This window comes from Pseudomyrmex gracilis, unplaced genomic scaffold, assembly GCF_002006095.1.
Source record: "Pseudomyrmex gracilis isolate BER0280 unplaced genomic scaffold, ASM200609v1 scaffold_95, whole genome shotgun sequence".
Classification (NCBI taxonomy): domain Eukaryota; kingdom Metazoa; phylum Arthropoda; class Insecta; order Hymenoptera; family Formicidae; genus Pseudomyrmex; species Pseudomyrmex gracilis.
The window spans coordinates 19,219-149,179 of NW_018020679.1; the positions used below are offsets into that span (position 1 = coordinate 19,219).

The 129,961-nt window shown below is 42.7% G+C and overlaps 8 protein-coding genes and 3 non-coding genes across 24 annotated transcripts; 8 read left to right on the plus strand and 3 right to left on the minus strand.

Moving 5' to 3' along the window:
• Positions 1-11,630: 11,630 nt before the first annotated feature.
• On the minus strand, positions 11,631-12,683 carry LOC109855679. Its single transcript, XM_020430161.1, has 2 exons — positions 12,309-12,683; positions 11,631-12,014 (listed from the first exon to the last, which is right to left on the minus strand). The coding sequence occupies exons 1-2, from the start codon at positions 12,374-12,376 to the stop codon at positions 11,774-11,776; spliced, it is 309 nt and encodes a 102-aa protein (XP_020285750.1). The 5' UTR covers positions 12,377-12,683; the 3' UTR covers positions 11,631-11,773.
• Positions 12,684-13,568: 885 nt separating this feature from the next.
• LOC109855675 (protein furry) lies at positions 13,569-45,981 on the minus strand. Of its 7 annotated transcripts, none has more exons than XM_020430148.1 (49): positions 45,488-45,981; positions 43,483-45,147; positions 43,024-43,102; positions 42,918-42,962; positions 42,322-42,498; positions 42,062-42,246; positions 41,789-41,988; positions 41,482-41,691; positions 41,204-41,411; positions 40,974-41,111; positions 40,655-40,889; positions 40,154-40,557; positions 39,501-40,076; positions 39,278-39,413; positions 39,025-39,195; positions 38,755-38,944; positions 38,467-38,643; positions 37,448-37,594; positions 36,837-37,007; positions 36,609-36,758; positions 36,354-36,523; positions 35,985-36,256; positions 35,660-35,814; positions 35,297-35,460; positions 30,696-30,905; positions 25,960-26,096; positions 22,879-22,983; positions 22,658-22,792; positions 22,294-22,562; positions 22,048-22,174; positions 21,714-21,904; positions 20,994-21,622; positions 20,728-20,896; positions 20,345-20,654; positions 19,963-20,266; positions 19,354-19,868; positions 18,956-19,264; positions 18,683-18,851; positions 18,032-18,204; positions 17,856-17,930; positions 17,001-17,174; positions 16,782-16,919; positions 16,485-16,666; positions 16,223-16,415; positions 15,836-16,093; positions 15,256-15,757; positions 14,060-15,174; positions 13,830-13,946; positions 13,569-13,754 (listed from the first exon to the last, which is right to left on the minus strand). In XM_020430148.1, exons 3-47 carry the CDS (start codon positions 43,064-43,066, stop codon positions 15,011-15,013), a joined length of 9,762 nt encoding a protein of 3,253 aa, XP_020285737.1. In that variant the 5' UTR covers positions 43,067-43,102; positions 43,483-45,147; positions 45,488-45,981; the 3' UTR covers positions 13,569-13,754; positions 13,830-13,946; positions 14,060-15,010. The 7 variants fall into 7 exon arrangements, with proteins under 7 accessions (XP_020285737.1, XP_020285736.1, XP_020285735.1 ...); XM_020430147.1 differs by having other exon boundaries at positions 45,416-45,981; XM_020430146.1 differs by having other exon boundaries at positions 43,483-45,217; positions 45,416-45,981.
• Trnaa-agc lies at positions 25,119-25,191 on the plus strand. The gene has a single exon. It is a non-coding gene; the product is annotated as a tRNA-Ala (tRNA).
• On the plus strand, positions 25,279-25,351 carry Trnaa-agc. The gene has a single exon. It is a non-coding gene; the product is annotated as a tRNA-Ala (tRNA).
• Positions 25,432-25,504, plus strand: Trnaa-agc. The gene has a single exon. It is a non-coding gene; the product is annotated as a tRNA-Ala (tRNA).
• Positions 31,867-35,261, plus strand: LOC109855676 (FMRFamide receptor-like). Of its 7 annotated transcripts, none has more exons than XM_020430154.1 (5): positions 31,873-31,960; positions 32,211-32,518; positions 32,708-34,633; positions 34,718-34,916; positions 35,031-35,261. In XM_020430154.1, exons 3-5 carry the CDS (start codon positions 33,743-33,745, stop codon positions 35,153-35,155), a joined length of 1,215 nt encoding a protein of 404 aa, XP_020285743.1. In that variant the 5' UTR covers positions 31,873-31,960; positions 32,211-32,518; positions 32,708-33,742; the 3' UTR covers positions 35,156-35,261. The 7 variants fall into 7 exon arrangements, with proteins under 7 accessions (XP_020285748.1, XP_020285743.1, XP_020285747.1 ...); XM_020430158.1 differs by having other exon boundaries at positions 31,878-32,518; positions 32,708-32,857; positions 33,822-34,633; XM_020430153.1 differs by having other exon boundaries at positions 31,878-32,128.
• A 935-nt stretch (positions 45,982-46,916) lies between the features above and the next one.
• LOC109855659 (ADP,ATP carrier protein 2) lies at positions 46,917-49,809 on the plus strand. Its single transcript, XM_020430120.1, has 4 exons — positions 46,917-47,211; positions 48,424-48,685; positions 49,017-49,251; positions 49,337-49,809. The coding sequence occupies exons 1-4, from the start codon at positions 47,049-47,051 to the stop codon at positions 49,577-49,579; spliced, it is 903 nt and encodes a 300-aa protein (XP_020285709.1). The 5' UTR covers positions 46,917-47,048; the 3' UTR covers positions 49,580-49,809.
• Positions 49,810-50,655: 846 nt separating this feature from the next.
• LOC109855660 (vesicle transport protein GOT1B) lies at positions 50,656-52,005 on the minus strand. Its single transcript, XM_020430121.1, has 4 exons — positions 51,640-52,005; positions 51,409-51,500; positions 51,172-51,350; positions 50,656-51,081 (listed from the first exon to the last, which is right to left on the minus strand). The coding sequence occupies exons 1-4, from the start codon at positions 51,662-51,664 to the stop codon at positions 50,955-50,957; spliced, it is 423 nt and encodes a 140-aa protein (XP_020285710.1). The 5' UTR covers positions 51,665-52,005; the 3' UTR covers positions 50,656-50,954.
• A 174-nt stretch (positions 52,006-52,179) lies between these two features.
• LOC109855661 (DNA repair protein RAD50) lies at positions 52,180-58,534 on the plus strand. The gene is made up of 18 exons (XM_020430122.1): positions 52,180-52,403; positions 52,617-52,862; positions 53,195-53,338; positions 53,425-53,866; positions 53,974-54,128; positions 54,202-54,400; positions 54,497-54,720; positions 54,802-55,167; positions 55,236-55,356; positions 55,442-55,823; positions 55,953-56,158; positions 56,262-56,599; positions 56,695-57,114; positions 57,199-57,324; positions 57,444-57,719; positions 57,787-57,920; positions 58,006-58,137; positions 58,213-58,534. Exons 2-18 carry the CDS (start codon positions 52,629-52,631, stop codon positions 58,430-58,432), a joined length of 4,119 nt encoding a protein of 1,372 aa, XP_020285711.1. The 5' UTR covers positions 52,180-52,403; positions 52,617-52,628; the 3' UTR covers positions 58,433-58,534.
• Positions 58,535-87,596: 29,062 nt separating this feature from the next.
• Positions 87,597-102,939, plus strand: LOC109855663 (paired mesoderm homeobox protein 2A). Its single transcript, XM_020430129.1, has 5 exons — positions 87,597-87,605; positions 87,917-88,172; positions 92,251-92,456; positions 96,417-96,859; positions 100,253-102,939. The coding sequence occupies exons 1-5, from the start codon at positions 87,597-87,599 to the stop codon at positions 100,755-100,757; spliced, it is 1,419 nt and encodes a 472-aa protein (XP_020285718.1). The 3' UTR covers positions 100,758-102,939.
• An 18,582-nt stretch (positions 102,940-121,521) lies between these two features.
• Positions 121,522-129,255, plus strand: LOC109855670 (microsomal triglyceride transfer protein large subunit). Of its 2 annotated transcripts, XM_020430138.1 has the most exons (6): positions 121,522-121,931; positions 123,433-123,587; positions 124,294-124,317; positions 124,916-125,109; positions 126,414-127,067; positions 127,383-129,255. In XM_020430138.1, exons 2-6 carry the CDS (start codon positions 123,506-123,508, stop codon positions 129,108-129,110), a joined length of 2,682 nt encoding a protein of 893 aa, XP_020285727.1. In that variant the 5' UTR covers positions 121,522-121,931; positions 123,433-123,505; the 3' UTR covers positions 129,111-129,255. The 2 variants fall into 2 exon arrangements, with proteins under 2 accessions (XP_020285727.1, XP_020285728.1); XM_020430139.1 differs by lacking the exon at positions 124,294-124,317 and having other exon boundaries at positions 121,523-121,931.
• The last annotated feature ends 706 nt before the right edge of the window (positions 129,256-129,961 follow it).

A 129,961-nucleotide genomic window follows, 5' to 3' on the forward strand; every position in this document is an offset into this window, starting at 1 on the left:
GCCGCCGCCGCCACCGCGGCGCTCTCCTTCGTCGTCTTCGTCGTCTTCGTCGTCTTCAGCTGCACGCGCATCAGAAGCGTGCCCGCCCGGTTCCCTCCGCGCGTGTAGTGGTCCCTCCCGTTCGTGTGTTCGGCAATGTGCGACACGCGTGACGAGCGCGTACGGCCCGCGGGAGGGTCGAATGAAAGACCGCGTAGGAGCCGCACACACAGCCGAGAGATCTCCCGGTGGCTCGCGCAGGGTGGTTGCTCGCATTTAACCACCCTCGAATCTTTTCCTCGACAAGTTGCCCCGTGATCATAATGCCGGCAATTCAAAGCCATCCAACAATGGGAAATAATTGAATATATAACCTTATGATAATTTTTTTTTCTTGACAATAATCGCCAAACGCGACACGCGCGGCTTTTGCTAAATTACGCAATTATTATTTTGTCTACGATAAATATTTTACGCGATATTTTCTTCGAGCTCCAAGTGTTATTTGATTTTTTTTTATTTTTTTTTCAATTGCCCACGGCACGATTCTCGTCACACAATTATGAGTGCCGATTCTTTGCGCGTATGTTCGTTTTATTATTAGCTGCATTATGTGTGTGACGTCAAATTTTTCGTAACGCAACATTTCTCTCTCTCTCTCTCTCTCTCTCTCTCTCTCTCTCTCTCTCTGCGGTTTTGCAAAACCAAAAAAAGAAACGAATCCTCGAAACGAAAACACGTTGAATTCTTCTTCTTCAACGAAGCGATTGGGACGGAACCCGGTGCCGCTCGTCAATCTATCTCTCGACTGTTATTTAAACGGAGAACGACGGCGAACAGATATGATAACGGCGCCATTTCGTCGGCGGCCACAGGGTAGGAGCAGGTTGGTGCGCTGGGTGGTTCTTCTGGCGCGACGCCAGGCGTCCGCCGAATTTAGCATCGCGGCGCTGACTAACTTGCGTGGCATTCATTCAATCGTCGAACCAAAAAGCCCCGCTCTGCCGCTCACAGTCTCTCTTTGCGCCGCGGTCTAAGAAGATTAGAAAAAAAAAAGAGAGGAAGAAAAGCGAAAAAAAAAAAGGACAGACTGGTATCAAACCCCCGAATTTTTCCGAGACTCAATCCAAACTAAATAAACTCGAGTCTTGAACAAGTAAAACGAAGGAATTACCGCGACGTGACTTGAACACGCGAGGCAAGTTTCCGAGAGCAAACGCGAATATTGTTTCTCCGTCATTTTAACGTTGAAATCTTTCGGTTTTTGTTACAAAGGGATTTAGGGAAGGAGTTTCTCTGTCGCAAATTTCGAGCCAATTTACTACGAGGCCCGAAGCGCAAGTCGCAGTTAACGATTTTAATTCTCTTTGTGCGTCATATATAAACAGCAAAACTTGTAAGATCCAACTGTCATAAAATCTCGCGATTTTTTACGCGAATTCGTGATTCACACAGTCGACTATTCGCCTCCTCCCCCCCGTCCGTTCCGTATATATTCCGTGCGTCATTTTCGCGCTACGGAAAAAAAATGCTCGAGATTCCTCGAGATGGAAGACAAAAAAAAAAAAAAAAAAAAAAAGAGGACGATGAAACGCGCTTTCTGCACACGCGTGCGTCAGAACGAATCGATCTCGCGCGAGAAAAGGCGCACGTTGCACGAAAATCTCCGCGGAACAGGTGTCCCGCCGGCGATATCGTAAATCGTCGACGGGAGTATCGTCGTCGAACGGCCAAAAATAAAGTCACGAGCTCTCGAGCGTGAGAAAGAGAGAGAGAGAGAGAGAGAGAAAGAGCACTGACGCAACTCGCGAACCCGACAACAGATTGCCATCGCGCAACCCGAATCGCCCATCAACGTAATTCGGGGAGGACCGGATAGAGCGATCGCGTCGTGGCTTCCTACGCTTTATCCGTCGGCGCATTCTACAGGTGCCCAAAGGTGCCCCCGCGGTTTGTTCGTCGTTCGTCGAGTCGCGTATTTTCGGCGCTTCTTGGAGCGTCTCCAGCTGCGGGGGAGAAGATGAAACGCGCAACGCGCCGTCAACGGAGACGAGAAGATTCATCTTTGATGGATAAATCGCGCGACCACACCGCGCGCATTTTCCTCACGAAATAAAGAGCGGGGAAGCACACGCGATAAACGAAGGAACAAAGAAATAAGATTTGCGTTATTGCGCGAAAATAAGAAAAGTATCGTAGAGCGAGAAGATTGTTTGAAGTTGGATACTACATGGACAAGTAGACAAACTTTTTTTCTCTTCGGTGCGTGATGATGTTGCACTATCGATAAAAATAGACGGCAATAAATTAATTTTAAGACAGCGATTTACACGTGCAGGAGTTTGTACCGGAGTGAAGTAAATTTGTACACAACGGAGAGGTCCTCTGCTTTGGGGTAATTTCTCGTCCGAAACAAAAAAAAANNGANAANCACNNGGGNGTTTTTTTTTTTTTTTTTTTTTTTTTTTTTTTGGCCAAAGCGACCTGAGACATCGGGTCATTAAGAGTGATTCAACGAGGGCGGCGGGATCGTTTAGGGGCGAAAAAGCGTGACTGTATCGCGTGTCGTTCCCGTAAACCATCCTATGGGGATCTTCCTATACAAATCTTCTCGTGCTCGTGCGCGTGCTTCCCTTTTCTTCTCGAGTCAGATCCGCGGTGGCAAGTATCTACTTGGCGGAAAAAAGGGAAAAGCACGCGATCGCTATTTAAAAGATTGCTCGTAGGTGGGTGGCTTTTTAGCGTTCGGGATATACACGAGGAGGCAGGGAGGCAAAGAGAGAGAGAGAGAGAGAGAAGACTTCGACTTCGCCTCCGTCGGTCTCGGCATGGGGTTGCCGTGCTATTTTCAGGCTCTGGTGGCTCGATGCAGCTGTCGTGTTCCTCGGGTAAACCACCTCTCTTCTATTCCACGGCCATCCGCGAGGCGCGACAAGGTAAGTCGAGAAGATCGGAATTCAAAATCTCACGCGCGACGGCGCGTTTTCTTTCCTCGAAAGACAAATTTTTCCTCTTTCGAGGTCGAAAGAGTGTTTCGTCAATCGTCAAAATGTCAGATAACGTGTGCGGTTTGTTAATTGAAAATCGTGCGGTTTATTAATTAGAAAAAAAAAACAGCAACAATTTGTTCGGCAACATTTCTATTTTAAACTAACACGCGTTCGCACCACGTGATCGTCTTTCAAAAAATTCCGCGTTCGATTGTCGCGAACGTCGCGAAATAAATAATCCCTTCGAGAATCTTCTTCAAGAACGATCGAACAGTCCAGAAACCTCTGTAATCTTCGATTACAGAGAAAGCTGCGAAGGAAGAAAGTTGACGGATTCCGAGAACACGGCGGCGGAGAAGACGCGCTTCCGCGAACGGCGACCGGGAAAGCGGGAAATAAAAGTTTCGTGTGTTCCGCGCGCCCACTGGAGCGTGAGGGATGAAGACGAAGCCGAAGATAAGCCGCGCGAAGAAGTTTGGCCCGGTGCCAGACGGCGGATTTTCAGCCGTCTACGTGTACGTCTTCCAACTTTCCCGTCTGAGCTTTCCTTCGGCTCCCCTGTACGTCCTCTAGGATTTCTAGGGTGCAATGACACTGCGCGCAGCGCGCTTAATGACTATTCTCTATTCATGGTCCGTGAATCATTATGCAGGAATACGCCTCGCGCGCGTCTCGATTGCTCCGCATTGTTGCTGATTTTAGGCAGACGAGAAGACTATAAAAAGAACGAAAAACGGATAAGAAGCGTATTAGAAGCAGATAGATAGATAGAATATGAATATACATAATTGTAAAAAATTCCAACTTCGTCATATGCGTAACAAATATTTTTGTAAAAAAACTACAAATATATTTTGACAATTGACAATTTGAACACCTGTCATTTTTCTCAAGAGCGCCAACCACATGACTCTAAAATAATGTTAAATAAAAAATTAATTCTACCATAGCGTCAAGTAGAAAGTAATAGACAAAAATGTTGTAACACAATTAGAAAAAATTAACAAATGCCAGTCATCGAAGGAGTTTCGCTCTGTTTAGATAAAGAAACGAGTTGACATATTTTTATTTCGAATCGAGCAAGAGAGAAAATTGACAAAACAAATCTGAGAGCGCCGGTGACATAAAACGCCGACCGGAACGACTCTTAATTTAGTTCTGGGTGCAAGAGGTTAACACTGGGTGGAGACATACGTGGAAGCGCCTCCTTCTTGGGGGAGAACACCGTAAGAATACGTTGGCTCGTGTTTGGAGGGATGTCCTCGGGGATAAAGGGAGACAGTTCCTTCCGGAGACGGCGATCAGCCGCCCGTGCCTCCCGTCTCCCTCGATCGTGTTGCTATTCTTACATCGCCATTCGAATTCAAGTTACTCGCCTCGGTGTTGCTGAAAAGCTGGACGGTCATTCGATATTGTTCCGATCAAAATTGTCCAGCGGACACGTGAGTGTGCGCAGCTGTGTAATTTTTTTTTTTTAATTACGTCGATAAGTATAATTAATTCTTATAGGCGTCTTGTTTCTCTCTCTTGTAGATTTATTTCATGGAAGACGAAATGTCTTCCATGCGGCCGATAGAGCACCCTCTTTCTTTTTCTCTCTCTCTTGTCCATATCTATTTATCTACCGATCTCTAGCCCTTTCTGCTGGCTGTACGTTCGCAGACGCGCTCCTGTCAGCCAGTGTAGAGTTTCGTCGTGAAATTCGTAAATGAGCCCCCGTGACTCGCGCTTTTGAATGGAAGCCGACGGTTTTTTTTTTTTTTTTTTTTTTTGTTACGAAAGCTGCCACAGGATGCGGGTGCGTGCAACGGAGAAGGGGTGGCGACTCTCATTTTCGTTCTTTTTGGCGCTTTTTTTCTGACTCCCCCCTCCCCTCCGTCTCTTCTTTCTCTGTCTCGCGATGATCGGGGAGAAGGGGCGGCTTAGAGAGAAATACCGCCAGCTGATTGCCACCGTCGCGTCTTTTTGAAAAGAGGACCTCTCCGCAAAATGCGAGCACACGTGCTCGTGTGCGTGGAGCCGTCCCTTCTCGAGATTTTGCATGCCTGCTTGCCACCTGCAAAGACGTCTCTCTCTCTTTTTCTCTCTCTTTCTCCCGTCTCATATTCCGGAGTTTGAGTCTGACCCGGTCTCGCAATTAATATACCGAGTACTTCACATCCTCCCTTGTCCCGGGATCGTGTCTGTGGAGATCAATACGAAACGGGAAATGTACAGAAATAACGTTGAGAAATAAAAAAAACCACTCGGAACATTTCTTGCGAAACAGATCGCGTTTCTGAAATCCGTCATTTTGACGAGTCTGGTTGTTTAAATAAATCTGAACCACACACACACACACACACACACACACGAGCAAGCTCGACGTTCGATTTCGAGAAAGAGATTTTTATGCGTTTTATATCCGGACGTAAAAGAAAAAAAAATCATCAGCAATCCACACGCGCAACAGAAATAACTTGGTGACTACGGAGATAATTACTCATCCGGGATGTCGAGTGTGTTGATAATGACTTCCGTTCTTTGCTTGAAATATCGGAAGCGCCGTCGTGAAAATTTTCACGAAGGCGATACAAAAAAAAAAAAAAAAAAAACATGATAAAGAACAATCGCCAAAGCAAAAATTCTGTGAATCATTAATTTTTCTTCGCGCGTACAAGTTGCGAATACGCGCGGAGAAATTACACGTGGAAAAATTCTCTTTTCAACTTTATTTCTGCGCAATCGCGTGCTAACGTCTTTATTCCCTTTCTTTCGTCGCTGTTGCCCGGGTGCTCTTTATGGAGCGAGGTGGCAGGAAAAGGAAGTGAACTAGACGGTGAACGACTAGTCAAGGTCGCGTGATCTTGAAAGATAAACCGATGACCCGAGAAAGTTGCGCGCAAATCGACGACAAGCGTTTACCAATGCAAGTTTATGTTAAACAAAATAAAAATAAAAAAGTATATATATATATATATCAGATATAAACTGAACAATATATACAACGTTCGTTTATCCTGTCGTCGTTCGTACACGATACAAAGCTCGTGCAGAATACTTGAAGACTTAAAAATAACGAAGCAAGAGTTACGTTTCTGTTGCACGAACGTTTAAAACGGCTCCTAAAAAAAAAACAAAAAAACACCTTTATCGAACGAAGCGCGTCGAATAATCAAATTTATTCTCTCTCCCTCTCTCGTGGATCAATTCAATCTCTCTTCATCTCGGAAGTATATCTCCGTCATTTATCGCGGCGAAGGAAAAACATTTTCATCAATCTCCCCGCGATCTTTATCGGTATACATGTGTCGACGGGTGATGATGATGATCTTCATCGCTCCCGGCGGAAATGCCATTGTCTACCCTGTCACGGACGTTCGCCGCTGGAAAAACGGCACGAAGGGTGGCCGCTTTAAAGGGTCGGGGAGAGGGTCGCAGATACACAACCGAGTCACAGCGGTGGCAATGGGCACGCGACCGACACGCGCCCACCTTCCTCCGTCGTCTCATCTCCCGACGGCGGTCTCGAGTTCCCTTTTCCACTACCTTCCCTTTTAACACGCGCGCGCGTCTACAAGACGCGCAACGTGCGGCCCAACGCGCGCGATCATCTCCGGGGGGGAGGGTTCGAACCGTCCGTAGGGGGGATCCCGACACATCGGTAACACTGTGTAACGTAACCGGAGCAACTTTTTTTTTATTACATCTTTTTTATAAAATCTGAAACACACAAATTCGCTATTTTCCAGTAAAAGCTAATAAATGTTTCCGGTGACCGGAAATTTATCAAAGAAATAATTATTAAACGTGTACATTAATTACAAAAAAATTCTCCATGTTACAAATATTTTTAAAAATACATTTTTAAAAGTATTAGATTCCAACTTTATACATGTGTACTTTGTTTTAACTATTTCTTTATAACAAAATGTTCCCCCGGTGATGCTCGTCCGGTCATTGAGACATTCATTTGTTGCGATTGCAAGAACTTAATAAACTGCTTGAGTTGCGTTTACTAATTTACGTATATTTTTTAACACTATTATATAATAAAAAATCTAGATTACCTTCATACAGTTCGATTATTAATCTCCTTAGAAGCCGCTCTTCGGTACGTGCGTCACAATGTCTTATGTTAGGTATAGCAAAGTATAATATTAGATACCGTTAGAGAGGCGCATCTCTCTTTCGATGATATTTCGCCGCTATCAACAGGAATATTGCGATGTGTGTGCGCATCGGATGCGTTCGCGCGCGCGCGCGCGCGTGTTTGTGTGCGTTCCCATTCAGAAACTCTTCTTTCTAGTGGCCCATTGAAGAATCCGGCCAGTCGGTGCATCCGTTAAGCCATGTTATCTTAACACTTTGAGGCCCAGAAACACATCGGATTAATGCCTCACCACCTGCAACGTACACACAGCTCTCTCTCCGAGACGAAACAAGTCATCTGTTTCCGAGCGAAAATTTATACGAATTAAAAAATTCTACAAAATTCCTCAAGCCAAACTTCTTCAAAAATTTGTTGCAATTAATTCGAAGATAAATTAGAACAAAAATAAACAAATTAAACATCAGGTTCGACGAAGTTAAACGAATAATTGAACAAAAGAGAAACGTTCGGCTACATTTTCAGTTTTCTTCGGTCGATTTAACACCATATAACAAGAAATATAAATAAAAAATAACAAAGTTTTATATTAACAAATTGTCTTTTAACGTGAATTCAGGAGATTTGCTTCGAGATTTGCTGATGGAAACTTAGCTTCGCGTGATAACGAAAATCAGTTATAGTGAAGTCGGTAAAAGAATGATTAAGGTCGATGAGAAGACACACGAGAGTGCGATCTGTCGTAACGAGGAAAATCGGACATCTCTAAGTTTAGCTCGTATTTGCATGCGGATCAGGGACGAGTCGCCCGGGCGCCATAGAGATCGAAAGATTTTGAAATGAAAATTTTGAAAGAAAAGAATAAGTTGACGTTGGCGCGAATTCTCGTTGTGCAAATAAACCTTCTCGTTGGTGAAATAAAAATATGCGTTTCGAGATTGCGCTAAGTACCGTCGTGAATTACAATGTTTTCGATCTGACGTTAATCGGGCGCTTGGCAAGCGCCTTCTGTAAGAAGTTGCACAAGGACATGCCTTTACTACGATCCACAAATACTAATTTCGTAATCACCAACGCCCCACCAACTTTTATCTCTCGTCCATTAACGACGGGCACGAGCGGGAAGCGCGTGTTCTGTTTAAAGTTTATCCTTTCGTGACGAGAGTTTCTAAGTTTCTCCGGACGCATTTCGCTCGAACAATTGTCTCGTCAAATCAGATTCTGCCCAGAATATCGAACGATCAAGCGAGATCGTTATCAGAACAATCTGCTGCAGAAACATGCTGATTACATAGAAAAAAAAAGAGATAAAAAAAAGTTAACGAAGTAATTCAATTGATTGAAAATAAAATATACTCTCGAGAGCTCTTCTCCAAGTGAAAAATCTTCACTTGTAGAAATCATTTAACAGAAAAATTGCTACCTTTTATGCCGCGTGTCGAAGAGAGCAAAAATAACCACCCTCTCTCCTCGCCCTCCCTCCGCGTCCTAACGTCATAATTAAAGACAGGTGTGCGACGAGGGAGCCCTTAATAGAAGCGGCAAATGGAGCGAATGCGCGCGACGACACTCGTAGGACGTTATTAAAAATCTGATTAACAGAGAGACATGCCAGCCAGACTGGCACTTCGAGTTCCCGAATCGAAAATGTCGCAACTTTACACGGCTGCAACAAGTTTAGAGGCGAATTTTGGCCAATTACCAGCGATAAAACGATAACCACAACCACGACAGATAGATCGCGCGTCTTGGCATGGCACGTGCTTATGTATCCGCGCCTCGATTTAACTATCGCGCCGTTTATATTACACACGTCCGTGTCTACCTGTCGGGTAAACGAGCGAGAAACCGAATGGATACGGCTGACCGATGCCAACGGATCAAAAAATAGATCGCAACCTGTTCGAAATAACACCGAAGTGACACTTTATGACGCGCGAACGCGATTCGAACAAACATTATTATGGAATTATTGCAGATTTGTGAATCATCAATAAAAAAAAAACTGTTCATTTGAATGCGACGCCGCAATTTATTGTCAATATTAAAATTAATATAATCGTGTCACTTTTTAGTTCCATTTTCTAGTAAACTTAAGAAACGTAATTAATCAAAATAGTTACTAGTATTTAATTAATTATTAAATATATTCATTTTTTTGTTTTTTCTATTTTTAATATTTTCAATTAAAGAAATTTAAATTACTTTAACATTTTTCAACTATCAATCTCTCTTTCTCTCTCTCTCTCTCTCTCTCTCTGTCTCTCTTAATTCGCGCAGGTCAAGCGGAGATCACTTCGCGACCGCGAAGGTGTCTAAGCCCGAAAGAAGGAAGGAAATCTAATTATAGAAGTCGTTGTGTGCCGCGTGCTCCCGGCGGAGAGACGACGATGGAGGGTGTGAGTGCGGGTGCACGAATAAGAATCGGTTGTGCATTGGGCGGCCATAAAATGCAGCCTGCATCCGCTCGACGCAGATGTACCGCGGAACGGGGTTCGGTTCTCCTACGGGGAGAGTCCGCAAAGGATCTCTCCTCTCCGTTTCTCCGGGGGGGTTACGCGGCCTACCCCGAAATACACGCGGGACAATGAACTAGGAAGATCCGCGAGACGCGATTAATCGCGAATCGCGCGCGGCTCGTGTCCTTGAACCCTCTCCGGTTATTACCCCCCCGATGTACGTGTGTGTGCGGCGCTTCAGGAAAGGTTGAAGCTAGATTATTTTTAATTTGTTTATTTTATTGTAGTTTTTTGATGTTTGAGATAAGATTCCCCAATGACACCGAATTGATTTCACATTTGCGAGTACTCATTTCTCTCTCACGAAAACTGGAACACCGGAAAAACGATTAAAAAGCGTATTATCTCACGAGCGATGGCAATCGGTACACTTTAGTTGATTTCTTTTTTTCATCGAACATTAAAGCAACACGCGCTATCTTGTCGCACGCCGCACGTTTTCGTTCATTACGTCGCTCATTCATCCAGGGAGCCATGTGGCTCATTGCTAACCCGTACGGCACTTCCTGTCTTGTACCGCGATAAAAAAAAAAAAAAAAAAGGGACTCTGACACAAGTTGTACCGCGCGGATTCTTGACGCCGAATTCGGGCAGAGCATCAGCAGAGTGTCGCAAAATTGCGAAAAAAAAAAAAAACAATCGGAATTCGGACGGAGCATGTCTGAACGTAAAACCGGACATGTGTAAAAAAACGAAAAAAAACGTAATGCGAACGTAAACTAAAGATATCTTCTGTCTTGAAGATTTTCTCGTGGCTTCTTTTCGCAACGCGAATGAATGTGTTTCCCTTTGATTCCGCTAACGTAAGCTCTTGCCGATTGTTTTCTGGAGCAAAGACCGACGTCGACGAGTTCCAGCTGCTAGATCTCGCGCGTGATCAACCTCATGCCCGGCAAGCTGCGATTATTATTGTTTCCCTTTTTTTCCACTTTCTCTCTCTCTCTCTCTCTCTCTCTTGTTTTCTCCTGCTTTCTCTCTCTTTTTCTCGAAGTAGCCGAGTGCATGCCCGTGACGTGGCCATGTAAGGGCTAGGCGGGGGTGCCGGAGACGCTAATTTTAGATCGACTCCCGTGCTTCCAGGAGTCGGCTCGGCGCGAATCGGCAGCTGGTGAATTCGACGAGCTGCCTCGCCGCCGCCGCCGCCGCCGCCTCGCGCGCACGTGAGTCCGGTACAATTGGTGTCGCGCAAAACACTCTCTCACCGGTCATCCCTTTTCTCGTTTCCTCTCGTCTCGAAGGAGACCGAATATGTCGCTCCGTGTATAGTCCAGCTGTATCCCACGACTCTTCCCCATCTCCGAAATATGAGCCACAGATCGATCGATATCGATATCGACTACTGAGTTTCTCAGGTTTTCGGAGATAAGTGACCGGACATGCACGACTGGCCGGATATATTTTATCAAAGAAATCTATAACAAAGCATTTGAGTATAAAGTTAAAAAATCAACAATTAAAAATACATTGAGAATTGTTTAATGTTTACACATCTAATAATTATTTCTCTAATAAATGTAAATAATTACAAATACACGTGTGTGCGGTAGTTTCCTGATATACTTTTGTAATCTCTCTACACTCTTGCGAGTTAATTAAGAAATGTGTCGCCCGCGGAATAGAACCCGATGTCACGGAGAAGAACCGGAAACGGTGCGGAGACTTTGAGAGAAGCGTCAGAAAGAGGACCGCGGATAAAAACACATCCGACTCATCCTTTCGCTTCCGACGTGGAAAGGGGAAACGGACGCGCGCGCGCGTGCGAGAGAGCGTTTCTTTGAATGTGCGGCAAAGGCTGTGCCAAAGATCTCGTGGCAGCTGAGGATCGATCATGAATCAGGATAAACATAATTAGGTCTAATTGAATGTAACTAAAAGAAATCCATAAATTTTTTTATAGATAAAATTATTAATTTTTTTTTTTCAATTGGACATCAAAAAAGGAAGGACCTTGTATTTAGTACAATTTTACAAATTAGTATTCTTATATTGTAATTGATAATAAATAATATGACATTTTTAAAGGTTTTTTTTATGATCAGCATGATGTAATGTTCGTTGCGTAAAAAAAAAAAGTTCACGTGATTCACGATCAACGCCCCGGTGCAGCGGATGTTTAAAGCCGTTGAAGAAAGCGAGGTGGTGGTTCCTGTCGTAGCTTTCCCCTCGTCCCACCGCGCGCTTCTCGCGGTCTTTCTTCACCCGGTCAGCGCGCAACCACATAGGAAGCACATTTCGGCGGATGTGATGTTTAGGACAGAATCACCCCATGCGACTGACAAAAAGCTCAGCGCCGTATAAATAGGCGGTGGTGGTTGTTGCCATATCGCGGTTAGCCGGTCGTAAACCGATATCACGCTTTGACCCACATAACTTGAATTGATTGTTTGTGAACCAACGACGGGTCGACCGACTTTTTTTGTCGGTAAAATGTGTCTCCTGAAAAGAACAAAGTTATATAATATGTCACAGTTTGTATAATATAGTTATTTGATTTTTTCTACAATATTGTTATCAGAGAGATCGCATTGACTCATTAAATCTAAAACTGTCACATGTTTTAATATTTTATATCTTTGACATAAACGTCCGACCAGTGGCGTTTCTTCAGTTATCAGGACGTTTATCTTGCACTTCTGTTGTTTTTTTTTTTTTTTTTTTTTTACTGAAACTATTCAAAACTGTTTTCAAACTCTGAGGAAGAGTTAAATTAAGATTGTTTAAGACTTTTACATGTTTCGATTTTGATAAGTCCGACACGTGGGACTGTCGTTTCTCTTTTCGGGCTCCTGCTGAGGCATCGTGAGACCTCCCGGCGTCGCGCTCGACCCGCATGTGTACGAGCGAGGGCCCTTTCTGCTTTTCGGATTGTTTCAAGCGGTCTTATTATTCAATGCTGAGAATGAGTAGGAAAAAAGTCATCAGATCCGCGGACCAACGCACGGTTCACACCTCCTCGGTGTCCTCCGCGGGAATTGTAAATAGATATCTTTTTTACGTTCGACAACATGACTCCGGTGTCCTCCGCGGGAGAGTCCGGGCGACACACCACCGGGCATCTTTTCGTTTTTTTTTTTTTCATTGTTCGCTTTTGAAAATATTAAAATAACAAAAGTATATCGTATGCACAACGTTCGGTGGTTAAGTGCAAAGGTCGGTTAAATGCGCGATCGGGAATAGCGATGCGGTGTTGCTTGGTGCATATATTCTCTTGAAGAGGGAGAGGTATATCACCTGCTCCTATTGTTTAACGCGCGGAATGAGCCGGCGTCCGGTGCGCCTGGACCAGATTGCCGGCCGGCGCGTGCCCGATTCGCGGAAATCCGACACTTACTTTTACGACATTTAGCAGCGGTGTGTGTGTGTGTGTGCGGGCACTTGAAAATCTTTCTCTAGAAAAGCTGCACTCGTCTCATGTTGCAGGCACGTGAAATCAGTTTCTTTTCTTTTTTTTTCTTTTTTTACGCGGAGAATTTTAACTCTAGAAAGAAAAAGTGAGTTAAAACACAAATAATTTGACAAATATATAAAATGTAAAGACCGTGCAAAATACTTGAATATCGCAACAAATTTAATTTTTTTAAATGTTATTGAATAAGTACGTAAAGAAATATCCTCATTAAAATGTGAACGTTTTGAACAGCATAATCTTCATGTCGAAAACGTCGTAGAGCCATTTCGGTCTGAAGATCATGTCCAACCCGTGGACGAACTGATGTCCTTCGAAGACGTACGAGACCTGTTGAAGTTTACGAAAGCGTGTCTAATTTAACGCCGCAGCTTATCCTACACAAGCGCGGAAAATCCGAGAAATTTTCACACATCTCGGAGATACGCATTTTCTTCATCTTTAAATATTTCTATTACATTACACGTTCGAGCTGTGTAATAAAGCATGTGTTAAAGCGATTCCTGATATTATCCAGATACGCTTGTTCCCGTCGACGCGAACGAGCGAGGGGAGAGAGCTGAAAATATACATAACAAACTAACGTCGACTGGAAAGCGCGGCGGCTGCACGCGACTCGCCGCGATATAGAAGAACACGCTGACGGTCACATATGGCTCGGGATACGCAAGCGTCGGCACGCTCCAGACAACCTGATACAAGTAAAATTCGACGGTCCCTTCTCGATTTAGGCTAACGAATTGTACATGGAACATCCATTTCTTCAGGGCCTGCCCGAGAAAAAGATCGATAGTAACATTCGTTACGCGTCTTTCACGCGACGGTCGATTTTTCAAAGTTGTTACCGGTAATTGGTTCCATCTGTACATCTCCTTTTCCACACATCGTAGACCGTTTCGCGCGCTCATGTTGCCGCACGTGGGCCATTTTATTCCAAGATGGCTGAGTGAAACGTGGTGATCCTAAAGTAAACGAGTTCACGCGCTGAGTAATCAATGCGTGAAAAAATTATATCGTGTTTCAATGATAATAAAAAAATTTACACAGTTTTTTTTTGCACAAAAGGTTAACGAACCATGACGGTGGCGATTCTTATCGCGGCGTCGATCGCGGAATCCACAAATCGTTTCGCAAAATGCGTCACGTCCTGGCAATAAGCGAGGTACTGACGATCCTCCGCAGGCCACGAATTGTACATCGACCGTCTCCTCCGCGCAATCATCTCGGACAAATTATTTTTATTGGAAAACAACTCGCACAGAAAATATCACGCGTGTTCGAGATTTTTCGATTATTTATTCTGTCGAATTTACAGTCGATAAGTTACGTTCGTCGCATTAAAAAACAGAACATAGAGAGTCGTCAACATACACGTTATATATTAAATATCATAGATATATATATATTCGTTATATATATTCGCCTAGCTAAATAACAAGCTGTCTCATATACGTGTTTACTTTGCCAGATCGAGAATCATTGCATATTCCGCGTGCCGAACTCTCTTCATTTCTGGATATTTTCCTTCTATTTATATATTCGGAATTTCATGGAATATAAAAATATCCGGAAATAAAGCGAGATGCGCAAACTATTTAGCGACTCTTGATCCTGATAAAGTGAAAACACATATGAAATAGCGCCTTGTACACCGCGCCAAAAGGAATCGTCAACTTGCGAAAACAGGCTACCATTACATTCCTGCGATTTTTTTTTTTTTTTTTTTTTTTTTTGTATAGGACAGAGATTTTTTTCCTCACCGTGGGAACGAGATCTTTGTCTCATATAAAAATCACTCGAAATCACTTCTGTAAGAAAAAAACGCAGCTATGTAACATCAGCAGTTTGTGAATTAGTTTGGCGCAGAGCACTAGAAAAATGTACATATATAATTTATCTATTATCGTATACAAGATACCTACACATACACAATGTAAACAATCATATATGTGAACTACTGTGGAATTAAATTATACCGATACATGTACGCCGACTTACGTTAAATACTAAGTCGTTAAAGCTTATTTTAACAGTCATTTTTGGAGTGATTAGAGTGGTCATGCTGATTGCGCGCTGCTTTGGTAGACGCTTCCAGTCCCGTTACGGCCGCCAATACCTCGAACAAGCTTTCCATCAGTCTGCCAAATATTTCTGACATCTCCTCATCTTTCCTTGTCACCACGAATATATCTAAAACATGATGATAATAGCGCATATAAAAAGATGCGTGTAAAACTGTAAATTATTTAACGCGATTGTGGAAAAACTCACCCGATCTGTCCTGACCTATGTACTTGCAATACATATTAACAGCAGTAGTTACATCATCGTCGTCGTGAAAAGGATCTCCGGGCCATTGCGCCCTGTGCAATCTTACGGCTTCGAGTGCCGGACACCATCGAGCGTTTCTCAATAGTTCGGCAACTCGGGCGACTTCCTCCCCAGCTCCGATACCCGGTAGAGGACTAGGACTTGGTGTCGGAGTGGGTGTTCCACGTTCGCTCTCGGTGCTCTCCTCGAGAGCTCTGCTTAAAGCTATTTTCATATTGGCAATCTCGACGGATAGATCTTGCAAGGGAATTTGTACGTTTCTAGCGGCGTTCATTAGCGCTCCTAGCATTTTGTTCGATGCCTCGATCAGCAACAAAAGCTGAAAGTGGAGCTTGTAGAGCGCTCGGCCCAGGTCTAACAGCATCTCCTCGACGCCCGCTTCCGTGGTATGACTGCCGCCTAACGCTTGAAGTTTGGCGGTTGCTTTAGCTGCCTCTAAACACTGAAAAAAAATCAAATATTGCGATAATTTGTTTTAAAACGTTTTTATTACGAAATACACGTGGTTGACAAAACTCACTTCTGTGGCGTGGTCCTTCCTGTCCAAAAATGTTTCGAGATGTTCCTGCACTTCCAGCATTCCAAAACGCAACGTTTCGTTCAATCGTTGATTCGCGAATATAGCCACTGAGAACCACACCAGAGGCGGCTCGGCTTTCGTACTGAGCAGCTCGGCGTGACTAGATAAGTGGCAACCCAGATGGGCCGATGCCGGGCTGCCGTTGCAGAGCAAAGCGCTCGACTCGCGTGTAAGACCGACCGACTTACTGCTCACATCCTGACGAAACGGAATGTTTTCATGTTTTCGCATAAATTTGTTGAAATTATTACGTAATTTACAAATATTTTTCGTAAACTATAAAGTTTGAACAACGATTGATGAGCAAGTTTTCTTCAGAATACCTACTCTTAAAATTTTGCTCAGCAACTGGAAGAAGCTCAAAGTGTTGTACGGAGCTTGAGTGATAAGACTTTGAATTTGCTGTCTCCAGATTTCCTCGGCATCGTCCCGTACAACCTGTCGGAAAGGCATCAAAGCGGACAGATTGGGCGACGCGTTGCAGGGCGTCACATCACCGAGATCTCCCGCGCTCGAGCCGCTGTAATTGAAGAATTCAAGTAAATCGATTAATATGCGCGCTTTCAAAAGCTTTCACACAGAAACTTACGATGTGTCAGACCTTGTGGATGAGTCGTGGCGCGTTCGACTGGGTATCAACGAAAGGGAGGACGGCGGGAACATTCCTGGAATACTGTTCGCTTCCTGGCTCGTTCCGGATCCTCCCGGCACTTCGTCCAACGGTGATTCCGATCCGGCCTCGTCGTCTGATGACTCTTCCGCGACACCACGCTGTGCAGATAAAATTCGACAATTAAAAACGACTAAGAAAAGAAATCAAAATCTAAAGAAATAACATAAAATATAATAAAGAGAAAAAAATCTAATAGAAACTAATTTCGCGTACCCGCGTTGTATGTTTGCTGGACGATGGTGTCTTTTCGCTCAAACTTTCCTCGAAATGACGTAGACTTGGTTCTCGTTCTTCTCCCTCGCTAAGAGGACGACGTCGAACTCCCCAATTGAAGTTATCGGTACTCTCACCCTGTGAGATGATAATCAACAAAGTCGACGTTAAAATTATTCTTTATAAAAAAAAATTACAATTAAAGCAACAAGATCTTGCCTCAACACTTTCGCTTTCATATTCAAGGAAGTCGAAGTCCTTGAAGACGCCAAACTGTTCATCGTCTCGTCTAGATCCTCCGCTCAGATCGTTGTTCGCGCCAGAAACCTCTTCCATGGAGGAAGTCATGGACGATTGTCTTTCCATCAAGTCCGAACTTTGACTGAATATCACCTGTGAACGAATTATATTATTATCAACAAAAAGCGTATAAAAAAAAACATCAAAAACAGTCGACTGACAGTTCGACAATAGCTCAATTCTGACGAACTACGTGAATTTACTTTGATCAGCAATTGTGCGTATATTCGTGTCGTACACAATGACGATACAACTGCACAGTACAAGAGTGCTTTCACAACTATCTGCGCTTTCAGATTCTAAGCAACAATATCTTGATTCAGCAAGTCTTCGAGAAGAAAAAATCGCAGATGCGACAATTAATATATACAGCAATCTGTATGCGTTACATACATCTCGAGTTTACAGACGCAAGAGAAGAAATATATTCCTGCAACGGTGTGCGAGTGAAAAACATTTTTAATGAAGCTAACTGAACTGAAGCGTGACGCTAGTACGATTTACACAGCTGTAAAATTAACGAGTACAAAATAATACTCGTACTATCGTGAGATACATTGTGCATTGATTGTTGCATTTAGAAGTAACCTTTTTTTACCTTGCTATACAATGTCATTGAACTAATGTGCTCATCCTAAAAAGGGGTACATAATGAGAGTAAGTTGCGTTTTTGTTTTTTGTTTTTGATAATTCGCGCAAAAACCGTAGAAGATAGAAAAGAAGATGCTACTCGAATTTTACTAGATTGAAAGTGCATCGCGAATAAAAACGTACCGATGGGCTCTTTGGCAATCCAACTCTCTGACCGCACGTCGTTAAGAGATTCACCAGGCATTCTCTGACACGACCCTGTATTCAAGAAATTAATTTAATTTAATTTCGCAATCAGTGATTACATAGACACTATAAAGAACAATCTTATTATTCGAATCGCTAGCTAAACTACGTACTTGTGACATCCAAGGTTTCTTCCATCCCGCGATGGCACTATTATCAGCCGGAGACAAAGATAACGAGCAATGCGGAGAACCGATTGATTTTTCCTCGGTACCCTGGCGTATTAACCAGCGTCGACCAATCACTGGCGTTTGAGACAAGTCGAATGTGAAGTCCATTGTCCTTCCTACATACGTAAAACAAACATTCAGTCGAAACATTGCGAGAAAGAGCCACGCTTTAAAAATAAGCGCCTATATTTCTTTTTGAAAATAAAAAAAGTGAGATTGTTTATTAGCATTTTTTTGAAAACTTTAGCTTCACCAAAGAAACTCTTACGTATCTTGAAAATTCCAGATATTGCTCGTAAATGTTTAAGAAGCACAAGTAGCAGCTACGTATGTAATTAAACATAATGTAATTTGTGATTATTGAGAAAAATGGTTTTATTCTACGAAGAGCGCGATGTTACAATCTATTGCTATTGTTGTTCTTGTCGCAACCTACGGATATTACGTAACAAATCATCCGTGTGCCGTGTATGCATGCCGCGTTGCAAAAAGAGAGAAAACAAAATCTATATAACACACTTAAGAAAAATTAATAGATTAACAAAATATTAAACCTATCAATTGTTAATTAGTATACGAAAGTGTTGACTTTACCCGGTAATTCCTTCTTGGTGAATATCTCTGTGTCGGTGAAGCTAGGATGCGGCGACGACAGTGAAGAATCCCAAGACGAACCGTGCATCGACGTCGGCGGTGCTACGAGCGTCGACGATCTCGTCACGACAAGCTTCAAGATCTTGAGCGCTTCTTTCCACTGAGCGCCCTAAAGCAGATAATTGATTTGCTCATTAGATAGAGTTATACACTCGAATACATGATATAAATTTCACAATCAATATATTGAGAGATTAAGATATGCAGATTTACCTCAACGTATTTGGATATTACTCTTAGGAGCTCGGTATTGATCGGCTGCGCGGCTGCGGACGCCAGATCCACATAGTGCAGCATGCAGTGTATAATACTGAGTACAGGCAACGCCACGCTGCTCGGACCCTTTTCGAGAAACTCCACGAGAAATGCGAGCATGTCAAAGCTGAGATGAGCGTACGAATCGTACAGATATTTCACCACACATTTGGTCCATTGGAAGCTTTCCTTGCTGAAAGTACGGCGGCTGTATAAAGTCATGACTGTGCCAAGATTTTCCAATTTCTTTCCTTTTTCTGCACTCACCTGTATGAAAAAAAAAAAATTAGCGCGTGTAACAAATATAATAATAATATGAATGGGTTTTTGTAGTAAATAAATGAAACGAATCTCACTTGCGCAATGTTTTCGGCGCTTCTGATGCAAAGTTCGTTTGCGTCTTCGTAGTTCAGCAACATGTAAGGTAGCAACGACACAACGTTCATCGGGAACGCGAGGCTTTGCGTGGGATCTACCACCGGTAGATCGAGCAGAGGTGTAAATTGAGAAAGCAACGTAACAACCGGCTCGTATGTGTTCGGACTGGTGCATCCTTTCAACAATAGCGCGTGTACACCAGGAAACGAGGTCCATCGTAACTGCTGTTGCAATTTCTCGACTTTGTCCCGAGCGTCCGGTCGATCGAGCGGTAATCTGTGCAGCACGCGACTGAGAAGTCGCAGCGCCAACAGAAATTCGTGTTCGTAATCCGATTCGAGCAGAGACACCGACAACCAGAACAACTGCGCCAGTATCGTCATTTTATCATCCTGTGTCGCGGAATCACCCAACAATTTCAAAGACTGCGCCGATCTCGATCTAGAGAGATTCGAATTAGGGTACTTGTTGCCGCCAACTCTGTTCTCCAATTCTGCAACAATAAAGTTTTCGAAGAATTCGTGAGTTATATGACTATAAGATGTAATTTATGTGATTTATGCAACGAGAAGCATTATCATAATGACCTTTTATCTCGTTAACAGCAGTATTTCCACCACTGGATCTCTTCATACAATAGCTGACCGAGTAACTTGTGCTTCTAGTGTGCCCGCCTTGATTCAAGTGAGATACCACGTGAGGTCCAGTCGGATAACCATTCCCACCTCCTGGACTCCGTTTTCCTCCGATTACATGACCCGACACGGGATCCTTGTTGTTTAAATTGGGCGTGGATTTGAAGATTTCTTTCATGAAATCGAGCGGTCTAAAGTCTGACTCGAGCGAATCGACAGCCGCCTCCAGTGTCAGCAACAATTCCGTTACATATCCCTGTAGAAATATAAAACAAAATAATTTAACATTCTGATTATCGCAAATTTCAAGCTATAGCCAAACGTCTAATCGTACCTGCATGTCTTCGCCCTGCTCGGCCACAGTTTCCACCAGTCTGGATAAAATATCAGATAACATCCTGGACGTTATCGGAACACGCAATGCCCGAAAAACTTGCAGGGATCTTCCGGCGTAGTGTCTGGACGAACAGGAAAGACCCAACTGCAACGCGGTTTGTGCCCATCTCTGACTGACTAACGCGTGAGGCAACGAGTCTCTGAAGACACGTAACACATGCCGCAACAATACCGTGAGTTGTTCGGCGCTACGGACCCACCACACCTTGGCAGTCATGTCCTCATAATTCCACAGCGGTTGATTTGTCCTATTACGAAAATCAATATTGAATTAGGAGAGTCTTATTTGTCTCTGTGTGAGTAGGTAATTAATATACAAACCTAGACGCGAGGAAATTAATTAAGGACTTAATAACATCTTGTATCGGCATGTTGGGACCCGGCTGAGGACCGGTCCAATTATGCGCGTCTTCCGGCGTTACAATGACAGGCGGCACCGCGTTTGTTGCCGTTCCGTTCGAAGTCGGCCAACTGTTGCACACAGTCGAGTCTGTTTGGAAATTACATAGATTTGTTGTAGTTTTCATTTAAGTGCACAACTGTAGAATATTTTGTAAACTACTTTAATTAAATTGAAGATACTGTACCGTACGTATGAGAGTTTCCACAATCGTCTGTTGTCGAGTAATTTACGTGATTCATTGAGACCGGCGGAGTTGACGTCGAATTCAGCAAGGTCGCGTGAGTCGGCGTAACATCCGCGGCCGAAGACGGTAACGGCGGCGGAGGGGGTGGTGGTGGAGGTGGCGGAGGTGCGGGTGGACACGTTGAAGAATCAGGAGGCATCGGCGGCGGAGGCGGTGGCGGTGGTGGAGGTGGCGGTGGTGGTGGCGACGAAGGCGGCGGTGACGAAGACGACGGCGGCGGAGTTGTGGGCGGCGGAGCCGAGGGAGGACCGTATAGGTAACTGTCGAATTCCGGATCCACCTCGGTAAAGTTGTGCTCCAGCACCGGCAAAGCTGGCGTAGACAGTCCCAATCCAAGTTGCTCCGTCTTCGAAGCGAGGAGCACGCGCGCCACACCGAGATGATCGCGGTGATCGCCTAGCACAACCAGCAGATTCAGCAGAAGACAACGACAGTGATCGCGCACCAGCGGTCTCGAATGATCCAGACCGAGGAAAACTATGTGCAGCATCAAAGGAACGTGTATGGCCCAATCGAGTTGGATGCCGTCAACGACAACGTCAGTGAGCAGCATTACGGCTATGTTGCACCTATTAACAATAATGGATTATAAATTACATTAATATGCGTTGAAGAAATTAAATATCTTATCAAGTGAAGGAGAGAGAGTTGCACAATCACCTGTGAAATCCACTTATCGGTTGAGAACTATCGGGCAAGTATTCGGTCAAAGGTGCAAAGTAGCCTCCGTATTCCGGCATCGGCAAAGGATGCGGTTGCGGAATATCGAACTTCTCATCGACGCACGGCATTTTCCCGTTCACTCCAGGAGGCACGTTACGAGCGACGTAGCACGACTCGTCAGTAGTTAACTTAAAGTAATTTAAAAGATCTCTTCATCTTTCGTAAGACAGATTAAATTCGTAATAACGCAATTTCTCGGGTTCGCGATAATTTCGTTCAGTTTTCATCATTAAAAATAAAAAACAAGTTTTAATTGAGTTATAAAACGTACTTCGGCTTCCGTAGTCGGAGTTGACAGATCATCCGGAAGTACTGGCGGACCGCTCGCAGTCCTCGTTTTTTCTGCTCTTGGCGTTTGAAACCCCGCGAGTGCTCGCAGTGCGGTGTCGGATTTCGAACTGTATGACATAAAGGTGTTTTTACAACATTACATAATATCTTAATGTTTCTTTTCAGAAGATTTGTATATGTAGAAGCTAAAAGTCACACGAGAAATTCGACTGTTAAAAATGCTAACCCAGTTTTGACGGGATCTTCTCCGGAGTGTCTTTTCGTATGAATGGTACCCTTCTCGACGCCAAGATCTCGGGGCGGATTAGCGGGATCGGCAGCGGGCGCGTCGCTGTGCGACGAGGCTTTCCTCATGCTCGTAAGCCGATAAAAGGGCGGCGTTTCCGTTCGTTCAATTAAACAATTCAAAGTCTCGACCGTTTCCAGTTCCGTCATCATTTCGTCGACGAGGCGATCCGGACGGGCCCGCGCCAGATACAGCACCACGCGTTTTGCCTAAACAGAGAGAATTCAATTCCATCCAAATCTAGATATCCGACTTTGTTTCTCTTTCTCATAACAATCGTGAGTTTATGCGGAGTTTCACTTACGTATGGTAATAATTCTTGAGGTGCCATACCAGAGACAATAATCAAATAGCGAATGATGACTTTGAGATTGTTTGGCCAACATCCGCACAAGGTCGCCCAAAGCTCCTCCGTCTCTTTGGGATGCTCGTCTGAGAACTGCGAAATATTTAAATCAAACGCTTATGTAAGGATTTTAATGAAATACCGGTGTTGCTTTGTTTGAACGAGAAATTATCGAGCACCTTAGCCGTGATGTAGAAGAGATTGTTCAGCACCATCTCCGTCGCTTCTGCGCTGCCCCAACCTTCTCTTCGCGTCCCTCCACGTGTCACGTCGCTCGTATAATACTGCGAAAAGAAGTCAAATTATTTCGAGAAAACATCGCGGATTTGTTGTATGTGCGCAATTCTTGGGAAAGATTGTTTCAGCATTAATTGCAAAAACTTTCATTTGTCGAGCGTGTCCCGTAGCAGTAAACAACATTTCATTACTACACTTACGTTTTCTTGATACGATTTCTCCCTCTTTTTTTTCTTTTTTTATTTATATTACGATTTTTCTCTGAAACAGGTACGAAAGAGAGAAAATACTCAAAAATATCAAAAAGCTTTTTTAAAATTAAAGTTTGAAAATTAACTGAATGAAATAAAAACAAGAATGTTTTCAACAAGCTCTGCCGAGCTTATAAAGCTCTGGCTGGTTACGCAGAGAGCTTTATTCGAAAATTTCAATTTGTGAAATTTAAATGGTTTACGATTTTTACGTCCGTTCATTACACGCGAAACAAATGCTGCCCGTGATAATAACAAGAATGATACGTGGAGAAAGTAATAATAATATTAGTGGAGAAATAAAAAAACAAAAAAAAAAAGAAGCAAAGTGGATATTGAAAATCGATTGCGCCATCATCTACTACACAAGCTAAAACAAACGCACTACTGCTATTCTGAACTGCAATCCTCTTTCGATTGAGGCGATCAGGATTATTACCATCGCCGATAATTGTTCGATGGAAGACAAATGCGCGTTACACCCGTTGGTTTCAGATTACACGAGTAGATCGTAAATCTCATTCACACACACATACACATGCGCGCACACAATTGTAAAGCTTTTCTTTAAAATTTATATTTATGTAATATTTAATCAATCTCCGTATCAAGTTTTAAATGTGATTTTTTTCGCAATATCAAGACACGACGAAAAAATCATCGCGATTGTGGATAATCGAGTGATAAGCAAACAACAGAAAAAAAAAAAGAGACATCTTTTTAGAGACGACGGATATCGATCGCACGCCGAGCGAACGTTCTGCCATTTAAACATTATTTTGAAAGCCACATCTCGATGATTAATGAAATCACCGAGAGATGATCATTGATAGGTGAACATCGTGCCAGGGATCGCAAGAAATAGCCATCAATCTTTCTATTCATATCGCAGCATGTTGTAATATTATTTTCATTAAAAAAAAAAAAAAAGATAAAAAATGTACGCGCGCAGAATTTTTGGCGCGAAATTTTTTGTAAACTTTGCGCGCTCTGTCGAAAATTGCATTTCCGACACAATTTTACTTTTTTTTCGCGTATTAACTTTTGTAGTTTTTTATTTTGTTCAATATTACCGTTTTTTTTTTTTACGTCGGTTTTACCGTTATATTTTTAGTAGAAATTTTATCGCACGTGCATTGGTGCAGCTGAGCCTTCCAGGATTTTTTGTCGGTTGCTTGCGCTTTGGTGTTAAACGTTCCCGGCAATCGCGTATTTGTTATTCGCAATATCGTTCATAAGTTTGCGCGCAGCTCTCTCTCTCTATTGCGTTTACCCGCAGAGGTATGCGTTTCCATTTCTCCCCAAATAATCGAGAACAAAGAGATTCCAGCGCGATTCCAAATCTGGAAAATCAAATTGTCATGAACATCCACACCGCGTGCTTGAACACATTCGCTGAAATCAACTCTCGTTTCTGAAACAATCAACTCACTTTATCTGAGCAAAATACAAAAAAACAAAAAAAAATAAAAATAAAAAAAAAACAATAAAAAATCCCGAATAACAGCTCAAGATAAAATGTACGATCAATAAACGTGATTTTCCAATCTCTGCATATGCAAAAAAATGCAACGAGATGAGAAAACCAGAGAATTTTCTTTGACGATATTTAAAGCTTCTACTCGGAAATAGACACTGACGTAGAGTTTCTTTACTTCGCAAATATCATGTGCTAGAATAAATTTTAGGATCTTTCAAGATTATATATATATATATATATTCTCTCTAAAAGTAGATCAATCATAAGACTCAATATAATTATATAGTACGGAAAGGAAGCTCTCTCTCTTCCACACACACATACACACACATGGGTTTGCGTTGTAAACCAACGTGAGAGAACATATCAAGGCGTTTTGAAATTCTCGAAATTTCCTGAAGTAGATTACCAGTATGAATTCTCACAATGATTATTAAAGTCAGAAGTAACAGGGGGCGTAGCTCAGATGGTAGAGCGCTCGCTTAGCATGCGAGAGGTACCGGGATCGATACCCGGCGCCTCCAAATTTTCTCTTTTGCACTTTCTTCTCTTTTGCAAAAGTGGATCAGAATCGTGATTCAAGTAGACTTCTCGAACGATCCAGATTACGAGGGGACGTAGCTCAGATGGTAGAGCGCTCGCTTAGCATGCGAGAGGTACCGGGATCGATACCCGGCGTCTCCAAAATCTCTTTTTTGATCCTTTCACTGAAAGTAGATCACTTGCGCGATTCATATTGATCTTGCGGTGGAACTGTATCAACGGGGGGCGTAGCTCAGATGGTAGAGCGCTCGCTTAGCATGCGAGAGGTACCGGGATCGATACCCGGCGCCTCCAATTTATTTTTCGTTTTGTTTTTCATTTTTTTTTTTTCTAACCGAGTTGTTTGCAATGTTGAAAATGCATCGAGAAAAAAATATTCAAGATACAGCGAGCGTTTAACTTGCAAAAGTGTTAAAAGCAATCTCCATAACGTGTACATTGATTTTTTTTTCTAAGCAACCTTCATTCAGAACCTTGAAAAAAGCTTTTATAATATTATTAATTTTAAAAACCACATTGCGCGCGAGAAATATCACGAGAAAAGTTTAATTTATAGACACTGCAAATGCGCCACAAAGTTACCTATTGTCAAAAATTTCAACAAACAAAAGGTAACAAATACTAATTACATCCTGACAACAAACATTATGATGAAAATCGTCAGAAACGCTTGAGATCTCGGAGCAAAATATAATTTACTGCAGCACTCTGCTAGAGCTAATTATCAGCTAATTATGAGCTTCAATAACCTGATAATAACTCAGTGGATTAGATGGTGGCGGTACATTGGGATCGACAAGTTCCATGTTATGCAACCAGGGTAGCAAATACTGCAACAGTAACTGTCGAACTTCCCTTCGAGCTGTTTGAAATCGGTGTGTAATTTCTGAAAAGAAAAAAAATACAAACTTATTAGTTCCAAATTTATCAGTTGCATCAGATAAAAATTGTCACGGTGATGATTTAAACGTTAATAACTGCACGTTAATAACTGCAATGCGTTCCACATGGTTTATTATCAACACAATTCTCGCTCGCGCGCGCGATATCAAATATTATTCAACACCAAATATTATTCGATATCAAATATTAATTTGCTACCGAACTTGCTGGAACTTTCATAAAACGAACTATGTAATGTAATATAATTATAATAATGAAACGCGCTGTGTGTTGCGTGTTGTTTAACATATATCTCACCATTAGTTATTAAATAAAACAGAAATGTTCGTTAATTACAAACTTTCGTATAAATTGATGTAGAATATATCTAGAATATATTATATATATAGAAATATTATATTGTAAAATATATTTAAAATATACTATATATAGAGATCGTATTAGAATTAGATTTGAAGTTATATCGCTTGTGATAACTGAGTGACACACATATTGTCGACACACGCTCTAATAACGACGATTAATTTATTGATTCATTAATTGGTTTCGCAGCACGTTAACAATTCCCTTTTAACAGCTTTTGAAATAATACACGCGTGTGTTCTATTAAGATTTAATTATTTTCACAAATATAATTTTGCGGTCGTGTGTGTGCGATGATAACGATATTATCTGTAAAATATACTCCGCAAATTGCAAAGAGAATTGGTTACAAAATTGGTTACAAAAGACAAAATCATCGACTTTAGAGAACAACCCAAAAGATGTTAAAAACAAGAATATATATGTATACACGTATATCCGGTCCAAGCTCTCGCGTAGAGTTTAATGAGACCAGATAAAATTACACGCATGTCGATACATTTAATAATTGAAAATCCTTGCAAATCTGCACGTATATTTTTTTAAAAGCGAAAAAGGATTAATAAAGGCGGAAAAATAGAATGAAATGTACATTTTACTTATGCAAATAAATTATTCGAGATACAAATTCTCTTTATATGAATTTCACATTACGAAGTTAATGAATAAAAATAACTGTTTTAAAAGTTATTCTTTTCACCTTTTTTTGGGCGTATTTTCCTCTCTTCTTATAAATTAATAACTTAATGAACATTTATATTTTACGGCCATTTTTTTCGCGTTACTTGTGTTTGTCTCTCTCTCTCTTTCTCTCTCTGAGTATCTCATTATCTCCACTAAATCTTCTTAGCAACGCTTGATATTTTTGTCTTATTAAACTCAGTCAGCTCGCTGACTCAAGATTCCTTAAATAGAATATTTTAACACGCGTAACACAATCCAGTACTCGTGCATTAGAGTTTTGTTTTGTTTTGTTTTGTTTTGTTTTGTTTTGTTTTGTTTTTTTTTTTTTTTTAATCTTGCTTTAACCCGAAAATATTAATTACAGCGGTACCAGCTCAACAAACAAATTTAATATAAATGGAATTTTTATTCGTTCTCTCTCTCTCTCTCTCTTTCCTTCTCTCACAAGCTGGAGTTTCGGGATAACTCCGATATTTGCGCCGCATAGGTCAGAGATAATAGAAGAAATAAAGGTAATAAACGCGCGAACACTTTGTGCCTTTACGTTGTATCCAGTAATGAACGATAATTTTATCTTTTGATTGTCGATATTAACGAAACCGTCATCAGTTCAATCGATTCGTCGAGCTTGCGATAAGTAACGCAGCCATTTATTATGTTTCTATTAAGTAGGTATAGAATTTTATTTGTCTCCAACATGTCGCAAATGATACTTGATAAATTAAGTTTTGTCGATAAATGCGATGCGTATGTTGAAGTTACCTTGTGTATTTTTTATTAATTCACATATGCCGCACAGATCGAGCGCACTTTCAATATTATTTCCTTTGGGATATCAAAATGTAACATGTCATTCGAGACACAACAGGATATTGAAACGGCACATTTGATATTTTCCTCTATCTTTGTAAATAACGTTCTTTTCTTCTATATCATTTTACAGTTCATAATGTCCACGTGTTTTTATTATTCATGTAACTGCCGTGTAATTATCTGCAGTTATTCAGACAACTCGCTTTATCGTCGCATCGCGACCTCGCGTAATCGGAGTTCAAATGTGGAAAATACAAATCCCATCAAAGAAACAATCGTAAAATGTATTTTACGCGACGGGAATTTTTGATAAAATTGCTGACGTAAATTTTAATTTTAGTTTTTTATTCCGTTCTCCATATTTGAGATCACAATACACAATAATTTCAAAAATAATTTTTTGTGAGGTTTTCTTTTGTAGAAACGACAACGCGCGCGAATGTCGGTCGATCAAAATGACTCGTGTAAAAACTCTCTTATATATTGCACCTAATAGCACCCTATTGGAGAGATATATTCATTAAGATATTTCTTGCAATCTGATAAATCCGCCGCTTGAATTCAATCGATGCGTTCAAATTTGTATTCTTGCCGCCGGGAGATAAGCTCATGATTTATACATGCTTTCTCCTCTAATATTGAACGATTTAAAATCAGTTTTTTAAACGATCATTATTTTAAGGAGAAACAGATAAGAGACTTGAGAAAAAAAAATTTAATTTTACATGTTGCCTAAAGTAAACGCGAAAATGTGAATTAAATCGGTCTTCGATCGTTACCGTATTACATTTTGCGCGTGAAATTAATGTTCTCAATTAACTTCATCAAAAGTATAATTAGCAATAATGTACGCACAGCGTACATTTTACTTCCTTTTATGCGTCGAGTGACTCGGACTTTTATTTATTTTTTTTTTTTATCTCTCATTTCTTCACATGCTGTACCGAACGCAATATCACAGTCAGAATTGATAAAACTGCAGTTTCATGTTACACCGTTCTCGCAAGCAAACTCGTTCGTTATTTCAAGCGCGTTAAATCAAAAGGATTTAACCAGTTACGGAAACGTGCGAGACAGTAATTCACGCAATAGAGTTAGTTATTTTACGTCAATCATCATCGCACTCAAACTTCCATCTCTCTCTATCTCTCTCTCTGTCTCTCTAACTCTTTTTATAAAACCTTTACTCCGTAACGTTGTCCACATCGCCGACACTGTGTCAGAGAATGCGTCATGAAATTAAAACAGACGACAGCAATTCTGCAAACGCGTTTTATGCAAACTTGGAAATGTCATTGCTAATTTCCAAGCTCATTAAGAGAAGCGGTAGTAGTTAAACGGTTTAATTCGCAAAGAGATTGGTCACGGTCAAAGCTCTTATACGAGTTTACAAATTTTAAGAAGCATTTTCCGCGAACTTCACCGCAACAACATGTTTTTCTTTGTTTTAAATAACTATTTTAAGTAAAACGTCCCAACGACATTATAAACAAACATTTATTAAAGAAAACAATTGTTAGATATGTAAATAATAAGTAACAAGTCTCAGAATTTTATAAATACTTTGTGGTAATTATTTCTCCGATAGGTCCGGCCAAGTGGCACTTGGTCCGGTCATTGAAATCTTTAGGTTTGTTTTATTTCCCTGCACCAATTCACGGTCCATTTTTTTTTTTTTTTTTTTTTTTATTCATATTAAAAGAAAAACTATAAACTCTGAACTAGTGCCAACTAGTTCAGGGAAATAAAACAAACCTTTTATCTTGGAAAAATAAGAAAACTTCTTAAAATACTCTTTTTTGTTTTCCTCGCCTGTAAATATTTTGACAAGAATCTATTTCTGGTTGTAGTGTTAAAACGCAAATCTGTCGATACCTCAATATTATTATTACACAGTATTGGAAACAACAACACGCCTCCCGGATAATACCTAATCGATGAGAACCAGTCGTGTGATAATTGTTGTGTGCGTTTATCATGTCTTGAATTACATTTGTGCACCGGACTATTCACGCATATATCTGAAGTGCGATTCTGTCTCAAGATCGTATTAAACATGTGTGTGTGTTTCGCAACACGCGAATAGCATATTCGACCATAAACGTGATTCCGCATAATCGCCAGTATCTTTGACTATTTCGTTGTGCGCGCGATTTATATGCAACAACAAAGGGTAACCGAGTGTCTTTGTGTCTCGGTTCCCTTTAATACGTGCAGTTGAACTTTGGACTGAGAAACAATTAATTGGTAAACCAAAAAGTTCGTAATTGGGGCTTTATCGTGGTCGTGCCAATTTACACATAGAGAATATGTATTGAATGCGATGATACTGAAGTTTCGGAACTCTAATGTAACGGTGATAAACATCATGATGTAACATATGATGATGGGGTCCCCATTAATTACAATTCATATTAAATATATTCAATAAATGATCGCAAAAAAATCTTCAGTTATTTAATTTTGTGTAAATTTTTTAAACACATTCCGTTCAAAACATGCACTTAAAAAATTCACAATATCTCTTACTTCTTCAATTACTCAAAAAAAAAAAAAAAAACAGTTTTCAATGCGATCTAATTTTAGTTCTCCCTCAAATTTTCTCTCTTGCAAAATGACTTCTCGACAAAATACACACATTGACGATAGTTTGGAATATAACGTAAAGCTTTCAGAGGATCGAGATTGAAAGGATCAATAAACAAAGTGGAGATCCACTTACCGCTAAACATCGGCATCGTAAGTTCCGGATGTAGTTGAGCCAGTTGACGTGAGAGGTACATTTGACTGCGGCAATAAGTCGTTGACAAAAGCACGTCCAGTGTGCCACCTCTAATTGTGCCGCCGGAGGAAATCTCACCTGCGGGATTACTCTGTTGACCCGGGCCGGAAGTCACGGTGGCTGTGGAACTTGCGAGGGGATCATTGTGCGCTGCAACAGAATGAAGTTTCAAATTGTTGAATCAACAAGAAAGTTCAACAGATTGGCTCATTGGCCGAGTTGTGTGGCTTCAGGAAAAGATTTCCATTTCAAAATTTCCACAATTTTCCGTAGAATTTTCTTTTCACGGAATTCTACTTTCATAATAATTATCATAATCAAACGTCAAAGACGAGATATGTTTTTGTGAGATTCAATGTTTTTATCAAGAATCAACTACAGATTTCTTGTGGAATCTCCACAATGGATACACAGCTTACAAGAAAAGTTTTATGAACTTTGTGAAAATTACGAATTTTCATTAAAAGATAGCAAAAACAAATACGGTAACAAGATAAAGGACGCAAGAAATACCTGTAAAACAATGTTGTGTAATAATTAGTACTAATAATTCTCGACAATATTTATTATATCGGAATGCAGAGACGCCAAGCGTAAAATTAATAAATTACTTTCGACAATAATTAACAATCTATAACTTTAAACAGCGTATTTACGTTATAAATTCCCAAATTAAGCACGTTTTGCACTGAATAAGCTCCAATAAGTCTCAACGCGCGTTCTGATTATATAAATGACGTATTATATAGATAGAAATAGCTTTTCGTCGGACAAATCTAACGCATGTACTCGTTAAACTAATTTATTAAATTAATTAAAGGAAACATATTTCCTTGCCAATATGTATTTTTTTTCATACATTACTTTTTGTATAAAAATAAATGTCATCTAAAAGAATGTGAACTTTTCAAAACTCTGATGATAAAAAAAAAACTCTCATGTTTTTCTGCGAAAGCAAAACGTGATATTAAAAATACAGATGAGCATTAATCGCGAAAACGAAACGTCTCGTTCGCGATATGACAGATTGATGCGCGCCGGGAAGAGGCGGGAATTTGTATATTGCCCCCGATGCGCAGAAGCCAGAATTCTCAATGCATCGGGCTTTATCAGAAATGGATGTGCCGGGCGTCTAGCAGAAATAGCTGAGCCGGCATTCGAATACGTACTTGGAAAGTGTAACAAGTTAGTGCTCGAAAGTCAAAGTGCGTGCCAAACATTAATAGTTGAAGTAAAAGTATCCTTGTTATTAAAAATTTGATGTTACACAAGTTTCATCTCGTTTTCTTTTCTTTGAAAAATAAAAATAAAAACAAAACAAAACAAAACAAAACAAAACAAAAAAAACTATTAACGCGTGTTGCAATCATTATGTAATGATGAATCTATTGTGTGGCGATTATTTACTTGCTGCTAAATTCGATTGTTAAAATGTAAATCAAGGATTTATTATAGACACAATAATTAATGCGTGAGTCTGAACAAAGAGATATCAAATCTTGCGCATCGACAATGTCACGTGACGCAAAGAGTCCTCGTTTATTTCTGAAACGACAATAATGTACGTGATATTAATGGCTTTACTGGTTTCTATATATACAAATACATCAACGGTCAAGAGTGTTTGGAGAGTCAGTTAAAAGAAGCTTTCGTCACAGTTTCATAAAAGCGTCTGCAAAATCCGGACATCAGCCTAGATAGATTGCGACCGCACAAATCTCTCGCAAATATATTATTTATTTACTTTTACCTCAATTGAACAGGTACGCATTCAATTGTCGTTGATATTACGAAGCGCGGAACTTCTTCCGCGACTACTTGAGATGTTAAAAAGTAAATTTAATAAAATGTTTTTTAAACAATTTAATAAAATGTTACATATTTTTTTTCTTGTATTTAGCGAACAGTTAGAAAATGTTTCCTTAATTCTGCTATTTTTTCAATATTTTCAGATAGCCGAAAGAATCACGAGATTTCAAAAATATCCCAGAACTTGTGTTTATTCGTCTCACATATAAAATTTGTTTAAAAAGAGAATTATAAATTAAAAAAAAGAAAAACACATTTGAAGATATCAGATTCGCCGTGTTTATTTTCAGCATGTAAGTATCGTATGACAGTGTAAACGTCACTAGCGAATGTTAGTTTAACAACGCATCTTCTACGTAATCGTGTGCACTATAATTTATTCGCGATTAAAAGAGCTGGTTATTGCAAGATTGCAAATCAGATCGGGATTATTTGCAATAACGTGTACAAGACACACAGATAAGAATTTTCTTACTGTCATCGTATAATCGCACACGTAAGATAGTTCCAATTTACGACGAACCAAATGTGGAGGAAAAAGAAATCATTAGCAAAATTTTGCGTGTAAGTCAATGCAATAATAAAGTGAAATTTTATTGCAAGCAAATCGTGCGTCCAAACATATCGCAATCGCGACAATCAACAGAGTTGACGCGCAATGACGCTAATGATTTGTTAACGTATCTAGTGCAAGGAGGATTTCCTCATACGCGTGCGATAAGTGCGCGAAGCAAATTCCCTCCATATGTGTTTTTCATAAAATGATAGAGATAATGCATTTTTTTTTTCTAATCTAATGAAGCGCGATATGAAACACAAAGTACTTGAGCTCGATCGAGCGATAATGAATTAATTGATCGGAATGTCACTGGCTTTATTCTCGTTTCTTTTCTCAATAAGTAGGTCTGAAGATAGTGAGATGCATAAATTAATTGAGAAGCACAAAAATATCAAGACGCGTATCTTCTTATTTGTTCAAAATGTAAATCACAATTCTCCAGGCGCTTTTGATTTTCAACGTCAAGTTGCTTTGCAGACGATTCGAATGTTTTCTTTACTGTTTCTCTGAAAATAAAATTTTCGTTGAAGTTTGGAAACGACGCGACCAGTTTACATATATCTCTTTCCGTATTGAACGTACCAATTATGACGCTCTTTCAGGTCATTATGCATGACGCATGTTGTTATGTGTCGCACGCTCGGCGCGATTATACCGCTTTTTGCTTTTCTTTTCATTGATGACAGTTAACATACTAGACAAGAAATCAACGAGAATGATCGAGGCGAGCAACAGCACGAAATGGATCGACCAATTTCTTTTGTTCCTCCAACGGTATTACACGCCGATTCTTGTACATCTTGGTCTGCTGGGCAACTGTCTGTCGATGTGCGTGTTCTTCGGCACGAAACTACGTTACGCCTCGTCTAGCATTTACTTGGGCGCGCTAGCAACAAGCGATAGCGGCTACTTGATAGTAGTCTTCGTTTCCTGGCTCACTATAGTGAAAATAGAACTGTTCAATCAGCCGGGCTATTGCGAGTTCTTCACTTTCTTAGGCCACGTCTTTTCCTTTCTCAGTGTGTGGCTTGTGGTGGCCTTCACTGTCGAGCGATACATCGCCGTCAAGTGGCCGCTTCGTCGTAGGTCCTTGTGCACGGTCGCTCGAGCGAGGATTGTGGTGATCGGGTTAACAGCATCGGCGATTTTTCTATGCAGCCCGGTAATCCTGTTTTGTAAATCGAACACCGTACGCAACATGACTCGGTGCGACTTGGACAAGGACTGGGCGTTCTGGGCGAACATTTACAACATCAGTGACACCGTCATAACGTTTGCCGTGCCACTGACTATAATAGTGATCTTTAATACTCTGATAGCGCGCAACATTTACAAGTCCGATCACATACGAAGAACTATGACTATCGAATCCACCACCTCAAGCGACAATCAGAATCCTCGGGACAGGATACCACAAACCAAAGTTACGAAAATGCTCTTGATTGTTTCGAGCGCGTTCTTTTGCTTCAACATGCCTTCGTGCGTCTTCAGGCTGATCGGGTTTCTTTACGTACGTATATAAATATTTATAAGACGTTGAAAAAAAATGTTTTATCGATTGATTTACCATACCTGTACAATTCTGTAAATTCAGGACAGACAACACTTAACATGGCTCTTTCGGGCGCAACAACTAAGCTATCAGATATATACCACGAGTTTTGGCATAAACTTTGTTCTTTATTGCGTAGGCGGGCGAAATTTTCGCAACGCAATGATTCGCATGTTCGTAAAGCATTCAGATAGAAGAAGAAACGGAACTCTTTTGCACATGACTAATCATGGAAGAAGTTGTAAGTACTTCATTATCTAATGAGCATTTACGTGATGTTTACAAATAAATTTAATGACTAAAAAAAAGTTTTCTTCGATATGAGATAGAAGTTCACATTGTTTTTTTCTTTTAGTTTCAGATTCTACACGTAGATACAGTTCGACAAAGCGACCGCATTTCGATGAACAACCGAAAGACGCTCAAGAAACACAAAAGCTCTCAACGACACCAGACGAAAAGCCTCCAATAAACGAATAATACAAAAACATTAAATTTATTGTGAATATTTAAGTGAACAAGTGTCACAATAATGCGTGTTACAAGTGAACAATCAGAAAATATATACGACACACCGTGACAGTATTATGAAAAAATAAAATTAAAATTATAAAAACTTACCAGCCTCTAGTTCCGTAGCCGGAAGTGGTCCCACGTTACCAAAGAAGCGTTGATCGAGCAACTGAAGAAGTTGAAGCGCTGCATCGTGAACTGGAGCTCGTGGACATCCTGTATTCATTAGAGTAACATTGATGACACTCGTGTAGTGGTCACAAGGATATTCTCTGAAAAAGAAAATGAGAAATACTTCTTCACATGTTGCTCATATGTTACCGTGTTACGTCAATACAGAGAATCGTATATCTCGCGTATATCTCGCGCGATTCTTGTTACATATCTCATTTATTTCTACTCGATAAACACACTTTTATGTATAATGTACTTAATAAATTTAAGACAGAAGATTTCTTATCACATACACACCTGGCACTGAAGATTGTCGCCAAAGCGAGAAAGCAGCCATCGGCAACTTGCGGCGCACCGGTGTAACATCGATCCACTACCCAATCCAAAAGTGTGCCAATATCAGGATTTCCCTCGAGAAGTAACACCACAGTTTCACGCGCAAGTGCATAGATCTGAAATAAGATATGTAAAATGTATTCGTCAAAACGTCCTAGTTCTGTCAATGTATCTAATGAATGAATAATGAGTTCGATTTACAGTTTTCTGTGATTTTGGAATATTAAGAAGAAAGTGTTCATGGAATATCTTTCACAGACTGTCAGAAAAATATTGCAGAATTTACCTTTTCGTCTTTACTAGCTAGTAATAAGTCCAGCCATTGATACAAGATCGCTCCCTCTTCCGAGAGCGACTGAGGATTGAAGCACGATCCGCAACAGAGTAATCCGCTCATAGCTTGCAAGGCCGAAAGTTGCAATTCGGTGCAAGATTTTTCTTCCTCTTGCAAGGACGATGTGGTCGTGAGCGGTCTGCCGTAAACACCGGCCCAACTAGCAAACAGCATGAATAAATTTCTTCTTAAATCCCTCTTCAGCAAGGTGTAACATGTTTCCACTGAAAAAAAAACACGAGATGAAGGTAATAATTAACCAGCTAATGACACATGTAAATATTTTCTAAACAAAAATATATAAAATAAAACCTTACTTACATGAGAAGCTCTTGATCATTTTTCTAATAAAATTGCAGAAGTGTAACTTGATGTCTCGTACTGCGGGTGCTTCCTTGTCGGTCTCATTTTCAAGATAGATGCGAGCGCCATCTATATACTCGACGAACGTTGGATGTAAAGACTGTGTCTCGCGATCTAATACCGCTGGACTGAAAAATATATCCCAACAATTTTGTGAGTTTAGTTTTGCAATTATTGACAAAAAGAAAAAAAAAATAAAACGATGTAACTCACCAGATTCCGAATGTTCCGTACTCGGCGATTAATTCCAACACTCGTACCAGCTGCAGTCTCAATGCGTCGCGTCTTCTTCGTCGCCTCATATTCTCCTGCTTTCGATCAACTGCCTCGCGGATGTAAGGAACTAGTTCTTCCATGAAATCCCTGCAACGAGTAGATCGTCGAGAATCGTTCGTCATCTTGTTAATCTAATTCAAAAGTTTTAGACAGAAGAATATTTACTTCAGAGCATCGGCGTTTACTTTTCCGATCGCCTGGACCGCAGCATCCCTGACATCGATGGCCTCGCATCTCAGCAGAGGTACGGTCAACTTGTACAAAGCTGCAGGACTGGCGTTCGTGCCCGGCGATTTGTTGTCACCGCGTTCCGCGGACAGACTGTCCGGCGACGAGCTGTAAAAGTGAAGTTGTTGCGTTTCACCACTTCTCACATATCCCCAGTCTTCGTAAACAAAGATTTAAAAACTCATAAACAGTGCGTTCAAATAACGGTCAACAAAGTTTAGGTCTCGCAAAACAAGCGATCGGGAACGGTCGTAAGGCAAGATAAGGCGAAGAGAACACGCAAGTTCAAGAGAAAAAAAGAAGACTGTTAGGCCGGCAAGAGCGCGAAGCTAAAGTTTGATGTAAAAAAACAAAAAAGAAAAAAAAGAAGATATCAATTTGTGCTGCATCAGGAGGAAATAAAAAAAAACAGGGAAAAAGAGATTCAAAAAGTGGAAGATCATGGTGCGAGTTACCAACGACCGTTTAAATCCCGGGTGACATCGAAGGAAGCGTGGTCGTTTCGTTTTTTTTTTTGTTTTTTTTGCGATTGTTAATCTCAGGCTCACCTGGTACGTTTGTGCCGGGTGTAGATGCCGGAAATGGACGGTACAGAGAATCGGCCCGGCAGGGTCTGCGCCCCGCCGAGATTCTCCAGGCTCTGACTCAACTCCTTACTCATGCACAACACACCAAACTCCACCGTATGCTGACCACTAGAGTATGCAATACAGTGTACCACCAATGCTCCTTGTATCAGACATTATTTACTGCTCAGAGACTACTACTCTAATATCCAGAGTGAATGAGAGGGAGAGATAGAGAGAAAGAGAGATGTACGAGACACGAGTACGACAAGAGAAAGCATGCGTAAGATGTTGCGAAAAAATAAAAGCGTAATGTAAATGTGCACAGAAAAAAAGGACAAGAGCAAATGTGGATCCCGCTCCCGAGTGCAAAGCGCGAGTTTGATATAAATTGGCGCCGGTTTATTTGAGTTTAATCTTATAAAGATTGTAAAGTTTTCTAACAACTGGGATGTGAAAAATAACAATTGGAGTAAAAGATATCACACATAAACTATTTTATCAAATTTTGTAAAATATTATTACGACTCATACTATTAACATTTTTCGAAACAAGTATGCGAATACACGTGAGATACTTTTGTGAACCAAATATGACCCAACACCAATTAATACCAAATGATATTGACCTTATTCCTAGTGATTTATTTTTTATAAATATACATTTAAAGCTCTCTAATGTATTACTATAAACGTGAAACTTATATAATTATCAAGAATTTTATTGAAACTTCCTATCGAACTAACGCAAAGACAAGTCGTGTGCATCGCGTGTCTCGATGCAGATGTATTTGAATGAGATATTTTTTATTTATTGTTCGAAACGTTAAGTTCTACGAGTTGCAGCGAGTACAGCAATGCACGCGTACTTTATCGAATGATATATATAATAAGCACGAATGAAATTGAAAAACTATTAAAAAGTAAGATAATAACAATAATAAGAATATGATATAATATGATATATGAATGTCTATGTTTAGTACATTGTGCCAACTTACCTGAGACTCAGATCTGGACTGGCGCATCGAACAACCGGATTCGGTACGGGCGGCACAACTCTGTACCCGAAAGTCAGATAATTTTTCCATATGTGCATGTAAACATCTCTCTCGTTCACCGGTTTTCTCACAGCCGTCGAACTTCTCAATAACGAAGCTCGGTTGTCATTTACCGGACTGTTGTGTGTAAAATAATGAAGATTCGAATCATATCTCGAGATGTGTAAATTCATATCTAATATAAAAAAAAAAAAAAAAAAAGTTGTGATTGCAAAAGCTTGATCTTACGTGGGATCCACTACTGAGAACAGAGAATTTATGCGAGTGAAGACAATGGGCCAAGAATGAGCAACGGCGTTCGGGCATAGCGTGAGTACTCGATCTTTTTCCAGAAATGCAAACAAACAGCTAGCCCACGGATCAGCTCCGTTTAGATTAAGTGACGAAGAGCTCTTGGTGCTGTTTTCGTCGTGAAATCCTGCGAGATAAAATCAGTGTTATGTAATAACTGTAACATCTGGTGATCTACATATAGCAAAAAATATATATCGCAAATACCAGCTGTCCAAACACAACTACTCCTGTCCGCTATCCATTGCAGATCCACGTTAGACGTGGATGCGGCGGCAGCTTTTTCAGCTGGCGGCAACATGGGATAACATTTCTCCAAGACGGCGGGACAGCAAGCGTCAATTACGTCGATAACAGGTTGATCATCTTCAGGTCCTCCTAAAAACAAGAAGATAACAAATGTGCGCAAAACATACGTACATACATCTTGTAATAAATGTAAAATATAAAAAAAAATTACCCAAAGTCTTTAATAAAAGCTTAACTTCCCGCAGAATGTGAACAGCCAGTCGTCGAGGATAAAGACGACAGTTGCACAGCATAACCAAGGCGAAACCTTCGACCAAATAGAATATGTTTGACACAGATTCTACTTTCTGTAAATGAGAAATCACATAAAATTTTATGCACATGTTGTCACTTATCAGTTTTATTAAATCAATATAACAAAAATCAATACAGACCTGTCCTGATTCGCATTTTTTCACGCCAACGTCTATTCGCGTACTCATCCGTGTAGTATCCACCGATTGTTCTTTAGACCTTATACTAGGACTTGTTAGCGCGTTTTTCCAACTAGTCAGCAGTTGCAACAACATTCTCAACCCGTTGTCAATGAGTTGCGGGAATGTGTCTTGCACATCCCTGGCTAAGAACTGCGTGAATCCAAGTACAACGTCTTGCCGCCAATCGGGGAAATCTAACACCAGAGTTTGCAGACTCTGATACGCCAAAGCGCGCAATTCCTCGTCCATATGCACTGTCAAACGAGCCAATAGATCCACCAATTCCGCTCCGGTCATCCCATCGGGTATCAGTCGCGGAACAGCGGCGACGCAAGTGCGGAAGAGATCTATTCGAGGCTTGCGCTCCCCAGTGATCATCTCGTCCGGCTCCTTGTTCATATTCTGAGTGCTGGTCATCATGAGAGGTCTGCCATAGTGAACGTCCAACGCGCGCAAAATGTCCACAAACACTCGGCGCACGTGCGGGAAATACGAAGACATTCCTATGCTTCGTGCGGTATCTTCCGTCAGCATCTAAATATCAACACGTTGAATTATTTGAAACGAATACTACGAGTTTTTTAAACGCGTAAAAATTGCGTCATATATACCTTGTTCAGGAACGTCTTTTTAACACGCATAGTGTTTCCGCTCGGCAATACACCCATGGTACGCGGCATTGGTGGCTCTCCTTCCTTCTGTTGCAAACTATCGGCTACAACGAGAAACGCTCGAAGACCGATGCTCATACGTTCGGGCGTTAAAATGATCTTCACCGGTCGTCCGACGGACAGCAAGTCAAACACAATCTCACGCATCGCGAAATCCAATCGTTCTTGCGCGATGAACTGAATTATCTTGACGAAAATGTTCAGTGGCGTATCTCGCGGCACCACTGCCTTTGATCCTTTGGGAAACAAAGAATTTACTATGCTCTGCAGTCTGCTCTGCGTGGCCGAATTGCTCTCGCACTTGATTCGTATCATGTATACCCAGAGCAAACGGTACAAAGCCTCTGTACAACAAAATAAACACAAAAAGTATTTTTTATAGTCTTTTCGAAGGAGGAAGAGAAAATAATGTATACAGTGTAAAAGTAGTTTCGATCATACCTAATGCAACTCGACACATTTTCGGGTCGCGATTCTTCAAGTGGGACAAACACATAGCTAAAAAGTAATGCCAATTTTGTAAAAAGAACGTTTTCTGACTGACGCAGAGCAAGCAAGTTACTAGTGGAAAGAGCGCCAGTCTGTGCTTGGACTTCGTGCACATGTCCAGTGTTGTTGAATACAGCATTTCCACGAAGTTTTTCAGGCACGGCACGTTTACTTCGTTTTTCACAGCCTAAAACAAAATCAAGGCAACAAAATTTAGATTACATCGAGCAATAATGACAAAACATTAGATTTTTGTAATGAGAACACTTACAGCAGCAACAGGAACAAGTATCTCAACGAATAGACCAGCCAGAGCGTGCTTGACATCTTTGTCCTTCACTTCCAGAAAATATTGAGCGCATTCTTGCATAAATTGAAATGATGCCTCGAACTCCTCTATCGGTACCATCTAAAATTAGTTTTCAAGAATACATAAAATTGAAAAATACGATTGAATAATCTAAAACTTTTTGTTTTTTATGTTATCAGTCTAATAATTACCTTAACTCGGAAAAACTTCATCCCCATCAATAAGGAAATAATACTCTGTGTAGTGTGAGGACCTGGTTCTTTAGCTCGTAATTCTTTCAGTTCCACCATAAAACGTTTTCTAACTGACATAAATCTGGATTGCGCCAGAACTCCGATTACTTCAGCATAAAGATCAGCAATAATGTGAATATTCGCTGCATTCGGTTCGTTTTGTATGCTAAACATTTTTAGAAATTGTTAAATTTTGTCCTCGTGTGTAAAATCATTTCTACTGAATCAATTCTCACCCTTCTCTATATTTAAAATGTTTGAAAGCGATGTTTTCTATGTAAGTTACTAGATCTTCATGCCCGGGATGAAATGGCAACTGGCGCAAAACCTCAATCAGCATCAAGCAAAATATGAATTCCACAGCAAGATCTCTACGCTCTTGCAACAGGTCTGCCTCGCTTCTTTCAACCGTCTCTACACTACCTGATACTATGGTGTACATAATGCTGGAATAATAGATTGTTTATTGATATCTTTATAAAAATTCATTATATATTTTTTTTTTTTTTTTTTTTTTTTTTTTTTTTTTTTTGTCTTTTTTACCTTTTTCCCTTCTGATCTTCTTTTCCAGGAGCAGGTTTCTTTTGATCACCACCTTGCTCCACAAGCTGACGTTCGTACCAATTAAAGAGAGCTTTCAATATCGATGGCAAGCAATGTTCGGCAACCGAACCAAAAGCTGATAACAGTTGATCGAATTGTAAATCTTCCCCTCTTTGCAAAACTTTAGACAATTGTTTTTCCTGAAATTAATATATCGATATATTCAAATAGTGTCTCTCTTCAACTATATAACAAGTTTCAATGATTATTTACATGTTCTGTCATAACAGCTTCCATCTTCTTCTCTGCCTGTGAAGTAAATTCTGCGAACAGAATACGCATCACATATTCTCCCGGTCTTAGATCCATGTCTCCTATTTGTTGTGGCTTCACTGTTTCCTTCTGAGCGCCCCAAGGTAACACCACGGTTATCGCGCTAACTCTACTTGAACTTGACTCTAAACGTGATACAAATATTTACGTTTGTGCACACACTTTATTTAATTTCATCACTTTGTAACTTAAAAACCTACCATTACCAGACACCGAAGTACTGGCAGTATAAATACTGACAGCATCGCTGCTTTCCCCCTGCGTAGTTCCATGAACTGTAAGAAGCTCTTGCATAGGTTCGAGAGCAGCTTGCGATGTTGATTCCACTGCTCCCTCATGTAATCCTTCGCTATGTGTTGCCCTTGCTTCTAAGGCTTCTGTAAAAGTACATAAGCTTGCTATTTCTATCTATTGCAAATCCATTTTTATCACTGTCTAGGCTGCTATACTGTGTTATATATAAAATTTATACATCTTTTCATTTTTTAAAGATATTGATTTTTAAACAAGAGATTATTAGATTTTTTAAATTGTCTGTTATATCATTTGTTAAGTAATATTACATAAAATTGAGAAGTTTTTTTTTTAATAAAGTGACTATATAAATTACAGTAGATTAAAAAATGAAACCTTATTTTATAACGTAACAAATACCTCTTACAACACACACTAACTTAATTATATCAAGCTTGATATATCTAACTTTATAAAGATATATGAAACATATATATATACATATATATATATATGTTTAATATATACACATATATGTACTATATATAATATTAAATAATACCTGTCTGGGATTCATTCCCTGTGTTCCCAGGTTGAGTCTCTGCACCTTTAAAACATATAAACTTATTAGTTTGTCATACTTATAAAGTAAAATTTGGATAACTAACCTTCAGTCATGTTGCTGACTTTTGACTCCTCTTCAGGCACCATTTATATATCAAATATCATCATAGTACAATTATATATCTAAAACAATTGTCAAATTTACACATGTTAATCATAAGTTTTATAATATGTTGTGTGTAACATCATAGAGAATTATTAAAAAAAATTAATTTAAAATTTATCCTAACATTAATAGTGCGTCGCTAATGTTTTACATATAAATAAAAACATGTTCTAGCGAATAATAAATACGTATACGTGTAACGCACATAATTAAATTGAAAATGAACAGAGAAAATCCCAATTAGAGTGACTGCCATTTATAGACCGTGTAACGTAACGTTTCAAACGCGTGAGCTTCGGATGGAAAAAGGATACACTTTTGCGAGATTACATCCGGAATAATTACCAAAGTCGGCTATTTTTAATTAACGCGCAGTATTACGCGAAAACGCACGTACATACATACGATGCCATAACCTGGGTCACGTCGCATTGTCACAAAGCTGTATGAGATCACGGAGTCACTCGCTGCAATTTCGCGCAAACGTCATCTCGTCGATCTAGCGTGTTCACCTGACGTTACACGTCAACGCGCAATATTTCGTATTACACACGTGAAACGCGATCGCGAGTCCAACGCGTTGCCGACGACGGCTCGAAAATTCCGGCTCGAGATATTTCGCTTATTCCGCACATCAAAGCAATAACAACTCCTGTCCTGTTTGGTCTTGTTCTCTTGCTTCCGTCTTTTTTTGTACGTGAGTTTTCTTCACTGTGCGCCGTCAAAACACCAGATAGCGTTGAATCGTGTGTTCCAATGTTCTGCGTTCGAATGCCGTACCAACAGAGTTTCTCGCGCCATTGTTTAAATATTCAAAATAATGGACGAGCTTCACGGTTGCTTCTCGCAGCACGAAATGTTGCAAGAATATTACTTTGCAAGATTGAAATATTTCTGAAATATTGCGATATTCCTGAAAGATTGTCACAACATAGATGTGTCATTGCAAACACACGTTTCCGCAATTAATACAACGTTTATTTTTATATATTAGTGTTACTTCCGAGAATATTATCTACAAGAGCACAACAAAGTGTACTTCTACTTAGAAATAACACTAAAATCACATTTGATGTCAGTAAGACATTTTTTTAAAACAAAACTCGCTAAGATACACGTGACATTCATGGAAAATGAAAAACCTATTATATATACTTTTCTGTCTGTCTGTACATACTCAGCATACTTAAACATTATGTAAGTGTTACGTATACTTCTGTGTATTTAAATATCGTTTGCATATGTATATAACTTATCAGGGACAACGAAGTTCGTTGAAAGCGATCGCGAAATAATATTATCAGTCAATAAATTCTTAAAATCACAGAGACGTAATGATTCATCGATTAATATAAAATATATTTAATTTACAATACGACACGCATACATACGCAATAATTCATATATAAAATCCTTCCCCATTTGTATTTAAATCGAGAAAAGCTAAACACGGGCAACTTTTTTTTTTTTGTCATTTTTGAGAGTCACGTGTGACTCTTCAAGCGACGCGTTTTCGCAATCGGGCGAGATCTCAAGTTCGCAAATGATAATAAAACCGTTTCTCAAGTGCATTGACCATTCGTCGGGAAATCGTTTGCACACTGGTGGTTACGCAGCGGTCTACGCACCAAGGTCGCCGCTTAATCCAATACGCGACATTTGAGAAGCCCGCGTTCTATCTCTTTGTGAGGCGAGGTGATAACGATAAGCTCGCGTTGCATACTCAGACTAACCACGCGCTTCTACGTAAATAATTGGAAATTATCGCTTTTTTTTATCAACTTCCTCGTCTTTGTGTTATCAGCTCCGATATCTGTCGCCACAGACGAAAAAGTATTTTCTGTTACTCTTTTTTAGATGACCAAGACGATACATGTTTTTTCCTCAATCCAACGTGATCAATCTTCCTGAAAACTTTTTGACAAAATTCTGGTTCTTAATTTGTATAAATTTTTTTACCGTGTAACGTAAAACTTTCTCATTCCACGTTGTTCCCATTATTATCTTATCTTATAATTGTGACGTAGACTTTTGTTCTACAACACCGCAGCGAAGTGTTCTCCTAAAAGATAAAAAAACAAAAAAAAAAGTGCGATATAAATCTAACAACGAACTGTCAGATATCCAGAGAGCTGTAAATAAAACTTGAAATGAAGATGGAGATAAACAGTAGACGCGAGATGAAGTTGCAGATAACGTCATTCATTTGGTTGTAATTTTGAATGAAATCTAAAGTAAAATTTCAAAATTCTCGTCGCGGTGTAAACTAGTCGTTACTTGATGCCAAGAGATTTGAAAATTAAATAACAACAATATACAAATACACTGACCTGCAACACTTTTGTCAAGCATCTCAATCTAAGTCTACTCATAATAAATTGCACGCAAAACCGTGTACGCACGTTTTCTCTCTCTCGCATCAAATTCTCCTTCTAGCTCTCTCAATGGTTTTTAACATCCAAGAATTGTCGTCCTCGCTAAGTTCGTTCCGCATTTGCTCGCCGCTCAAGGACAATGTCAAGTATAGTTTGAATCGTAATCGAGGCGTTCGGATCTGATCCAAGCTTCGATCGAAAGGTCGGCAAGATACACATACACGTTCACCGCCACGAAGATACTCGGGTCAGCGGTGTGTGACGTTGTCGCACACGCACACACGCGGAATCAGTGCGTGAAACCGCCTTAGAGTATCGGGCACGCGCGTTGCGTGTGGTCTCTCTAATAGTATACACACCTGCCGCGTTTTACGCGTCGCGTGTGTATACGGCGAGGGACAGCTGATTTTAGCAACGTCGTCTATATTCCGCGAGCAAGGTTCGTTCGTTCGCGCGCGCCCGCGCTCTTTGTAACGCGTGGCCGCCGTGCTGACATAGGGTGTATAAATACATCGCTTTTGACGTTACTCCATTGAACTCTGGCGCGTCTCCCCGCAACGCGATGGCCGCGAGCCAGGGTTACGCAAGTCACGCGCCCCGATGACCCCCTTCTTCCTCGGGAAGAGAGTGCGTGACCTTGGCTGCGTCCCGTTCTTGACAAGACGCGCGCGTTTGCCCGCGAGCTATCTCTGCTGACACTTGAACTGTGTGTGTGAGAATTCCCTCGAAGAAAAGTTCAAAGAGAAACGCTTTCAGCCGATCGTCTCTGTGTAATCACATGATTGGCCGCCATTATAAATCTACATAAATTGAATAATAAAAATGGCGGTAAAGATAAGTTGAGAATTGCACACGTACCTGTACAAAGAGGGGAATAAAAGTTTCGGTCGTCGAAACATCGTGTTGTATACATTCGGGAAACAAACAGGAAATGCGCTAAATAAGGATTGTTCTCACCGTCGCTCTTTTCTCGGTCGTACCCTACGATACCGCGAAGCAAATAACGAGTAAAGCGCGACCGGCGGGGAGAGGAGGAAGCGAGGTTTCCCGCCGTCGCGCTTCGTAATTCTTCGTAATAATCCGATTGTTTCCGAGATCCGCGACGCCGTCGCGGATAGGCCGATCGCGGCCGGACGCGACGTAAGCGGCGGCGCGAGAAGCGACGACGTTCGAACGCGCGCGGGAAAATCGGCCTGGTCGTGAAAGCGTTGGACGAGCGCGGTGCGCGTCGCCAAAAGAATTTGACCGGGATCGAGGAAAGGGTCGCGAATTCGAACGAAAGAGCGAGTGTCACGGCGTGTCTCCCGGATGGTCGCGATCTTTCCGAGACGCCGGAGCGCGACGACGTCGCGGAAAGACCACCGGTCTTGGTTTCTCGCTCTAGCTGCGCAGAGCGACACACGTGACCTGCGCGGCTATTCTTAGCGGACGGAGGTCCGCTTTGCCGTCGACGAGCGAACTCTGCCTCGTTCACTCCTCATCCGGCGCGCGTCCGACTCACTTTGGAACCGTCAGGGAATCCCGTGTGTTCGGTCTCTCTCTCTCTTTCTCACACTCACGCACCTCACACCATCCACCCATCCCGACAATGTCTGGACTCGCGGATCCCGTGGCGTTCGCCAAGGATTTTGTGGCCGGTGGTGTGGCCGCGGCGATATCAAAGACCACCGTCGCGCCCATCGAGCGAGTCAAATTGTTGCTGCAGGTGCAACACATCTCGAAGCAGATCTCCGAGGAACAGCGTTACAAGGGTAAGTGTTGTGCGACAATTTTCCGCTCGTTTATCTGTTTTTTCTCTTTGTTCCAAGCCGAAAACGGGAAAATACCGGGTGTACGCGTCACGCGCGCGCTATCTCGCCAAAGACTTCTCTTCTTCCCCTCCCGATACTGCGTTGCAGGGCGACACAACGGAGTGGCCACGCCGCGTGAAGATTTTTTTTTTTTCTTTGAAAGAGAACGAGCGTGTATCGTAGCGCAGGCAGACACGCCGCGCATGAATGACGATTTTTCCCCAGTGGATCATGTGACCGGCGATTCCGTGAGAGAGTTTTTTTTCTCGTTCCCGCAGAGTTAGACGGGATAACAGGAAAATGCATTAGATAGACATACACATCGTTATGTAATGCCGTTAGAACGGATAGAGCACGACGCAAGATCCGTGTCTCGTCGCGTGTCTCTCGCGCGCGAGAGAGAATTTCGCGCATTTATGTAACGAAGGTCGGGTCGCGGAGTTTCGGCGACTTACATAACTTCGAAGAGAGAGAGACGGGGTGCGTGTAGACGCGAAAAAGAGTCCCTCTTCTCACCCGGTCCTCTTTCGCAAACGATCGATATTTCAATAAAATGCATCGTCCCAAGCCAGATGGCAGCGCGTGGCTTCTCGCTCTCTCTTGCTCGAGAGACCGTAACCCCGATCGATGACGATGCGGTCCAACATGGCCGCCCTTTCGTCGCGGCCACGAGACTGAAATTCCTCCTCTCCTGCCTACTTCCACGCGTCGCGATTTCAGGACGTCCATTAGTCTCGCTGATTCATTTACGTCCGAGCAAAAGAAATCCGGTCGCGTCGCAGATCCGTTAACTGACACTTGGGGGGAAAATCCGTTCGCGTGCGAGGATTTCAAACCTTTCGACCAAGATCTTGATAGAAAATTTTCCAGAACGCACCTCGATTTGATGATTGATTCAAATTCCGCGACGAACGTTCCCAGAACGTTGCCTCAACGCGTCATTTGTTTAATTAATCGAATTGAGAGATGTCGCGAGAGATCGCGCATGCGAGCGCGTTCGAATCGATTTTACTGATTCGCCGATGCGATCTTTGAAGATCTTTTAAAGACATTGATTTATGTAACATTGCTTGGAACTGTTGTATTTTGTTTGTTAAAATCTGAAATAAAGATCAAATTTGGTTTTTTTTTCTTATTACAAACGCATGTTTTATTTCACATGTGACTTTTCAGGTATGGTCGACTGCTTCGTACGGATCCCAAAGGAACAAGGTTTTCTAAGTTACTGGCGTGGTAACTTTGCGAACGTTATTAGATATTTCCCAACGCAAGCTTTGAACTTCGCGTTCAAAGACAAATACAAGCAAGTTTTCCTCGGCGGCGTCGACAAAAATACACAATTTTTACGCTACTTCTTGGGAAATCTCGCGTCTGGCGGTGCAGCCGGAGCCACATCGCTTTGTTTTGTATACCCTCTTGACTTTGCCAGAACTAGGTAAGATATTCGATCATTTGTCACGTTAATGCAAACGTTACAACTCGTAAACATAATCAATCAGGCCCCAGTTTCATCACATCCGATTAAGTTAACCGGCTGATTAAGCATCAAGCCTGTGTAATTGGTCAATTCGGCTAATCGATGACACAAATAATCAATTCCAACGAAATGATCGACCAATTTAAGTTAATCACAGATGGGGGAACTGTGGCCCTTAGTAATTCACAAATTTTACACTATGTATTTTTGTTCGATCAACACTTTATAAAAAAAGAAATAGTGTCCGTCGCATTGTAACAATTTTTTGTTTTCTATTATTTTCCTTTAGGTTGGCTGCCGACGTTGGCAAAGCGGGTGGTGAACGTGAGTTTACCGGCTTAGGAAATTGTATCGGTAAAATTTTCAAGTCCGACGGTATGGTCGGTTTGTATCGTGGCTTCGGTGTATCGGTACAGGGCATCATTATTTATCGTGCGTCCTATTTTGGCTTCTATGACACCGCTCGTGGAATGCTGCCAGACCCCAAGAAGACTCCGTTCCTTGTCTCATGGGGTATTGCTCAGGTGAGAATGTGTTTAATACATTTTTAAATATGCGCGGAATTTCTTTTTGTTCGTCACACTTACTCGCGTTTCAATTTGTTTACAGGTTGTAACCACCGTTGCGGGCATTGTGTCCTATCCCTTCGACACGGTACGAAGGCGAATGATGATGCAGTCTGGCCGAGCCAAGACCGACATTCTATACAAAAACACTCTTCACTGTTGGGCCACTATTTACAAGTCGGAAGGTGGCAATGCCTTCTTCAAAGGCGCGTTCTCCAACGTTCTTCGCGGTACTGGTGGTGCGCTCGTACTGGTTCTGTACGATGAGATCAAAAATCTTCTTTAAAACGTCTCTAAAACAAATTCTCGTCTCATTACATCTCACCATCAAGAATACCGTCATTATTATTCACCATTCGGTTTGATAGCGATTCCCACGGATCGACAGACAGAAGACTTTTCCTGTCGATTAAAGATACGAGTAATTCAAGGGGATGTAGCAGCTCGTTAAGTGCATGAAACTCGGCAAATAAAAAAGTTGTAAACGTAAAAACAAAAAAACAAAAAAAAAAAAAACATATAGAAGAAAATCTGCTTAACTTATTGCCGGATTCAGTATTCAGCTGACATTACGTATTTTCGTATTCCACTAAGAGAATTACGTGACGAAGAGACAAATGTGTAATGTACCGCGAACACCTGTTATCTGGAAGATGTTTCACACATGCCACGTGTTGTAAGTAGACCAGTCGAATTATTCGGAGTACCGAAAGTAATTTTTGCCTAGAGAGAAATCAAGTCGGCGCACGCGAACACATCAAGAAGGGGACGCGCGACAAAATATTATCACGACGATGGCGGGGCGCGTAGCCTGGGCCGCCCCCCGCCCTTATTTTCGGCCCGTTGTAGATATAATTCATAATTCGTATAATTAATAAGGTACCATTTTAATTAAACGGTTCAGCCGGTCCATTGAACTTCTCTGATGGACTATAATTTAATTTAATTTCGCACTTCAAAACTACATGTAAGATGAGAAAAGTGTTACTCAGAGTGTATGCATCTAATCTGTTCATGTTAGGGTGCATGCAGGGAAAGCAACTCAATAAAAAATAATTATAAAATTTCATACATTCGGAAACTTCTGTTCCTCCTATCCTCAATAATGAGAATCTATCAAAAGAACCTGTGTTCTGAAAAATTGGAAGAAACTTGTGTAAAAATTTTTAGATAGTCTTACAGATGTACGTCAAACATCCATTTATTATTTCAAAAACGCTTATCTGATCAAGTTAAAAAGGTACATTTCTCTGGTCCTTTATCAGTTTGGTCCGAGTACAAGAAAAAAAAAAGATTCTAAAATGAGAAACTTTTTTTTTTATATACGTTTGTGAAATGCTTTATATGTATAAACACAATCCTTCACACATTCATATAATATATACATATACATATGAGTTCACACTTACACATTTGAAAAATGTTTTAATTAATTGCATATTAGGCTTATACTTATACTCTCCTTAATTTAATAGACATTAATAGAATGTAAATTAGTGTTTTGGTTTTATACAAAATTGTATTTCTATTGATATCCCCTAATAATCAGGAATGATGAAAACAATGTGGAACATGATACATGTGACTGCTTTATACACAAGCAGAGATTTTCAAGATGAGCGTTCAGAGGTGTGGGAAACTTTTTAAACGTTTTACAGCTATCATACAGTTGTTCTATTAGAATCTCCTGCTATCATGTCCAAAATTCGACTGATGCCAGGCATATTCAACAGAGTACCCAATAATGGCACTCTTCGCAGAAAATTAATCGCTACTGGTAGAAAACCACTGCAATAAAAAAAAAAACATCGTGATAGATTAATATTTCGGAAGTAACTTCTCTGTGAAAAATCTCTCATCAAAGTTTATCCTACTCACCTGAACAGCAATACAAAGCCATAGGTTTCTAAGATCATTCCCACAATGGGCCAGCCCATAAGCACTACAAGAACACCTCCTAGGAATGAAACGCTGGCTTTCATCTTGTGCCTTTGAAAGAAGAAATTTAAAGTCCTCCATGGCCCGATTACACACGCGAGTCCCGATATAAACAGGAGCTGTGTAAACAGTTGAATGAGATTTTCAAGTAAAGAAAAAAAAAACACGTGATCTTACATTTCCGATGGCGAGTAAACCCTTATCGAAAAGTAGCAGTACACCAAGGAACAGGAAAGAGATTCCAAATCCCGCCAACCCCACACCGATTTCTGGAAGAAACAAAAACAAAAAAAAAAAAAAAAAACGTGATTACGTCAATCAACCCGGTCTTTTGTTATCTCGAAGTGATCGCCGCCTCGTTCATATACAAAATTGAATCGAATCGGTTCGGAGAAGAGTTGCACTTACTCTGTGTGTCCGTGATTTCGAACATTGTGCTTGTTAAACTTATTTTGCGCGAAAATTGCGGACCCGACGCACCACTCGATCGTTTGTGGTAGCAAAACTTAACCTACATCCACGTCATTGGTTATGATGCAGCATTATGGGTTCACTGTTCAACATTACGAAGCTGTGTCAGCTCTCTCATGAACGATTTTCGAGCAGTCATCAAACCCCGGGACGATTGCAACAGTTCGTATTTGTCATTCATCTCCTTAGAGTCGCTTCGGAAAGAACATGTGAGAGAAGCAGAGCGAACGAACCAGATAAAAACCTTGTTTGGAACGTGTACAGCTTCTACAGTTTATCAAATTTCGATAACCGAGCCGTGTTGATTAATCACAAATGTAATTCTATCCTTATTGCTTACGCGAATGTAAACGAGGACACGGTGACGTTCCGAGCGTTTGCATCTTGAACCGCGCTCTTAGGGTTGGTTTGTAATTGCCAACTTACAGTTTCACTCGCTACCGTTTAACTGCGATTGGCGCACACTTTGATCTACAGAAATAGCCCAATCAACGAGCGCCCGACAACAAGAGCCCGAGGCGATAGAGAGAAGAGACTGGCTACTTCTTGGCGCTCTCGCTCTTCTTTCTATAGTCAATGTCAAAACAGTTCGCGCGCTTCGGCAGTGAGAGAATCGGCGATAAGGCTAACTTCAAATTTCTACGAAAACATGTTCTGAAGAGATTTGATTGCAAAACTGTTCGGTGCATTTGGATGTTTGCGTACGTAAACACATTACTCGAACCGTTCTTTCTTTGTTTACTTCTAAACAAGGACACCAAGAATTAGCGAAAAATCGAACTAAAACTGATTTGATCGTATAACACTGTGATAGCTTGCGACAAACTGCGTCTGATGATTACGCACTTGCTTGCAACGCGTTTGATTGCGTTGTCAATTGTCAAATTGTCTCTTGTTTTGTTCTTCTAATTTAGATAAAAAACAAGATGTCGAAAATACGACGGTTGTCGCTTCGCGGTATTCGGAACTTCGGCGATGACAACGAGGAGCCAGCATTGATTCGTTTCTCATGTCCGTTGACACTTATTCTCGGACCGAATGGCACAGGTAAAACAACGATCATCGAAGCGTTGAAATACGCCACAACCGGCGAATTCCCGCCCGGGTCCGACAAAGGAAAATCCTTCATACATGATCCTATACTGGCAACAACTGGTTCGGTATGATAATGCGCTATATATAATTTATATTAATTTTTTTATCAATATAAATATATAAATTTAAAGTTTTGTGCTCTGCATAAATCTCTGCTAATCTTTCCAATGATTTGTATGTATTTTTTTTGCAAGGTAAATGTTTTAATGACTAGATGTGTGAAAAACTAATAATTAAAAATATATTTTAAAAGTTATTCAAAACATTGAGAATTAATATTTATATATTTGATGAATTATTTTGTTGATAAATGTTCACTCTTTGAAACAGTTTGCTATTTTACCTTATAAAACAATAAAATTTGCTGCTTCAAAAGTTTATGTTTTTGTTGTTGCAGGTGAGAGGTGTTGTCAAAGCTGAAATAATTGATTCTGTGGGAAATTCTTACACAGTGTCTAGAACAATAGAGTCATTAAAAAAATTGAAGAAATTTAAAACTCTTGACAGTACAGTGACCAGAATAAGCAAGGATAAGAAGGAAGTGAGTATCTATTGTTTGTTATGTGCTTTTTTTTTGTAAGATTTATCTCGATATATTTCTAAAATGTTTTTGTTTTGATTCTCTAGAAAGCGTCAATAACTAATCGATGTGCTGATGTTGATGCTGAGCTGAGTGTAGCATTAGGTGTTTCAAAAGCGATTTTGAATTATGTCATATTCTGTCATCAAGATGAGCTTAATTGGCCGTTTGATCAAGGAAAATTGTTGAAGGAAAGATTTGATGAGATATTTGACAGCAGTAAATTCAATAAAGCTTTAGAGTGCATCATGAAGCTTTACAAGGAATTACAAAATGACATAAAAACTCTGAATGCGCAGAAAGAAACTCAGAAAGTACTTGTGTCTGAGGTAGAAACTAAAGAGCAAATGCTTGGAGAGCATGAGAAGAGATTAGTTGCCACAAAGGAGAACATAAACGATATCAACAAGGAGCTTGAGCCTGTGAAACAGAAAATTGAAGAGACCCACAAGTTGATTATGCAATACAAAAACATTCAAGCTGAAGAAGGTAAGTTATATACTCTATATGTATAAGAATGTGTTCTAAAACAATAAAAGAAATGACATTGAAAATAGAACAATACTATGGAAAGAGAAACAATGTTATTTTTTCAGAGAAAAGGAAACTCGAATACAATCTGCAAAAGGAACGTTACGTAAAACTGAAGGAAAGCATAAAAAATATCTTTGAAGGTTCAACAGAGGAATTAAATGCGTACATAGAATCGCATGATCTTACATTGCAAGGAAAGAACAATGAAATAACAGAGGTACGAGTAAATGTAATTTTTTTTAAAACCAATTTATATTACTGCGTGTGTGTCACGTATTTGCTGTTTTTAGAATGAATCTGAGATCAGGGATATCTCTGGGAAAGAAGCTAGGATCTCGAATATCTTAGCGACGCGAAGAGAAACGGTAGGAACGTTGAAACAGCAAGTAAAAGATCACGAGAAGAGAATAGTTCTTCGTAATAAATTATTAAATGAAGCGCTGCAAGCATGGGACTTCGATACAGTAGAGGCAGATGTTTCTGATATAGGTACGTATTAAAGAAAACCTTGTAGCTTTTCATTTTATCAAAGAATTGCTATGGCATTTAAGTGCCAATTAACGTAAAACTTCTGTACGCTCACAGAGGTGAAAGCTCTTTCAAAAAGATTGGAACAAAAGATGCAAGAATTAGTAAAAGAGGTGGAAGAAAAAAGAATGATCATGCAAAAGGATGAAAGAGAATTGCAGAAGGAGGTTGATGATCTACGTAGCACCTATTCGAAGATAGAATCGGAAAAAGTTCTTAAAGAAAGAGAAGTGACAGAGATAAGAGATGAAAACGTCGCAATTCGGAGTCAAATAACACAAGTAATATATTACCTCCAAGAATTTTTATAAGAGGGAAATTTTTCACGTTTTAATGTGAACTTCAACAATCTTTTTGTGCAGATCGGCGCAGCGGGAAATAAATTGAAGTCCATCGAACAAAAGTTGCAAGCGGCGAAACAAAAAGTTGATCAACTTAGTTGCGCATTGAATACCAATACTGTTAAAACTGATATTGAAAACAAAATAAACTTCCGAGATAAGATCGAAGTCAGTTTGACCACGATCGACGATGAGATCTCCTCTTTGCATAAATTGAGCTCGTTGACGGCGGAATTGGAATTGAAAAAGTCGGCGTTGCGGGCCAAAGAGGAGGAATTGGAAAATTTGAAGAAAAAACACGGAGACAGCATCAAGATATTACTGAATGTTCAAGAATTGCAACAAACAAAATTGAAGATTAGTTTGGACCGCGTGTACCAAAAATTGGTATGTGATTAAAACCTTGTCTTATTTTTACGTCAGTTCAAAAACTTTATGTCGGTTGCGATTTTCAGGAACAAGAAGTAAATAGTTTGACGCGGGAAATTCAAGCGCAAGAACGTAAAACTACTTCTTTTGAGACAACAGTGCGACACATGGAATCAGACATTGAGAAAAAGAGAAGAGAGTTACATTGTAAGAAGAAGCTGTATTCTTTTAAGTGATTATATTATTGTGTAAGAAAATCTTCATGATGTGCTTATATATTATTCTTTTTCAGATGACAAGGAAAAGATATCCACAGTATGTGATTACAAGGATTTCGATGAGACTTTGCTGATGCAGTCGAGAATAGTAAAAGATCTTCAAGACAAAAGAGGAATTTATGCGTATCAAGCTACAGCTTATAAGGAATATATTAAAAAGCTATCCGAACAAGACCCTTGTTGTCCTTTGTGTCACAGAAACTTTCAAGAAAAAAAGAAAGTTACGGAATTGATAAAAGAAATGGAAAACGATATAATTAAAAATCAACCGGATCGTCTGAAGAAATGTGAGGAAGAGCTGAGGACGCAACAAGAAAAATATGATAATATGTTGCAATTGAAACCTATCGTTGAGAAGGTTATTCAGTGTGAGGAAGTTGACTTGAAAAAATTAGAGTGAGTATAACGTGTGTGAATGTTATTACATATTGTGTATAATATTTTAAAGTTTCGAAATTGTATATTTTTGTTTGTACTTTATAATCTACTTGCTAAGTTTTTAAAGTTTTTGCTTTTTTCTATCAGGGAGAAGTTGGAGAAAAAACAGAAGAGCGTAATGGAGTCGAAAGCAGCCACCAAGGACTTGGAAACGAGTAAAACAAAGCCTGAAAACAAGCTGTCATTGTATAAAAACATGATTGGCGATATTAAATTCTGGGATCGATGCGTAGACGAGATACAAGAACTAAAGAAAGCTGTCAGCAAGTTGGAAACTCAGATGACCAATTCCGGTGAGTGACAATTGAAGTAATTCATCATTATTAATCTCTTTGGTTTGCTTTTGTAATGTGTAATGTACGTTTATGTCATTATATGACGGTATTTTTTTTATAGGAGTTACAAGCAAAAGAACCATAGAAGAAGCGCAAAAAGAACGAGACTCCTTGAAAATGTCTTTCAAGGAAACTCGTAATTACATCGAGGCGTTGCAGATCAAATTGAATAAACACAACGAAAAACTACACAACGCGAGAGAGGAATACAACGAGTTTCATGAAGAACAATTAAAAATCCAATCGGATATGCAGAAATTGAAACATTTGAAGGACAAACAGGAGGATTTGTACACGCGTGAAGTTTCCGTGGGAGAGATAGTGGAAAAGTTACGAAAGGATTTGGCAATTGCTGAAAATAACTTAGAGACCGGAACTCAGCGATTGGAAAAGACTAAGGTTTAGTTTTTAAAACCTACCTACGAACTTGCAAAAAATAAATATACAAAGTTCAGATAAAGAAAATTCTGTGACCTCTTCTTTATTTTTCACAGGCGAGGAATTGGCAACAACAAGAAGCCGACAGAAAATTGATAGCTGAAAATACCGAACGCTTATCCGACTTGCAGAAAGTTATGCGCGAAGTTGATTCATTTGTAAACAGCAACGTGACTGCAACTCTAGAGAGATACGAGTCCGAAATAAAAACTTATCAGAATTCGCTGATGGAACTTATGAACAAGAAGAGCGACATCGAACAAGTAATAAGTAAACTGAAGGAGGAGATTACCTCTCAAGAAATCGGAAAGCGAGAGTTAATTGACAACATGGCTTTGCGCAAAGCTGAGGAAATGGTAAATACTTCAAAAGAGAAATATAGTCAGTTGCGTGAAAAACTGAACAGCATGAATTACAACGAGATGGTGAATAAATTTGAACAGCTGGACAGCGAAAAGCAATCGATGCTTCGTCAGGTGAGTGATAAGTCTTGTTTATATATTTGTTGTTCATCTGATATTTATATTAAGAAATAAGTGACTTTAATCGCATTTTTTCAGAGAAATGTAGCGCTGGGCAAACAAGAAGAATTGGAAAGAGTGATCAAACAAACCTCACAGGAACTGCGAAAAGAGAGCTACCGATTAGCTCGTCGAAATTACACCAGCAAGTGCATTGAATTAACAGTAAATATCATTCATACGTAAAATGCTTATAATTACGTATTTAGACAAATATAAATAATACTTTTCCAACAAATCGTTTTAATTTCAATATGTTGTTCAATTAAGAATTTTTCTTTTAGATTCAGGAAGAGACTATAGAAAATTTGAAGGCTTACAACAAGATATTGGACGCTGCGATGATCGAGTATCACGAGGAGCGCATGGCGACCGTCAATAAAATTATGAAGAAGTTGTGGAAACACGTTTACAAGGGCACCGACACAAGCTGCATAGAAATCTGCACGGAACCTACGGAAGGTGTCGGCAGTAACAGAAGAAGCTACAATTACAAACTGATCCAAACCAAGCACGGCTGCAAAATGGACATGAAAGGACGTTGCAGCGCCGGACAAAAAGTAATCGCTCTTTGTGTTCTACATCAAGGTGCGAATATATTGCGTGTTAACTCACAAATTTTCATAGGTATTGGCATCGATAATCATCCGATTAGCTCTGGCGGAAACGTTCTGTAAAGATTGCGGTATTCTCGCATTGGACGAACCGACGACGAACTTGGACGAAGAAAATGCAAACAGTTTAGCGGACACGCTGACTAAGTATGTGTTTTTTTTTCTTTTCAAATATATTTCTCTCAAAAGCAAAAAACTCAAGTGATAATATTTAACGCAAATGTAATTACAGAGTGGTCGAGTTGCGATCAAGACATCAGAAGAACTTTCAGCTGATTATAATCAGCCACGACGAGAAATTCCTGCAGAAACTTGCTGATCTGAACAATCACAAGAGATTCCACGAGCTTTACCGCAAACAAAAGTACAATCTAAGTTTTTTTTTTTTGCAGAATTATAATCAAGAATAAAAATTAAATTAAATCTTTTTCTTGTTTAGTGGAATGACCGCGATAAAAATGTCCGATTTCAACGAGCCCCATAATTCTCTTGTGCACATAAAGGACGAGGATGAATCCGACGAGGAGGAACAAACTACCTCTAATCAATTGCGAGACGCGAGCAGCAATATGTCAGCGGGACCGGCGAATAAAAAACGATTTAATTGGGACGACTTCGATGAAGACGATAGGTCGAGAAAACGACATCGTTTGGAATAGAGTGCACACAAGATAAGATGCGTTCTTTCTATTGCTTATTATATTAAAGTATTATATTAAGGTATTATAAAAACAAAGCTTGTTTTATTCACACATATAAAAAGTATATATATATGTTTATATATAAAAGTCTATATATAATATATATACACATATATTTTTTTTACACACACCATGTAAAGATTGAGTTTTTTTTTTCATGTGCCATTAATTGTTACAACGATCGATATATTGTTTACTATAAGGTAGTTTATATTTTTGAATATATAATAGAACTTACATATATACACGTACATAATATATAAATGCATAAGAGCACCTCAGATATATACATGTTATGAGAACAAACAGAAACAAGTTTATAATTATGCTAAGACCTATGAGAGAGTTTGAATAAAAAAATTTTATTTTTGAGCGTCGAGATCTCGTCGAATTGTCGTCTCGTCATTTTGTCACGCTTTCAAAAGAATTTATTTTTGTGATTAATAACTAAACGGTAATGGAATTTTATTTCATTACTGCCGATAATAGAATTTTATTCTCGGCTAAATTATAAGGCGAAGAGAATCAGTTGAATGTGCAACGAGAATCAATCGGGAAGTCAGCCGCGAGCGGGCGTTTCCGATATTGTCTCTCACCGGGAGAGAGAGTCTCGATGACCGCTATAGTTAACGAGTTATCGCGAATCGAACGCCTGGAGGGAGTCGGCACATCGTAATAGGCTGCTGCTACTGCTCGGGTAGTAGCCGTAACGTCATAATAGAATAGCGATGTTAGTAATACCATCGCGGTAGCGCCGCGACTGGAGGCAACCGGCCGAGCGATTGACTGGCCCGGCGCGGCATAGTCGAGTCTAACCAATTTGCATCGCATTGTGTACTCGTTACGCCTCCATCTGCGCCCGCACGCAGATACACGCTGACCGAGGCGACGGCGGCTCGAGGTGCATCAATATCCGAAACTTCTCGTTGAGCTTCGCCAATTGAACGAGGCAACGATTGCGCTTCTCACTCTTCTACTATTCTTTTTTTCACCCTTTTATAATTAATTTTTTTTTCACGTTTCTCTGTCCTTTCAAAATTTCACATATTCCCACATTTGCTTGTTATCCATCCAAGCTTTGAAGCAAATGTCTAAGTAAAAAAAAAAAAAAACAGTCTATTGAGCCAAACACGGATGTGTATCTAATATTTATTCTGACGACTTGTGAGAAAGACAAGTCATGACGTGAAATGACAAATCAATTTGGCACCTTGTCGAAACAACATTAATTATCTGTACCTAGAAGAGATTGTTCGAGTTTTTTTTTTTTTTTTCCATTCGCCATCGATTAAAAATTTTAAAAGAAACGAGGAAGAAGATGGACATTGCTCGTGATTAATAAAAAGCAAAAATTGATCTCGAATTGATTTGATAGATAGCAGTGCGCGGCGTGTATTTAAATTGATGCACGGGGGTTGCAATTTGGCGCGCGATTGCCGGGCGAAACGGCATTCCGACGGCGAAACCAACCGCCGCCGCCGCCGCGTTCCAGCAATCAGCGCCCTGGGAGAGCCGTGGAAACCGCGGAAACCCCCAACTCCATTATCGTTTCTGGCATCGTTATCGTTATTAGCCGCTCCATCGCCCGGCCGTCGTAGACCACCAGAGAGCGAAGCTACTCGCTCAGCTACCGCGACCAGGTGTATGTAGGTAACGTTTGCGCGCGCGCGCATGTGTGTGTACGTGTTTCGTATCAACTTGGAGATTCTATAACTTTTTGATAACATGAAAATAGAGAAATACGCGCACGTTAGATGTCAAACTTCGAAATGTCCATAAAAATGATTTTTATTTGAGATGAAAAAATAATTATCCGATTTGTTTTTAAATTTATTTGTTTATTCGTGGACGAATACAAATTTCAATCTCGCATTATTAAGAAATATACAATCGGCTCTCGGTGATATTACACGCGCACTCTGTCGAGGCACTTAAACGATCCGCGCGCCTTGATATGCCTGCTCATCGATAATAGTCGCAATTAATTGATTGCGTTGTTGTGCTACCGATACGCGGCGCGATTCGCGACTATATTTCGTTCGGGCAATTGGAGAATGGAACTCCAAGCGAGAGAATCTTCCGCTGACCTATCTCTCTCTCTCTCCATCTCCAATACGCTTTGATCTCTTTCTCACCCTTCGACGAAAGAGAGAGGGAGGAAGAGAGAGACAGGAATTTCCGTCTGCGCCCCCTCTTCAAAATATCAACTAAACGATAACTTTATTTATTATTCATTCGGCCGCCTTGCACACTCCTCCCTTTTGGCGCCGCGTCCCCAATTTTACAAAGTAGTTTTTCAAAGAATTCAGCGAGCGATCTGCCCATGAGACAGGATGAGGATACGTGTGTGTACTTAGGGCGCGATGCAGGAAAACGCGGGTCCTTGCGGAATTATCATATCTAAGATATCTCCCGAACTATATCCGGTGAGTAACGTGTTCCGATTACCGAGACGTGTTTTAGATATTTAAATATTAAGATATTTAAATATTAATTAGATATTAAGTATTAGATATTAGATATTAAGTAGACATTTAAATATTAATTTTTCTAATTTTTACACATGTAAATACTTTGTTACAATTATTTCTTTTATTGTAATTACGTTTCCGGTCACTGGATATACAGTAGAACCTCCCAAAACGTATACAGTTGGGACCGACGAACCTCCCAAAACGTATACTGCCCCTATTCCCTCACTCTTTAACTAACGCATGCGCATATTATAATAGAGGTTATATTACGACCATGTATGTTACATGTGCATAGCCTAATGCGCAAGCGCTAGCGCAGTTTCGATTGTACCCATACGTAGTGGTGGGAAAAGCGATGAAGGAGAAAATATACGTTTTGAGAGTAGATTTGTATGCGTTTTGGGAGGTATATACGTTTTAGGAGTATACGTTTTGGGAGGTTCTACTGTATATTTGTCTTGTTTACGTACAGGGGAACGAGTGATAAGAATAACCGAAACTTTGTTTACAATTACAATATTAGACGCGAAAAACTCGGAATAGCAAATCCAATTATTACTCCTGTAATGCAACGATATTCGTGTGACATTCGAATTTAATAATCGAGAAGTGTATAATATAAAACATATATATATATATATCTGAATCGAATAAGCGAAGCTAAAGTTAATATCGTGACGTCTGCCTGGTTTTCCGATATAACTTCAGCCGAATCTTCATCTTTCATGATTTGTTCGTCGTCTCTTCGCGTGTTACATCCTCCCCGAGATCAGACGCCACTTTTCTTTCCCGTTCCCCCACCCCCGCGCGTTCATTCTCCCGTCTCTATGACCAAGAAGTCCCCGAGGATAAAGGGATCAGAGGAAAAAGGGGATATGGATTGACACTCAAATTCCACCGGTAAAGGATCTTCTCCTTCCGTCCGGTCATTTTTCTTACCCTCGTCGCGCTCTCTCACGAACGTCTCATCCACGAGACGGCGAATATCTCTGCTCTCTCGCGAATATCTCCGGTTTATAACAAACTAGATTCATCAAATTCGACACCGATCGTTCGTCCGTCGCACAGTCGATTTCTCTCTCGCTCTGGATTTCTCACGCGCGCGCATAAGATTTCGTCTGTCGCGCAAAGAACACGTGATTCGAATAGTGAAGTAAAATCTTTAAAAAAAAACAAACATAAGAGAGCGCAAAAATTTACATATCAAAATATTACACTTGTTTTTAATATTACATATTAAAATATCGTATCAAAATTATATTTTTTATCTGTAACTCTGCTAAAAAAAAACATTTTTCAATCATTTCGTGACGAGAAAACAATTCAAGAACAAAATTAGATAATTTTTTTTTTTTTATCACTTTATACGCGTTTAGACTTTAGAAAAACAAATAAAAGAAAAAAAAACGCTGACTTTCGTGTGGCACACTTCAAGTAGACAACCTGGTATTTGGTATATTGACACGGGAAATACCGCGCTAAATCATCTGTCACCCTTGAGCTCACCCTCTCCTCGTGGTATCACCGGGAAACTCTCAAGTCCCCGGCTGTCTATCTGCCGTCACTCACGTAAAGCTTTTGCGGTGTTACGAGGCAATACTTCGCGTGCCCTTCCTCCCTTAAAATAAGGTGTTTACACTAATCGCATTTCAAGGGTTCAATTTATTAAAAGAACACCGGTCCGATCTCAACATTGCTATTCCGTCCCATCGACGTTTTCTCAAAATGCGTTTTCGAACGCGTCAAATGTCACGCGAATGGTGCAATTAACAAATCTTCCTTGTAAAACAGATTTTATACGATTTCAAAAAAAAAAACAAACAAACAAACAAACTTGAACAACCGAAAACGGAATAAGCAGACGGACACGCGCGCGCATTTCTCACGCGCTTGTCTTTTAAAAAACAAGACAAAATTACAGAAAAATTGATTATTGACGAGAGATTGTGAGAATTTGTCGTTGTTTATGTCCGCTCCCGCTTTTTCTACAAAGTGCGTCCGATCTGATGCAATTTGTTCGAAACGATTAGGAGGTAATCTGAACTTATCGAGTAACCCGAACCGCATAAGTTTACGAGTTTTGGAACTTATCGAGTTATCCGATACATTGTTAGGCCACTTGAATTTATCGGCCGAGCAAACACGCGAAACACGAGATCGCATCAATAAAATTTAAAGTTCGACGGTTTGCTTAGCGCATCCCGCGTATATCGAAACAATCGAATCAGTCGACACATTTTTATGACGAGACCATTGCCTCACTCAAAATCGATCAATTATTCAACGGTAAACAATTTGCGATATTCTCTGATACAAAACATTTGTTGGCAATGTGCGTTAATGTTCAACTTAACATGCATTCGCAAGCGCCGCCAAGAGAGAGAGAGAGAGAGAGAGAAAAAAAAAGAGCGAGAGGATTGACCTAATAAGGGATTATTGCGCCTCTCCGCTACTAAAAGGGACGACGAGACACCGCGACGACGGGAAGAATGGAAAGAGCAACAACAAAGTAGACTTCGCGTCTTCGGAAGGCCAAGTTGTGCCAGTCGATGCGGCATGTTGCAGGATCGTCCGCGAAAGAATTTCACCCCAGCCCCCCTCCGTCGCACAGCCCTCTCTATATATATATATTCCGGAAAACCTTCCCTGTGGATGTGGAAGCTTTTACAGCGTCAGTGGGCACCACCACCACCACCGTCACCGCCGACGCCACCTTCTACTCTTCTTCGTTCTCTTCCTTCTCCGTCCACCCTCGCGCTCCGCATCCCTCCGTTTCTCACTGGAAGAACATGGCTCCCAGGCAGGAGATCCGTCCGTCCACACCCTCGCTCTCTCCAGAGCAACCTCCGCGGCCCGTTTTCTCCGACACCCCCGCTCGCCCCAGACACTTCCCTCGCTCCTTTCCTCCCTCTTGTGATGTCCCCTTCCTCCTCCTCCTCCTCCTCCTCCTCTTCCACCCTCCCCCCCGTTGCATTTTAAATCAAAGCCTCGGAGGTAACGCAATCACCAGGCATCACGACGCTTCCACAATTTTCTACTTTAAGCTACTTTATGTATTAGTACCCCTGCCGTGTTCCCTCCCTCTTCCTCCCCCGCGCAAACCCTCGGTTTCTCGTCGACGGCGCGCAGCGTCGTTTCCCGTTCCCCCGTCGTAACCGCCCTCTCCCGCGCCACGTCAGTGCCCACGTCACATCCCCTCACCCCCAGGTTTCGCAGCGTTGCTCTTCTGTCTCTCGGATCCTCTCACGTTCTGCCTTGCCTCCCCCTTGACTACCGCCACCCCTCAGCACTGTGACTGGTAACAAGGTTATTTTATTAAACGAACCTCCGCATCGCCCGCGCTCGCCAACGTCGCCGGAATTCGAGACTGCGCCGCACAGCTCGTGCTCTAACCGCGAGCGAGAGAAACACCGTCGTCCTCGCACAAACACAACGGGGGTTTATAGGTGATATACAGTTTCTCCTTGCGGAATGTTAAGCAACGCGAACTTGGACATAAAGCGAAGGAGAACGCGGAGGTGGATCAATTTACTGATTTGTATCGGTTATTTACTTTAAGCTCGTGCGGCAAAATTTATATCCACCGAGCGAAACAGATGTAAAACCGAACGTAACTAACAAGAACGAAACGAGAAACAACACAACAACGCTCGATTCCTCCTCGATGAGAGAAAAACCCGACATTCGCGTTCTCGCTTCAGAATTTGTAGGAAAAATTCCGCGCCGGAATAAAGAGCGCTCCGTAAAAATTCACAGGAATGAAATTTATCTTTCACCTAAACGCGAGTAATGCGTTTACGTTTCCCTTATTTTTTTCTCTCTCCCTTTTATGACACGCGTCATTCCGCCCGTTCCCGCGCCGCGAAAGTCCGCAGCGTTCGCGCGCGCAGTTTCAACCGCGTGAAACGACAGAAATTCACTTAATGCGATATTCGCGCGGCTACGCGTCCTTCGTGAAGCGAAAGGTTGCAGTTGCGTAAAAAAAAAAAATAAAAAAAAATAAGGGTTGTCGAAATAAGCAATAAGGAGAGAAACACCGTCTGAGATACAACAGACAACAAAGACATTACAAGCGATAATGTGATTATTGTTCTCTTTGCCCCTTTTCTTTCCGCATCAAACGGATCTGAATGACGTCCCGTGGTGGTTACTTATGTCGGGGATGCGCGCGTATGTACGTTCGCGGCGTGCAGCTCAATGTAATCCAGTCACCACGCGTAACGCGATTACGCTCCTAACTCGGCCTCTCATTTTGCGTTTTTCTCTGTCTCTCTCTCTCTTTCTCTTTCTCTTTCGATCATTCGGATCTTTCTTTCTCTCGCACCCTCGGTTTTTCAGAATCTCTTCTTCCTCTTCTCGTCGCTCGCACCTCCTGTAGCTCTCGCGGCTGAAACTCGACCATCCCTGGAGGCCGAGTAACGCGGAACGAGAGAAGCTTCAGTTGGGTAAATGCGGGTAGTTATGTCGTGGCATTAATAACGGGTTGTGAAGGAAACCATCGACGCGCCCGAGTGTCGTTATTTCTCGCTCCCTCTCTCCGTGTGCCCCAGATAATGTAAATGTCCATTACCACCTTGTTCGCCATTTGTGTGACGCGTGTACAGCGCGACTAAAATAACTAATTGAAAGTTAACTTACTTGGAAGAGTGTGCACAATATTTACATAAGTGAGTTAACTGTCCCAGTGACCGGACAGCCGGACCGGTAGATATTTATTAAAGAAATAATTTGTAATATGGAAAAAGGTTAGAAACTAACATTTAAAAATGTATCTTAAAAACTAATTAATACTTCTCCCCCCCCTCTCCACTGAAATGTCATGTTTAATATGTTTCCGTATCTAAAATAAAATTTATTTTAGATAAAATTTTTTTTTTCTTTATTAAATGTTCGGCCGTTGATACATAATTTCTCGATAAATATCCGTTTATTGGTTTACAGTTTGTATAAAATAAAAAATACATGACAAAGTACATATTTAGACGATAAATGCGTGTATCCGTATGTTTTTCTTTTTTTTTTCCGAAAAAAAAATCACTTCGTGATTTATGATAAAGGGATTCGTCCCTGATTCTCCATTAGCGGTAAATTTATTTTTAAACAGCCGGTTTCTTCGCGCTCTTTTTCCTCATTCTTCACATAATCTATAATGTAAACTAATTAACGATTCTTTAAAACTACTTAAAATCACCGCGCGAGTACAATTTTAAATCAATATACTATTATAAATCGATATACTATCAAATCAATATACTAAGATATATCGAATTGAAAAGGATTTTCGTGCGAAAATTTGCGGAGGCGAAATTCATGAAACAATCAAAATTTTTAAGCGTGTGCGTTATGCGAACTCGAATCTCTGCGCTCGCGTTTTGACTTTGGTTGAGGAACGCGTTGCTCGAGAGCGAGACACGATGGACTCGCGAAGGACGATGATATTGCGATGAAACGCGCGGATGTGTGCGCGGCCAGGACGAGGAGAAGCCGCGACTAATATGCGTTCCGTGGAGGATAGCCACGGACTAGCGAAAGGGGTAAACGCGATTTACACCATGACGACTATCGCCTCTCTTCTTGCGCAAAGTGCTTACGTGCGGTCGCGAAAGAGCGTGAGAGGACAAGGAGGGAGGGGGAGGTGGGGAGAAAGAGGAAAGGGTGAGTTGTTACGACACACCGGGAGACAGGGATTCCGCTCGCGCGCGAGGGCTGACCGGAGAGAGGATGCAAGGGGGAGGAAAAGTAGGGATGTTTGTCGTACGCGTTATTTGGCCAATAAAACCACGTGGCGGCGCACAAAGCGCCCCCGCGTCGCCGTTCGCGGACGGACCATCGTCAGGGAGAGCGTGAAGACCTCGGGGGTGGCGGGGGTGGAAACGCGTCGCGAGAGAGAAAGGAAGAGGAACGCGTCGTGTAGGCCACGCCTCGCAACGTGCACGGCGCACGCGCGGTTCCGCCTATCGTCCGCGCACGTTTCCCGTCGCGGCCCGCGAACGGAACGACGGATCGTCCGCGGACTTCACCGCGGCCGCGACACGTCGTCGTGCGCGACATACCGTCGGTCTCTCCTCGCGGCTTCGCGTGCCGGTTACGAGTGCGGCCAGAGATAAAAAGAGAGTCCTCTTACGTTGAGTCTTACCTGAGAAGAGGAGGTTCGTCCATCCCTCGTCGTCTGCTCCTCGCGGGTTATATCGTCCACGAAGAGAAGAACAACGAGGAGTACTCGAGGAGTACCACGTGAGGCTGACTGATTCCCAACCTGACTTGGCTGATGTTTTGGTATTCGACTTTGGATTCCCGTTGAACTGCCGCTTCGAAGAGGATCTTGGCCGCGGGAAACACGTAGAAATGATCCCGGAAGAGATTCAGGACTGAAGGATTTTTTGCTCGCGATCGCCTGTCGCTACATACTCCGGAAAACAAAAAATTTGTTGCTGCCTTCTGGACGCGGGAAGTGCTCTGCCTCTCGAGAAGAAAACACTTTTCGGTTCTCACAAGTGTCTTAGATTCTTACTTACTTGAATTGCACTTGTTCGTGGGTTTTCTTGTCATCTGTTGATTCCGCATGTAAAGGAGCAAGCGTGCGGCGTCTCGCTTTCGAGCTAATGTCAAAATATCTCGAGTTCCGCGTGTGATCAATCAAGTTCGCACATGACGGAAGCGAACGGTCTTTTCCTTCACTCTGTCACTCGTTGAGCGCGTACGTTCGAATCGCCGTACGCGCGACGGACAGTCGCGTTTTCAGATTCGCAGGAACTCACCACCGAGATAATCGGTCGCCACGAATTTTGTGACAACAATCTGACTGTGATCGGTGACAGATCAAAAGTATACGACTGAGTGTTCGTCGAAGTTAACCCTCGTTCGCGGCGACAAACACGCGGAACACAGCGCGACCCGAACGCGCGTCGAAACGTATTTTACAAAACTGATGTGATATTCCGCGAGAGCGGATTTCGAGAACTTCGAGCGTTTCAATAACACGCACGCGAAGTCGAAACGTCGTCACGAAGTTGAGAAAGTGTGGCGGGAAGTGACGGGATCGGCGATATACAATATCGATCGTAGATCGAAACGGGATTCGATCGGGATTCGCGGAGAATTTTCCGGCTGATATTCGCGAAGGAGGAAGAGGATCCGCGACGGTGCGGAGGATCTCGGGAAAGTGTTGTTCAGCCACGAGTCCAGGATTCTCACCCCCGGAGGCGGTGCCATCTCGCCCGGGGGCGCGGGGCCACCCGCGAGCCCATCGCCGGGACACTATCATCCCCCGACGCACAGTCCGCCCCTGGTCAAGGTAAGCTGGTTTTCTCTTATTTTGAACGAGCTTGTCAAAAATCGCTCTAGGCGAGAACAAAACTGGCGCCGGAAAACTTCGAAACACATTCGAACGAAATTAAATTAAAAAAAAATTATTTATGTTACTTAATAAGTATGTTATCACGGTAATTAGTTGTTTTTGTTAATCGTTATCGAAGAATTGAAGACTTTTTAATTGCTACATTAAGTTGCGGTAATATTTACTTCATTTGACGACAAATAAAGTCGTTCGATCAAATAGTGTTTGCGTAAAAGAATAAAAATTTCAATGCCAGCCGGTTTTAGTCTTGCACCTGGTGTGTGTGTGCGTGTGTGTGTATATGCGCGCGCGCGCGCGCTTAATTATCACAATTACTCAATTACTCGGATTAGAGAGCCGAGTAAATAAAACACACACACGCGAGTGTGCGCTATTATTTATTTATTAAATTATTCGTTTTATTGTTGTACGTATGTATCGCGACGGATAACGAAGAGATTGAAACAATTGAATAATAGTAGTATGACCACAGGCGAGAGAGGCACTATTTTATCTGTAACTAATGCATTTCGGACGTCCGGCTTTTGAAGTAATGTACCTACTTAAATCTCTCGCGTTCAGAAACACGTTTCAACTTAGCGTAGCTCTGAGTTCTTTCTATTTATTACAAGCGATGCACAAAACACACACACACACACTCGATGAGAGACAACGTTGAGAAACTAAATAATTGGGAGCAAGTAGAAATTAATCGCGTGCGGATGTGTGACGAATAAGTAATAAATTAAATTAAATTGGAGTCGGCATGCGCGGCGACGAAACAAGTGTCTCAATTCGTTGTGTAATTGTGTTGCAAACGCGGGAGCAGTGAAGCTCTCGCGTTATTAAATACACATTTGTGTTTATCTTCAATACGTGCACGCGCGCTGATACATTTTACATGCAACTTGCGCCTTGCGCGATAATCACGACCCGAGAAATTATTAATTCGATATATATATATACGCCGGAGGATTTAAATTTGATCGCGCCCGTTCCAAAGTCGATCGGAATTATCCTGTCACACTTAAGTAGCAGTAGCCTCGCTGGGGATAGAGCGGATGAACGTAATGAGTGCCATAAAATGCATTTATGCACTTGTGTCACGTTGAATAATGGAAATGAACGACATTAAAAAAAAAAGATTCTTCCTTTCTGCTTGTTTTTCCATCTTGCTTCGATATTTCGCGCGCTTTGGAAATGCTTTTATTTACATTTACCACCGGATTGCACCGTAATATTTTTTTTTATGCTTCCGTTTAAAGAACGACACGCTGTCTCTTCCGCGCGTCGCGTATCTCGGTTCCATACATTTTAAATCCAATTTATATATATTTATATATATATATATATATACGCACTCTGTCTCACACACGTGAGTCAGAGAATTATGTTGTAAAAATAACTTCGACCGTCATCGAATTATTTTAACTATTTAAGTTACCGTATGCGAACGCGGGCGGCGAGTACGTGACGAGCAATGTGGCTTTGAGTAGAAAATTGATGCGATTTGGACCATCCCGTTCTATTTTCCATAGACAGTTCGCAACGTAATCAACGCGCACATCGATGTCAGTACGTACGAGTCAGCGCGTGATCTATAAAACAAAAAAAAAAAAGAAAAAAATTGTTTCGAATATACAGTCGTGTGTAAAATCGTGACTTCCTGTATCGAGAGATTATATTGCGTCTGACGTTGTTATTGTTGTTGTTGTTGTTGTTAATTGCGGCGCAAACGTGACGGCGGAAACTCGTCAACAATCCACGGCATACATGACAATAATGGCATTAGTTCCGGATAACCGATAATACGAACTTGACTCTGCGCTAATAGGATTAGAATTTGCGGCACGTTCAGACGACCACCTATTCTAAGTGTGTGCTCCATTGAAGCTGCGCTCGACGAACCGTCGAGTATTCAATCCTAATGTAACACCGTATGTATGTACATACATATACACAGAGTGCGCTAAAACTTTGCGCGCGCGCGCGCAATGAAATTGATGTAATTTGACATATAATTTATTTTGATATATATAAAAAAAAAAAAAAATTATTTTGATATTATTTTTTTTTACACAATCGAGATATCGAAATTAATATAGTCATTATTAATTATTTCACGGTGACTCAAGCTGCTAATTGACACGCGGCGGTCACGCGGAAATGAATATATTTTTACACGTGTCGCGTATGTGGTAAAGTTACAGCAATTGCGCGAAATTAATCACGCGTGTGTAATTGCACAATAAAATATTTGTGCGTATTGTATTTACGGTTCTCTGATAAAACGACTCTAATAAAAGTCGGAAATACATGATGTTGCAATTAGAACCAAGTGAGAAACTAATTGAGTTAATTATGCCGCGCGCGCGCGCGCGCGCGTGTGTGTGTGTATGTAACCTCTCAAAAAAATTGACTCTTCCTAAAAAGAGAAATATCACTTCGCTTGTTGGGATTCAGTCAAACATCCGCTGGCTTTACTGGGGCAACTTCCACCTCCGTTCCGACATATTTCGAGTTCTCTCTCTCTCTCTCTTTCTTTCTTTCTCATCTCCTCTCTCTCTCTCTCAGCGTTACTTCCGGAATCAAGTGCGATCCCGGAATTCGACGCGACAAGCGCAATACGATATCGTCCTCGGAAAAGCGGCTGCTCTTTATGGTCACGTAATAACCGTGGCAGGAGATGTGTCGCTGTGTGGCGATGCTGAGGCGGGGAGAAACAGTTTCGCGAATCGTGAGGGAGAGAAGAACAGACTAAAATGTAGAGAGAAAGAGAGAGAGAGAGAGAGAAGAAAGAGCGGGAGACGGATAGACGAAGAAAAAGAGGCCGACGATGATGATGGGTATAAGGGCGGCTGTCCGAGCTCGTTTTCGTCAGCCGCGGCAAATCCCTTCGGGGACCGCGCGGCAGCTGTCTGCGTTGGACTGCCGTTGAAGAGACTTGGCTCCGCCGGTCCAAACTTAACGCGGAGCGATTTGGTTCGCGACGAATCTGCTGCCGAATTCGCGCGACACGATATATTTCCGCGTTAAAAAAAAAAAGATAAATAAATAAATAAATGCGATATTCAATTATATCAAGCGTCGCGTGAGATTCGCTTTTTATCAAATATATACGGGACTTGGGATAAATCTCACAAGCGCGTAATCTTTGTAGGTAATTGCGGATTCAAAGAGTGTCACGTCGTCTAAAGAGAGGGACTATATATCGCGTCTATCCGACACAATTTTCTAATCGCGCGCGATCTTGACATCCGATACGGAATTTATTAATTGAGGATGCGAAGGGAAGAGAAGGAAGGGGGAAGAGAGGGAGAGGAGAGCTCTCCCGCGTGTGCGGCCCTGCGAGGACGCGCGTACACGCGCCCGACACTTTCGCTCTGATTAAGCTTAATTCATTCGGCCGACGAGAAACGAGGCGCAGCAGAAGACGTTAACATTAAACTGCTCCAAGAGCCGCGCCGCTGGCTTGCGCTGTCTGCCGTCCAATCCCGCCAAGTTAACCTCATTAATAAATTAATTAGATATTATTGTGTTGGAAGAGCGACAGGGCGGCAGCTGCGGGTTTCGCTCTCCTCGTTCTTCTCGCTCTCTTTCTCATTCTTTCATCGCCCGCGTTTCTCTCTCAAGAAAGAAGAGAGTGAGAGACGATCGTCGGGACCCGTGACGTCACTTGTTACGATGACAAAATGTGCGCGTTACAATACACGCTCGCTCGCTACCCGCACGTTTTTTTTTTTTTTACGTCGTGGAATCGTCGTCGAGCGATTGGTCTGAAAAAACGATTACCGCGCGGTGTTGTTTCTCCTCCGATTTTATTAGCTCTTAAAAAACGATTCTACAATCAAATAATTCCATTCCCCTTAGGAAATCCGAGAAGTATCGGATTTTTTTTTTCTTACGGATTTTTTTACTCTCTGACGAAAAAATTTCACGATCTCCCCGAAACCTCAAGGTCGTGATGATGTAAACGACAACAATTGCGAGAAATGAAATCGTCGCGCGAAAAATCGAATGTTCTATTCGCATCTCATCACGCGAGAGATAAGTTGCTTTGCAACGAGATCGTTTTGCAACTCCGCGCCGGTCAAGAAGAGCGAAGCTTCTGTGTCTCTTTCTCTCGGCTGGTTGTGTCGCGGCGCTCATTACGAGATAGTAGCACGGCTCGCACTGAGGTAATGACAAAAAGCACACGCAGCATTATCATTGCGGAGTGTATGGCATTAAGCAGTAGGGGGTCAGGATTAGGATGTCGGCCATTACCGCGCGTCACTGACCGTTTATTCTACGCCGTGCGGTGACTTCCTCTAGACGCGCGTATATATGTATGTGCCCGCGCCATAACCGGGGAGGAGGATGAGAGGACGCTCGCGAGACCGGCCGGATTGTGCATTCTCCGTATGCGTGATTCACCTTTCGATATCAATGTCAATTTAACTCAATCGCTCGTCTTTATTTTAACAAACGATCTCCCGCGGCGCAACACGAAGAGAAGAGACGGTTCCCTCCCCGCCCCTTCTCCTCCTAAAAAAAATATCGAATTAATTCTTCCACGTCGATCACACACACACACACGAGCATGTGCGAACAAATTGTTAATTGTTCGCAAATTTTATTATTATTAAATTTTTTTTCTCTCACAAGATATTCCGTCGCAATTGAATTCGATTAGTCGCAATCTCGTGCGCGCACCAACCAATGATCGGTCGACACAATGTACAAAACGCGAGTCGGAAAGGAAGAAAGATCTAATTACGGTCGTGAATGATGGCCGCCGCAATTCGGATCCAGCGATTTAATGGAAGAGGAATGTTTGCGAGAGAAGAGAGAGAGAGAGTCTCTCTGTCTCTCTCGCGCGCACAGCCCGACGTCGGGATCGAAATTGACCTTTAATCGCAGTGGCGCCACGCGAGCATGAATAATTGGCCGCGTCAGGAGCGAATTCGACGACGGACAATGCCGCAATAGGCCGAATCGGCGCGTATCATTTATTCATTCGGGCCGGCTAGCAGCAGCAGCTGGCGATGCCGCGATGGTCGAGCCGCGAATTTGCAAATCGCATTAAGCCGCGGGGATGCGCGCGGGGGACGTGGAAGACGTGGAGGGGGGGGAGGAGGGGGGAGAGAGAGAGGAAAAAAAAATAAAAGAGCGGATCCGGTCTCGTCCACGAGGATCAAAGTGCCCGCAATTTTCACTTACCGCCAACGGCATTCCGGCGCGACTTCCGCAATCCGCGCCGGTTTTCCGATTCGCGCTGTTTTTCGAGTCATTCTCCTCGGAGATATTTAAAAAAATACATTTTTTTTTTTTAATCCTGTGTAATAATTATCTAACAAATAAAAAAATGAAATTATAATATAATATCTTGGATTGAAAAAAAAAAAACCTCCCACACGCGCCACATTTGTGGGAATAGAATCCTAAAGAGAATATGCATATTACCTTCATCAAATTCGCGAATTCGAGAGTGAGTAAGAAATTAGGTCGCGCTGAAGCACGAAGAAAGCCGGGCTTGGGCCGCAAATTGAGATTCTCGCGCCGGTGGACCGCCACCGCGAGTGAACTATGTAAACGAATACCGTGGATACTCTCATGATGAAAGCGAGTTTCCCCTCGAGACGCGACAGAGAAAGAGAGAAAGAGAGAGAGAGAGAGAGATAGGGTAACGTAGTGCGGAGGAACGTTTACACGGAGAAATGCACACACGCGCTTTTCGTCGTGCGCGCGGACACGCCTCCTTTTCCTCCTTTCCCGAGGTGCACGGGGGCAGAAAACGACCGAGAGAAAGGAGAACGGAACACGGTGGCGCGGAACGGAACGAGGAGGAGTCGCGAGAGGGAGGCAAGAGAGAGAGAGAGAGAGAGAGAGAAAGAGAGCGGCCGGGAGATTGGAGGGCGGTTGCGGTAGCGGTCGGGGGTTAGGTAAGAAGAGAGCAAGGATCGCGCGCGCGGCGGGTTATCCGGTATATATACCGGGGGGAGGAAACGGGGGGTAAGGCGCGCGGCGCGCGAGAGAGCGGCTTCTCTCTTCTTACCCTTTACTCCTCCGCCATCCTTTCCCCCGTTCCTCCAATCCCCGACGGCGCGGCAGTGGCGGCGGCGCAGCGGCTCTCCTGTTTTACGCTTTTCGACTTTTTCAAGATTTATCCTTACCGCTTCCTCGCTAAATCGCTTTCCGGGCGAAATTTACGGTCAGGCAATAATACAGGAGGAGAGAGCACAGCCCGGGCGAGTTGCAGCACACACTATCGCCCGGTAAGGACGCGGTAGAGAGAGAGAGAGGATACGGTGGCAAGGGGACGCAGGAAAGAGCCCGGGTTCTCTCCGACCGTCCAGCCGAGTAACGGGGGAGTCTACATACATTCCCGGCACGTTTCTAGCTTCTTCTCTACCTGACTGACTGCCTCCTCTCTCCTCTCCTATCTCTGCCTCCCTCTCTCGTGTGCGTTTTCTTTTACAAGCTTCCTCTTTACCCTATCTTATCCCCGTGAGTGCTACCACCCCGGCCATTCGGCGCCTTCGGGAACTATGACCGTTCGGCGTGAACGCGCTGCAATTGATCGTTCCACATCCGTGATTGAAAAAAAATAGAAAAAAATGTTAGGGATGATATCTGTGTATGTTCCGTGAAATAAAGATGTTGTGTTTTTTCTTTTAATTTGCGTGACAATGTTATTTTACCTAACATAATTTTGCGTGTATTTGCTGTTAGAAATCTACACGCATTGGTAAATTAAAAAATCGCAAAAATCCATAAAAATATTTCGAGAAAATAAAGTACACCGCGTAAAAGAGTGAGAGAGAGAGAGAGAGAAAGAGAGAAGGCGACTATGCAAATTTCGTTCTGCTTGCAGAATACGCGGAAAAATGTGTACGGCATAACGATCATCTTTCAAGCGATCTCTCGCGTATTTTCGTGGAAGTTCGCGGAAAATGAGATTACTTGGAACGAGGTTTATGCGGTATGCGGTAAAGTTATAAGCGCGTCGCGGATTTGGCAACTCGACCGCGTTGCGGCAGAGCATCCTCAAATGGCGTAACGCGCGCATTGTGTGTGTGTGTGTGTGTGTGTGTCAAGTTTTCCTGCGCGCAACTTTATCATATCCATCTTCCAATTGGTGCGCGCGCGCGCAGGCGAGGGTGAAATTGATTGACCATCGCGAAACGTGTCCGGGACGGGTGCCAAATCCGCAGTGGTTTATGAGACGCGCAACCATATATATATATATATATATATATATATATATATATATATACGCGCGAGAAACAAGTGGATGATTGCGCGATTATTATTCGCGGACAGATATTCGGAGACGAGAACGGAAGAAATTCCGCGCGCGCTTTCCCGCGCCGGATTCTGTGTGATAAAAATGAGTCTCACGAAAATGGCCTCACGGAGGAATCGCTCGATTCTGTTGAATAATGTATGCACGACAATGGTATCTGATGTATGATTCATGAGAGCTATTAGCAAATGTATCGGTAAATGCTTACTTGTTTACAACTGAGCGGCGGGAATCTTCTTTTTAACATTGTAAACGAGAAGATTAAAAAATAACCAAATAACGCGTGAAGCGAAAGTCACGCGCGATTATATAGAATTTTGTGTATAAGAAAGAATACGTGGAATTGCAAAAACGTTTTTTCTCTATACAATTTTTAAAGTGTATACAAATTAATAGACATATTTGCATTATTTGAGACTTTACAATGGTTTTTTTTTTTTTTAATTAATTAAGAAGGGTGTTCTAAATTAAAATCAATTTGATTGTTAACATTCGATGGAAATTTTCAAGATATGAATTAAGCATCCAATGTAGTTTGTTAAATTAAGATTATTTATTTGTACACTTTAAAAATATAGCGTTTGACTCTGTATTATTTTGCTTGGAAACCATCAGAGCCTTGTTTCGATTATTCGGTTCTTCTCTCTTTCTCGTAATATTTTTTATAAATAGGAAATAAAGCGAATAAATCAAATCTGGAAAAAAGTTGCACTGCATAAAAAAGAGTTTCACACATAAAATTAAGTAAGAGAGAGAGAGAGAGAGAGAGAGAGAGGAAGGGAGAAATTACATTACATGCGTCGTCAAGTGTGGGGAGTTAATAATTTATCCCAAACGTCCCGGCATACGCAATCGGATCAACAGACACTCCACAACCCATCCGTTTACGTTAGAGTGTACGTAAGTAAGCCGGACATGTCGCCGGCGCTTTTCCCCGAGCCTTTTCCGCGCGGGAGAGAAAGCTAGGCGATAAATAATATAAATGGACCTCAAACGTGACGACGCGACGAGTATCATTGAGCGAAGAGAGCGAGCGGTCACTCGGCAACACGTGACCGCCGACGATCATCCCGCACCCCCGGAGATTCCCTCGCGTATAGCCGGACCGGACTTGGATACGCCGCCTAAGAGTGTGAAATAGAGAACCAAAGAGAGGAAAGAGTAGATTCTTCAAAACAAAAGTGTGTATAACAATAACAAGGAGAACAAAGCGTGAAAAGAACGGAAAAAGAGAAAGATGTGATACAAGGTGAATGTCCCATTGACCGGACAAGTACGAGCACCGGTCCGGACATTTATAGAAGAAATAAATTTACAACAAAATATTTATATATATATATATATATATATATATATATATGTAAAGCTAGAAAAAATGTTTTTAATATTTAAACAAATACTTGAAAAATTGAGAAAAATTTCAATATTTACATATTTAATAATTACTTTTTTTTTTTTTTTAGCAAAGTCCGGCCATTTATTTTAACTTCGAATTATATTTTTTATGTACGAACGCGTTCGCGTGAAGTGACACGCGTGTGTGTATCACTTCGCCGATTAAATTTAGCTCGAGACTTGGCGGACATAATGGGAGTATCTTATAATATTTTTATTCTAGTTAATACACACATACACGGGAAAAGGGAAGGGAAAGGGGAGGTGGGTAAGAAGGAAAGAGAGGAAAACGACCGCAGGCTCGCCGGCAGAGAGTACGGGTGAATCGAGTCGTCTAAGGGGCGCGACATATTGGACGAAATTGGCGCATATCAAACAGGGAAGCAATTGGAATAGCGGCGGGATCCGGGGAACCCCCGCGTCCCCGACTCTCTCGCGCGCGCTCTCGGTTCCGCTGGAAATGGTGCCCTCGGGGCTCGAAGCCGGGCTCGGGAAGCGAAACCCTCGACTGCGCATCCCCTATTCCCTCTCGCAGCCCGCGGCTTCGGCCTCCGCAACCCCCCTCCCCTTCTCGCCGCATTGGGTGATATTACATCGCCTACGAGTCTATTCTCTCGTCTCTTTCTCCCGTAGACGCGTGCTCGTCTCGGAACAAACCTAACTTCGGCTTGATATAACTTCGCCGTGGTGAATACAATAATATCGCGTGCTCGCGTACAATGACCCACGATAGGATAGCGATGATTCGCGTCAGTTTGATGTTTCTGGTTCGTTCTTGATTGCGTCGATTATATTCCAGCTCTCGCACCCTCTCTAGCGAAGGAATGTATTATAATTGAAGAAAAGATTATTTTAACACTAGAAGACGAGAGACACGTACAACATATTTTTAGTTTTGACCACACCGTCAATTTGACAACACAAGTTTTATTCGTTATTATTTTTAATTTCTTATAACTTAAATATAATTAACAAACAAAGCTTTTAGCTATGAAAGAGAGTTAACTCAATAATGTTAACTCAATATGTTAATAACAACACAAACACTCAATATGTTAATAACAAAAACTCAATGATGTTAATAACAAATTAAAAAACAAAATTGAAAAAAAAAATTTCTGAAAATTTGAAATAACATTTGAAATCTGTCGCTTTGACGGATGTTTGACGCAGAGTGTTTGTTCTAGTGTTGAAGTTAAAAAGATCTCAAGAAATAACTCGACATTTTTTAAATTAGGTTCGTGCAATAAAAAGATGTGTAGAGAGTGAAAAAAAATCAAAGCTTATTTTTTTCAACATCAAAGAGAGAAGAATGCGTATTTCGCTCCTTTTTTTTGGAACGCGAAAGGCGTTGTTTTTTTTTTTTTTTTTTTTTTTTGAGCACGCAGCGCCTATCTCGCGACGGAGGCTGACGGGATTCTTGCTCGAGGCAGAAGTCGGGCTCGCAGTTCTGTGTCGCGGGTCTGTGTAACCGGAGAATCAATACGATCCTCCGCCTCCTCTGCGTTCGGTGCGCCAATTGAGCTCGTTGAATCTGTGCACCGAGCCACGCGGTTACGTATGGCGCGCATCACACATGACGAACGCACAAACGACGAAGACTACGACGACGACAACGACAACGACAACGCGATTGCACGTATACGCACGTGAAGGAAACACACGAAAGCAAATCTACTGGCAACTTACTTACATATCTATACGGATCCAGCTGCGATCGATGAACGGAGACGCGCCCGCGTGGCGCGGCCACCAAACAAACTCATCCGTGTAATTGGCAAATTGACAGATTAATTCAATCACGCCGTCGATATGCTTCTTCTTCTTCTTCTTCTTCTTCGTTCGCCTCTCGTTCAGCTCCATTGTTAATGTATTCCGTCGACGAGGAAGGAACGTCGCCTTCTCCTTCAATTTTCTCGTCCTAGGCAGATTTTAGTCAGATTGTCTATCACACGCTGTGATATTGTCTCCCGTATGAGCAACGCGAAGCAACACGGCATCTCTCAATAATGAAAATCTGAAAAACAAATGTGTAATGTTACAATTTCAATATTATTTTAAGACCGCATCTCTCTCTCTCTCTCGGGATATTTTTGTAAACGAAACCCCATCAGAGAGTGTTAAAATCGTAACAATCGTTTTATTTTACATCTTCGGCCGATCTCTAATCCCATTATTCGACGGTGACGTTTCTTTCCGCGACCGGGCGACGGTCCGTGGTGCGATAATCGAAGCGCGCACCACCCGCGGTGCGCGGTAGACGGAATAAATCAAATGCCGAATGGATATAAGCGGGAAATAAACCGAAAACCACCGGCCGCCGCCGCCGCTGCTCTCTGCGAATCGTGGGGGAAGGGAGAGAGTGATGTGACAGTGGGAGAAGAAAAACACGCGCGCGGGGAAAGCAACGGGGAAAACGGCGCGAGCGAAGGATATAAACACACAACGGGTCGCGTCTCCCCTTTCTGCAAAAAGGACGACAGAAGAAAAGAGAGAGAATATCGGGAAGAGGGGGATGACGCGAGAGAAAGGGAGGTATGTTCTCTCGAGTGTGCACGTCGGAAAGGGCGTGTGCAATGCGGTGGAATCGAGTGGAGCGAAAAGTCAAATGGAGTCGACTTGCGCCCGAGGTGTGTGTCGTTGGCGGTGACAGAGAGCGGAATGAAGAGAAGAAGAGTGCTACACACACAGGATCAAGTGGCTCCTGCGAGCACAGGATTCGCGATTTTGAATTATCCTTTTTCGACGTTTCTCTCTTTCTCTCTCTCTCGCGCGCGTGTTTGCGCTTCGGAAGTTTATTTGTCGCGTCTTCCCGTCGACAAAATCCCGTCGAGGATAAAAGCGATTCTGCCCCCCCCCTCTCTCCTTTTTGCGCGCGCAAATGACACAGCGAGGTAATTTGCAAAACGCAAAATCTCGCGATTAAAGTCACCATAGAATATTTATAACAAAATAATTGCAATGGAGATAATATTGTGATGAAATTATACGATAATTATAATGAAATAATTGATAACAAATGATTAAGCGGTATTATGTTCTCCGTGATTATTTCCGTGATTATATTCCCTGTGTCATTATTCATTGCGCGTTCACCACCCTGATTTCGATGAGTGGCGCTTTTGCGCCCCTCCCTTGCGCGGAGAAGAAACGTCGTCCGGATGCGATTTTATCCCGGTGGACGGGCCGAAAGGTTCCGTTTCCGGATAAAGGCGGGCATGCATTTATGGTCCTTAAATGTCGCGGGAAAGATCTCCCGCAGGAGATTCCTTTGTGTTGATTCGTTGCGATCGATACGAACGTTAACGGGTACGCGTTAATTCACCGAGGATCATTCGAACGATACGTTTCGTTTAATTGAAAAAAAAATTAAAAGTTTTGTTTTTTGCATTTCGGTACGAAAGAAACTTTTTTTTTTGTTTTTGACGAATTCAATTTTCCGCCTCTGAGAATGTTAAAGGTCAGAATCGACAATTGCCCCGAATAAAGAGATTCGGTTATACGATCTCGAAGATCGCGCAGACGGTAACTTACAGTGGAGCGCTCGGTCTTAATCAACTTTCAATTAAAACTTGTCTTTAGACAGAGCTCTCGAAGGAAGGCGGTATAAAGCAAAGTCGATATAAATCAATAATCAGTTCAAATTCAATCTCGCTAAGTTCCATTTTCTTACTCGATAACGAGAATCTCCGACTCTCTCTCTCTCTCTCTCTCTCTCTCTCTCTCTCTCGCTGCTGCTTGCTTCGTGTATACTTTATATAACGAAATCGCCGTACTTCCGCCGTTCCAATTTAGAACGTGGACCAGTTCGTAAACTTGATCGATCTTAATTTCGTATTCTCAATTAAACTTGTACCGTGTTGCTATTCGACTTGCGTGTTTTACTTCTCTTTGTCATTATGTCGTATTTATAATTTTTCAATACGAATAAAAAGTTTGATAAATATGCAATTTGTTTTCTTTCACATCCTAGTACCATTCCGTTTCTATCTTACATTGCATTCGACTTTCTTATTGTTTTACTGTTTCAAACGCGCAAATTCAAACACAATAAGAATCATTTTTGCAATTTTCACGGATCCCTGCGTAATGTACGAGCTAAATGATTACTGTTTAGCGTCCGTATTTATTATTTAATGCTGTTGTTGTTATAGTATCACATAACCGGTTGCCGTTCCAAATGGCACAGAGATCGCGTCGCTACGGGCTCGCTCATTACATGCTATTAATTTATAATCAGTTATTCAATTCGGTCGAATTAATTTATTTACGCATTTAATACGAGAGTCACAACGATATCTAGATTTTCTCTCTCTCTCTCTCTCTCTCTCTCTCTCTCTTTCTCTTTCTGCGTGTGTGTGTGTGTGTGTGTTTGAGGCTTTCACGCTTTCGATTTTGACAAAAACAAATTTTACGCTATACGTATGTGCGCGCCGCGATAATTTTATCGCACGTAAGCTCTCGAGATCGGTCAAGAGCCAAGCGCGCTTCTTTCATTTGGTTTTTTTACTTTTACCGACGTTTTTCAAAAAGTTACATGTAACAAACTTCTATTTCAAGTATCTGAAAACTCTTCGCGGTTTTATATAAATAAATAACGGATCGACGACTGTGTTTTTTTTATTAGGAGAAAGAGGGAGGGAGAAAAAGAGATAGAGAGAGAGGGGGAGAGAGAGAGAGAGAGGTGACTTTGAGCATTATACTGTCGGTAATGAACGGATTAAATCAAGGCGTACAATTTGATAGTATACAATAATATCACGTCGCTTGATAATCCGCTTAACCCTTCCCGGTCGAGCGATTTCAATCAGAATCACATGTCTCATTCAAGTAAATCTGTTTAATCTGAATATTGTTGCGTTGTTTTCTTCGATAAACTTCTTTTGTGCGATTAATCTTGTAACGTCTTGTAATTTTTGTTAGAAACAATTTCTCGGTTTGCGTTTACGTAAATGCCGAGTTAAAGAGAAAAAAAAAACGTTTCGAAAATATTCGCGGCATATATGCGCACGTTTCTCGATCGTAAAGGCGTGTGTCTGCCGCGCAAAGTGATATATACCGTAGGAGCTATTTTCGCGGAGAGGAGAGAGAGAGAGAGAAAGGAGAGAGAAGGAGTATAGAGCAAGCTCGGGGCGCACTTACGAAAGTTTACGTACGGCGGCGCAAATAGTTTTACATTATTACGTGCGTGGGGAGGGAGTTGAGAGAGAGAGTGGGTGCTTTCCTTCGGGTAAAGGAGGCGGATGAGAGGTATCTAAGATCGATCAGGCCGTAATTATCCGCTTTGTATCGCATAATTCCCGGTTAGTTTGGACGCCGGCGTCGCACGTTCGATATACCGTCGGGTGCGCCGTGCCAGTAAAGGGGTTACGGCACGGGGGAGCAATACCATATGCAAAGTTAACCTCCATTAAATGCGTTAACTCGGCGACGAGCATGCTCCGATGCGCTTAACCAAAGTACATTACACCGATGCTCTCGATGCCGAGAAGCGATCCAGCCGTGTAGAGAGCGAGCTCTTGTATACAGGATGTCCCGTAATATCTGTCTGCCGTGTGTGTGTGTGCGTGTGTGTGCGTGTTGTGGTTTCTTTAAACTCTGATTTGAAGCTGATTTCGCTCACGAGGAAAATTGTTTTTCGAACGCGCGACTGGGAGATTTTTGCAAAGAAGAGCGATGTAAAAATTAACGAGAGCGGTTTGCTCTTTTCTTTACGAATAAATTTTTTTCACCGATGAAATTTTAATCGCCTGTTGTTAATTAGTAGTAAGTTTTCGGATTGTAAACGCGAATTAGAAAATCGCGGTTTGATCTAGTTTGAACACCCCGTACATGTACGTTCGCTCGCATCTCTATAATTGCTCGCGCCGAGACGAGACGTATTTACCCACAGTTCGTTTCGTCCTCGATTTCTTTTTGACGAGACGACAAATGCGGCCCGTTAACCCCGCGACCGTCCATGCCATAATATTATCGAAGAAGCCAATGTACAATCATATTGTGGACGACACAATATTACATTCTGGGCCACGCTCTTCTCTCTTGACCCGTGGCGATCGACGCGCGCTGTTGTGTCGTACGAACATTATAAAAGTTTCTTTCTCAAAGACGAGGCTCGTTGACGGGAGCGATGCGCGAAAGTGAGAAACAGATATAGGAGAATAACACTTGATCTCGATGTGCGGCGACTTTTTTTAACGCAGCATTCTAAACAGATCATTAAATTTCTAAGTTGCACGATAAATTAACGCGCACTTTTTTTTATAGAAAAAAATTATATCCCTATACAGAAATTTTTTTATGGTGTCGCCAAAATAATACGATTTTGAGCGACACATTTCTGCGAGAGACTGCGACAAAAATCGTAAAGAGTCAACATATTCTAAATTACTTTATACTAAAAAAAAAAAAAGACACTAACGCGCCGTATCGCATGTGAAGATAATCAGACAACGGACACAATTTGATGACTTCACATCGTCAACATTGTTCTTCGTCATCCCACATGTTCCCGCTCTTTCTGAACTCGGGAGAGCGAAGGATTCCCTCGCCCGATTCTCTCTCTATCTCTCTTTTTCACTTCACGTTAGAAGATGCTTATTAAATTGTGTCATCCACGAATAAGGGCTAACGCGCTGCATCCAATTTGTGCCGCTTAATTAATTCTCTCCAATTTATTCCCCGAGACCGGCCAATAAAGAAACCGGGACCCGCGCCGCTCGCCGGTCAACGAGCGCCGCCGATGCCACCGCAATATTGTCCCTAATAAAATCTTCGTTAATCGCGCAAGAGAGAGAGAGAGAGACTTCGTCCGCCATGAGTTTTCCGACCGTTACTTGCGACGTCAATTGCGACAGCTCCACGAATTTCTTGAGCGCGCGCTCTCTTGCCGCTCCGCGCGTTGCACGCGATGTATATTACATCGCTTCGTGTATTGATATAAATCGTTCGCTGTTTTTTTTTCTTTCGCGAGAAAAACGAGAATTAGATAATTGCGTGGAAACGCAAGAGACATTCTCACACACAGACACGCTGCAATTTGATCTTTGATGGAATTACGCGATGTCTTGTTTTAAAGTAAAGGAAAAAGATACGCAACAGCCGGCTCTCTTTGGCTTTTTAACATATTATCAAACTACTTCTGTTTTCAATCACACACGGAAGAAATAAGACCGACAAGAAGAGCTATAAAACGCTTGATGTGTGTGATAAAATATTTTCTTTTGACGTGTTAATTAACACAAGTTACAAATCGCGATCGAAACTCCAAATTAGATGCTTAACCATCTCGTGTGTCGAGACAATCTCGTTTTTCTCTCCTGTAAAATTTTTTTAAACTGCGAAAAAAACACCTCGGTCAGAAGTCGAGCCCGCATTCCGTGCGTAGTCGCTTTTTTTTTTTTTATCAATTCGTTCATCAAAAAACACCAACTAAATTTCTCACAATGTTCAAGTAAAATCCTATTATTTCAATTTTACTCTCGTGTAGTTGAACACTAAAGAAAAATCTTGTAAACAACAATTCACAAACTTCTGTTTATTCTACATCAATAAACCATAAAAAAGATCAGATAATTAAATAAGAGAGCGATAATTCTATTGGAACTTGTGGATTCGATCATCCTTATCGCGCGAACGTGTCCGCCACGTCAAAAGTTTGCGTCAACATAGATGCAAGCAAGCGATCGCATCGAAAAGGACGGGGGAGGGGCGCGACGGAAAGCTAATTACAAAATTATCGCTTTTAATTGCGATTCCTGCTATTTGCGCAATGGCGTGGCGGTGCAAGCGTGCGATTGTCGTCGCGTGCCAAATTATTGGATGTTGACGTCACCGACCGTTGCCGGCGAGAGCCCCGATGCGGCACCGCTTTGCTCGTAATTGCCGGCACCAATTATGCAATTAGCGCCGCGCTCTAATGAGCGCGCAGTGTTATACGCGCGGAATCTAAACACCCGGCCACCCGATACGATACGCATTGTTCGCGCGTGTTTGAATGTCTTTATTCGCCTCTCTAAGCGCAATAATACACGCCCCTATCCGGTTTAACTTTCATTAGCGTATTATAGCGGGGTATATCTCTCGAACGCGCAACTGTGACTCGATTCCGTTTTAAATTGTTGCTCTCTCTCTCTCTCTCTCGTTTACAGAATTTGTGACTTGCGAGTATTCGCAGAGGCATTGTTTTTCTGTAACTTTTGTAGCAGCTTTGGGATTTGAAAAAATTAATTTCGAAAAATAAATAAATTTTTTTTATAAGAGATAAAATTCTGTGTGTGTGTATTGTTAAGAAATTAGTGAGTTTACACATTTGTAATTTGAATTCGAATACCTTTCGCATTCCGTCTCAATTGCGGGCTCGATGAACGCAAGGAGTGTAACGATCGTGTGTAACAAATCCGACGACGTGTGCCAACGTGTAAACACACTCGAAGCCGCAATCCCTTCGTTCTCGCACGCAGTGGGGCGCCGCCGTCGGGATGATCGCACAATAAAACACTGGCATAATATTTCGCCCGGCTGGTTGAACACCGCAAATACACTTCAGGACCACATGCCGGCTCTATTTTGCGAAGGGTGAGACATGACCGAGGAGAAAGAGGAGGGGAGGGAGAGACAAGAGCAAAAGCGATGCGTATATGCTGGTGCGCGAGGGTGGGAACGTCGAGCAGCCCCCGCGGGGGACACCCGCGGGCCCCCTTCGCGGATTAGCCTCGCTACATTTCGTCCCTTCTGTCGGTACGTATGTCCCGTCATTATGCGTCTAACTCTCTGCAAACGCAAAACCAATAGCACCATCACCCACGACGACGGACGGAATTTAGGGGAACCGGTGTATAGATGAATAGATCGCGACTGTTTCGTCGAATTATTGATCGCGATAAATTGGCTATTCGTCTCTGTGATTAATCGGATGTTTGACAGGTCGTTGTCGAAGTGCGCGCGGTTTATTTTTTTTTTTTTAACACTTGTTTTAATTTTCTGACAATCGCACGAATTTCTGAGAAAAAGTAACACATTTGTTTTTTCTCTCTCTCTCTCTCTCATTTATTTCTGTCTGTCTTTCTCTCTGGCTTCCAAAAACTACATTTTTTATAAAAATATATTTAATATGCGAATACGGCAAAAAATTTAAACCGACATTGTATGTAACATATTTTATACTTTTCGCATGACATTTTAATTTGGAGCAAAACAAAACGACCATAAATAATAAACAAATTTTTTTTTACGACAACAGCCGAACCGTCGCTTAATTTAATTGATTTTGAATGATTGCATTAAAAGAGTGTGTGTGTGTGTGCGTGTGTGTGTGTGTGCGCGCGCGCTTTTTTTGAAAGTCTACCGGCGGACAACGTAACGCGATTTACTATCACGTTAAAAGCATATTCCGTAAAAGTACGTTTAAGCGTGTGCGCGAGAAAAGGGCCGAACTATAGCCGACGCGTCGTTTTCGCCGGAGGTCAGACGGCCGAAACGAGAATTGCTCGAATTTTGTTAAGTTTGGCAGCAATTACTTTTGATACCCGACACGCGGGCGTAATTGCGTTGGGCCAAGCAGAACGACGGGAGAGGGGTAATAATTCGCTAATATCAATTTCAAATTTCAATTAGTATCATCTCTCTCGACGTCCGCCTCTGCGCTACTCCAGCGCTCTCTCTCTCTCTCTCTCTCTTTCTCTCTTTCTCTCTCTGTCCCTCTCTATTCGCGGACCCCACAGGAACACGCCATGATCTAAAATTCAATTTGTCCCTTCGTACCGGAGAGCCGCAAAGAGAGGAGGAGTGAGAGAGAGAGAAAACGAGATATATATCTACATGTATACACATATATAGTGTGCGGCAGATAGGGGGGGGAGGGGGAGACGTCGTGATGGAGCGAGAGCGAGATAAACAGCCACATAGAAATAAGGGGGGCGACGAGATCGGGAACGGACGGCGGGTTGCAAGAGAGGGTGAAGAGAGGGGGAGGGTCCGGGTATAGTTAGTGTACACCGCCGGTTCTCTAAAGCCACTCGCGTGCACGCCGTTATATAACGAGAGAGAAACGGTGGGCGACGGCGACGGCAGGTCCCGTAGGCACGCGCATGCGCGACATGCCGACCCATTATAAATTGATAACTCCGCCGTTTATTAAGTTCCACGACCGATGCCTGCTTAGGCAAAGAGCCCTCTACGCGCCGCGCCGCGCCGCTCCCTCGCTCGTTCTATCTCACCCCCGCGCGCGCAGCTACTCTCACGCCGATACATACATTATTTATTTACGCGAGTTTACAATCCCTCTAATGGGGATTGGCGTAATCGGCCACCCATCCGCTCCTCTCGGCCCCGCTCCCGCCACCCGGCTTCGCTGCAGCACGCCGCTGTCGCGCTCCCTCTTAATCATGTTTCACCCCGCTTTCGAAAATCCGCGCGTCGCCCGGTGAAATCGGAAGTAGCTTCGGTTGTGCCGTTCCGCTTGTGCCGAGGAGACCCATCGCGATACTCTCTCCCCAGCGGCAGCGGCGGCTTCAAAAAAAAAATCTGACTTGATGAAGGGGTGGACATGACATAAGGCGATTACCGGCGCATCTATTATTTAATTTCGTAAGACCGAGTTCGCCGATATAATTCTCTGCCAATCATAACATGATCAAAGTACCCTCGTAATACACAAGCTCTAAATATTTTCCATTTCTCGTTGTATGTAATAATAAATTCTCGGAAGTTTTTAGTAAATTAAATCGAAGCGAAAAAAAGAGACTCTCTCTCTCTCTCTTTCTCTCTCTACGACAGACTCTCGCCTATTTTTACGCCGTTCTAAAATGATTATTTTATAACGCAAAATCCCCCAATTGGGCGAAAAACTCGCACCCTCCGACCGTACCGGTAACCTTTTATCCTTTTTTTTTTTTTTTACCACGCAAGAGAGATGATGAAATCAAACTGGTACACGCGTGTGATTGCAGATTGGCGCGGTCCACGCCCACCAGCCGAACAATAACCACCACCAGCACCATCAGCAGCAACAGCAGCAACAGCAGCAACAGCCGTCGAGTCAACCGCAGGTGGCGGGTGCTGGCGCGGGAGGGGCCGGCGGGCCGGGGGGCGGCCAGGCGGCGGTGGCCAGGGCCGGAGGCATGTTCTGCTACCACTGCCCCCCGGGCCTCCCGGCGCCGCGATTACCGCCGTCCCTTGAGTATCCTTTCGCCCCGACTCACCCCTGTAAGTAAAAATTCGATTCTTCCTCCCGCGGGCGGCCGCGCGCGCGCGCGCGCACGCACGTAACGATATTTCTTACCTCGCGATTCTCTCGTCGATCCCCGTCGGGACTTTTGATCAACGTCTTGATCGACGAAAGGCCGTACCATGCAAAATCGCTCGATTCGCTATAAAACGTTATGAGAAAGATTCGTGGAATTTTATGCGCGCGCAGTTAAATTTATGCCGAGCCCGAGACGAAGAGAGACGAAGTAACGGATGCTCTGTTGTGTATCGGAAAAATCAAGTGAAAAACTCAGACGGAAACTTGAATAGAAAAATAGATAGCGCGCATGAACACGCGTATAAATCGAATTGTTCGCAAACGACCTCTGTGTCTTATTCGCAACTTTTTCAATTTCGAACTCGCACACATTCTTCAAACAATCGGGGAAAGTTTCATAATTTTCATAAGAAACAATAACGAGACAAGCGAAAAGAGAAGAAAAAGAAGAAGAAGAAACGACGTGAGGAGAAAGAAGAATGATCGAGACACCGGGTACATATGGGGGGAGGGAAAAAGAGGAGAGGGAGAGGACTGATTGTGCCGGCACTTGCTCTAGCGGAACACATCGATGAAGTTACATTACCGACTAGACCGAGTTACGCAAAGTGGACGCTACAAACTGGACGGCCGCTAAACTTAATTTGCACTTCGAGCCAACTTCCAGTTAAACCGCGTCCCGCCAGCAGCCGAGCCGAGTCACTACCCAGAACTTTGACGGCAGTTTGCCTATTCGCCGATCGTTTTCCAAGTCCCGTCCCATTCCCGCTGACGAATTTCAACCCGACGCAATCTGTCAAACCGCGATAATCAGCCTGTCCTTCTAACGCGTGTAATTAACGCCAATTTGTCAATTGATGATAATCTCGTCTAGAACGTTGAATACCAATAAAAACATCAAAATTATTTTTACTTAGCATTTCTTATTCGGAAAGAAAAAAATTAATCTGTAATTTTTCAAGAAAATTTAATTTTAAAAAATGTCGCAAAACATAAACCCGCGAAATGACGCTACTGAGTCCGTTGAACTCCAAAATTTGCGGTGAAATCAACAACGTGGGAAGCGTAATGTCTCCCGCACGCTATTCTTTATATTCTCTTTGAACACGTAATTCTTTAAAACAACATCTACACACACACACACACACATATACAGAGGCTCATAAATGTGGGAAGCTGCGATCTCGCTCTCCGGTAGATAATCGAACAGAGCATAGAGGTGGATGTGCGCGGGGGCGGACGACCGGGTGTCCTCAGGGACGTCCGGGCACCCTTCCAGTTCCCGATTGGCCCCCTCTCCCCCGGTCTGTCTTCCCCGTCGGCTCGTACCTCTTTCTCTCACTCCGTCTCTCTTTCTCGCTCTGGTCTCCTCTACCCCCCTCCGTTGGGATAAACAGATTAGGTAACTACGTGATAAGTCGGTAAGTGGGTTCACTCGGCCCACGGTCCAGACCCACCGACATTCGCTCTAACATCTAACTACCTCGTTAGTGTCATTAGTAACGGTCGGGGTGTCATTAGATTTCGTTCTCTACGTGTAGTTTTTCCACGGGTTCGCCACGTCCCTCCCCTCGCCTCGGGCCTTCGAGAGAGCGACCTGCAGTCCGTTGCAAGTGCAACGGATACGGACGATCATGACGGATCGTCACGCGCGTTTAGAATAATTTTTGAATTGTTCTCACACACCGGTGATACGAGCGTGTAAAAAAAAAACGTAAACTTAATGTACTCTATCGTGGAACTAAAATTCGAATTACATTTTACGTCGATGATTAATTTCAATAATTAATTTTGACAATTAAGTTTTTGTTTTCGCAAAGACAAAAAGAGATTCATTCGGAAAATTATGTTATTTCTACGGGACCTGTCGAATGCTCTTTTTTTTTTTTTTTTTTTGTATTTTAATTCTTTGAAGAAACTAATTGATAAGAGATCTATAATTTTTCACGAAGAATTAATCACTCGTCTCCTCTCCTTGTGTTTTTTTTTTTTTTCCCGATGGACAGACAAAACGTCGACGATCAAGCGTGTTGTGAAAAAGAAGTCGTCCGTGCGTAGTGCAAAAGTCGCGAATCTCTTTCTTTCTTCTCCGTACTCGGGGTACTGCTAATAAATTGGATCAGACCGACTCCCGATGAGTTGTACGAGTTGTCTGGATTCGGGCTTTACTTCGGCCCGACGCTAATCTAAGATCTTGAGTGGATTTCAGTTTGGGGCACCGGCAAATTTATTTAGCCGCCGCGGTCGTCGCTCGATTCGCTTCTCCGTCTTCGTTTTCTCCGCGGTCGCAGCAACTACGATGCTTATATATCGATAATATATCTTACGTAAAGAAACTGTAACAAAATCCTTGCGAATTACAGCGCATTCACGAGATAACTATGTTGTTATCGCGCTGGCGTTTTTTTAGTTTGTTTCATCAATTCGTTTTGCAATGTATTAAAATGACATCTTTTGCTTAAAAGCAAATTTTTGTTTCTCAAAAGATTTGAGGACCTCAAATCGCGCAGGAACAATGCAAAGGAACTCTCATATCGGCAGAATGATAACGCGACGAGATAATATAACACACGCGCGTACACAACGTGAAAACGGTTTTCTAAGTGCATCCGCGTGTATACCGCAATAGAATATCAGAGATCCGAAACCCCATCGCTTATTTTCGCGTGCGGCTTAGAGCGAAAATCCTCGCGAATCCTCGTTGATATTAATTTTGCAAACGATACGGGAGATCGTGGCGACCGTAGCGTATAATTGCTCGTCCGTGATAGTTACGAAAGTTCAGCGACATCGAGAGAAACGAAGTGTGTGTATCTCGATGCGACCGTGCGGGGTGCAACTATGTGGGTGAATCGGCTGCACTGTTGATGGCGCAACACCGTTGCCGTGCGCGTTCGCCGTTATCCCTATCTCGCTTTCCCTCCATCGCCTGTCGAGAGGATAAAAACAGGGAGGAAGGATAAAAGAGAAAGAGAAAGAGAACGGTAAAAGAGAGCGATAGGAAAGAGAAAGAATCATTGTGCGAGGGGAACAGAAAGAGAGAGACAGTTCCGCACGGCAGAGAGAGAGTGGCATGAATTTTTATGAGCTTAGGAAATTAATTTGTGTTTTTCGCTAAGCTCCGGCTTAGCGCCGCGGTAATTAATTGCGCTGATTGCTCTGCATCATTGATGAGCGGTTCCGGCCGCTCCGGCGTAACGTCTGCGCCCATCTCGCGTTTCGTTGTACGCGCGCGTATCCGGCTCCGATACCTTTCTATTGGCTTCATTTTTTTTCATGCGTCATTCATGTCCACGAACTATAACCAATCGCGATTTTTTCTCATTATTTTGCACTGACACAGCTTGTGCGTAATTGGATAATCGCGGAACAGAGAATTAAGATTAAATTATAAATTCAAAATAGATAAGAGTGTGTGCGAGTATCGAAATTTATAAACGATGCAGCGATTCTTCTTATGTACATTGACAATATATTCACGCGTATTGTTCACGCGAAGGAAATAAGAATTTTATTATAAGAAAGAGCGAGAGAGAGAGAGAGAGAAATTACGTCGATCGAGTTTATTTTGCGGCAACGCGCCATATATAAATTGGAAAATTTCGCGAGATTGTCAGTAATTCGCAAGTTTCCCGAAGTTATCGAGTTTCTCCAAGCCCCAGTCAAGTACAGTCAAATATGCGGAGTACCAGAAGTTAGTTTCGCCGAAACTTGGCAAATTTGAATCTATCGGGAATTAAGAAGCGAAACTATGTCCTGCCGTAACTGTCGAACTGAAATTCGTTTTGAAAGAAAATATTTTTGAATAATTACGAGATATTACAGATGTGCGTGTGTTAATGTTGATTTTTATTGCAAATTTAATTTAAACAATTAACGACAACATTTCTGTCTCTCTCTCTCTCTCTCTCTCTCTCTCTTTCAATGATTGTCAATTTTTTCTCAATGACTCTTGTAATACTTTTTAAATCAATCAGTCATTTTTTTGAAAAACACGGTCTCATTGTTCATTTGCTCCCCTCCTCGGCTTCGTTACAGACACCAGTTATTCCGCCTATCATCCGGCACTGCACGGAGTCGGCGAGGATTCCTTCGTGAGGAGGAAACAGCGGCGGAATAGGACAACTTTCACCCTCCAGCAACTGGAGGAACTCGAGTCTGCTTTCGCGCAAACTCACTACCCGGATGTCTTCACGAGGGAGGATCTGGCGATGAAAATAAATCTCACTGAGGCCAGAGTACAAGTGAGTATAAAATAACGAGAATTGTTGTTTAATATCATAACTGCGTAAGAAACAATATAAGTGTTTGTTATTATTATTATTATTATTTATTATTTTTTTTTTTCATTCAAAACCGCACGCGCAAGAATTCTCGTAAAATAACTTCCGACAACACTTGTAATCCAATTAGAGCGCAAAAAGATCAGAAAGGGAGATAAATAAATTTTGCGATAGAAGTGTATACGTTATGTAACCTATTATGTTTAAGGATATAAGTAAAAGTGTACTTGAAAGTATGCTAATCACGTTGTATAATCACGTTTATTCGATAACGTGAAAAGCACGTGCATTAAAACTTCACAGAATGTTTCCATGCTCGCGTCCGAGCAGCATTGGCAGCAGCCGGCTTAATCTTTTAATGCGTCTCAGCGCATTGAGATTGGATTCCGCGTTTTAATGCGATGAGAAAATTACGCGCGGCAACTCGGTAATATTTTTTTTTTTTTTTTGTTTTTTTTTGTCCGCCTTCGTAAGCGTTAAGTAGAGAAATTCCGAGAATACATTTTTCACTACGTGCGCGCGCACAATATTTCACACAGCGGGACGTATACACAATAGAAGTGTGTGTTTACGCAATTAGGATCCATTAGTATTCAAATAATTATTTCGCGAATAATTCATGAAAAAACCGGAAACTCAAAGAGCAAAATTTCAACAAATTTTTTTCTCAATCTTTGTCCCTTTTTTCTACACTGGTCACTCTACAAATTTGTCGTATTTATAATTTAAAATTACGCGTTACATTTTATTCAGAATGTCGAGCTCGTGATACAGAGTGAGCGAAAATGATTTAAGAGAAAATAAAATATTCAATTGATTTAAGAGGAATAAACATTTTCGTTGCTGTTTTAAACAAATAATTGAATGAGAAAAAAATCGGTAAAAGATTGCGCGATGATCGATTGTCCGGCTGCACGGTGGCGTTGCCGCAAGAGCGTTGTGTACAGAGGGGTGAACCAGGCGAGCGGCGTGGCCCCCGCACCCCCAAGGGGCGCGCTGACACCCTCGACCTGACGTAATCTTCTGACAGAGTAAGCCGGTAATCTCCGGGATTACTTTGTACTCCTGGCTACGTCCTCATGGTCATATTTACTCACGCCGCTGTAATTCGCGCTGAGAATCCCTGCGCAGTAACGGCGATTCCCGCCTAAAATCCTGTCGGAACATCTGCAGAGGATATCTGATTACCAATGGTGGCTTTTGATTTCTCTGCAGACGTCGACGCGCATCTCCGTCCAATTTCAACAGAATATTCCTTTGACGAAGAGTTCGAGAAAGAGTAACTCTGAAGTTTTCGAAATTTCAATTAAACGATGATTAAAAGTCAACAATATATAATCGAAATTCATTATATTTTGTCTCTCAAAAATTTTCCGTTTTCGAATGGTAAGATGAAATTGCAAATAAATAAAGAGTCACGACACTTCGTTCTCTCGTCGTTAATATCCCTGACTCGCGAAGGATCCTCGATCACAGAGAGAATCTAAGAGGCAGCCTGGCGTGCATTGTGCGGATTACGAAGCCGAGGAGGCTACAATCTCTCTCCACGCGAGAGAGACGTATGGTACGTGTATACACAACGATGAAAGAGAGACAGAAGGGAGGCGGCGAAGACACACACGGGGAAGGGGGTCTGGCAGTGACGCAATTACGGCGCAGACTCATTGTTTCATTAGCGAAGACAAAGGGAATCTGGAATAATGGACAAATAGGCGCGTTTATGTAGCGCCCGTCCTCTTCTCCGGGCTCCAATTAGAACCTCCTAGAGGGGGACAGGCGGGGGCGGACGGCGGGGGTTGAAGGAGGGTCCGTCGTACCGCCGAGGCACGTACGGTACGTCGTCTCGTCACACGGCGAGCGTATATTTCCTCGATCGCTCGTGTATGCGCGCGCGCGTGTGTGTGTCTGTACATGCTCATTACACATTTGCAAGGCGGCAATTAGACAGCGTGCGTGAATTAGACGCGTCGCACCGCGTCAAACGCCGCTCGCACCCGCGTTCGCGCGCTGGAGCGAGAAAATGTTGGGAGGCGCTAACGTTGCTTTTAATTTCGATTTTGCGTGATCGGATTTCTTTCACATCGTTTATCTTTATTTATGCCAGGTGGTTTCGAATCCGCGGAATACGACGTAACGCGGAGAAGATAGATAGAATTTCTCGAGAACGCAGTATCGCGGTAATTTTTTTTTTCTTTTTATCCAAGCAATTAACGAAGCTACATTGTTTGACGCGAGAAAACTCCTGGTTCGGAGAAAAAAGAATTTTTTTGTTGTTGTTGTAAATATATTAACAAAATCCACGTTTGCATAAACATGGCCTGTTGAAAAACGCGAATTAATCGCTAGTTATCGCTTTCACTGTAAAAAGCGCATCGCGCGGTGGTTAATCCCGCGATGCGGAGCGATACATCCCGTTTACCTATCAAGAGGCGCGGACGATTAAAAACGTTTTTGTAATCGCCCGCGATGACGAGATCGAGTTGCGCGCCATTATCAACGACTTTCGGATTAAATTCGTATATTGGAAAAAAAAAAAAAAAAAAATTGAGAAGAGGAGAGAGAACACGTCTCTCACGCGAGAGTGGAAAGGAGAATGACGGCGGTCCCTACGGAACCGCGGCTTTGTTCCCAGCTATTACTCGCCCCCCCCTCTGTAACCCTTAGGATATTATTATATCTCACTGTCTGCCAGAGACTTCACCTCGCTACGTTTAGAGACGTACCGTCGTATTTATTTTATTAAACCATTTTCCGAGTTTCCTCCCGCGAAATTTCCGCGCTCGAACGTAAAATAATCATTTTCCAGACCCATTACGCGAGAGAAAGAGAGAGAGAGAGAGAGAGAGAGAGTGAGAGAAAGGGAGAGAAAAAGAGGGTACCAATCCCATTTCAGCCACCCGTTCGTTAAAGAGTTTCTTGCAAAATAAGTTCATAATTCAATTCCTCCGAGATTTTCTTTTCAATTTTTCTTGCGAATTAATTTGTGCAAAAAATTATTTTAACAAAAAACTGTAAGTAACGCTCTCGCGTTGCTAGTAACGTTTTTTTTTTTTTTTTTTTTTTTTATTGTGTATTAAATTGAGGCATTTCGCGTGGGAGGAATTGGTCCGTGCGAGAACTCGATTATCAACGTACTATCCGTCGTCGGGACGAAAGTCGGGGTCGTCGGAGAACCGCTGGTAATAAAGTCTATTTCAGCCGGTATTATGTCAAGTTAGCCTCGTTAGCGGAGAACTCGAGCTTTTTAAAAAACACTCGGCCGCTGTGGTTGCTGTCGGCTCGTTGAACATGCACGGCGGAAAGTGCCCCCGGTGGCCCCCAACACACCCGCCGGTCCGCCGCACCTACCACCCTCTCGTGCTTTCCTCTGACTCAGGAATGCCACCCCCGCGCATGCAATTACCCTTGCACATTTGCAGATGTTGCGGACGTGGCGCAACGTAGGTACGAGACGGTAGTCTCATTTTTCTCATCTCCTTCTGCCTCTCGTCGTTCCCATGTGTCTGTGTGTGTGTGTGTGTGTGTGTGACTTTTCCAAGACTCACCCTTCCAATTCTCGCGCGCGCAGCACAGTCAGATGACTGAGATGTTGAGAATTGAATCAGAGAATTATGCAAACTTCCCCGCGCGTAGTAGCTTTTGAGAAGTTTAATCTCCCTGAAGGCACGTATCGCGCGATATACACTCTATATTCATACGTATTTTCCGACATTTATATATACGAATTAAAATAACGCGTTATATATATATATATATATATATATATATATACGAAGTTCTTTTTCATTTCGACGAGGAAGTTTCTCAATCTGCTTTTTGAGAAAACTTATAATTTGAAACGAAAACTATTTCGCGTCAAACTAATGGTTTACCATCGATCTTACAATATATTTTTAATATCACGACTGTTTTACTTTCTAGGTATGGTTCCAAAACCGTCGAGCGAAATGGCGTAAGAGCGAGCGGCTGAAGGAGGAGCAACGCAAACGTGAGGGCGGGGGTGGCGGTGGCGGCAACGTCGGCGGCGGCGGTGGCGGCGGCAGCGGCGGAAACGTGGAGTCCTCCGCTCTGACCGCGCCGACGTCCTCGTCGGCGGGTCCGAGTCCTACGGGAAACGATCCGGAGGGCACCACGACGAGCAGCAGCGCCGCCGACACGGAGGACGCCGTCGTCGAAGGCGCCGGAGGTGGCGGCGGCGGCGGCGGCGGCTCCAGAAGCCCCAGCACGACTTCCGCCTCGGTCAGTCCGCGGCCCCAGCCAAGTCAGCCGTCCCTGGGTGGTGTCTCGACGCCACCACCGACCCCCATAAGGGCGCCACCGCCGCCACCGAACACCGTGGGGGGCCTCGGACCGCCTGGCGAGAGGTAAGCTTCCAGCTTCGTTTGTATTTACGTCTTTAGGAAATATCTTCTTTCTCCTTCCTCGATTTTTCTCTCTCTCTCCTTTCCCTCGCTCCTCCGCGCCCCGGGTGCCTTATAAACTCCCGGACGATTTCAGCGAGCAAGCGGGTGCAAGCGCCGCTGAACACGTCGACCGGATGCTCGATACGCGCCATTAAACCACTCTTCGTGACGGCGTTGCCCCCGACGCCCACCGGTTAAGCTTCCTCCCCCGGTTGTCCCTCTTCTCTCCTCCTCCTCCTCCTCGTCTCTTCCGCGCGCCGTCGTCATTGCCACTCGTATAATCGCGATAATCGTCGCCTCGTTAAATTGCTAGCTTCCACGGCGGGCGACGGACATAACGTTCTACGAAGCTTTGTCTCGTGAAACTGGATAGCGTTTTGTGTTTACGATTCACATGTCGGATAGGAAGCGACGAAACGATAAGAAACCCAAAGTGCTCGCGACGGATAAAAAGGTTAACGGGGGTTTCTCTCGCGACGCGGTTACTGTCTCACTTCCGGCAGCAAATGGATTAAGTTGTCGGCCAAAGTTATCGGCTCTTACAAACATACTGATAGTACATAATTATTTTTTTTTAGGTCTCGATAGAAGTCAATCTCACGTTACCCATGAGAGCAAACAACTTTTTTTTACACATCTGAATTATGTATTTCAATTTTTTTTTACTTATTGTCCATCCACGGACGCGTCAGTTTGCACGAACATTCGCCAAAAACTGCTCGACGAGACGTCACCTCGAGATGTATCGGATGATGAACGTGTATGAGAAAATATTTGCGCGACATAAAATATTTGCGACGAGAGTCGGCCGCGCGTTGAAAGGAGGGGAGGAGGACCACCGGGGTCCGAGGAATCGGACCGTCAGAGACATAGTGCGTTGGTTTATAATCCCCGAGACGACGACGGTGAGCCGCGTTTCGCTCTTTCTCTCTGTGTCTCTTCCTCCCTCCGCGGATCGACGTGGCAGAAACAATGCCGAAAAAACGTAGTAGACACGCGTAATACGGCGAGAAGCACGTTAGACGCGGATGTTCGGCGGGAAGGAGAAAAAACAGCGCGGGGGTCGAGACGCGGCGGCCAAGAGGAGGCAGACCGGGGTCGAGGGAAAAGGTAAAGAAGAAACGACAGGAAGATACTCTCCTTCGCCGTCCCCGCAGTTGTAATTTATTTAAAACCGCTCGCCGTAAATATATCCCCATCATTTATTCAGAGGCACGGCGAAGCTCCTACTCGGAGAGGGGGAGGAAAGGAGAAAAGCACGAGGGGAAAGAGAGGGGGTGTAAGCTCTGCGTTCCTTCTTACCTTAGGCTCAACCTCTAGCTACCTTAAGAGTGGCTGGCTCCCGCACAGGGGCTGCTGCACAGGGGCGGATCTCCGCGTCACGGAGATGTATTTCGTCGTCCGGATAGATCGCTCTCTTGTCCCGCGGTTCTTTTTTCCCTCGGAAAGCCCGCGTAAAACAACTGATTGCGCGCCGCTTGTTAGCAGCAGAAGAGAGATTTACGCCTTTCTTTGCGCTGATGAAATAAATCTTTTTTTTTTTTTTTTTTTTGTTCTCTTACCTCCGTAAAGTTGAGATTCGAAGNTCTTACCTCCGTAAAGTTGAGATTCGAAGAGCGAGAGGGGTTTTTAACAACTCTGTGTTTTGTCACAACGTGAAATTGAGCGATGTCTGAAAAATGTGGCGTTCCCGTGATTTGTGTGTGTGTGCAAACCGCTTCGCGCGATAACCCCCGTCGCAAGCTATCTATCTTCAAAAATCGTTTCCCGTCACTTTTTTATTACACGCCTTAACTCCTCGCTATATCCGACGGAGCTTAAAAGCGTTTAATGTTATTGAATTTTAAATAAAGATTTTAATGGAGTCCTATTACGCGCGGGAAAACGCGACCTCGTCTATGTAATATCGTAGTTATCGACGTCGTTAATCTTATCGAAAAGCGATTGTGGAATGAAAAAAAACTGAGTAAAATGGAGCGGACGAAAAAAATAAGCGAAACGATTGCGACAGAAAAAAAAAAAAAAAAAAGATGAAATCGCGAACGAGAAAAATTTTGAAGTTTGTCGATTAAGGAGAATAAAAGGGGAAGGGGTTAACGTACGAACAAATCTAATGAAAATCTCGTTGTTTGTTTTTTCCCGAAAATCAATTGGTAATATTTTTTTTTTTCAATTGGTAATTTGCGTTTCAGCCCGTTACACCCCTTGTGTGACGTAACTCGACACTGTAACTCGGCGTCGCGAAGCGCGCGTCGATAAGGTAGCGCGTGCACTGATAAGCCGCGCTTCGTCCATCCCCGTGAGAGCAATTTCGATATCTGTGTACGTGTTTTATATGTATGTATGTACGTGCGATATATATATATATATATATGTGTGTATACATATATACACATGATATCTACATCGGGTGTGTTCAGAGGCAAACGCGCGCACGTAAGCAAGATGCACGGCAGACTACGCGGCTAATTGCCGCTAATTATCGCGCTTACCGCGGTTCGGCTCTTCCTCTCGCCGCTCGCGCGCGTCGCGGTTTCCCAACCCCTCCGGCGCCCGTTTTACCCCTCAGGCAACCACCTGAAATCCGCTACTCCGGTCTGCCCGACAAACTGCAGCGTCTTTCCTTTCCACCCTCCCCGCCACGCCGTAGAAGGTTGCCTCCTCTCCTTCGCTAACGATCTAAATACCGCCTGCCCTAACTCCTGCGCCCCCGCCCCTCACGTCCTTCTCCTTTCCTACTCCTTTCCGACTCCCGAGCTCGTTACATTAATTAAACAATATTTGCGATTAATATTTGAGATAATCATCAGCGCCTCAAAGCAGCCTCCGCCTTCTCTCGGAGGATGCGGAACATCGCGCGTGCTAATCGGATTAGCGCTTGCTAGACTCCTTCTCTCTCTCTATATATATCTATCTATATCTCTCTCTTTCACTCTCTATTTCTCTCTTTCTCCTTCTGTACTTCTCTTTCTCGACTTCTGTCTTTCTCTCGTTCTTCGTCCGTCTGCTCGGTGTGTTTGTCTCTCGCCGGTAGTTGGAATCGCGCGAAATTGCGACGTCCTTTTGGCGATAATCGCGCCGGTGCCTGAAATAGCGTTAATTCGCGGACGAGTTAACGACCGTTTCCGGCGTGGCGATTGAAATGTTTGTGTCTATGTGAATCAGTACACGCGTCACGTCTGCTGCTGCTATCTTTTAGCACTTTCAAATCCTATCACATACAAAACAAATGACAGTCTCTCTCAATTTTTTCCGTTTTTTTTTCACATGTGGTTGGTTTTTATCAAATTACTTTTCCTAATTTTCTATATTTCCTTCTATTTATATTCGATTTGTTTCTCGTTGATTTTTCAGCAGTACGGGATTAGGCGCGGGTTTCAGGCCAGTCGAACCGCCAACGTCCCTCTTCTTTTCGCCCCATCTGGCCGCCCAGTTTTCGCCGCCGCTCTTCGGCAACAAGGTCGTGAGCAGCGCGTCGACATCGTTAACGTCCACGACGCCGTCATTGTGGACCACCAGCGATCAACATCGGCCCGGTAGCCTGCAGGAGATGCTGTCCTGGTCGCCGACCGGCTGGCCCGGTTCTATTTGCGGTTGTTGCAAGCCCGGCACCGCCGGGGCCACCGATCTACATCGGAGCAACAGTCTGGCTGAGCTCCGGAGAAAAGCTCAGGAACACTCGACCGCGTCCGCTCTTCTCGGTGGCCTTGCCGGTTTCCCGGGTGGTCTACCGCTGCCTCTGCATCTGCCACTGCTGCCGCCTCTGCTCGGTCTCTCGAGGCGACCGGAGCACCATCATCATCATCACCTGCCCGGCGTGGTGCATCAAATACAACCCACCACCAAAGAGGATCCCTAGGATCGCCTTGGCAGATGCCAAGGTCGTTTCGTGATAGACGCGGCGTAAATCCCGAAGGAATGTCCCGCGCGTATCGCGTGGTTGCAAGTCGAGGTTTGAGAGCAGTCTAATGACATTGGTGAGTTTAGATTTCGATGCTGTCGATGTAGGGAGAGTAACTCTATTTCTGTGTGTTTATCAAATACGAAATACATTTATAAAAAATATTATTTATAAAAATAAATATATTGTCCGTAGTACAAATAGTCTCTCCATGTTTTTAAATTTTTTTACGAAGTTTCTTTGCAAATAGTAGATTGACTCGATATTGATTTTTCCACTTATAATAGTAGATTGACTCGATATTGATGTCACCACAGAAAGCATCGAAAACTAAATCACCGAGAGGTCACACTGTTCTTAATCCGTGCTTACAAGTGCTTTCCTTATGATAATCGTATGGTTTTTTAATCTTACATCGTATATAACTTTCACAACACAGAAGGACCTTTTTCCTTCATTTTTTTTTTTTTTTTTTTGGATGTTTGTGACATGGTTGAGGCCCTCCGGTAACAAGTGTTCGCAATTTTCAATTCTACAAAACGACGAATGGAATGGCGCCAACCAACTCTTGCCGCGAAGTGACAACTTCGCTTGAATTTCTCAAAGTCGAGAACTTGTGTTTTTCTTCACGGGAGTTGCAACGTGTTTACACAACTTTTCCGATTTTTTTTTTTTTGCAAGGAACGCGGAAAACACAACACTCACTCGCACGAGACTCATACTCGTGTTAATGCTCGTGTTAAAAATAAAATGCAATAAACTGTCGAATGATGAGCAACAGCAAATTATCAATTCACAACAGATCACCACTTTGTTCGTGTGTGTAAATCCGCGGGTGTAAATAGACGCGGGCGCGCGTGTATCACAATAATAATCTCTTCAGTCGTACTACACCGACAACTTTTTCTCACATAATTGTATAATCAACCCCGGTAAATAATACCTAAAATCTCCATTCTACGCGCTACTTTATTTATTATTGCCTTAACTCGTGATACGGTTTTATGTAATAATCGCCAACACTATTTCCACCGCCGATATGAAAAGCCACAGACGTAAGTTTCAGACGTGACACATTCGATTGTTGTTGACACAAACGATCCGATTATTTACGCTGAGAGAGAAAGAAAATAGAAATTCGTAAAAATTTTGATAAAAAGATGGAAGATTCTCTTTAGATTTCAATCTGACAAGTGAAATCTAAAGTGTATTGTAAGACGTCGCGCGCGATATATACGTTTGTACATAAAGAGAGAGAGAGAGAAAAAAAAAGAAACAAATAGAACGGCGGCGAGAAAGAATGGAAACGATACGCAAAAAAATTATTAGTGCGTCGAGGCGAATACGTTCGCGGCGCGCGCGAAAGTGTGTTTCTCGTTTCCTTCCTATTTACGCGAGTAAAAATGACGCGACGGACCAACACGTGCCTGATGCGCTGTATATTCGATTGCTCGATCAGTGCTCGAGCAACGCATTTGTTTATTGTAACATTCCTATACGAGCGGAAACTGAAACCGATATAATCTCGGGGAGAAGAGGGAGGAGGGAGGGGGAACGGATTGCGACAAAAAATTGCAAAGAAAAATAAATGTCGAGAGTTCGACTTCGATTGTGAATCGATTGTCGCGATTATTTCACCGAGATTATATACACGCAGGTTTTTTCATTTCCAGTTATTGCAAATAACTCGAACAAAAACAAAAACAAAACAAAAAAAACGTTGGGTTTTGAGTCACTGCTCTTATATGCCTTACAAACACAAAAAAAAAAAAACAAAAAAATGAAAAATAAAAAACTAACAAATCGTCGTCGAATCGGCCGACGACATTTCAACCGATTGCGGATCTTTGCCATGCGCGCGCGATTACCCGCGATCATCAAACAAAATTCAACGTTTCGACGCGGAGGGTAGAAAACGAGATTACAGAGAACGGATTTGGTTTGATGCTCGCGAGTACATTCGACGAGTTAACGATAATTCCGTTTATGTCGCAATTCCTCTGGATTTTCGCAAAGCGAGGAGGCGTGTAGAAACGAAGCGGACGTAGCTGTTTAGAGAAACCTGTATATTACCTCCCGATAAACAGTCAGTGCTAATCAAAGATAGTCTAATAAAAGGTATATATATATATATATATAATATAATTATAAGGTAGCGATTATATTGTGTAGTCAGAAATTGTGGTAGCGATATATCGAATAAACTTGTTCTCTCATGATTGGACTTGAGTTTTTTATTTTTTTTTTAATTTGCCCTGCGCTCACAGAGAGAAACTCTCTCTCTCATTCGGTTATCTCCTGTATTTCGTCCCGTCATCCGATTTCCCATCAATCTCCTGACGAATTTCGATTCCGGCACTAACTCCGTTTACCGTGTGTAATACGCCACCGCGAGATTGCGTGTGTCGCGCAGATATCGTTTCGACGCAATAAGTTCTCCATCCGCGCCAATGGCACACCCGGGATCGGGGAGCGCTTCATATAGACAAATAATTGTCCCACACACAACCACCGAGACCAGTGTGCGCGACTCGTCGAATAGAAAACCGGTAAAAACACGGGCGAAGAAGGTAGGAAGAAATAATGCAACACGGCGCGGAGGAGAAAAGGAGAAAAGAGTCAGCCTTCGCGGAGGCGCATCGCGGCGGAGGAGCGAGAGGAGAGAAAGGGCGCGTGGTGGCGGGGTCGGTAAAGGGGGAGGGAGTGTTGGCAATCAATGCTTCTCATAAGAAAAGCTCGCCCTCTCTTATGGGATCAACCCTCCTCGGGGGTACGCGGCGAGTCTTCTCGCGAGGTAAAAAGGAAGGAGCGCGAAAGCACGCGCAGGGATGAGAGTTTAGGAGAAGGAGAAAGAGGAGAGGGTGGCCACGGCGAGGAAGCGAGACGGAGAAGCGTGCGAGGAGGGTTGTTCCCGGCTCGACCAACCAGAGGCAAGACGCCATTGATCGGCACGTGGCTCCCGGTTGGTGCAACGAATTCCGCGCCAAGGGTGGAAGGGAGGCAGCTCCTCTGCTTCCGCGGCGGCGGTAGAAGGTGGTGGTGGCGATAGCAAAGACGGAGACGGAGGTGGTGGATAGAGAGAGGAAAGGCAACAGTCGCCCCGAGTGAAGAACGAGGGCGGCGAGCGGGGGATGAGAGCGGACGCGCGCGTTCTGCACACTCCGTTACACTTACTGGTAAACCGTATTAATCAACGACATCATGGTTTATCCCCCATTCCTCTCTGCCCCCCGCCCCGGCATCTACTTTCCTTAACCTCCTCTCTCACTTCCCGCATCTCCTTCTCCTCGCTTTTCCTCCTCCTTCGCCACCACCTCGGCGAACTCCATTGCGATCTATAGCCAACCGACCGCGCACCGACGTAACCTTACAGCACTCTTGCCCAACGTGAGATGGAAGGCGAGAGAGAAGACGGCGGCGGCGGCGGCGGCGGCGGCAGCGGCGGCGAAGAGAGAAGGGTGGAGGGTGAATCAAGGCGCCGGGCCACTTTGGTAGAGGCGATCGACGCTTAACGATGTCTCTCGATACCCATTACGTGGCTAGCCGGGATTCAACGAGCCGGTACCGTCGCTCTCCTCACGTCATTGTGTGTGCGGAGAGCGGACTCGCGGAAAAATCCGATTGATCCCGCCCGTACCCTATCCCGGTACGTTCTTTCCTCGTAACTTGTCGGAACGAGGTGGGCGGATTTTACGGATATACTCTCTTTCCTCCTTCTCTCCTCTCCCCCCCTCTCCCGTTCTTCCTCTCCCCTTTGCTACCGGTTAGCGGTCCTTTACAATTCAGACAACGCGCGCGGAGTATCCTTTTTACGGCGGATGCGATCCTCGCTGCGAATAAAATAGCTGTTGGCACGAAAAAGGACGAGGAAGATTCACCGGCGAAATGGCATTCTGACGGACGTATGAAATTGAATCTGTTACTTGAGAAAGTGGATCAAGCAGCATATTTAGAGAGAATATTTTGTAAAATATGTGAGAAAAAGTTTTATCCACTCTTCCTGTTTTTTGTTTCTAAATGTGAGAGCAATTACAATTATAAAATACGTTTAGGAGAGAGAAAGAAACAGAGAAAAGTACAGAAGAGAAAAAAAAAAGTACTTCTAACTAGATGTATAAAAATTCTAATTAACATACTTTTGCAATTAAGCCCGTCTTTGTGTGCTTGCTAGAAATTTTACAGAATATCAACTCGAGATTGTAATGCGAAGAAGAAGACAGAGAAAATCAAGATTCATCCCTTTCTCATTCTCCCCGCAATCAGTTTTCTCGATAAAATGCCACTTTGCTGCGCGAAACTGGAGCCAATCTCAATTCGGTGGGGGAAAGGGGGTCGACGGAGGTCGTTTTAATCGGGCCCGAGTAACTGATTTTCGAGTATCACGAGATTCGCGCTTGGCGGAAGAGAAGATGGTTGAGGCTGCCTGACGCCGGTAGACAGTGATTAATACCGCGACGTCGTCTGGCGTCTCTCTCCCGCGTCCTTCCATCCACTCTCGCCCTCTCCTCCCCCGATACGTGCGTAGGGGTCGTGCGCGAGAGGGCGTATTCACTCTCTCTCTCTCTCTCTCTCTCTCTCTCTTTCTCTCGTTCGCTCACTTTCTACCCCCCGTTGCCTCTGCGCCGCGCGCCGCCCCCGAAGCGCACTCCGCGGTAAAAGGTTTTACGAAATTCATTGTCAGGCAATTTGCATGTCAAAGACGCTGAGAAACGTGGCGCTCCCCAGGACCCGCCACCACCAACAGCAGCAGCAGCAGCAGCAGCAGCAGCTACGCTATTCGCGTCTGTACTCGAGTATCTGTCTCTAGTCTTCTCGAGCTTTGCCGCGCCACCGCGTCGCCACTTTCAGTCTGATGGAATTAGGGGAAAAATAAGGCCACTTTGCGCGCTCGACGCCGCGAACGAAAGCAATTGTTTATTAGATGGCTCGATCTTTCACCTCCGGTGTCATATCGAGTTCCGACGTTAACAATACGTCTCTGACGTATTCCAAGTATTGAAAACTTGCTTGTTGTTGTGAAAAAAAAAAAAAAAAAAAAACAGACAAGACTATTAAATTACAATTAAAAAAGATATCAAATGCATTCATAAATACCGAAATGGAAATGTCAGTTTCGATTTAGAATACAACAAAGTAAAAAACAAACAAAAAAACACTCGTACTAGATTTACCTCTGTAATACGTTGAACAGTTTTATATACTTCCGTCTATATTATTCTTTAACAAGAAGTAGAACATTAAAACTGATGTTTCAATTTTCATCTTAAAAGCTCCTCGGCATTTTTCTCAACTTTTCCGCAAGACTCTCTCTTGTTCTTTCTCGCAAGAAAACGTTTTAACATGATTAAAGCTCCAAAATGAAAAAAAAAAAAAAAAAAAAAAAAAAAAAACACAAGCGGAAAGTCCTTCGTGTACAAAAAAGAAGTCTTTCTTTAATAAATAAATATATTTTTCTCTCGCAGTTTCGTTTTCTTTTATCAATGTTCAAATCTTCAACCCAAATATTCTTCTCATTATAATACGTGTCGCACTTTCTTCGCGAAAGATGAGAGAGCAAGATAAAGGAACAGGCTCGAAATTGCAAGCAAGTATTGACGTTTACGCAATTTGCGACGCTAATAGCGTACACGTCGTTACGAAACGAGGGATACGAAGACTCCGCCGGACAAAGAGGAAAAACTTGGGAGGAAAAGAGAGAGGATCCCCTCCGGTTTCCTCCCCCGATATAACGCCTTATAAAGAATAAAGCCACGGGCGAGGGCGAGCGGAGAAAATTTATTGAGGTTGTCTGGCGAAACTAAGGGGATCAGAAGCCGCAATGATTTTCAATTTTCGAATCCACTTCGCGGCCGTTCCTTCGTTCTCCATCGAACTCAACGTTGAGATCGGATCGACATATCTGGTTCACGTGTAACGTATACAGGATAGACATAATCCCGCCCGCGGGAGAAATCCCTACCTCTCCCGTTTTATTCTACGACGCGGATTTCGCCGGATGTGTTGTTAGAACGTGCGGGCCCGGTACGCGTATCGGTATCGCTTTCGACCGCCATCGATCTCATTTATCCCGTTTGCTCTTTAATTTATTTTCCACACCAGCGGAAACATCCTCGCAACCGTGATCCCAAATTGAACAGCTAGAGATTTTCTGAGTTTTCATTTCTTATTTTTCGCCAATATTTCTCTCGAACGACGGGAATTAACTTGACGATCGGAGGATACGTATCGAGGTGCGTCGATTTTGCTGAAAGAACAACACGCGCAACGAAGCTGAAAATAGAGAGCGAGAAATTCTAAACGGTCGTTTTCGATCGACGCGGCACGTGGCCGGTCGGCGCGCCGTGAAAGGCGAAGACGCGAAAATGATCGGGGGAGAGAACGCGGCGCGGTGGCGGTCCCTAATGGAATTATAAATTCAATACCGGACGGGCGTAGCGCACCTGAGTCTGTTTCCTGGTATCCGGGTAGATTTTCTCGCTTTCTGGGTGGCTCGTACGTGTACGGGATGCACACACAAACCTGTGTGTGTATCCGTGCAAATGTAGGCAGCAACCCGCGCGTGTATCGCCGCCGCCACCGCCGCCGTAATTGCCATCCTAATAATTGTCACGGTGTATACGCGCGCATACCCGGTCCGCGCTCCTGCCCGTATGTCCTGCGCCGTGTGTTTCCGGGTAAATGATGGCCCGCTATCCAATCTACGTTCATCGAACGAAACCGCGTAACCGGCCGAAGATTAGTCGCGCGTACATGAGAACATGTGCGCGCGTGTTTGTGCGCTTTCGCATGAATCACTCGCGGCGTGTTTCTAATTGCGGATATTATTACCGGGGACGCGAGAGATCTATATATCGAACAGTCCGAACGCGCGAGCTGATCGTCGATGAAAGTAATAAAGAGAGAGAGAGAGAGAGAAAGATGTGTGTTGAAAGGATCTACTATTTTATCGCGTTCCCGATAAATTCTCTCTCTTTCTCTCTCTCCAATTTTACATGCGTGAAAAAAACGAAAAATCGGTTTTTTTTTTCTACTCGCGGATTTTGTGCAAAAATCCAATTGCCACGTTGTCTTTGTACGTTGATTTTCGAATGATTTTGCGCAGTTCGAGAAAATTTGTTTCGCTACGTGTTCTTGTTGCCACATGAAGAATTCATGGCGATGACATATAGCGGATTAGATAATTGATACGATATTATGGGATTACACGCGGCGATGTGTGAGCGAAGAAGAAAATTAGCAAACTTGTTAATTCACTATACTACACTGCATATTCATTACTATTATATATTATTACATAAAATCATGTGAATTATTAGATACTTGGTAAACTCGTTGGATATAACGAATATGGGAATGCGAATGTTATTAGAGAATTAGTGGAGCAAATAAACATTGGTAAACCCCTAAAATAATCGAATCGGGCTAATCGAAAATGTGAGATTCGAAAGTAGTCTTGCTTACAACAAATTTCTGCGGATACGGGACAAGAAAGTGTAAAAAAATGTGTGTTTTTTTTCTTCAAGTGTACGCGTTTGAACAAATGTGAGCTGGGCGAGAGAGTTGAAGCTTGTAAAATAATTTCTTCGTTCGAGACTAGAATCGCTTCTACATTCGATTCTTGAGCTACTAATACATTACGGTATTAAACCAGCACAGAGCGACACACAAATCTAACTGCGTATCGGAGCGTGTCATCTTGTCGAAAATTGATAGTCGCTATCTCGTTGCTCGCATCCCTATCCTCAAGTAGTTCGCACGCGTCAGGTCGTATCCTTCACTACCGGCCGTATTATCGAGATTGGGCTCACCTCCTTCTCTCTATCTCTCCCCGCTCACCCTTCTTGCTAACCGGCCATCATCCTCCCTCGCTCACCCTCTCGGCTGCCCCTCTACGGTTCTGTAGCCCCAATCACACCAGCAGCCGCTAAGTGCGATCCATTACGCGTAATGGAATGCGCCAATTATAACATTTGCTGAATAATTGGCGGACGCTCGGCTGCGCCTGCCGATGGTGCAGGCCGGCACACAGGGTATATACGCAGAGGTGGCTAAAAGGGATAGCGAGGGTGGGAAAAGGGTGGTCGGCGGGTGGACGGTTGTGTGATATCCGCTCGATACGCGTTCGCACACGCGTGCACGCGCGCACGTATATATACGTGTGTATACGCGCGCGGCACGGCAAACATCAAATAAATCATTTAATAAATTTGTGGAAGTGATGGTGGTGGTGGTGATGGTGGTGGTGGCGGCGGCGGCGGCGGCGGCGGTGGCGGTGGAGGTAAATTCTAAAAGGCTAGTCCGTTATTTTACAGTGACGTCTGCCGCACACCGCACCGCGATGACGGCTTGTTTGTTTCTTGTTTTTTCTTGTGTATTTAGCGACACGCGCGTGTGTTGCGCGTAAGAGGATTTTAAATTAATTTTGCATACAATTTTTATCGACGTTTTAACACTGAACACTCGCGATATATCGACGAATTCTCTTCGGAATGACATCGACGATAATTGCGAAAAGGAAAAGCGGGGAAAGTTCTTAAAGACAAAAGCGAGAAAAAGCTCAGAGGAGCAAGGAGATTTCGAGATGAGATCAATATCGCGCAACACAATGCGGTTAAGATAATTAATGAAGAATAATATAACAGGGATAAAGTGTGACTAATGATACATCGTAAAGATAGATGAGAGAGAACGGCGTGTGGGAAAAAAAGACGAGAAAAACAACACGTCGATAAAAACTGTCGAATTAAAAAATAAAGAGATACGCAAGTTTTTTTTTTCAAAAAACAACTTTCATGAGATGTTTGTGAAAACACATGTGATCGAGCGCAAAAAAAGTAAAGTTACGGCCAATATATCGCGTTTCATTAAAAAAAAAAAAAAAACCAGGACTATATTAAAAATCTATGTTAAAACTACGGCATTTCCGCCATGTATTTCCACAATTATTGAATTAAAAATGTATTTTTTTTTTTTTTTTTTTTCATACACAAACGACGGTTCTATAATAAATACTTTTATAGAGAGAACGCGCGCATCGTTCAATTTCCCGCTGGCTCTGAAAATATTACGCGTGTTTTAAAACATATACACGCTCCACTGGTAACGCAATTTCGCAATTATATCAATTACCTCTTCAAACATTTACATCGAACTCGAGACTCGAGATCTCCGCGCGCTTTTTTTCTCCCTTCCCCGCGCAATTTTTCTCCCTCCCTCCCGCGCGTTCTCTTTCGCGTTTTTTTCCGCAGCTTCGGCAGTTTTCGCGTCAACAGCGCGGCGGATAAATTTGACGCTGATCCGCGAAAAGAGGTCGTTACGGGCAAACCCCCCTTCCCTTTTATCCCTCCTCTCGTCGATCTCTTCAAAGCGTCAAAGAGTACATACATATATATACACAGCGCGATTAAGATTCTCATGCGAAATTGATGCTAATTGGTTAATCCAGCCGTATTACGGCGAATAAATGAAACGTCGGTATTTCCGTGGGCCGGGGCGTATAACGGAGCGGGCAACGCAGAGAAGCCCCGGATATATATACCGGAGGGCACCGCGCGATATAATATATCCGCGTCCTCTTCCGCCCCTTCTCGCTCGCGCGCGCGCGCGCGCACACACACACACGCACACACACACACACACACACACTTACACGTCGTTAGGGATGCGTAAAAACGACCGCTCGTACATCGCCGACGTATGTGCAGTCTATAATCGAGTTATGCACGCCGCATTTTTCCATCAGCTGCCTCTCCCGTCGATCAAAGTGCGAGCGCGGCCCGCGCCGGGGTATATACATAAAACGTTAGTAATGCATCCGGCCGCTATATAAAATGCCGCTCTCTCCCGCTTCCTGCGCGCAACGCGATACATCAAACGGTTTATAAATCAAAACTTATAAAAAATTTTCGCGTATACGATATTACCGCCGCGCGTTTTTCCCCGGCGTTACCATGCAGCGCATTAACGCGCGCATCCGATAAACCTCCTCCGCAACATTTTCGGCTCGGAGTAATCATCATGGCCGATCATCGTTCGGTTCATTTGTCGTTTTCCAAATACGCGCGTCGAAAGTTTATTCGAAAGAGTTTTAAGTGTCACTTCTCTCCCCCTCTTCTCCCCCAGACGTGTTATACAATTTTAATATCTTCTTCTCCACGTTTTCGTTGTGAAAACGAGTTTCAACGCAAACATCGATAGACGCCTTTAAGTATCGAGAGTCTTTTTTTTTTTTTTTGCGAACGGCGCAGCTGCGCTGCGAGTGTTATCTCCGAGAAAGTGGGAAACGGAATCGGATGAAGAGAACGCCCGGCATCGTCGGCCTCGGAAGGATAACGAGGTTTCCCTCGGTTGGTTAATCCGCCGCGGATTGGATCGCGCGAAAACACGCGCGCTAACGCGGTTTTCGGGCGGGCTCTCGCCCTCCGCCCTCTCACGCTTGCCAGAAGTTAGCGGAACCGATTCGGTGTCGGCAACACACTCCGATCGTTCCATCGTGTCGCTTCCGATGAAAAAATACGAACCGCGCAAAACTTGTTTATACGCAGCGTCAAACGTTTTGACGCAAATCCGACCTAATTTCTTTTCGAAATGATCGATTTCTTCGAGATAGTTTCCCTGGAATTGAAAAATAAATAAATTTTACACACACGATTGTTATTATATATTCGTTTAATCGGATTTTGTCGGAAAGCGGGAAAAGCGTTATTTCAATTTTCCCCGTTAAGTAAACACGTCCGTTTTCCAAATACCTCACGTTAAAATTACTCGAATTAAAAGTAAATTACAGCTAATTAATAAATATTAATCGCGATGTTTTATTTGCTCTTGTTTTCTTTTTTTCCCCAATAGAGTTTTGAAACGTTCGGATTTATTATCTGTTTATACGCGGCGTTAAACACAGACTGCATGTGTAACGTGTATTTCCGTCGGGGGAAGGTTTTCTTATGCAAATAAGGACCGCCGCTGCGCTTAGCGCTACATTACGGGTGCAACGGATCGTCGTCGATGGCAGGCGGAAATATTTACGGGATGCTCTTCGGGGGAGAGAGAGAGAGAGAGAGAGAGAGAGAGAGAGAGAGAGAGAGAGAGAGAGAGAGAGCTCTCATCGTCGGTATAGTGCGCCGCCCTACCGTCATTATCGCCCGCTTTGTCAGATTTATCGAAAGCGATTCGGCACGTGCCCGAGACGATCATTACGCCCCCTCGGTCATTAAAAGATAATGCGGCACTGTTGTTTGTGTAACACATTTCCGCATCAAGCTCTTCCCTAATTATTCGCAACTTGTATTATATAGGAGAGAGAGAGAGAGAGAGAAGAGAAGGATGAATTATGGTTTCTCAAATAAAATAGAGACTCGTGTCTGAGAAACTCAGCGTGAGAAACCGAAAATTCCTCTATTGACTGGCGCGATTCCACGTTACATATATATATATATATATATATATATACATTACATACCGACGAATGGCCTGTGCCAGCTGATGAGGCGGAAGGCAACGTAAAGAGATAAAGCGGCGAAACGGAGGGACGAGACACAGAGGGATGCCTAAGATGGGAGGAATAAAGCAGCAACGGCAAGAAGCGCCAGACGCGCGGGAGGGAAGAGAGAAATCAACTTTTATTTGCCCGGAACGTCGTTAGGGGTAAGTGGAGGACCGAAGGGTAGCCGGACGTAATGGCGCCCCTCAAACCCAACCTCGGCTCTTGCCTTCCGGTATCCGTAGCGTGTCTCTATCGTGCCGCCTCTTCATTCTGCTCTCTCCTCCCCCTTCCATCTCATCCTCCTCTCTTTATTTCCCGATTCGTGTCTCCGTCGGCCTATCTGTCGCTGAGGCGAGTGTTTGCCCGTTATCGAATTGGCGATGTCTCGGGAGCGGGACTTTCGCCGGAAGCGAAACGTCGCCGGACAATGCCAGATGGAAAAATTCGTGAAATATAAACGTTTGTCGCAAACGTTTCGAACGTTTATTACATTCTGTTAAAAACAAGAAAACACTGTGATGACGCCACTGAGATGTTAATTTCGTCAGAGAAAACAAATGTAAACGTAAAAAAACATGCGTGAAATCAGGTCCGATTGTGTATATCAGTTCGAATTTGCTCTTTGACATTAAAAAACACGCTTGCGACTTTTAAATCGCAAACAAACATGTTTTGACTTTTGTAAATATTTATCGTCGCATCGCATTGCTTTGATGGCGACAATTGCAAAAAGTAGTGGTATCTCAATTTCGAGTCGATTGCGGTCGCAATTCAATAGACCGTGGAAGAAGCGATTAATTTCCGAATGACACCGCGAACTCCCCGACCCCTCTGATCTCCCGACCAGACGTATTACCATCACAATGGCGCGCGTCGAGTGGCACGGAAGAGAGAAGGATGGGCGGGACGACGAGATTGCGACGTCCGGCGTCCCGACGCTCCGCCACTCTTTTCCACTTCTCCGGCGTCCGCGACGCCCAGTCGATTACGAACCGGCGGCGTACCCCTCAAAATACATTTGACTTAACCGTATCTCGCCGGGAGAAATGGATTTCGTATGTTCGCGCGTGTCACATAATCCGCGCGTCATCAACAAGATACATCTTGGAGGAGGAGAGAGAAGAAACGTTGAACGGCACGCTCCTTGCACTCGTTTGACTCGCGCAAAGTCAAGAGATTGAGTTTGCTCTCGCGGATCTCTTTTTTTTTTTTTTTTTTTTTTTTTTTTTTTTTTTTATTTTCGCGCACATATAAAGGAGTGAAATGTAAAACTGATTCTTGAGACTCAATATTTGAGTCAATGAGAAAAAACGCGATCGAGAGAAGGAGAGTCAATGAATGCGCACGCATTCGGATCTCACATTTAAGAGATCTTGCATTTCGCAAGTTTTCAATTCAAAGTGGCCAGCAATGAAACAGCCAGCATCTTGAGATGAAGCTCTTATGACGATCTTAAATAAAATAACGAACTGTGTGAATAGACGGTCGTAATAGACGATCTCATCTTGTCTACGGCACAATATGACTTCCTTCACTGAATAATAATCAATTAATCACGAACCCTCTTCTCGGCACTCTAACCGTGATATCTTCTACGACCCGTAAGCGTAACATGGTAGATTTAGCGCGTTAGGCACACTCGGTAAAAGCTTGCCGGGTGGTCGGTCGACGTCTTCTATCCGCGTGGTCACGTGCCGCCTCTCAGTTTCGCGTGCGCGTACACGTTTAATAGCTGTCGGGAGGACACACCGATGTCGAAAACCTTCCAACGCGCGGGGGCCCTTTGTGTATAAAATAAGACGCTCCCTCTTTCTCTCTCGCGTGGCGGAAGAACCGGAGAGAAGCGTGGAAGAACGAGGGGAAACTGCTCGTCTAGGGAAGAACGGGAGAAGGATGGCTCTCTCCGATCCCAGATTTCCGTCGTGATAAATTAACAGGAGCTTACGACGCTTCGTGTGTTTTGTCGTCGAGGCGTCGCGATGCTCAATCGACATCTGATAACAATCAGCCATTGTGTGTTTTTTTTTTCCCCTGAACCAGACGATTTATTATTTTTTTCTCCTGAACGCGCGGATCTTCTTTCCGATGATTCGGAAATTAATTCTGATCAGGCATGCGAACGTGTAATATTTTTTTTTTGTAATTTTTTAAGTCCATTACGCACGTAGAGATTTAATCTCTCATTGCGCATTTGTTTACATATATGTGAAATATTGTGAGACTTTAAAAAATTTTTATTCTCTGTTCTCGTTTAATGAGTGGCATTAAACGTGCGTGTATGAAAAAAAAAAAAAAAAAAACAAACACATATATTTCTTTTTCAAGAGAGAATTAATTTCGGGACAATCTGACCGCGCGGAAGCAGCGCAAAGTAACGAGATTTCACCCAAGGGATACGAAAAACAGTGCGCCGAGTCCCAGCGCGCAGCGATAGTGTAGTGTAAGTAAAGCAGCATGTATAGCTTCTCTCTACGTGTAACAAGCGATTACTTATTTAACGAAGGGTAAGGCGCGCGCACACACAGCCCCGTGTGCGCGCCGCGATACGAAATTTCAATAAACCACACGCGAGAATTCGCGGTAATGTAACCTCATCAGAAAATGTAACGGGGCGAACCAGCCGAGCGACTAGATAATAATAACCGCGCGTTAGGGGGTTGGAGAAACACGAGGGATCTCTCTAGCTTCTGCTGAGTATAATATGTGCTTAACATATGTGTGCGCACTGGTCTGCATTAACGGAGAGACTCTCGAATTCCGCGACCGATTTTTCTTAGGACGCTGTTGTACGAAAGTACAGCGTGATTATATCGCAATTACAAATTTAATTGCTAATTAACAATTGGCAGACACCGATTGACGCGCGTTGAATTCTGCGTCGCGCGGAAAAGACAATAAATTCCCCCGTATCAAGAGAGGCACGGTAGTACCTCGCGCCACACAAATTCACGCGCAACGAAGTCGCGTGTTGTTTTTCCTCGCCTCCCTGTCACGTGACTTTACTTTAGTCACGTTTTTAAAGTCACGTGACTTTACTTTAGTCACGTTTTTAAAGTCACGTGACTTTACTTTAGTCACGTTTTTAAAGACGTGACTAAGATAAAGTCACGTGACTGTACTGTAATCACGTTTTTTAAGACACATAAGCAAAGTAAAGTCACGCGACTTTAGTCACGTGTTGTTTGTATTACACACGCGCGCGAAAGAAAAATTTTCTATATATAAGAAAAATAAAAAATTATTCCATACACTTTGTTGTAATTTGCTCAAGTACGCCAGTTTTGGATCAAGACCAGAGTTGAATGCTTTCTCACATCACAATTTCATAGTTGAAAAAAATTAAGTATTTGTTATTATTTTTTAATTTCTTCAATATATTTAAATAATTAACAAAATAGCTTTCAGCTACAAAGATTTTCGCACTTAATTATTGTTTCCCTTGTTAAAATAAAATTAGAACATTTTTCGCGAGAGCAGATTTCGGAAAATCCATTATTTTGACGTGGGTTTGCTTGTTACGGTGTTAACAAAAACCTCGTTTTGCTTAGCCAAGCTGTGAGGTAAGCGGCGTTGTGTGTATCGCGTCACTATTAAAAGAGTATATCAGCAGCAGCGTCGGAGACCACCATCAACGATCAACGTGCTCTATAGAGTAACGCGTGTCGTATAGAGTAAAGAGAGAGAACGGGGGATAAGAGAGGGTGGCGAACTAGCGCAACCCCGGAGGTCGGGCTATCATAATATAGATTAGCTCATATGGCTCCTCCCTTGTGTTAGCTCGGATCTGGCTCATAGCCTCGAGTGCTCCGGGATTCACTATTCATACACGCGACAATTAGATAGGCATTACTCCGTGTACACACGGCTCCCTGGCGCGCTCGCGCGCGCGCGCGCGCGCGTTTGTACGTGTGTACGGAATGGCACCACGGAGCCCCCGAGTTGGCTGGAACCAAGGAATCCGGGGGTGGATGAGAAGAGCGGTAGCGACGAGCGAGGGGGAGATCGCGCGCGCGGAGGGGTGCGCGCGGCCTGAGTCAACCCCTAAGCCAGTGTAAACACGTTTTAATAGAGATTCGCTCGAGCGGTTATAATAGCTCCGCGAATGTAGCGGCCCGGCCGCCTCTCTTTCGTTCTCCCTCCGCGCCGTTCCTCTCTCGCCGCGTTCTCTCCCTACGACCTGTGTCCCCCTTCACGGATTCCCGCGCTTCACGTTTCTCAAGCGCGTCTCCGCGCGATCCTCCACAACCGCAGAAACGGATTCTATCGGATACACGTTTCCCGATTATTATTACGCGCCCTTTGCGCACGACGAGCGAAAAGAATTTCGTCAAAAACCGGATCGGAGAACGTGACATCTCTCGTTCGAGTTTTGGGTTTTAAGAAAATTGATGATTATTTAAATTTACGTCTCTGTTAGTTTTTTTTTTTTTTTTTCACATCTAAGTTTTTCACACGTGATTTAAAACCGCCGATGTTTGCCGACGATTCGCGTCGTATCTCTTCGTTCGACGCGCACGAAAATCTCGAAGGTGAGTGGTTGGCGGAAGCTTTATCGACTTACGAAGTTTCTGGGGGGGGGGGTTTCGAGCCGCGCGACGGTATAAAAGATAACGCGCGGGCCATCAACGCGCAAAGAAGCGCTAATAAAAGCCGCCGCAGCGACTCGTCCCGGGGGTCGCTCCTTGTCTTGCAGGACGTAAGGAAAAAGAAAACAGGATGCGCCGCGCGATATCACAGTGCAATTATCTCGTGGGAGGGAAATGAGCTTTGCATATAGAGGCGTCGTGAATGCCGCCGCGCGATGTTGCAACGCTCGAAAGAGGTCGGCCGGCGCGCACGTACACGCCGGTAAAAGCTCGTATTTAGAGGCTAAAACGACGTCCCGGGAGTGTTCAAGCGGGGTGTAATATACGTTCCACTTTTGAGAACAACTCGGAAGTAGTTAATCACGAAAAGTTTACCCGAGGCTGTAAAATTCTTAAGAAATTGGTCGACAGCGCGCTCTCGCCGCCGCCGACGCGTTTCTAGCCGTTATTCGAAAAAAGTAGCTGTTACACGGAAGTTGTCGCTCGTTTGCGGAATTTTCGGTCGTTTCGCTGCGTTTCTGAGATTCTCACTCGGCCAGTATCGCGTTTAGTTATCATTAACGCTTCCTGATATTTTATTTAAAAAAAAAAAAAAAAAAGAAGACACAGAGAAAAAAACAGTGTACCTACTAGTTTTATTCAAAACATTTTACGTTACGTTATCGGGAAAATTAAAAGCATTTCGAGTTTACGAATATACATTTTGTAACTTGTTTATCAAAAAATGATAACGGTATATTAAAAACAAAATAATATTTGCGAACGTCATAACATTACGAGAGAGAGAGAGAGAAATTTGAAATTGCGCGTTTGCGACGAGGGACGATTCTGCCGAGAGACGTGTGCAAAAATTTTCGATTGTTGTTCGCATCCGAGTGTGTGATCCTCGATCTTAAAACGCGCAATTGTTTTTTGAAACATATTATGGCGGTTAGACGATTATTAACGCTTATTAATGCACTTCACGTAGGCGATTACATCACTTTATTTTGATATCACATTTTCATTTGATCGCGTTTAATGTTTTGCCACCGAACCGTCGGTGCAAACGTACAAAATATTCGCCATTAAAAACGATATGTATACATTTCAGCGTATAACGGGTAAATTCAAATGGAATGAAGGAGCGAGACCCCGCGTAAAAGTTATGCATATGAATTTTATGGCCGCCAGATCGGCAATACTCTCCCCGCGCGCGCGCGCGCGCGCTTGTATGTGTATGTGTGTATTTGAGAGTTAAAAATATTCCGATAGATTTTGCGCGCGGATTCATGCATATGTTAATTATAATCAAACCGCGCCGCGCGAGAGCTTGCCGTGTTCTGCCCACGAAAAATTTAATATTATAACAACGAGAAACGGATAATTTACGCGCGCGCGCGCGCGCTGTCCCGACAGTTGTAATTTAAAGGGATATAGATTTTCGATGGTTATAAAATATCATTTTCAATCTTGTGCGCTAATACACTTGCGCACGATGTCGCGTAAAATAATTATTATAATTGCATGCGCGCTGTACACGTAATGCGTGAATTGCAATAGTTACACACACGTGTTACGGAATTTTATTTGTACTTACATGATACACGACGGGAAATTGTCACCTTAGATTTTTTTTTCTTACACCGCTCGGGAATTGATTTTCCCTAGACGCAGCGGTCGCGTTTTCAGAGGTTTGTCGCTAACCGGAAGGAGAGGCGCATTAATGGCCGCGCGTGTGCGCGTACAGGAATGAACGACTCTTAAGTGTCGCGAACGTGAGCGAGCCCCCGCGTGTCGTGGATGGGCGGGCTCGGAAGAAGGGAACGTCAGGGGCCGACGGGGTGGAGAGAAGAGGGTCGTCCAAGTTGAATAATTCAAGCTCTCATTAGGGCGACAAAAGCACCCTGATGGATAGCTGCTCGACTCCGCTGGCTGTCGAGAGTCTCCGTACGGACTCCTCTCTCTCTCTCTCTCTCTCTTTTTCTCTCTCCTTTTCTCGTAACACGCGGACGTCCTTCTCTTCGCCTCGCACGCGCGCGAGTCCGAAAACGCGTACACGGGGGCGCACACACGGGGTGTCCCCAGAATTTGCCCTGTTCTGGAATATGTAATAGTTGTGTCAAGATGTAATGCGCAAAATTCCGAATATCGGAATTCAAATGGAGAAATGTATAGAGAAAGTAACGACTGTATTAAAACTCCCAATTATTTGATCGTAAAAAAAAAACGATATAAAAAATCTTTTATGTAAAAGTTTTTTTTTAAATTGCAGTAATGTTCAAGATAAATCTCGCGCGACGAGACCGAGCGCTTTCAATTTTCTCGCAAATTTGTAATAGAATATCACTCATGACAAAATGACACGCGACGATTATACGACGAGTCACCCTGTACGAAACGCGCGTAGTTTTCGCGGAAAACTCTCTCTCTCTCTCTCTAGTTCTTCTTCCTCCTCTCTTTTCGGCCCGTCCGCCTTCTTCCACTCTTCTCACCCCCTTCCGGTCTTCTTCGCCGCCACCGACGTGTTTCATCCCCGTCTTTCCCCCGCCTCCCGTTCTCACGACGCCCTGTTTTATTTCGAATGTTCTTTCATTTCTTAAAAGGTTCTCTCGCTGATAATTAGCACAATGCGCGGCCGCATTAATTATTACCCGTGCTAATTACCCGAGGATAAATCGCTCGGCAAGGGGTGGCCGGCGAGTGCACAAGAGAACGGGATGGGGAGTGTGAGGGAGGAAGTGAATGTGGAGAGGGAGAGTGTGCGAGAGACCGGAGGCGGGGGAGGCAGGCCCATTACCGTTATTGCTGCAACAAACCGTCCAACAACAGCGATAAATACGAGCGAGAGGCTGGCGTTACAAATGTCTCTCTGAGTTATGATTATTTAGCGCGCTCGTGGCTCGCTCATTCGCCCGTTTGTTGGTTTGTTCGTTCGCGTTGCGGCTTCCGAACGGCTTGTTACTTCCGAGAGGGGGATTTCTGTACAGGTTCTTTCACGAGGAAAAGTCTCTCGTCGAGAAAAATGATTCATCGCCGATACTTCAAAATGAAGAACGTCTTTTGTCACTTCCCGTGAAACAACAAACACGTGTGTATCGAAATCGCACTGTGTGAGATATTTTCGCATTCAATCCTTTAAACTACCGACGTGTAGTGATCGTCATCTGAGGTATCATCACTGATACCGAAGAGCGAAGCATTAATTCTCAACTACGCTACAAATAACAATGCAACGATGCAATATCCGACTTATCTTCTTCTCAACAGATTTTGTTGCGGTTTTGATTTGTGAAAACAAAAGTTGTGTTAACCCACACACTTTGACGACAGTTGTTACGTACTTTGTTCTCTTGACGTCAGCGGTTATCGCTCGACGTCAGTCTGTGTGTTGTGCGACGTTCTTATCAATTTTTTTTTTTTTTTTTTTTTATATTCTCCTTGAAGAGAAACTTCATTTAAACTTCAAGAAATGACTCGCAAAAACGGCATTATCTCGTACGCCATTGATATTACACAGCTCACTTAGCCCGCTCATGTATATTCGAGCAGCTAATTAATAAACTCACTTATTTATATGTGCATTATAACATGCAATAATAAATAGAATAATGGCACACATTGGATTCATACGATTACTCAATGACAAAATTGCAATCGTACGTCTGAAATAATAAATTTTCGTATTTCCGGATTGCAGACGTATCGTCACAATCCATGAAATTATCAGTCGAAACAAAAGCGATCATTTTACATTATCAGATTCCGCAGAAACGGTTTGAATTTTGCATATATTGTTATATATTGTATATTGCGTCATTACGTGCGCATATAGAAGAATACTCCTTGCCGACAAATGTTATTTTATCGATTCGAAAAGATGGCTCGTGATTCCGACGCTAGTTAGCGTTATTCTCTACGCCCGTGCGCAACATCTTCGAGCGACGCGCTTTTATTCTCGTCAAGTTGTTTTATTTATATTGCAGAAGATTTTTAGACCGAAGAGTTGAAACTGATTTGGAAAAGTTTTTTTTTTTTTTTTTTTTTTTTGTAAAAATAAGATGTTGCATTCTGTAGGAAAGAGACAGCTCTGCCATCTTAAGGAATATTCTCCAAGCTCCGAACATTCCTTATATCGACATATTAAACTAGGCGGTGTGATGCCAACGCGCTACGCTTGTTGCTTATCGGATTTTTCAAATTGTACACGAAATATAATACACGGCGTGTGAATAAAACATACACACGCACGTAAAATAGGATAAATAATAAAAGTTTTAATGATCACGCAAAAGTCGAGATTAGTCGTAGATTAAAACGCGAAAATAAAAAATTAATAAAATATCACCGTGTACAAATTAGTGTACAAATCGCGCTCTTGTACTAACTTCTATAATTTCTTATCTCTTCATCGCGCGTATACTAGCTGTAAAGGAGAGAGGAAGGAACGTGAACAATTAACTTGATTGTGTTAAATATGACCGCACATTTTCTTTGCATGAAACTCATTACCGCGTCAAACTTATCGCGTGTTATTCGCCTCTGAAGGTTATCAGAGATTATCGGTTTTGCGTAAAAATATAAAAAAAGACGCATTTCTGATGTTCTTGATATTTCGCGGACAATATTACTTCGAGCAAATCGCAAAGAAAAACGACGGGAAAATCGAAATTGAAATTAATCCGAAAACGAGATCGTTTCGAGACTATACGGGTCGCGATACTGATAAGGACGTTTCCAGGACTTTCGCGAGTTAGTTACCGCGCTAGCTTCGGACGAAACCGCGATCTCGCTTGACGTAGTTCGAGGCCCGAACGAGCAGTCGCCTCGTGGTAGATCCATGACACGCATTATCCCGTGCGTGTCATTTCGTTGAACGAGTTCCGTGCTCTACAAGCTCGCTAGAATTACCGGATTCCCGAGCCGGCTGTTCTCCTCTTCGCGTTCTATCGAAGAAAGTCGACGAATAAAGAGAAAAATTACGAATTTCGCCGTCTTTTCGAAACGTGATTGATACATATAGTGATAGAACTGATTTGTTGAAAAAAAAAAACAAATCGGATGTACACCGCCTACGATTTCATAGTAAGTAGTTTCGTGCGAAGAAACAACGTCTCTCTTTGTCATCTATCAGCCTGGACGAGAAGAACACGTCATTTATAAAATTCATTACTCAATTCGAATTTTCTGTTTTGCATGAATTTGTTCTAAAATATTCATTCTTGTTACTAGCAACAGATTTTGTCATGTTTATATTCCAGTTTGTTCGCCTTAAATGACTTGGCTGCCCGAGAAAAAATGGATTAGATTTAACTTAAATTTAACGAGATAAAAAGAATGGAAAAATAGATCCAATTAGATCAAAATTAAATCTAAATAGATATAAAGTAGATCCAAATAAATATAAAGTGAATCTAAATAGATATAAGTAAATCTATGTAAATTTACACTTTTATTTATTATTAGATCTACTTTTATTTATTATTAGATCTAGATATAAGTAAATCTATGTAAAAATTTACACTTTTATTTATTATTAGATCTACTTTTGATCTACTCAGATCTATTATATTAGATCACCTCAGATCTGTTCAGATCTGCTTAAATCTAAGCAAATCTGAGTAGTTTTAATATAGTAGATCTGAGTAGATCTAAAGTAGATTTAATAATATATAAAGATGTAAATTTACAATAGATCTACTTACATGTATTTAAATCTACTTTATATTTATTTAGATCTACTTTATATCTATTTAGATTTAATTTGGATCTGATTAGATCTATTTTTTCATTGTTTTTATTTCATTAAATTTAAGTTAGATCTAATTCATTTTTTTCACGTTCTATAAACATGTTTGTTGCGTTCGGCTGACTTTTATTTCTCTTTGATGTCCAACTCGAAGAGAATTCCTGATAAACTTATCAGGATGTATTCTAAAAAATTTAAAAGATTCTAAATTTTTCGCATAAGATTATTTTATGTTACGGAAAAGAACAAGTTTATTTTTCCAATTGTCTTTAATTAAGACATTAATACGCGCTCGAATATAATGTATAAGTACATAAATTGGAAACGAGGAAAAAAAAACGACACCAAAAAACGCTGAGAAGGAAGAGAGAATCGAGAAAAAACTCCAAGAAACTGAAACACTCGGTGTGTAAATGCGCACTCGTCAATCCGGATCGGACAAATTGGCCGGTTTCCGGCGCGGCGGCTCGTAATGGCTCTTTTCTCGATGTCTCTCTGCACATCTCTCGCCACTTACACGACGAATCGCCACGGCATATTATCAAGCGATCACGATATTACATGTTACTCGTGCGCGCGCGCGTGTGATTTACAGTGCGCAGTAGCGCAGAGTCCAAGTGCGCGTCTATTATCGCCGAGAATACCGATACTCGTCTCTCTTTCTCTTTTTTTTTCCCCCTATTTACAAGTCTGAAAGAGAATGGAGGGGAATAGAGGATCCTACTCACAGCGAGAAGTATGGGTATTCCCGCGGAACCAGGGGGGCTAAGGGGTCCGTGCCACGGGGGCCGCGATAACGCAGGCCTGCCCCGTCTAATTATTCGTGTTTATTCGCAGAGGGAGAGAACAAGAGCGGACGGAACGGATCGTCGACGACGCAGCGCGCGACGATAGCTGGACCGAGGAAAGGATGATTGGTTGTCTTCGGGACTCGGCCGGGACCCCGGCCAGAATACTTGTCGTCTGCCTCGTCTATATACTGACGTTTCTCAGTGAGTTATCCGCCGGGTTGTTGGTCCCCCTGCTTCATTCCTCCGCTTTACCTGACCGTATTCACTATCTCCCACTGTGTCCATGTGAGAGATTTCCCCTCCAGAAGAAATCTATGCGTTCTTGCAGTCCGCCACGGTTTCCCCTCTCGCGGATCGAAAGTCATTCATTGAAAAATTCAATTCGGCCATGCAAGCCGGCCGGAATACGATCGGTTTCGAACCGCACGTGTCGCCGTCTCAGTAAAATTCCTGTGAATTTTTGTGAAAAAAAAAAAAAGAACATGAAATAATTTTGTTGCCGCATGTTTTGTAAAATATTGTTTCACGAGAGTTCATTTTATATACTTCTCTTAGTCACGACTGAAGAAAATGGAATTCGGAGTCATATCAGTAGTACGTTCGCACTTGTTATATTTTACATTTTACAAGAAAGTTAATAACAACAATATTATTATCTGGTGCTGACTAATTATTTTAAGTGAAGACATTTTTTTCATTATTCTTCAACGCATGCTTGCGCTTATTTGCCAAATCTTCAAAATAATTTGCAAAATTTTTGTTTTCCAAAAAAAATTGCTGCAGTCAATCAAAAGTTATTTTGACTTGCAACATACTTTCTTATAAATAATTGTTTACTCGATATATTTTACAATAAATGATAAAATCTCTGTCTTTTCTCGTATGTAAAATATAATTTTTTTTACAGGTTCCTACTGTCAGATGGCACCAGGTGATCATTCATTGAAGAATCTCAATTATCATTAACAAAATCACACCCCGGTAGCTTAAATATTGTGCAATTTTTCGGAATCGATTCCGAAAAGTTATATAATAAAAAGCTACTCCGTGAGTCAGAGAACTTCATTTTAAAACCATCGCTCCCAACTGATTTCAATAAGAAATTTAAAGAATTTCTCGCGCGCGCAATGCCCGTTCTCTTCCCGTCATGTAACAGGGACTTCTCCTCGTGAATTAACGGTATTCCGTTGCGTATATGCGTGTACACACATCCGTACGTCATGTGCGCGCGCGCACACACACATACACACACATACACGCACGCACGTGTACCCGACGTGTGGCTTCTCTTTGGGGATCTCATGTGTCTCGATGAGAGAGAAGCGGGATCCTCTTCGTCGTCTGATGCGCTTGTCAGTCGACGCGCGACCCGCGATCGGTCACGTCGTCGTGCATTACTTTTGAACATTTACCTTTCTGTATAATCAACTACCTCATCTTGCCTCAGCCTTGTCGTGATTTACATAACAGTCAGATGATTTCTTACGCGATGACCGACGTATGTTGGAAACTGTGCGTGATACTTACAGCGGTAGCCGGCGTTGCTCGAGGATGGGAAACGGGAAGCGGCCACAGGTACAAACTGACAACCACGCTGATCTTCAAAGAGGCCGGACCGCCGAGATCCGGAGGCGATGTCGGCTTCAGACTGACCGGCGAGTTGGACGTCATTGCCGTATGGCAGGATCACAGCGATCCCAATGTCTTTCTGCTCAAGTTTCAGGTATGACTCGAACGTCCGGTTTGGCGCACGTGTCAATTAGATCTCGGTCAAAAATTTTCTTCAACAGTGGGTAATCCTGATTGTTTAAGTCATCTTTTTAATTCTTGTCCCGAAAAGAACGCGCGTACAATACATTTGCGCGTTTTACGTTGCGTTTTACTACGTTATTATTTATCTAACGACAAACGCAATTGTTTTGCGGTATAATAAATAGTTGTGTCTTTTTGTTTAAGTATATACTTTAAGTATATCTTTTTTATTTAAGTATATCTTTTTTGTTTAAGTATATACTTTTTTAAGAATGTGTACGGAAGAATGAGACAGTGCGTCCCCGTGTGAAGAATTCAAAACGCGATATATCACATCGCTTTAACGATAATTCTTTTTATGTCTCCTGTACGTTTTTTTATTTCTGAACTTTAAAAAACATACATATTTCAAAAGTATATACTTTACAAGAAAGAACGTAATGAATAAGTATATACTTTTGAAATATGTATTTTCTTTAAAGTTCAGAAATAAAACAAACGCACAGGAGACATAAAAAGAATTATCATTAAAGCGATGTGATATATCGCGTTTTGAATTCTTCACACGGGAACGCATTGTCTCATTCTTCCGCACACATTCTTACGACGTTTCTACACGAGCGGCTCGCATTTCAATATATATACACGTAGCATGTCGTCGGTTGTGAATTTACATATATCCTTGAAAATTTTCGTACAAAAAACTTACTTAAATCTAACTCGCATGTTATAAAAAAGCACGTTTATTGATATCGAAGAAGGTCGTGCTGCCAGACTCGTTCGGCGCTGATAAGTGCATCTGAGCGCGATAACAATTTCTCGGACTGCGGTCTTTGAATGAAGTCTCAGATTAGACACGGGAACAAATACAAAACACATCGATATATCTTTATTTGTATTAAAACAAATTAGTTTTCGTTTTGTGCCGCATCTATTCATAGATGCGGCATAGAAAACTTTTTTAATAATACATGTAAAATAATTAATGTACAGACACGTTTATGTCTTTGCGCACATAAAGTTGCACTAATCGCACATTTCGGTCATATATCAACATTAAAAAAATGCAACTTTGTATGCGAGGACATTATCGCCCGTAAGGTTAATTAGAGTCGAAGCAATTCGCATTGTTTCTTTTTTTCCTGAATAGATAATTTTTTTGTTATTTCGCTCGCACACGCAATCGTAAATTTTAATGATCGATTGTGTCTCTATTTTTTATCTCAAGTTTTTTCATATCTCGCACATGACTAACGAAGTGAAAAATTCTTGCAGTTGATATCGCCGCAGTTATGGATCAAGTCCCGCCGAGCCCCGGAACCGGAGGGCTTCGTGGAGCATCTGTCCAAAGTTGACCAGATTGCCGAAAAGCCCTTCCTCGTGCTCTGGCGACACGGCGACGTTCAGGCCGTGTACATGGACTCGACCGAGAGCGCGTCGTCCGCGAATCTGAAGCGCGGCGTAGCTAGTCTCTTTCAATATCGGACGCTCGACGACGAGGTGCGACAGCGGGACGCTTCCGGTCTGTGCGACGTGATTTACACGTCCGCCGGAGAAAACATCGTTCAGAAACGAAAATCCGCCTGCACGCACAGCGCTCTACCGCCGACGAGACGACATCCGAACCCGATCTTCGCCGTGAACCTCGAAAGTTATCGCAATTCCACGTACATACTGACGCAATCGTTGCTGCCCGAGCGTGTCGTCGACCACGAGACACACGGGATGACTCTGACGGCTAAATCGGACGTCGGCACAACCGTCGTGTCGGAAAGAACGTTGGAACAGACGTCTAAAGTCCTGAGCGCGGGCGTAATTCAAGCGGATTCTGTGAAATACGCAGTGGCGGTTCTTCAGCCGGGATATAGAGAAGTCGTGATCGAGCTCCAACCGGAGCCGGTCTCGTGTCCAGACGCCGGATGTCCCACGGTGAGCCTGTGTGTTCGGATCAACGTTATCTCCAATGTTATCGCGCGTTATGGAAACAGATAATCTTAGTGCATGTTGTCTGATATATAAAAACAACTGGAAAAATAGAAACAGGAAATTTGTTTTTTTTTTTTTTTTACATTATGTGTAGCGGATGTTACTTTGATGTCTTGACTTTGATCTCTTGAGATTTAGCGTTCATTTTTTTCTCAGATTATTTATATCTTTTTAATATAAATTATATGTTAAAAGCTGTTGAAAATTTACTTTATCTTTTTTTTATAAACACTTGAAGGCGCCATTTTATTATTACAGATCGATAAAACGATCGAGGAACATCGCGAAGCGCTCACCGAGTCGGCGCTTGGCACAGCGAAATCCGCATCGGCTTTCCTCAAGCTTCTTCCTCTAGTCAGGGACGCGAGACCCGAAGATCTCCAGAAGATCCTGAAGACACCGCGTAATCGGAAAATAAAGATGCAGCTACTGGACGTGTTCGGTTCCGCGTCCACGTTACCTACTTATAAAGCGATCGTCTTCCAACAGGATAGAAACCAAGACGAAATCGAGAGATACCTCTGGGCGTTGTCCCTGTCGTCAACGCCGCACACGAACGTCGCTTACGACGTTCTCAAACGATCCGAGGAGACGATGCAGAACGACAAAGTGTCCGAGACGTATGCGCTTATCGCGGGCGCGATGGCGCGTCATCATGGTTCACCAGAGATGATAGAAAATGCGAGAATTAGTCTGGAACTAGGTCTGGACACTTGCAACAGTGAAGAGTGCAAACTCAAGTTCGTGGGAGCGCTGCGAAATCTGAAGAGTCAAGCTGCGATTCCCAAGCTGCTGGAACACGCTTTGAGCAGGGAGAAGGCTATCAGTGTCGCGGCGTGGCGAGCTTTGGCGGCACTTCCTCGCGAAGCCGTAACCAAAGAGCTGAAGACGGCGGCCGACAGGGTGTTCTATCAGATCGGAAGTCCACGTGACAGCAGCGCGCGAACAATTGCGTTGAACATTATTCTCGAGAACGACCCGTCCGAGGAAGTGATACGCGACTTGGTCAATTACCTGAGCGGCAATGATCCGTCTTACGAGGTCCGCAAGTACCTGAGTCAACGTCTAGAGCAGATCGCCGAGAAGAACGAACGCGTTGCCGAATACTTGAATCGTATATACGCGACCGGCGGTGTGAAAGTCAATAATTATCACGTGCGAACGCACAGAGGCCTCAGCACGGCTTTTACAAGAGATTTCTTCCGATCTTCTGACAGCAACGGATCTCTGGTGACCATTCAGGAAGTAAATGCTGGTCTCCTGAAACGCGGCATCGTGGACGTCGTGTTGGAGACCGATAAAAATCAACAAGCGATGTTCTCTCTCGGGATCTTCACTGGCGGTCTAAGTAGTATCGTCTCGAGTGACGAAGAAACGGAACCTGACGACGACATGCCCACTGCCGGAATGGAGATTGACTTCTTGGGTGTCGGCGTGCGACCGTTTGTCTTTTTCTCTGGTCAAAGGGAGTTGATGGGTCACGTCTGGTCTGGCACGGCGTCCGACAAAACTCCTGCTTTTCAGACTATTGCTCCTTTGCACAGCCACAGCGAATACGTGCCGCTCGGATCTGGTTTCGTCGCCGAAATTGACGTTCAGGGAGCTGTGAGTTTCGAATTGGCCGGCCAGGTTCAGCTTAGTCTCTGGTCCAAGAACGCGCAATCGCTGGTGGAGATGAACGCCGGAGTGATGATCCACGGTGGCATCAGGACGCATTCGAATTTCGTTCAGAGCAAGGCCGAGTTCTCGATGTCCACGGAGCCGAAACTCAAATTGTCCACCGATCTTGACTACTCCGGACCGGTGTCGTTGTGCATGAAACTGAGCCAGCCGGTCACCACGGTGAAGTATCAAGTGTACAAGATCGAAAGAATAGCCGGCAGCCGACACAAGCTGAGAAAAACGCGGCGGTCGAAGATTTACTCGCCCGGCAGGACCTACAAGCTCAACCAAAAGAACAACGAGATGTGCACGAAGTTCAGTTAACGCGCGCTGAAGACTGCCATAGATCGTGTTGCAATATTAAAATTGACGTCATAAAACTCTTTTTTTTTTTTTACCATTGTGAACCTCGATAGTGTGTAAACATGGAATCCAATTTTAATAATACAATATGTTTATAGAGAGCTGATGATACACGAGAGTAATCGGATTATTCGATCTCTGTCTCACTTGTTCGGATAATGTCAAGGTATTCGGATTACGGTGTTATTCTAGTTATCCGAATCGCATTATCTTATATTACTCGGTACCCGCATATTTTGTATTATCTCGAGTACCAGCATCAGTTGTATATTTGTACTTTAAGAGTATCCGGAACCCAGACAAAAATCAGTTTGACGTCTCAAATTGTATGTGTAGATTGAAAAATAGCCTTACACTTGGATCTCGATATAGCGCTCGATATTGTTTTCACACATTTGACAAGCAAATAATCCAAGAGAAAATTTGTTATTAATGGGAGGGAAGCGGCCAATACGAGGCAAAAACCAGATCTTCGGGTCAATAAACTTCTTTCGTTAAAAAAATTTTTTATAACAGACGTTTCGATCCCAAATGAATCTTCTTTAGTGTTCAAAATTCGTAGATATAGGAAGAACTCAGTTCGTCAGCCGCGTATAGCCACTAACAATATATAATAATAACGTAAATTTGTTATTATTATATAAAATTGTTATTATTATATAAAATTTATTACATAAAAATTTAATGCAAAGGTATATACAGGGTGTTTCAGAACTATGGGATCAAACTTCTAGGGGTTATTCAGTGCAACAGTAGAAAACATTTGAGTATAGGGACCCATGTCCGGAAAAGTGTCACTACCGCACTACGGC

Excerpts from the sequence above, each read along its gene's own strand:
- LOC109855679 (XM_020430161.1), bottom strand. The coding sequence starts at position 12,376 with ATGCCTCAGCAGGAGCCCGAAAAGAGAAACGACAGTCCCACGTGTCGG. Across the intron at positions 12,015-12,308 it reads ACTTATCAAAATCGAAACAT|GAGACACATTTTACCGACAA; the intron begins GTAAAAGTCTTA and ends TGTTCTTTTCAG.
- LOC109855676 (XM_020430154.1), top strand. The coding sequence starts at position 33,743 with ATGTTGTTATGTGTCGCACGCTCGGCGCGATTATACCGCTTTTTGCTT. Across the intron at positions 34,634-34,717 it reads GGCTGATCGGGTTTCTTTAC|GACAGACAACACTTAACATG; the intron begins GTACGTATATAA and ends CTGTAAATTCAG. Across the intron at positions 34,917-35,030 it reads GACTAATCATGGAAGAAGTT|TTTCAGATTCTACACGTAGA; the intron begins GTAAGTACTTCA and ends TTTTTCTTTTAG.
- LOC109855675 (XM_020430148.1), bottom strand. The coding sequence starts at position 43,066 with ATGGTGCCTGAAGAGGAGTCAAAAGTCAGCAACATGACTGAAG. Across the intron at positions 36,524-36,608 it reads TACGGAACATTCGGAATCTG|TCCAGCGGTATTAGATCGCG; the intron begins GTGAGTTACATC and ends TATATTTTTCAG. Across the intron at positions 17,175-17,855 it reads GATTGCCAAAGAGCCCATCG|GTGATATTCAGTCAAAGTTC; the intron begins GTACGTTTTTAT and ends ATTCGTTCACAG.
- LOC109855659 (XM_020430120.1), top strand. The coding sequence starts at position 47,049 with ATGTCTGGACTCGCGGATCCCGTGGCGTTCGCCAAGGATTTTGTGGCC. Across the intron at positions 47,212-48,423 it reads CGAGGAACAGCGTTACAAGG|GTATGGTCGACTGCTTCGTA; the intron begins GTAAGTGTTGTG and ends GTGACTTTTCAG. Across the intron at positions 48,686-49,016 it reads CTTGACTTTGCCAGAACTAG|GTTGGCTGCCGACGTTGGCA; the intron begins GTAAGATATTCG and ends ATTTTCCTTTAG.
- LOC109855660 (XM_020430121.1), bottom strand. The coding sequence starts at position 51,664 with ATGTTCGAAATCACGGACACACAGA. Across the intron at positions 51,501-51,639 it reads CGAAATCACGGACACACAGA|AAATCGGTGTGGGGTTGGCG; the intron begins GTAAGTGCAACT and ends TGTTTCTTCCAG. Across the intron at positions 51,351-51,408 it reads GTTTACTCGCCATCGGAAAT|CTCCTGTTTATATCGGGACT; the intron begins GTAAGATCACGT and ends CTGTTTACACAG.
- LOC109855661 (XM_020430122.1), top strand. The coding sequence starts at position 52,629 with ATGTCGAAAATACGACGGTTGTCGCTTCGCGGTATTCGGAACTTCGGC. Across the intron at positions 56,600-56,694 it reads AGCGATTGGAAAAGACTAAG|GCGAGGAATTGGCAACAACA; the intron begins GTTTAGTTTTTA and ends TATTTTTCACAG. Across the intron at positions 57,720-57,786 it reads GTTGCAGCGCCGGACAAAAA|GTATTGGCATCGATAATCAT; the intron begins GTAATCGCTCTT and ends AAATTTTCATAG.
- LOC109855663 (XM_020430129.1), top strand. Across the intron at positions 88,173-92,250 it reads TTTCGCCCCGACTCACCCCT|ACACCAGTTATTCCGCCTAT; the intron begins GTAAGTAAAAAT and ends GCTTCGTTACAG. Across the intron at positions 96,860-100,252 it reads CTCGGACCGCCTGGCGAGAG|CAGTACGGGATTAGGCGCGG; the intron begins GTAAGCTTCCAG and ends TTGATTTTTCAG.
- LOC109855670 (XM_020430138.1), top strand. The coding sequence starts at position 123,506 with ATGATTGGTTGTCTTCGGGACTCGGCCGGGACCCCGGCCAGAATACTT. Across the intron at positions 124,318-124,915 it reads CTACTGTCAGATGGCACCAG|CGGTAGCCGGCGTTGCTCGA; the intron begins GTGATCATTCAT and ends TGATACTTACAG. Across the intron at positions 125,110-126,413 it reads TCTTTCTGCTCAAGTTTCAG|TTGATATCGCCGCAGTTATG; the intron begins GTATGACTCGAA and ends AAATTCTTGCAG.